General features: G+C 37.0%; 14 protein-coding genes and 1 long non-coding RNA gene across 16 annotated transcripts; 12 read left to right on the forward strand and 3 right to left on the reverse strand.

Moving 5' to 3' along the window:
* Positions 1–22,865: 22,865 nt before the first annotated feature.
* LOC147559610 (putative WRKY transcription factor 48) lies at positions 22,866–24,483 on the forward strand. Its single transcript, XM_086661509.1, has 3 exons — positions 22,866–23,475; positions 23,593–23,739; positions 23,853–24,483. Exons 1-3 carry the CDS (start codon positions 23,075–23,077, stop codon positions 24,295–24,297), a joined length of 993 nt encoding a protein of 330 aa, XP_086517635.1. The 5' UTR covers positions 22,866–23,074; the 3' UTR covers positions 24,298–24,483.
* Positions 24,484–27,297: 2,814 nt separating this feature from the next.
* Positions 27,298–28,236, reverse strand: LOC147559611 (3'-5' exonuclease-like). The gene has a single exon (XM_086661508.1). It carries the CDS (start codon positions 28,102–28,104, stop codon positions 27,475–27,477), a length of 630 nt encoding a protein of 209 aa, XP_086517634.1. The 5' UTR covers positions 28,105–28,236; the 3' UTR covers positions 27,298–27,474.
* A 3,683-nt stretch (positions 28,237–31,919) lies between these two features.
* LOC147559612 (3'-5' exonuclease-like) lies at positions 31,920–32,984 on the reverse strand. Its single transcript, XM_086661510.1, has 2 exons — positions 32,931–32,984; positions 31,920–32,873 (listed from the first exon to the last, which is right to left on the reverse strand). Exon 2 carries the CDS (start codon positions 32,790–32,792, stop codon positions 32,160–32,162), a length of 633 nt encoding a protein of 210 aa, XP_086517636.1. The 5' UTR covers positions 32,793–32,873; positions 32,931–32,984; the 3' UTR covers positions 31,920–32,159.
* A 3,739-nt stretch (positions 32,985–36,723) lies between these two features.
* LOC147559613 (2,3-bisphosphoglycerate-dependent phosphoglycerate mutase) lies at positions 36,724–39,031 on the forward strand. The gene is made up of 4 exons (XM_086661511.1): positions 36,724–36,859; positions 37,284–37,436; positions 37,543–37,595; positions 38,756–39,031. The coding sequence occupies exons 2-4, from the start codon at positions 37,346–37,348 to the stop codon at positions 38,897–38,899; spliced, it is 288 nt and encodes a 95-aa protein (XP_086517637.1). The 5' UTR covers positions 36,724–36,859; positions 37,284–37,345; the 3' UTR covers positions 38,900–39,031.
* A 5,186-nt stretch (positions 39,032–44,217) lies between these two features.
* LOC147559614 (uncharacterized) lies at positions 44,218–45,219 on the forward strand. Its single transcript, XM_086659192.1, has 2 exons — positions 44,218–44,662; positions 45,182–45,219. The coding sequence occupies exons 1-2, from the start codon at positions 44,218–44,220 to the stop codon at positions 45,217–45,219; spliced, it is 483 nt and encodes a 160-aa protein (XP_086515318.1).
* Positions 45,220–52,198: 6,979 nt separating this feature from the next.
* LOC147559615 (3'-5' exonuclease-like) lies at positions 52,199–52,774 on the forward strand. Its single transcript, XM_086659193.1, has one exon. The coding sequence runs from the start codon at positions 52,199–52,201 to the stop codon at positions 52,772–52,774; it is 576 nt and encodes a 191-aa protein (XP_086515319.1).
* Positions 52,775–54,246: 1,472 nt separating this feature from the next.
* LOC147559616 (3'-5' exonuclease-like) lies at positions 54,247–54,825 on the forward strand. The gene has a single exon (XM_086659195.1). The coding sequence runs from the start codon at positions 54,247–54,249 to the stop codon at positions 54,823–54,825; it is 579 nt and encodes a 192-aa protein (XP_086515321.1).
* A 906-nt stretch (positions 54,826–55,731) lies between these two features.
* LOC147559617 (inosine-5'-monophosphate dehydrogenase 2-like) lies at positions 55,732–60,205 on the forward strand. Of its 2 annotated transcripts, none has more exons than XM_086661512.1 (4): positions 55,732–57,060; positions 57,456–57,635; positions 58,791–59,048; positions 59,835–60,205. In XM_086661512.1, the coding sequence occupies exons 1-4, from the start codon at positions 56,065–56,067 to the stop codon at positions 59,904–59,906; spliced, it is 1,506 nt and encodes a 501-aa protein (XP_086517638.1). In that variant the 5' UTR covers positions 55,732–56,064; the 3' UTR covers positions 59,907–60,205. The 2 variants fall into 2 exon arrangements, 1 of the variants encoding a protein (XP_086517638.1); XR_015234632.1 differs by having other exon boundaries at positions 55,938–57,060; positions 57,456–58,501; positions 58,580–59,048.
* An 868-nt stretch (positions 60,206–61,073) lies between these two features.
* LOC147559618 (3'-5' exonuclease-like) lies at positions 61,074–61,709 on the forward strand. The gene has a single exon (XM_086659196.1). It carries the CDS (start codon positions 61,074–61,076, stop codon positions 61,707–61,709), a length of 636 nt encoding a protein of 211 aa, XP_086515322.1.
* A 3,977-nt stretch (positions 61,710–65,686) lies between these two features.
* LOC147559619 (3'-5' exonuclease-like) lies at positions 65,687–66,307 on the forward strand. The gene is made up of 2 exons (XM_086659197.1): positions 65,687–65,781; positions 65,836–66,307. Exons 1-2 carry the CDS (start codon positions 65,687–65,689, stop codon positions 66,305–66,307), a joined length of 567 nt encoding a protein of 188 aa, XP_086515323.1.
* Positions 66,308–69,384: 3,077 nt separating this feature from the next.
* LOC147559620 (3'-5' exonuclease-like) lies at positions 69,385–70,020 on the forward strand. The gene has a single exon (XM_086659198.1). It carries the CDS (start codon positions 69,385–69,387, stop codon positions 70,018–70,020), a length of 636 nt encoding a protein of 211 aa, XP_086515324.1.
* A 2,420-nt stretch (positions 70,021–72,440) lies between these two features.
* LOC147559621 (uncharacterized) lies at positions 72,441–73,439 on the forward strand. The gene has a single exon (XM_086659199.1). The coding sequence runs from the start codon at positions 72,441–72,443 to the stop codon at positions 73,437–73,439; it is 999 nt and encodes a 332-aa protein (XP_086515325.1).
* Positions 73,440–84,014: 10,575 nt separating this feature from the next.
* On the reverse strand, positions 84,015–106,433 carry LOC147559622 (uncharacterized). The gene is made up of 2 exons (XR_015234633.1): positions 106,062–106,433; positions 84,015–85,230 (listed from the first exon to the last, which is right to left on the reverse strand). It is a non-coding gene; the product is annotated as an uncharacterized LOC147559622 (long non-coding RNA).
* On the forward strand, positions 91,791–92,467 carry LOC147559623 (3'-5' exonuclease-like). The gene has a single exon (XM_086664361.1). The coding sequence runs from the start codon at positions 91,795–91,797 to the stop codon at positions 92,449–92,451; it is 657 nt and encodes a 218-aa protein (XP_086520487.1). The 5' UTR covers positions 91,791–91,794; the 3' UTR covers positions 92,452–92,467.
* Positions 106,434–106,696: 263 nt separating the features above from the next.
* LOC147559624 (protein RISC-INTERACTING CLEARING 3'-5' EXORIBONUCLEASE 1-like) lies at positions 106,697–107,296 on the forward strand. The gene has a single exon (XM_086659200.1). It carries the CDS (start codon positions 106,697–106,699, stop codon positions 107,294–107,296), a length of 600 nt encoding a protein of 199 aa, XP_086515326.1.
* The last annotated feature ends 6,043 nt before the right edge of the window (positions 107,297–113,339 follow it).

The raw sequence follows: 113,339 nt of genomic DNA on the forward strand, positions 1-113,339 counted from the left end.
AGACCAAAGAGGTCTCGGTCAGAAACCCTAGACTAATTTTCTCCTCTTCTGTTCGAGAGCTCTCTGAGAGAAACCCTAGAGTTATCAGCCCCCCTCAAACTAATGGTGAAGAAGATTGATGAACCATGAGTTTGTTCCTCATTTTTTGAAAGAGATCGAGTGGAAGTCCCTTCGTGAAGATGTCAGCAATCTGTTCAAGAGTAGAAACATGATGAACCACCACAGTACCATCCATTACTAAGTCTCGAACATAATGGAAATCCACCTCGATGTGCTTTGTCCGAGCATGGAAAATAGGGTTTGAAGCAAGGTATTTTGCACTTATATTATCACAGTACAACACAAAGGGTTTGTTCATGGGAATCCTAAGCTCGCTCATAAGGTATGAAATCCAAATCACCTCTGTTGCTACCGAAGATAATGCCTTATACTCGGCTTCAGTAGAAGAGCGAGCCACAGTGGCTTGCTTTTTCGAACTCCATGAGAGAAGACTTGACCCTAGAAAGACACAAAACCCACCAGTAGACTTTCGTGAATCTGGGCAACCAGCCCAATCAGAGTCAGAGTAAGCTATTAGGGTTGATAGATCACTAGCAGTAATACAAATGCCTGACCCCATAGTTCCCTTGAGGTATCTTAATATCTTTTTGACTATAATCATATGAACTGATGTTGGCTTGTGCATAAATTGTGCTGCATAATTAACTGCATATGATATGTCTGGACGAGTTAGAGTAAGGTACTGGAGTGCTCCTACCAAACTTCTATACTCAGTTGGGCTTGAAAGCTCATCACCATCAGTTATAGAAACCCTCTGTCCACTTGAAACTGGTAGCTTTGAAGGCTTTGACTCTAGTAAATTTGCCTTTTGAAGTAGTTGTAGAGTATATTTCTTCTGGGTTAAGACCATATTATGTTGTAGAGGAGAAGCAGAAACCTCTATACCCAGGAAGTATGAAAGAGTACCCAAATCTTTCATTTTGAATGCTGCACTTAGATCAATTATAAGCTTATCTATCAGAGTAACAGAGCTGCCTGTGAGTATTATATCATCCACATAGAGCAATAGAACTATCATATCAGAGGTGAGATGATAAACAAACATGAAGTGGTCTGTTTTGCTCTTTTGAAAGCCATAAGTACGTAGAAAAGATGCAAACTTGTTAAACCAGGCCCTATGAGCCTGTTTAAGGCCATAAAGGGCTTTGTGAAGATGGCAAACATAAGATTCCTTACATGATTCAGTAAACCCAGGTGGTTGAATCATATAAACTGCTTCATCTAGAGTTCCATGCAAGAAAGCATTTGAGACATCAAGTTGTTTAATAATCCAAGAATTGGTGACTGCTATTGTTAAGATTAGTCTAATAGTGGTTGCCTTGACCACAGGACTAAATGTCTCTTCATAGTCCACACCCTCTTGTTGATGGAAACCCTTTGCAACAAGCCTAGCCTTGTATCTTTCAATAGTGCCATCACTTTTCTGTTTGAGCTTAAAGACCCACTTGCAGCCTAAGATATTCATCTGATTTGTGGCTGGAACAAGTGACCATGTTTCATTTTGTTGAAGAGCTTGAAACTCTTCATTCATAGCCTTACACCATTCAACATGCTTAGATGCCTCTTTATAGGTAGTAGGCTCAGTTGGAAGTTGAAGAATGGACAGATAGGCAACATTAAAAGTGTGAGGTGATGAAAAATGTGCCACAAAATCAGTAGGCAATAGCTTATTTTTGATAATACCATTCTTCCTTCTTGTAACAATCTGATCAGTTGTTGGCAACTCTGGATTAGATGGTGTACTAGCTGCTAAGTTAGGTGTCCCTGATCCATGAGAGGGTAGACAACTAGGCACTGAACTAGTAGGTGTGCTGGTAGTAATACTAGATGAACCTAGTTCAGAGTGATCAGATGTAGTGAAATCCAGAGAAGGAAAAGGTAATGATATATGTGGTGTTGAATTCTGATCACACCCAGACTGTTTCTCAAGGATGGAAGCATAAGGAAAGTTGCTTTCATCAAAGGAGACATGTCTGGAAATATATATCCTCTTGGTAAGAGGATCATAGCACCTATACCCTTTATGATCGGTGCTGTACCCCAAAAATACACATTGGATACTCTTAGGACTGAGCTTATCCTTCCTAAGTACTCCCAAATGAGGGTAACAAGCACAACCAAAGATCTTAAAGATAGAATAATCAGGTGATATGTGAAACAGTACCTCAAAAGGAGAAACCCCATTTAGAGTCTTAGTTGGAACTCTATTTATGACATAGACTGCAGTGCTAAAGGCATCAAACCATAAATGTTTAGGTAAAGAACTGTGAAAAGATAATGTATTGCCTAACTCAGTGATATGCCTATGTTTTCTCTCAGCTTTTCCATTCTGCTGAGGTGTATATGGGCAAGAACTTCTGAAAATTATACCATTTGTGTCTAGAAAAGTTCTGAATTCACCCTTTTGAAGTTCAGGAGCACCATCAGACTGAAAATAAACTATCTTTTCTTTGAGTAAGTTTTCATTAGTAGCTTTGAAATGAGTGAAACATTTCACACTGTCTGATCTTAATTTCATAGCATACACCCAACTATATTTGCTGAAATCATCCAAGAATAGAATGTAATATCTTGCCCCATTAGGTGTAGAAACAGGGGCTGATCCCCAAATGTCACAATGTATTAGGTGCAAAGGTGTATTTATAGTAGTAGTAGAAGCTTCAAAAGGTAAACATTTACTTTTACCCATCTCACAAGATTTACAAAAGGATTTATCATTTGGATTGGATAATAGAATTTTGTTTTCATGATGTAGTTGTTTTATGACACCACTATGAGAGTGACCTAGTCTGGCATGCCAAGTTGTATATGGTGATGCTACTTGAGCTGTATGAGCTGAGACTGTTCTTGACTTAAGAATGTCACTTTGAACTTCAATAGGGTATAAATTGTTTTTGACAGGACCCTCTGCCAAGATTTTTTTGACCAAATATCCCTTATATTGTATCCCCATGGCATGAATTCCATTGACACAGAGTTATCCTTGGTAAACTTTGAAATGGATAACAAGTTTCTTTTAAGACTAGGAACACACAAGACCTTATGAAGATCAAAAACACAAGTAGAAGTAGATAGCTTAGATGTACCTGTACTGGCAATTGGTAAGAAATTCCCACTGCCAACCATTACTGCCTCAGTTCCATTATAAGCTTGAGATGATGATAAGTTTTCAGCTGTATGGGTCATATTGCTAGCACTTGTATCAGCTAGCCAAGCCTTGTCTTTGTGATTTACAGAATCAGAAGTATGAGAAATAACATGACATTCCTCATGAGTAAAGAAAGAATTACAGTCATCAAGTGAGTGTTCAATAGCAGTGTAACACTCCTCAAACACATCAGCATCTGTGTCTGTAGGGATTTGTTCATAAGTAGAAACAATAGCATTGTTGCATTCAAGAAGAGATTCCTCTTCATAAGGATATGATTTTGGCATTTCATCATTACCAATATTATCATTTTGATCCTGTTCTTCAGTATAGTAACCTGACTGTGGTTTGTTTGGTTTGTATCTGAAATAGCAGTCAGTAGCAACATGGCCCCATCTTTTACAGATTCCACATTGAACTGTGGTGAAATCAAAGTCATCAGCTCTTTGATTTTTTGATTTATTACCTTGGGTTTGTGAAGTAGAACCCTCTTTTTTTACATAGGATTGATTTCTATAGAAATTTGGAGATGGTTTGTTCCTTTGAACAGAAGAAGGAACAGTTCTTTTGACATAATAAACCTCATGATCACTTTCTTTTGCAAGTAACCATTGTTCATGTTGGATAAGTCTGGATTTTAGCTGTGCTAATGATAGGTGTTCGTTATGAGCCCTAAGAGCAATGGTGAATTGATCATAGTCAGAAGATAGACCTTGAATAGCCAATCTGACTAACTCTGAATCATTTACCCTATCATGAACAGAAAGTAAAGCATCTGAAACTTGTTTTAATTCCCTTAAGTACTCAGAAATTGAAGAATTACCCTTCTTTATACTCTGTAATTTCCTTCTTAGTTGATCTTTTTTTTTATTCTAAGCCTTCATTGTTAGTGATTTCTAAATAGTTCCAGATTTCTTGTGCAGATTTCAATCCATAAATGTCATAATAGATAGATTTAGAAAGTGTACTTTTAAGATAAGACTTGACAAAACTTTCCTTACTTCTCCATAATAGAAAGTTAGGATTCACCTGTTCTACTCCATGAATTATCTTGATTTGAGGAGGTTCTTCAAAAGAACCATTTACAAACCCTATGAGTTCATAAGTATTCAGCATTGTTTCAACTTGGTCTCTCCACATCAAATAGTTGGAGTCATCAAGTTTCTCAGTAATGAAACTAGTTACAGAGGAAATAGGTGGGAGATTACCTAAATTTGCAGAAGCCATGATGAGAAAGAAAACCTTGTTGAAGAAGAGCACGAAAAAACAGTAAGTGAATGATCTAAATTGACTTTGATCTTGATATTACTTTGATGTTGATCTGATTTTACTTGATATTGATGATTTTACTTTGATGTTGATCTAATTTTACTTGATATTGATGATGATTTTAACTCAATTTTCATCTTCTTGATGTGATTTTACGAGATATTGATGATGGATAAGAGATTGCTGTTGGAGTACTGCTGAGAAACCCTAATTTGATCTAATTAAGACTGCTGATACCATGTAAGTTTCTCTAATACTCAGATTTTATTCAATCTTAGTCTCAAATGAGATTACAATTAGCTATTTAAAGAGAAACTAATAGTTTGTTATTATTATAACAGAATGTAACTGAATTAACTAAAAGTAGTTACTAACTAATACTTCTTTAATCCTGCAGGTGCCTTTAGAAGACTTCTTATAAGCTGATATAAGGGCTGGACCTTGACCAAGTCAATCAATGACTACTTTGACTTTAGAAGACCAAAGAGGTCTCGGTCAGAAACCCTAGACTCATTTTCTCCTCTTCTGTTCGAGAGCTCTCTGAGAAAACCCCTAGAGTTATCAAAACATAATTGGCCCTCGCCTGTAAATCTACTGCTCAAGACCAGGAGCTTTTTTTTCTTTGGTAAATACTACATTACTAAACACCTATTGCAAAACTAGCAACAATAATTGTTGCATTTATACGAGCATGTTAAATTTAGTGACCAAAATGACCAACCCAAAATCTCCTCATATCTTCTAAGATTCTAAAGTGCTCTATAAGTTGAATTTATTCCCAAGTCAAAAAGAAGATGCATGCATCTTATTCCTTGGTAACAAAAGATGGAAGAGTCTCCTTAACAAAAAAAAAAAAAAAGATGGAAGAGTCAATCTCTATCTCCCAAATTCATGTCTTCAAATGAATTTTTAGAACTAACTTATTTGATTTCATAAAATAAAAACTTTACTTATTTTTTCTAATACAAGAAAAAGTTATTTTGTCTAGGTGTGATTTACTCTCAAGTAACCCCCAATTAGATATTTCTCTGCCCAATGAATATTTCATTTAGTTAGTTAATTTTAAGGGGAAATAAGAGTCTAAAAATGTAAATCAGTAAAATTCGTACGTTCAAAATAACATAAAAATATGTAATGCCATAGGAAAAAGTTCATACTAGTGAACGAATAAACATTTTTGTTAATAAAAAATCGTGTAAATATTTCCTTTTACTCAACTTTAAATATTTAATGGTGTATTATACAAAATAATGTCTAGACTAAAACAATGGCATGTGAATAATCATCAATCATATATACTTTATTTCATATTGAAATTGAGATTCATGAATCTCCACGAAATTCCTTTCATTATCCAAACATAAAGATCGAAAATCAATGGCATTTGTTTCCTAAAATATTGACAAATTTGTACTTCTAAAACACCTTTTATTTCCTACTACCTATAATTAGGTTCATTACAAGGAAACACAAGACTAAATCATGAACAATTTTTGGTTGAAAGAAGAAATTAAGGACAATCTAATAACTTAAGATGGAGAATACATTGAATTTGGTTAGGATGAAAGAATAATACAGAGTGTTTTGATGAGAGAGAAACTAAAATTAGGGGCTAAGATTACTACTAGATTAGTAGTACTAGAGAAGTTGGTAATAGAGATCATGTGGGTGCATGTGAATAGAGTAGAAAGAAACTCATTTTCAAGAACTTATAAAACCCTAACTCTTCACTCTATCTTATTCATCTCATAATTGTTTACTAAACACCATTCTTCTTTGAGTTATGGAAGCTTCACTAAAACCTCTCTTTCTCTCTCTTGATATGAATAGTAATGTATTAGGAGATAAGGGCATTCTTTGTTCTTCATCTATTGGTGGATCTCTATGCAGTGAAGGTTCTAACAAAAGAGGGCAAATGAGGAAAGAGAAGAGTTCAATCAAGGGTGGAGGATATAGATGGAATAAGTGTAGTTCAAGGAGGGGTCTTCTAGTAGGTTCTAGAAGGTCCATGAAGGGAATTGAGACAAGAGTTAAAACCTTAAAGAAACTTTTGCCAAATGGGAAGTTATCTATGGGCTTGGATGGGCTTTATAGTGAAACAGCTGATTATATTTGTGCATTACAAATGCAAGTGAAAGTTATGCAAATAATGGTCAAGCTATTGGAAGGTTCAAATATAAATGAGTGAGCTAGGATTTGAAAAGTTAAATATTTAGGAGTTTAATGCGTTCCTGACTCAAAAATATTTCTAAATTTTCGAGCAAAATACGTGTTAGATTTGAAGATTTAAGTAAAGTCGACAAGCGTATAAGATTCAACAGCAGAATACGTGTTGGAGTTGAAGATTTAATCAGAATCGGCAGACGCATATATATAGGATTCAACTAGTAGAAGGCTGAAGACTGAAGTAGATGACTGAATAAAATAGACGTACTTTTATTATGATTCCAATTGTAAAACTATTTTGTTTGAATTGTACAACTCTGACAATCAACAAAGTTAATTGCTTCTTCATAGAGAGATTGATCTTTGGAGATAGTTTTTCTCCTGGTCATTGTTAATTAATCGTTATATGCGAGCGGTGCAAAGCATTTGCCCTAGTGCCTATGAACATATTAATATCATTTTCTGGAGCCCATCACAGAACACAGTACTAGTCAAGGGAGAGAAGCTCTAAATGTATTCACCATTAGGCGCCTCAGAGGACAAAATTTTGTCGGATATTTTATATACACTCACCATTTTTACCATCATACACTTACATTTTTTGCTAGGTCAATTTCTCCTGACCAAGACAAAGTTCACTCACACTCTCGATATCATCTTCGTCGTATGAAGATCATCGGCCATTGGTAGATTGGTGATCTTCGCCAGGACCTCTCTCTCTCTCTAACACAGATTTTAGGTTGTCTGCGAGGAGGTGTAGGGAGGAGGAGTCTTTGTAATCTTCTCATGAAGAACGCCGGTCGAACTCCGGTCACGATGATGATGGGGAGCACTGAGTTGTGAGTGAACTTTGACTTGGTCAGAGTAAATTGTCCAAGTAATAGTCCATGAGTGTGATGGTAAAAATGGTGAGTCATTTTCCCAAAAATTACTTTTTTACCGGCCACTTCAGCTTAATGAGTGGACTGGTCATCCTCTAAATAACCCTAACATTTCCCTTTAAAGATTGAATAATGGTGGCGTGTATATAGTGTAATAGTATGTACACCCAAAGTCCAATGGCTTTTGTTCATCAAAAAAAAAAAAAAGTCCAATGGCTTTTAACGAGGTCAAGCACACCTATGGGGCATGGGCACATCCATGGCTCATACAAAAATTTTCTTGATTGGGTTCTGGAGTTCCATTCTTATATATTGACCTTCTTCTTTACCGATATACTATTACATGGTAGTTCGATAATGGATAAACTACATGTTGCGAGAAATAACCTTAAATAGACCAAGAGAATGCACCTATAAATTACATAAGATAACTCGGGAGAGTAACCTAAATAAATGGACCTCTTTGATTGCAAAGGAGATGCTCTGGTGCTCTCTGTTGGCACTGCCACATTCTTATACACTATTTTACTGACAGAATCAATATGGACATTGCTCCAAGAGTCCATCCTTCGCTGTATGAAGTCTCATGGGAAAAGTTTTGGAAGAAACTCGATGTTGCTCCAAGAGTCCAAATGTTTATTTGGAGATTAATGATGAATGCCCTCCCAGCGAAAGTGAAATCGCTAAAATATAACCAGCTGGAATCTAAACTATGTCAACTATGTTACGAGAAGGATGAAGACACTGATCACCTATTCATAGAGTGCAAATTTGCGAAAGAAGTTTGGTTTCGTTCACCACTCGGTTTTCGAGTTGAGGCAGGGAAAACAATTGTTGAAATACTCCAACATTGGATCAATCATAAAATAGAAGATGAAGGTGTTCAATTGAGTTTCTACCTATTGTGGTACATTTGGAAAACAAGGAACAAGAAAGTGTTTGAAAACAAAGTTCCACAGAGCATCAAGGTGATTAAAGACGCCATTAACATGTGGTCAGATTTTCAAAAGAGAGGAAAAACATAAATTGGTCCCAGTATAGAGAACGAAATCATTGATGAGTCGAGCAAGACTTGGAAACCACCACAATCTGATAAACTAAAGATCAACGTCGATGGGGCACACAAAGAGGTTAAAGGGGCTGCAGCTGCTGTTATTAGAGATGAAAATGGTGAGTTTGTAGCAGCAAAAACAATGTGGTTTGATACTAATTATCCTATAGAAACAGAAGCTCAAGCAGTTCTAGTGGGGATAAAGCTAGCAATTCAGCTGAACATAAAGGAAATAGAGTTAGAAAGTGATGCGATCAATGTGATCCAAGCTTGTACGACGGAGAGGGGCTTGATCCCTTGGAAAATAAAGAACCTGATTACTGAGATAAAAAGAGAAGCTACAAAAATTGAAGCACTCACATTCCGACATATTCCGAGAACCGCAAATAAAGTCGCTCATGCTCTAGTTAAGAATGCTTTAGAGTTCAACATTTGTAAGCAATGGAGGGAGACAGAAGTCCCATCTTGCATTGTTAGTCCATTAAGATTCGATAGAACTAATATTGTAATCGACAATCCTATTAATTAATAAAAGGCGACAGCCGTTCTTCATAAAAAAATGGACATTGATGGTATGATTTCGGCCCCATATGTTTTTCTCCATGTTAGATTTGAAATCTACTTGACGGCTCAACGGACTGGACTCAGATTTAAATTGTTTAGTTTATCTAATTCATCTGAAGGGACCGATTAAAAATAAATTTGAGTCCATTTAGTTCAGGCATTTCAGATCTTTAGGAGTCAGATCCAAATAATAAGATAAAAAAAAACCTACAAATATAGAATTTGGCACAGGGGAAATCAATCTGGACCAAATTATAATGGATAAGCTATACAACTTACTTTGACTAGCCTTGAATTACCATTAATTTTGATACCATCATCAACATCCCGATAAACATAAAATAAAAATTCATTTAAATGATTTTGGTCTATTTTAACATTTACATATTCCAATTTAAATGAAGTATTTAAGAGTTAATTCCTATTTGGCCCTCTACTTTGTGACCAGCTTCAAATATGGCCCCTAAATTTTTGTAAATTTAAATATGGCTCCAAAATTTCTGTAAATTCAAATATGACCCTTAAATTTCTGTAAATTTAAATATGACCCCCTATTTTTAAGTTAATGCCCTAACTACCCTTCCTTTAAATCCTTTTTCAAAATTAAAAATAAAAATAAAATCTTAATTCCACCTCATTTCCCTCTCCACCACACATCTCTCTCCATGTCAACTATCTCTCTCCACATCACCTCTCTTTCAAACTCACCTCTCTCTCTCCAACTCACTCCTCTCTCTCTCCAACTCACCTTCATCTTCTCCGATTAAAGTCGCCGGCCGGAAAATGAGGTGGAATTAAGATTTTATTTTTATTTTTAATTTTGAGAAAAGGATTTAAAGGAAGGGTAGTTAGGACATTAACTTGAAAATAGGGGGTCATATTTGAATTTACAGAAATTTGGGGGCCATATTTGAAACTGGTCACAAAGTAGGGAGCCAAATAGGAATTAACTCAATTTTTAATAAATAATGATGGTGTCAACTGCTAAGACGTCATTGAATAAATAAATCGAAAATAACAAATTTATTTTTATACTGACGTCTGTTTCATGGGAATAATTGGTCGATAATAGACGCTTCTTAAACAATGATAGAAAGGGGAGAAAGGATAAGAACATCTTATCGTCATTATCAACAAGTATCTCTCCTTGCAACAAAAAAAAAACAAGTATCTTTCGGAAGAAAATATTTAGTTTAGTTTAAGACCTTAATTAGCGGTAATCTAAATCATTACTTTATTAAGGGAATAAGGAAGAACCTAGTACGATCCTATAACCGACCTAACTATACAACAATTAGAAAACTATATAATATAACTAATCTAAGTATCTAATTTATAAACTAATCAAATGATAAACATTAGCCATGTTGTTTCCATGAATTACCTTTTCTTATAAATGAAGAAGAATCAATAAGTAATAGTTGTGGAAATTTCATCAAAATAAAAAATTTGTCGAAAGAAATTATGGATTAAGAATTAGGAATGACAAACCGCCGACCTGGAAAAAATCTCACTATAACTAATTCTCTATATCATGCTTGTCGACAAGTTGCCTAATATTTCCTTCCTTCTATATTGTTAATCTGGATAAAGTGCCTATTTTAATACTATATCATTTCTTCCTAAGAGCATCTTTTAATGGGAGAATTAAGTGTTAATTGTCGAAAGTACTATCTTTCCTAGAGGCTGCGGCTTTGGGGAATAAAGAAAAATCTCAGGGGCATAAAGACCTTGGTCAATAAGATTTGACCTATGATACGTATTCATTTTGGGTCCAAAAATTTAAGTTTTTGTCTTTTACCTCCTAATCTTCATCTCCTCATCTTTCTCTCTCTTCGACTCTCACGTTGCTCTCTCCCACTCACTCACTCTCTCTCTCTCTCTCTCTCACATTCTCACGGTCTCTCTTTGTCACTTTCCCTCTCCCATTATTCTCTCTCTATCTCCTATCAAGCACCTAAAAAATCTAGCATAACAACAGATTTAATAGAAGAAGAAGAAACTAGTCTTGACCTTTCAACAAACCCCTATTCCTTTACTTATTCATTACCTTCAACATGTTTATTTGATATACAGATTGAAACTCCAACTAATCGAATCCCAACCCTCTTTATCAATGAAAACACAACCAGAAGACATATTCACCAAAAACTAGGGTTTCATCAATACCAGAAAACGTATTCACCAAAAGCTAGGGTTTCGTCAATACCAGAATAATCAATCTTCTGCTTCTCTTCAGATCTTCAACGAATCATTACAAGAAAAGCAAACTAACCCCCTTCAAACCCAAATAGAAAAAGTAACTTTATACTCTCATTCTTGTTTTCTCTCTCTATAAAAACCAACAAGCCGTTGATATTAGTTGCATTCTTTTAACCGACTATTAATTCTTTTCTTCTTGTACAACAACTACTAATAACTTCTGATGAGATGCTTCCTCATGGACCTAGGTTTTGTTTCAATGAAACATAGAGTGATGAAGATTTAGGGGTAAAATGCAATGAGGTTTATTTTTGGACTAAAAATAGATATGCCTCTTAAGTCAATCAAAATTGACTGGGTCTTTATTCCCTGGAGATTTTTCTTTAAGTCCCAAAGAATCCACCTTCCTAGAGCATGATCCATTGTAAAATTCAAAAGCTAAAATTATTAGTTTGATATATCAAGTCTCTAATATAACTTTTTCATGTCATGGTGGAAATTCTAATATAGTGAGTGTCCCATTGGATTTGTTTTTTTTGGACAAAAACTCTACCAATTCTTTCAACAACAAAAAAAACTATACCAATTCAAGGTAGCACTCTAAGTTTTAGCCATTGGAGAGGCTCTAGTAGGGTTTGTGCTCATAAGTCCTTTCCCCTTTCTAAACTAAATAATTAATAAATAATTTATTGTTATTATACATAGGCAATTAAATATTAAATTGGTCATGTACAATGGATTAACAATAAAACTGTTTTAGCCTTTAGAGGCTACAATAAATTGTTGGACACTCGTTGAGACTAAAACGACCCGTTAGTCTCAAATTAGGAGTCAAGCAGAATTAACAATAAAATCAAGGTAAGCTATCTTTCAACAAAATAAAAGTAGCTACAACTAACGATTTAGAATGTAATAGAGATGCAAATTTTACAAAATTGTAAATTTCCCTCCCCACTCCAAGTAGAAATGAGTTCATCTTGATTTGTAACCAATTATTTGTATTCTAAATTTGGCTACTCTTTAATGGTCCAATGTTATGCACAATAAGAGGACACATTTCTTATCTATATATAGAGAAAGAAAATTAAAATTGATGGTCGTAATGCAGTCGACCTAAACGACAACCATTCAAGTCTACCGAATATCTTTTGTTAGGTTCAAAATGTCATATCAACATTGAGCTTGGCATGTCTTTCACATAAACCCTAAAGTGAGAAAACTTGAGATGGTGATAGGTAACATTGAAACCTAAAGTGCATGAATCTAAAATGAGATAGTCATATGCTTCACTATGCCCTCCTGACTCTAGTGGCCAGTGGAAGTGTAAATGTCTGAGTTTTTTTTTTTTAACTTTCGACTTGATTCACAAACAACACTATTATCGTAGTTATTTTTTTTTTACCAATTTAAATGGATTAGGCAGTGATTTGTACATGATGCATCGTGTGCAACATTATCGGTGTCACAATAATATTTCCTATTTCTCAAAGAAATGATATTTTGGATCCACAAAGATAATCCAGTAGTCGAAAATCAAGAAATTTTCATGGATGCACCAAAAAATAAAAATAGATTTGGTCCTCCAATTTGAGTGGCTCCTACCAAATTATATGTCACAGTTAGGTATCAGTGTCCTTGACTAGTTCAGAAATTAGGTACTTTGCCTAACTTAACATAATAACATTCTTTTTTTTGGTCATTTTGTGATGGGTTAATTCCGTTTTGGCCCCCGATTTGTGACCAACTGGCCGTTTTAGCCCCCATAAGTGTCCGGCAGTTCGTTTTGGCCCCAAAAAATTCCTAAATGGCCCCAAATGTTTTCCAACCTCCCAATTATACCCCCATGGCATTTCTGTAATTTATTTTTTTTCTTTTTCTTTGTCCACCTCATCTAACAATTGACACATCACTCTGTCCACCTCACCCTTCTTCTCCGGCGAAAGGTTGCCGGCCGGAATAAAAAATTCCGGCCGGCCACCTTTACCAAAATAATTTTTTTTTTTTTAATTTTATTTCTCTCTCTTCTTCATCTCCTTCTTTCTCTCTCTTCTTCATCTCCTTCTTTCTCTCTCTTCTTCATCTCCTTCTTTCTTTCTTCTTCTTTCTTTACCTCTCTCTCTCTCTAACCCTTCTATTTCTCTCTCTCTAACCCCTCTCTCTTTCTCCCTATAACTCCGGCGAAGGGGCGGAGCCCCTTCGCCGGAGAACCAGACCTTGAAGGTCTGGTTGGAAACCAGACCTTCAAGGTCTGGTTTCTACAACCAGATCCCGGTCTGGTTTGAAACCAGATCGGAATCTGGTTATGAAACCAGATCTCGGTCTGGTTTGAAACCAGACCGAATCTGGTTTCAAACCAGACCTTCAAGGTCTGGTTCTCCGGCGAAGGGCTCCGCCCCTTCGCCGGAGTTATAGGGAGAAAGAGAGAGGGGTTAGAGAGAGAGAAATAGAAGGGTTAGAGAGAGAGAGAGGTAAAGAAAGAAGAAGAAAGAAGGAGATGAAGAAGAGAGAGAAAGAAGGAGATGAAGAAGAGAGAGAAATAAAAAAAAAAAAAAAAATTATTTTGGTAAAGGTGGCCGGCCGGAATTTTTTATTCCGGCCGGCAACCTTTCGCCGGAGAAGAAGGGTGAGGTGGACAGAGTGATGTGTCAATTGTTAGATGAGGTGGACAAAGAAAAAGAAAAAAAATAAATTACAGAAATGCCATGGGGGTATAATTGGGAGGTTGGAAAACATTTGGGGCCATTTAGGAATTTTTTGGGGCCAAAACGAACTGCCGGACACTTATGGGGGCTAAAACGGCCAGTTGGTCACAAATCGGGGGCCAAAACGGAATTAACCCTTTTGTGATATGAGTTTCTGTTTTTAGACAAACCAAGCTTAATTTGATCGTCTATCCCTTTTCAATTTGTTATTGAATCATTGGTGTTGTACAACCCGGCATTTCTAGATCTTATGTTTTCCGGAAATGACAGTTAAACACATAAAGATATTAGGAAATTATAAAGTTACAAAAGATTTTGACAAAAAAAGATTCCCAGCTAATGTGGCGGGTGTGGTTTCAAACTTTGACCAAATCTAGGCCGTTGAGAGATGAAAACCACAACTGCCACATCAGCTGGGAAATTTTTTTTGTCAAAATCTTCTAGCATCTCTCAAGATATTAAATATTTATGCCGACTTGTTAGCTTATCAACTATTTGTCAACCTTTTTATCGGGAAAGAATAGTCAGTAGTTGTGTACGATTAACAAATTAAAGTGTATATTTTTCTAATTTAAAACGTGATATGTATAGATATATACCCTTTTAACTATTTTTTCTTAACTAAACTACCCTCTTCACTATCCCTCTATTGCAACCAAACGGTCGATAGTGTTGGTATAAACTCCAAAATTTTAGAGGGTACTAGGTTCGATACCCAAAGAAAGTGTAGTCTTTTATTCTATAATTAAGTTCGTGTATAAAGAAGCTAATTATAACTCTGCAGTTGCGACAATTAGCTCGGGAGCCTTTGTCTAAATCTGTCCAACTAAAATAAAACTGCACATGAAAACATGCGAGCGAGCCTTGGCAAAAACAAGGGCTTTTTAGCATTTTCCATTACTCTATGGATATAACAAGAGCTGAGGTAATGCTTTCAAGTTTCAACACAAAAAAAAAAAAAAAGAGCTGAGGTAATTGGCCACATGCAATTAAAAATTTAAACCATTGGATCAAAGTTTGGCAGCCCGTCAATAAAATCGAAAATTACCTTAAATTAACGGTCGGAGATCTAGCTCGTGGGTAATTGCATTCTTTCACGTACGGAATCTAATAGTTTTAGGATGTTTATTAATGTAACCTTGATTCAACATCAATACTTCAAATAAGAGGTGATGCTTTCAACAAAAATAAAAATAAAAAAATAAGAGGTGATGAGTGGGGGCCTGGGGGGTCCTAAATCAGATAAAATTATTGTAAATAGAGGGTAGTTTTATTAAAAGCCATTTATGTTTGGTAAAAATATGTAAATATTCAACTGAGGCCTATTGTCTGCCTTGTCTGAATCCGGTCAGAGTACATAGTCGTGCCACATGAAGAGAGCTAGCTAAACTTTTTCTTTCTTTAAATTTGTTCTGGTCATGTACCTCGGATCGAAATTCGGTGGAATTCAAGTTCGACAGAGACTAATTATTGTATGTTCAATTCCTCTCCTTGTGCCAAATTTCGTGACGAAATATATGTAAATGCTCAACTTTTTTTGGCTTCTTATATGTTTTGGTTAAAAAAAATTACTCGATAAGAAAAAATTAAACCTTTACCTAAATTATAGTTTGAAATAAAAGCAAAAGTTTGCCCTTGATTTTGATTTAGGGTTTTTAATTTTGTTTTTCTTCATCCGCCCTTGGTTTTGATTAAGGGTTTTCAAGTGAGATGGTCTTAATCACTGGAGTAAAGATCCAGTCTGTTCTTCAACAGAACAGACCGATCTGGTTTGTTCTTCAACAGTCCAGATCTCCGGCGAAGGATGACCCCTTCGCCGAGGTTTCTAGAGAGAGAAAGATGAGTGTTTTTTTTATGAAGGTCGCCGGCCGGAAAATTTTCGACCGGCGACCTTCGTCGGAGAAGTGAGGTGAGTTGGAGAGAGATAGATAGAGGTGAGTTGGAGAGATAGAGGTGAGTTGGAGAGAGAGAGAGAGAGAGAGAGAGGGGTGACGTGGAGAGATATGTGTGGGGAAGAGGGAAATGAGGTGGAACTGAAGTTTCTTTTTGATTTTATTTTGAAAAAATAAATATAGAAAGGGCAGTTAGGACATTTACTTTAAAAAATGGGGTCATATTTGAATTCACTGAAAATAAGGGGCTATAAAGAAAGCTAGTCACAAAGTGGGGGGCCAAATAGGAATTAACTCTTAAATTTTCAGTTGTTCTGCATGAAAACTTTCACTATTTTCATTCATGAATTTTTATTTATGCTAAGCGAAATTTCTTTTATGAATCTTCAAAAGTTATTTTAATTAGTGTTAAAACCTAAAAAATCAAACAATAACAAGAATTCCAAACCCATCTATGGAGATGAGTTTTGTGTTTGTTATCTAGGGTTTAGGTTTCCATCTTTATCTTTCTCTCTCTTTGATCGAAACGAACGGATTTAAGATTTTTTTTCTGTCTTTTGGTTGAACATGATTTTTCTCTCTTCTCTATCTTTTGATCGAAAATAGTTTGAGGGGAAGGACCAAAGTTTAAAGTTGAGATATTTTAGAAAATAGTGTTTATCTCTCCCTATTCTAAAAAGAATGCTCATTGCTCTCCCTATCTAATGCATTGTATTTGTTAAAAATTGCTCTTCCTATACCAAACGTCTGTTTAATATATAGCGAATAATCGTATTATCTATACACATTTTTTTTAATGTTTTAACACAAAACAAAAGAAATTGAAGACCTTTTTGTACGCCCCATTTATCTTATAACTTTATAAGTTAATCCGCATGTATATGTTAAGTCATAATCTCCCATCATATCTACTTCTTAATATGTTCCCTTTATTTATTCCTCAAAAAATAATATATATGTTCCTTTATTACAGTGGAAGGTAAAGTAATTTGCATTCCGAGCGTGCACCAAAGATAAAAGAGAAGATATATAATAATTAGTAGAAGAAAACAATAAGTAACAAATTAATCACTTATTGGTTCTCTACAAGGAGTATTTTTCTTGATTGAATGTTGGATTGTCCAGAGAAAGTAGATAGATATAGATAGAGACTAGAAGAGAGAGAGAGAGAGAGAGAGAGAAGCATGAGATTATTGTTCTAAAACGCGTTAATCATGTCGGTAATTGGAGTTTGTGCACACACGACCATAAACACACACAACTAAAGAAACTTCCTTCCCACGGCCACTTCCCTACTTTTTCCCTTTCTTATTTCCATGAGTAAAGGTTTTTTTTTTTGAAATCTATGCCTTTTTACCCAATTAGTTTTGGTTAATTTCGTTTTGGCCCAAAATATAATCAACTTATGAGTTTTAGATCTCATATTGTCCTACTTGCTATCTTGGCTCTCTTGATTACCAATTCTATCCGATAATGTCAATTTTATCTTTTTGTTTCACCTTTCCGCCCTTCATCTCTCTACTCTTTTTTCTTCTTTCTCACTTTATCATTTTTGAGCTTTTGTCTCCTTTTTTTTTTTTATCTTCTAAGTCCGAGAAAGTTCTCTACATTGGTTGTCTAAACAGAAGAGAGAAGAGGGATAACCCTAATGTCTATTTTGTATTGTTTATAGGGAGGTATTCTTTTACTTCTTTTTCATCTTCTTGTTTTCATGGCCAACATTTCACCTTCACCATTATTATTTCATCTCTTCTGAAATCCAACTCAAACTCTTTTCGTCTCCTCCCTCCTTAACTAATATTATGAACTTAATTCTCATCAAGCTCTTGTCCCATTTTCAAATGAGAAGAGTTCATTGTCTGTTTTTTCAAACGATTGACTGACAAACAAGATCCCCCTTAGCAAGCGAGATCTTTTGTTAGAAAATGGAGCTGTAAAGAAATAAAAAAGAAAAACAGAAATTAAAGGAGAGAGAAACGGAAGTAAAATAAATTAAAAAAAAATGAAGGGTGAAGTTGGTAAATAAAGTGAAAGCCAACACTATTTTACAGATTAATTGTTACATAGACTAAAACGGTGTGTTGGACAATGTGGAGGTCCAAAATGAGAAATTGATCACATTTGAAGGTCTAATAGAATTAACCCATTAAAGTAGCTGCACCGCCGTAATTAACGGACTTTCTGTTTTTCTATTGTTTTTTTTTTTATGAAATTGTTTTTCTATTGTTGAATAAAGAATCTTTTGTGAGATCCCATAAATGTGATTTTCACAAGGGTTATTTCTCTAATGGCCCCCAACTTTGTGACCAGCTTCCCGCCTGGCCCCCTACTTTACGAGAAATATCCATATGGCCCCCTTCCGTTATAACACCGTTACTCTCTCTCCTCCATCTCTATTTCTCTCTCTGCCATGTCATGCCACATCATCTGTTAGCCACCTCATCACCTTCTCCGGCAGAGGTCGCCGGCCGGTCAAATTTCCGGCCGGCGACCTTCAAACTAAAAAAAAAAAATTCTTCTTCTTCTTCCTCTCTCTCTCTCTCTTCTTCTTCTTCTTCTTCTTCCTCTCTCTCTCTCTTCCCCTTTCTCACACTCTCTCTCTGAAATGGCCGGCGAAGGGGGGAACCCTTCGCCGGCCATTTCAGAGAGAGAGTGTGAGAAAGGGGAAGAGAGAGAGAGAGGAAGAAGAAGAAGAAGAGAGAGAAAATAGGAGAGAGAGAGGAAGAAGAAGAAGAAGAATTTTTTTTTTTTTTTTTTTTTAGTTTGAAGGTCGCCGGCCGGAAATTTGACCGGCCGGCGACCTCTGCCGGAGAAGGTGATGAGGTGGCTAACAGATGATGTGGCATGACATGGCAGAGAGAGAAATAGAGATGGAAGAGAGAGAGTAACAGTGTTATAACGGAATGGGGCCATATGGGTATTTCTCGTAAAGTAGGGGGCCAGGCGGGAAGCTGGTCACAAAGTTGGGGGCCATTAGGGAAATAACCCATTTCACAATAATGACCACATTTATCATTTTGTTTTGGTTTCACTTGTGTGCATCCCAACAATAAAAGTGAATCTTCAAAAAAAAAAAACAATAAAAGTGAAAGTATTTTTCTTTAGTTTATTCTAGCACTTATAGACAAAATTAGGCTACACTTTATTACTAAAAGAAATTTGAATCAACCTACTCAACATTTGCGTGTGAAGCAAGCATATAAAAGATAAACGGAATGTTAACGGAAAATTTAGTTTGCAAGGCTCTTTGGTACCAACGATGTGTTTGAGAGGTGCAATCCCTAGAGTCTTACGTGCCCCTCAAACAACTAACCTTCCACTAGTTGAACGAGATATAAAATTTGGAAAATTTTTTGAATTATCTTAAGAAATAAGTTATAATAGAGTGATAAGAGTCTTGCACAACAAATATGTAACTGTCGTTCATGCTCTAGTTAAGAATGCTTTAGAGTTCAACATTTGTAAACAATGGAGGGAGACAGAAGTCCCATCTTGCATTGTTAGTCTATTAAGATTCGATAGAACTAATATTGTAATCAACAATCCTATTGATTAATAAAAGGCGACAACCGCTCTTCATAAAAAAAAACAAATATGTAACTGCAAGCTCAACACTTCTTTAGTTTACGTTTTGAAAATACAAAGTTCTAGTTACAGACTTACAGTCTGAATTAGGTTAACCATATTTCGTGCTAGTATTTAAGAGATAATATAAAGCAGACCACTCATACTTTGTCTTCAGTTAACTGTTCCAATAAAGACTTATTATAAGTGCATGCACGAACTACATTATAATTATTTTTAGCGAAAAATTTATATTTGAGGTACTACAATTGTTGCTACTAGGTACCTAATGTCTTATAACTAACATTGCAATTCTCATATAATATTAGTGAAAGGGATAAATATTTTTTATTTTACATATAAGAAACTATAAATATAATTTGACACTGGACTCTAAAATTATAAGTAATACTACCAGTAATTAAGTAATCCAACTTGCATTCTGCCATTTTGGAATGGTGGCAGGTACACACGTGTGTACAACATAGCTCATTATTAGTTCATACAAAAAGAGAACATAGGATGATCAATATGTGGTAAATTATGATTTTGAAACATAGAATGTAATAAAATTCTAATATTGGGTGGCACTTTCTTTAATTAAAGTAGAAATGGTCTTTTAAAGTAGCAACAAATCAAAATTTCTTAACGCATGCTAATTCAAAACCTAAATCACTTGTTTGTCCAAACAGATCCCCTTGATCTCATTACGTTATATCAGACAAAATTAAACATTTTTATGTATTATGGTGTCCCCCCTTCCCCCACAATGTCACACTTTACCAATGTGGCGATCCCAATGACCAAAACCCTAGTAGTTATGGTCTTATGGATATTATACCCTAGTAGTTAGGGATATTATCTTTTCTTTTGTCATACCCATTTAAATTTAGCAGTTGCACAAATGCACAATGCATAACCAAGATTTTTGGAACCAACTCAAAAACATCTGTGTAATTGAACTCGTCCAAATGTTCTCTAGACCAACTCAAAAAGATTTTTATACCTCAATTCGTGGATAAAGCTTCACCCAAGACTTTCTTCCCAGCAAAGGAGAAGCCATGAATTTGAGTATGGGCAGGTTGAACTTATAGTAAGGGTTCACGGAAATTTTCAATTTCTATACACACCCTATTAAATTTGATAGCTATAAATATTCATGCATCTGAAAAAAGTTTTGTGAAAAACGAATTATATAAATGATCATAATTATATTGCTAGTTCACATTTATGTTTAAAAAAATTTAGAAGTTTGTCTAAACTACAAAATCATTGTATCATTGAATCCATATCTATCTTTTATACAAAATAGACATCATTGGATTTAATACTAATAGGAATCTTTGTACGAAAAGAAATTTTTCTTAAAATATTTTAGTATCAAAGGAGAAATATACACAAGAATTAAACCTTAAAACAGTGAAGAACTTTATTTATGTTATAGTTGTTGATGTCAATAGTTGTAGATGTTAATACAAGAACTAGTTAAAAAAAAATGAAAAAATGAAATATTGCGGGTAAGGGGAATCAAACACACAACCTCATGGTTATAAACATCTTATCTTACCACCGGGCTATTGAAGTCTTTGGTACAATAGTTCAACGCAAAGTATAAGTCAGGTGAGAAGACCCGGGCGACATGGTAAAAAAACTCGACGCAAAGTAGAAGTTACAAGCGGGAAGAACCGGACTGCAGCCCGGCTGAGCCCACCTGTAGCTCCGCCCCTGCTTCCCAGCGAGATGTGACAACCCCATTTCCTACCGTTGGCTTTAAAGATGGGCACTCATCATGAATTATTCTAATTGTGACTACTTGAATTCAAATAGTTATCAATATTTAAATTTTCATGTATCTTTGTATTATCTTTTCATAATGTGTCAATGTCTGATTCTTCTAATCCATGTCAAAAATTAATAAACAGTTAGCAATATTGTCCCTACTTCGTTATTTACTTTATCTTAGTATGGACACAAGTGTCATTATATTCGATAGTAGGAATACATCATGAATAAATACATGAGTTACATAAGACCGATAACTACCATCATAAAAGAATTTAGAGTTCTAAAGGCCATATAAAGACCCTTAAGGCTATGTTAAGAAAAGAAAATCCCATTCCTACTGTGTCTGGGCTATAGTTATACTCTCAAGCGAGGCCTTTTGGACTGTGGAGCCTTCACCAAAAACAAAACCTCGTACCTTTCTGAGGTGGTAATAACAAGGACATTATCCACAATTGCTAAGGCGTGGGGCGTCACACCTATCTTTACTTTATTTATACCCTTTGACACAAGTTACAAAATGGGCAGGACCTACAACCGTTATGGGCACTCTCCTTCTGTAACAGAGAAGCAAACTTAGAAGCCCACAATCTAGCCCATTTCGTGATTAGTTCTCCTCTGATTATGTTTTCTACCCCCTGTAATCTTTGTCTTTCTTGTTTAGTCCACTTCTAACTTCGCAATGTGCAAAATTTGGCTTTGCCGTTATCAATGGAGTTATTAAGTTTCCCAAAAAAAGGTTACTAAATGATGGATTCCATGTTCATGAATCGATGTGTGACTTCCAGATTTATAGTGTAGACGCACAACCAAACTGACCAAACTGTTCTTAGCTATTTAGGTTGAAATCTGATAAATACAAATATTGTTCAACATGGCGTATACGATTTTTAGAGCCCACCTCAGAAAACCTCAATAGATAAGTAGTTTGCTTTTATTTCTATTTGGTTTTTTAACTTTACCCTCTCAACACTAATTTGTAATTGAGTTTACCCATTTTATTTACTATATTTGACAACATAAATAAATAATCCACATAAAAAATAAATCTTTATGAATAATATTCTTGATTTAACCCAACCCTAATGTAAAGTATTACAATTACTAAAATCACATTGTTCGGTCACTATTCTTGATAGTCATAGTATGTTAGCACACTTCAAACATTGTGTTAATGTTCTTAACAAAAGTAGTAAGTAAAAGAGGGTAAACTCAATTCTCTATCAGAATTAAGGGGTAAACTCAAAAATCCCATTTTTTTTTCTTCCAACCTTCCTATATAAGGGTAACTACTTCTATTTCTTCTCTCATTTCCTTTCCCCTTTCCTTCATTGTTTTACTCCCTAGAAAAGGAAGATTGAGTTTAGGATATAACCGTCATTTATATTAAAAGTATGAATTTCAAAATTGAAGCTTTCTAGTTATGAGGTCCACCTTTAACCAGGTTAACCAGTCAAACACTACTTACATAAGAAAGTCATCAAAATTTTCAACACCAATCCTTACCTTGTTTGTGTTTGGCTGACCAACAAGTGTCGGTTACCAACATTTGGCATAAGGTTAATGTTTCAAACGCTTCTTTATATCTCTAGTTCCCAATACAACAACACTTTCTTCTTCCTTTCTTCTTTCACACCTAAACCCTTTCTCATTTCTCTTCAACTTTCTCCCTCTAGATCTCTTAAACACCAAACCCACTGAAGAAGAACACAGAATAATTAAGAGACTTATCATGGTTATAATGAAAAAATGATTAACTGTTAGTAATTCTTCTTGATATATATACACAATTGATGGAGAAGAAAGAAGCAAAGAAGAAATCAATGATGAAGATGATGGGGGGAGGATCAACATTTTCTAATGAGTTCCTACCCACTTCTTCTTCTTCATCAAATTATTCTCTACAAACAGGATTTTTCGATATGTCGATGAATGATGTCGAAAAAAGTTCTTTTGGATTCATGGAGTTAATGGGTATTCAAGATTTTAACCCTTCATTACAAGATTTCAGTACCCAACAACAACAACAACCATACTTGACATCTGAGACATCTGATGTGACAAACCTTCCGGCAACACCGAGTTCTGATTTGATTTCTTCATCATCAAATGAAGCAGCTAATGATCATGATGAACAAGTTAAGTTATTAGATGATGTCATGAAAGATGAACAAGTTGCAAAGTCAAAGCAAGAGTAAGAAGTAGTTAGGTTTCTTTCTTTTTTGATTATGTATATAATTAAGTGATAAAAATATAACCTTTTTTGAATACTCAAAATTTGTACTTGATTTGTGCTTGTTGGTTAATTTAGATCTAAACCCAAAAGGAGAACTAATCAAAAGAAGCAAAGAGAACAAAGATTTGCTTTCATGACAAGAAGTGAGGTAGATCATCTTGAAGATGGTTATCGATGGCGAAAATATGGACAAAAAGCTGTTAAAAATAGCCCTTACCCAAGGTACTAAAATTTTCTAGTTATGAACAACAATCTAAATTTTATGTCTTTCATGTAAAACCCTAAACTTGAAGTTCGATTCATGGTGTTATGTTTTTGTCTGTCTGTTTGTTTAGGAGCTATTATCGTTGCACTACTGGCACATGTGGTGTAAAGAAACGTATAGAGCGATCTTCAGATGATCCTAGCGTCGTTGTGACAACATATGAAGGCCAACACACACATTTTAGCCCGGTAATGATGCCCCGTCGTAGTGGCGGTGGATCAACCATTGGATTCTCTCCAAGTTCTGCAAGTGTAGACGCGGGAAGATTCGCCCTTTCTTCCTCGATGCAAATGTATCAATATCAACAACTAATGCAACTTCAACAACAACAACAACCCTATTTTCATACTTCTTTGAGTTACACTAGTTCCTCTGCTACTTCACTTTCACCTTCTCATACTTCATTTCATGAGGGAAGTTTCTCTAATACTACTTCACAAGCTTCTTTGCTTAGAGATCACGGGCTTCTTCAAGATATCGTTCCGCCGGATATGCGAAATGATGAGCAAAACTAATCCCTAAACTCTAGTGTTTTGTGTTAATCTTGTGTTGATCATTGTCCTTTAGAATTATTAATACAAGGATCTGATCACCAAAAATGTCTATGTTAGTAATTAGTAGTTTATTCCTGATTATATCCTTGTTTATGTAAAAATGACTGTATTATTGAATCTAGCTAATGAAGGGGGTGATTATGATCACTTGAGTACTTCATTTTTTAATTTTAACTGCAGTCTAGTATTTTATATTCTTGTCTTCATAGGAATAATTAATGGGTTCATTCTCTGATTAGGGTTTTTATATAGGGCTAGAGTTTCTTCATGGAGCTAGCTAACAGACTAGATATCTTGAATACTTTTTATGTCAATGAAAGTTAGAAACATGCTAGATGGGATACTAGAGGGGGATAATTGGTCTGAAGAATAAAGGAGATATATTGATTTAGTAGGTGCCCTGGTGAATAATTAGGATCATAATCTTGATATATTATACCTATATTATACCACTTAGCAACTAGAGAGAGAGAGATTGGTGGGAAAGGTTGATTGATATAAGGGCCTTGAAACTGTGGATTTAAGTTGACTAGGAAAGGTCAGTTTTCATAGATATATTTTCTTTCCACTTTTGTGTTATTCTATCTGATCATATTTGAGTTCAAGTTCATTGTATATGAATGGGTGGTGTGGAGACCATATATTATAATTGTTGAGAGTGACTGCATTCACAAAACTATGTACCTATGCATCTAAAGTTACCCTTATGGAAAAATCTTAGTTTATATTCTTCAACTCGTACCTATGCGAAACTAAATTTTCAGTTAAGATCTGGGGCATGAAATACATTGTGTGTCACCAAATCTCCCTGTAGTTTATATGTTCTATTATGGATTATTTCCCAAATAGCCCCCAACTTTGTGACTGTATTCCTGCCTAGCCCCTTACTCTATCAAAAAATACACAGATGATCATCTTTTTAAGATTCCGTTATAACACCGTTAACTAGTCATCATTTCTCTCTCCTCCATCTCATCACCTCTTTCTGCCACCTCATCGTCTTCACCGGCAAAGGTCGCCGGTCAATGTTTCCGGCCGGCGACCTTTACCGGTGAAGACGATGAGGTGGCGAGCAGATGAGGTGACAGAGAGAGGTGATGAGATGGAGGAGAGAGAAATGATGACTAGTTAACGGTGTTATAACGGAATCTTAAAAAGGGGACCATCTGGGTACTTTTGATAAAGTAGGGGGTTAGGCAGGAAACCAGTCACAAAGTTGGGGGCTATTTGAGAAATAACCCTTCTGTTATATGTAAATACCGAAATTTCTTATTATTTTTTTTAATTTTCTATTTATAATTTAGAAGAAGGATAGTCTACAGAACATTTTGAAGAAGAAATATTATGAATTCTTAAATATGCTTCCACAGCTCAGGTCTCACTACCCTATGAATATAAAATTACTATATGTACTTTCTTTTTGTTGAAATTTTTACCATATGTACTTACTCTTCTACTTAGCTAATACCTATACAAAAGTCTACAGCAACTCAGAAGGCAAAGATTTCAACCAAGAAAAACTCCCAAGGTAAAGACTATATATGATGTGTTGATGTAATATGAGAAAAAAAGCAAATATTTATAGTTGTGGTACCAATAGTTATTGGTGTAGGGAGGTTATTCCTTAGAATATGAAGATCTCCCAAGAGGGAGAATTGTACCACTCGTATAGGGGGACATCTTAACTTTTCTTCATAATGTAACCCGGACTTGTTTTTTGCATATTATCAAGGAACATTTGACCGATCACTCACATTGTTTTCCCTTGCCCTACCCGATTAGAAGATGTTTCCCAAACGATCACTCACATTGTGCTCCCTTGCCCTACCCGATTAGTGCTCCCTTGCCCTACCCGATTAGAAGATGTTTCCCAGAAGTACGTATGCAAGGATTCGTATAAGATTCATATTAAGATGGTAAATAACCACTTCGTTGGTTTCAGTTCTATTCTTCCTTGCAACCTTGTACATGTGAATTGCTTATTTATCTTATAGTTGGTGATTGATTTTGGCCTCGCGCCTAAACCTCTATGGCCTATTATAAGACCAGGAACACGGTAAACAAAAGGGTGCGGAGACAAAGGTCAAAGAAGAAGTAGATACAAGAACTGCCTTTAAAATTCTTGAGATATCCAATTACAGAAACTAAGTTTTGAAGTTGCACTCCTTGTCTGGGGATTGATCTCCCTATACCAAAGTGGTTGTCCAATATTGGATTGGATGAATGGTTAAAATTCTTGGGAACTCCTTGCTATCATTCAAACTAACTTGTATTCAGCCCATGGGTCTCGAAGGTTGTTTACTGGCAGGAAATTCTACAAAGGCACCCCAATTTTCGCTATAGACACCTTTTCTCTGAGCGCATTTCACCAGATAGGCGCGAGAATGAATAGTGGATGATAGAAATACCCCCTTCTGGAGCTTCTTTGTCTTGAATTTTAATTGTCATCATACTTCAGGGGAGTATGAACCCGTAACGCTTTGAATCCAAGACCTTGAGAAGACGGAAACCAAATTCGTGATCACTCCAACTCACTTTTAAGGGAGTATGAACGCGGAACGCTTTGAATCCAAGACCTTGAGAAGGCAGAAACCAAGTTCTTGACCACTCCAGCCCATGGTTGTGGGCATTTCATGCTTAATTCATGCCATTATGGACATCACTTGGTTCTTCCTCCCTTCTCAACTAGTACAAAATTGGGAAGAATAACTCTGTTTTCCTTATTCTTTAATCTAATGATTTTTATGTTTTCTACCCTCATTCAATCCCAATGACTTTCTTCCAATCTTACAAACCCAAAGAACATAGTGATAATAAAGTAATTGATGATAACATGAGAAAACCTAGATCTCATCAGGTTTTTGTAACAATTCTTTTGCCAAAAGCTTGAATCCCATTATCAGAATCAACACTCAAATTTATATCAAGTAGAAGAAAAAGCACATATACTGGTAGAAGATAGCAAATTCAAGATTCATATATCAAAAGTAAGAAACCCATATCCGAATAACCAAGTCTTAACAAAAAGTAACTTCACCCCTTTTCACAAAAACCCTAACCACAAACAAACTAAGAACCCTAACTATATATAGAGACTGATATTCATATAAACCCTAACTAAAACCTCTGCTTCCCCAATTACATATTCATCAGAACCCTAGCCATCTTAAAAGAAACATAAGCATCAATACAAGCATAAGTAATCTGATCGTAATTCAAGTAGCGAGAATCCCATCTACTCATAGTAATTCTTTTAGGCTTCTCTAATTGAACTCCAAGAAGATTAAAAACTAAATCCCTCAAACTAGCATTCTTGAAATCAGGTATATTCATAATATCAGCAGCCCAAGAACCAAGATCATCAGTTTTACCAACCTCTAACCCATAATGATTCAAAAGTTTTGAAGCATCTTCATTGATTCCAACCCCAACAAAAGTGAAATTAGGGTTTCCAAGGAAATCAACAAGAGAATTAGGGATGTAATCAGCATGTAAGATTTGAAATATGAGACATCTACGACCAACACAGAGTTGAAGAATGGCTACCTTATTAGTGTAGTATTGATTGTTGGGACGCCATTCGACATCAAGACCGACGAAGAGATTGTGTAATACGTTCTGATAATCACGATAGATATCGGAAACCCATTCATCGACGATGGAAGCAGAGTAAGTAACGACTGTGTTTATTTGATCGTTGTAGAAAGTGACGCTATATGACTGGTGATTGTTTGATGAACAATGGAGTGATTCAATGGATGTACTCATTCTGGTTTCTCTGATGAAGTTGAGAGAGAAGATGAGAGTGGTAGAGACTAGAGAGTGGTAGAGAGAAGGGAAACTCAAACCCTAGATTTATAGGAGGAAATTTTGCTCCCGAGAAATCAGTTATGGCACCGCCACGTTGAATTCCGCTCGGGTCGTATTCTTTTCTTGTAGGCCCGTGATTTTTGGTAAGGCCGTTATCCACGATGGCCTATTATTCTTTGCGCACTTTAAGGGCCTAATATATTTTGGCCTTTAGAGTTACCACGCCTGCAATTGCACTTCTAACGTTGTCCCGATGGTCTCTGATCAAAGCTCCAAAGCCTGCCTTATCCATTCGTAAGGAACCACCAGTATTAATCATAATGAATCCTGGTATCACCGACTCCCATTTGCATATAGTGCTACTAGACTGAATATATGAAACCAACGTACCAACACATCAACACTCTCAAGGAACCCCAGATTTTCTACATTGTCTTCCAAGTCCAAATTTATGAAGGATGCCTTAGTTCTCACTTAATTCTTTATGCTCCATGTAAGTGCTTCAATAATTTTAGCTTTACCTCTGAATATTCTAGCATTTTGTTCACTTATATGTGATAAAAATATGTTCCGAGTATAATCCTCTTGATTGAATTCATCTTTGATGGTCCTCTTTATTTTCTTGTATACTTGTCGATCTCTTCCTCCCAATTTGTTAAGAGCTGGTTTTTGAATTTCTAACCATTCTGAAAGTTGTCGTCATACTGACAAAGAGTAAGGGCACTTGAAGAGGAGATGAAATTTTCCTCAACCACACTTTTAGAAAGGACACAACTAGGATCGATATTCACCCCCATCGTGCAAGTTTAGCCTTTCTTTTCACCCTTCTCAAAAGAGTAAGTCATCCCAACACAGCATGTCGAGGATTAACATATTTAAACCATATCTAATTACCTCAATTAAGTGAGTCCACCCTTGCATTATATGTAACCTTCCTAGTGTACACCTCATCCCAGTTACATTCCTTACTCAATTAGTCTTGTGCATTTTTTTTTTGGAATTTGACTTCGATGTACGATAGTCATTACAATGGCGTTGATACATCAAAGATGTGATAAGCACGATAACTGCTAGATTAAACAAGAACAGGCCTAGAGTCCAACTAAACTATGACCTAAAATCCATCTACATTATTTATGCCTTTCAGGACCTCCAAGGCTCTTTGGAGTATATGTCAACACTTTAACCACTTGGGCAACCAAATGTTGACCAATTTGTCTCTTGCATTGACATCAAGATGGACGTCTTTCAGGAGAGTTTCTATTTCACCTAAGTTATGATCTTTTTTGTTGAACGACCTAAGTTATGGTCTTAAGTTATTGTCTTGTTAGGGTAGAGTGTTGATCTTTTTTTCATTCTTATGATGTATCAGTGTTGTGTATACAGTGTAATCTTGTTTTTTTTTTTTTATGAAGAACAGTGTAATCTTGTTAGTAATTTATTTATTTCCTTTTTCTTATGTAATTATGTCATTTGATGTTACGTATGTTGGCGTCTTTGTCAAGCACAAGATATAAAAAGATATATGATTTTTGATTTGGATCCAACGAAAATTGTATTCAAATTCAATTTTTATAGTGAAACAAAAATAGGCCAACGCTAATTTTTTTTTTTTGTTGATACAAGAAGCAACTAGTAGTGTTTTTTTTTTTTTCCAACATTGCTTTTAACAAACTCACCTCAGAGCTAGATGCCTAGAGCGAAGAACTACACCTAACTAATTGGAAGAAATACATCCAGCTAAAATGTTGATCTTTAGTATGAATCCCATAGTTAAACATTCAACTGATGGTGTGTTTGGATGGCGGAATCATGAATCTACGGATTCATGAGTCCTTGGGATTCATGATTCCACGGATTCATAAATCCTAGTAATATTTTTTGGCTTGTTTGGCAACTAAGAATCCTATGATTTATTATTATTTGAGTATTTTTAAACGTCTTTAGAAAAAATATGATTTTTGAAAAAAATAACGATTTTGAAAAAAAATAATGATTTTGTATAAGGAAATACCTTTTTGTTGATTTTAAGTTTGAAATTTAGGTCCATTAATCCAAAATCCTAACAAATCCTAAGGGGTAGGGTGAGATTTTGGTTCAATACAAATTTTGGAATTAAGAATCCTTAGGATTCAAGAGTCCTAGAATTCTTGGTAGCCAAACAGACCAAGGATTCATGATTCCTACCAAATTCCACTTTTGATAGCAATCCTACTTAGGAATCCTGCAACCAAACACACCATGAATGTTAAAGAAATTTGATTTTTTTTTATTAGGGCCATTGATTAACCATGACCAAATTGATAGATCTCAAGCCTCATCAAAAAAAAAAAAAATTGATAGATCTCAACTCATTTTTTGCTATTAAGACTCGTACTCTTCAAAAATAAACTGATGGTGTGTTTGGATGGCGGAATCATGAATCCGCGGATTCATGAGTCCTTGGGATTCATGATTCCACGGATTCATGAATCCAAGTAATACTTTTTGGCTTGTTTGGCAACTAAGAATCCTATGATTTATTATTATTTGAGTATTTTTAAACGTCTTTAGAAAAAATATGATTTTTGAAAAAAATAATGATTTTGAAAAAAAATAATGATTTTGTAGAAGAAAATATTTTTTTGTTGATTTTAAGTTTGAAATGTAGGTTCATTAATCCAAAATCCTAACAAATCCTAGGGGATAGGGTGGGATTTTGGTCCAATACAAATTTTGGAATTAGGAATCCTTAGGATTCAAGAGTCTTAGGATTCTTGGTAGCCAAACAGACCAAGGATTCATGATTCCTACTAAATTCCACTTTTGATAGGAATCCTACTTAGGAATCCTACTTAGGAATCCTGCAACCAAACACACCATGAGGCTCTTCTTCATCTTCTCCCCACTCCTTACCCCCTTCTTTATCTCTCGTGTTCCTCTTCCTCGTCTTCTCCTACACCTTCATTGCCACCACCACCACCACCACCACCAAAGGGATTTAAGCTTGTACAACAACCTCACATATCTATAAACCAAATAATCTCCTCTAAGATCCTAGAAGAGTTGATGAAACGGAGAGAGGAATAAAAGATCCTTATCAGAGTTGGATCAAAACCCATAATTAAAAGTTGAAGCATACCTCCATCGAACATCGATATTCAATATATTTCAGATTCAGTAGCTGCAAAAATCTTCAATTAACTCCAACATCTAAAACTACCTGTTTCTTTCTTGTGCTATTGAGTTTCTAAGATTCTATTCTAATATCAGATGTATGATTTAAAGAAAAACACTACTTAAGTTCAGTAGCTCACACTTCACAACTCCTTTACTGAATCACTGTTACTCTTTTAGTTGAAGAAAAGATAGAGACGGATAACGGAATAGAGGAGAGAGATACTTAGGCTGCTGCATGCTATATTGTTATGGAAAATGACCTTATGCACGACCACTTCCCCAGCTGAATTCCTACCGGAGTACGTGGCTAGACAATATTTAGAGAAACTGAGAAAGAAAGTCAAACAATTTTTCCTTGAGGTAAATTTGAACTGAAGGGTTAATCAACACCCATAATTCAAAAATACTTCAAATTTCAAGAAATGTTATTCGACAATCCTGACTGAATCCCAACCAAGGTATATAGTCGAACCAAATTGGGAGAGAGGAAGGCTTTTTCTTTACAAAAATATCCCTTCCAATTTATGTAACATTCATATCCATCCATAAAAGCTAGAATCTCAAGATAACCATGGACAATCAAAGGCTCAATAAAAAAAACAAGCATATAGACATTGAAATTGAAGATCAGGTCATTTTTATATCCATCTCTAGTTTTCAAACATTCAAGAAACAAATATCACAAATTAGAAACCAAATATGTATATAATCAAGTCTTAGAAAACAAAATCAGAAAGACAAATAGTCACCCTTTTCACAAGAAAACACAATCCAAGCTCATTACCAAATGTTCCCCCAATCAAACAACTAAACTAATATAAACCCTTTCACAATCCATTAAACCCCATTACTGTCTAAGTAGACATCAAATTCTTACCCATCTTGTAAGCAACATAAGCATCAAGACAAGCATAAAGAATTTGATCATAGCTTAGATATTCAACATCCCACCTACTCATTGTTACCTTTTTAGGTTTTTGCCATTCTTGCCCAAGAACAATTTCAGTTAAACTCTTCAAACTTGCATTCTTAAGCTCATTATTATTCAATTTCTGAACAGCTAAAGTTCGTAGATCAAGAGTATTAGCAACCCCAAATTCATAATCATATAAAAGTTTTTCAACATCTTCACTTATGCCAACTCCAACAAAAGTGAAATTAGGGTTGTTAAGAAACTCAATTAGGGATTTAGGGATTTTATCAGTATAAAGGAATTGAAATATGAGACATGTACGATCAACAGAGAGTTGAAGTAGTGATACCTTTTGTTCTTGGTTTCGATTGAAAGTTGGTCGCCATTCAACATCAAGACCAACGATAAGATTGTTAAGTTGAGATTGAAAATCACGATAGATGTTTGAAATCCAGTCATCTACGATTGAGGAAGTTTGGGTAACTATGGTGTTGATTTGATCGTCGTGGAAGGTGACACTGTAAGTTTGGTGAGTGTTTGAAGAACAGTTCAGATCTTCAATGTGTATAGTCATGGTGGTTCTTGCCTGGGGTTCTTCGTGAACAGAGAGAAAGTAGAGAGAGAAAAAAGTAGAGAGAGAAAGTAGAGGGAAAAAGCAGAGAAAGGAGTGAGTATATACCAACAGAGTAGAAAGAGAGTCCTTATTAAACAGAAAAGTAAATCCCACTCCGGAATCGAAGTGAAAGAAGAGAGAAAATATAGTCTTATCCCTAATTTTAGGCCAGCGCTTTGGGGAAAGCTAAATAGTTTCCGGGGAGTGAATTGGTCAAAAATTGGTAAATTTTGTTTGACAATTTTATTTAGGAGGAAAACAACATAACTTCTCCGCCTCGACTCTCTCTCTCTCTACCTCAACTCTCTCCACCTCAGCTCTCTCTCTCCACCATACCTCACTCTCTCTCCACCTTACCTCTTTGTCTTCTCCGATTAGGTCGTCTGCCGGAAAATTTCTAAAATTCTACTTATTCCCTTTAAAATTTCACACCCCGGAAACTATTTAGCTTTCCCCAAAGCGCTGGCCTAATTTTATGGCCTAATTTGAGTTGTCTTCTCGCTAATTACTGTTTAACCTACACAATTGACAAACTAGCCTACTTGACCCTATATTTGACCAACTTCAAGCACCTTAAGTTAAAAATTTTCACCCCGAATAATATTCTTATTTTCTTTTTTGATTTTTTTCCTTCGTCTTTTGTAAAACTTTCTACTGCAGAAATCTTACAAATAATTATGGGGCGCGTCTAAAGGGGCCTCCTCAAATTGCTGTAGGCACCTCCTCAGAGGAGTTGACCGTGGTCAAACCCCAGACAACTGTAGGCGCCTCTCCACGGACTGATCAGTCCGAGACCCAAAGCCTCGTCACGGATTGGCCCAGTCCGAAATGGGACGGATTGTCCAGTCCGAAATGGGACGGATTGTCCAGTCTGATTGGTTTCGGACTGGCCCCAGTCCGAAACCATGCATTGGGTCTCGGACTGACATGACCGAGAATTTCTGATCCCGATTTCACAAAACTTGATTTGTTCATGCTTCATCTAGGGCTTCTTCATCCCCAAATTTAGGGTTAGTTTTTCGTCCCTCTCTCTCTAATATTCGGGTCTAATTAATGGTTTCATCTCAACAAAACCTAGAACCTTAAGGTTTAATTCTCAGCTTCATTCAACTTCAATCCAGATTTACTCGATACATCTCCAATAGTAACTCTTCCTCCACATGAATCAACAGCATCCATTGCTTGTTTCCGAACATCAGTTGGTAATTTATCAGTTTCAATACAGTTTCCAACTTTAACTCTAGCTGGAACTTCAATATTTGCTCTAATTACAGGGACTAATAAATTAGGTCTTTGGACTTTTGTTGAAGCATTTCTAAGGAGAATTGAAGTTTGAAAACTTGAAGGATGAAACTGATGATGAATTTCTTTGAGATTAATCAATTCTTTGAGAGAGATAGTAGAGAGAGAAAGAAATTGACGTAAAAGTGGGAGAAAGTGCGAGATAAGAGGGGAGGCGCTCGTGGAGGCACCTAAGCAATTCAGGGAGGCCCCTACAGAGTGGAGGCCCCTACAACACTTTTGGGAGACGCCTATAGCCGCGCCCATAATTATGGACAATTTTTCAAACGGGTTTAGTGAGCAATCAGCCTATTAGGTAATGGAAAAATAGAAAAAAAAAAATTCGAAACAAAAAAACAGATTTGTTTATCAGTTTGACATTTATATGTAACTTATAAGATCATTTGTAAGTGATTGACCTAAAGTTAATTTCTTCAGACAAGTAAGTCTTAAGTTATTGTATTTTTCAACAAAAAAAGAGAGTCTTAAGTTATGGTAAGTGACCAACATAATACTAACTAAAATCTAGACCTTGTACGTAACATGTAATATCTTGGATCTTATCTAGTGTCTCTGTTAAATCATGCCTATTAACAGGCTATAGATTGAGTAAGCTTTTCTTCATGGGAAATGCTAAATGTACAAAGAATCTTTGACAAGATTCTCGACAAAATGCCATTTGAACGGTCCAGATCAAAGTCAAACTTTGAAAAGCTTTCATCAATTTTTGTCTTTTAGTGAAAAAGAGTCATTAAGTCACAAATTTTGTCAAGGATCATTGATGCCCATGAGTTGCCTGCGTAATATGACAGGTTTGGTAGGTTAATTACATATTAGGTAGCTCGTTTCAAGGGCGGAGTCAGGATTTAAAACTATACAAGATTAGTCTAAAATTTCTATAAATCAAATTTCTTCTTACAGGAAAAATATAATCGCAGATTGTAACATGTAAATGCAAATTTTGACGTCAAAGTAAAGTTTTGCATCATTATTATTTTTCTCTCAAACTCTTTATATCTCTAGCCAAGTTATGCAACTCTTTTTCTCCGTCTCTCTCTCCCGTTTTACAACTTCTCCGTCTAGACATTTACATACCTATCCGAATTAAGGCTGGGAAGCATGTCGGGCTTGGGTACTAATGCGGATTGGCCAGATCCCCCCTAGTGAATATAAAGTTAGATCTACATTGTATCATCTCACTTGAATCGTGCACCTAGGGGTGAGCTAAAACCGAACCAATTGGCCAAATCAAACCAAGTCGAACCGCACCGATCAGTTTTTGGGTCGAATCGATCATCGTTCGACTCGGTTCGGCCAAAAAATCGATCAAACCTAATTCGGTCTGGTTTGGCTTCGACTTGAGTTTCTAGAAACCGGCCAAACCGGACCGACCGAACCCTAAAGAAAAATGAAATAATATTTTTGTAAAGTTAGAAAGTATTAAATAACAAAAGAAAAAAATAGAATACCCCTAATCAACTCTTCCATACTACTGTCTGTCCACCTTCCTAGTTGTTGTCGACTTTATCAACCATAACCTATACAACTTGATTGAAAAATTTTAGAGGTAAGTCTTCACTGATTTTCTATGTACCACTACATATTCTTAGTTAGTAACTTAAAATTATAGATTTTGCATTCGCCATTCTACTTCTTTTTTTTTAGTAATGGTGCAAAAGTTCGATGAAATTTTAATTTGATTTTCGGTATATGCAATGATATGAATAACATTAGTTTACCATTTTCTCTAAATTGTGCTCGGTTTAATCGATCAACCGAACCGAACCAAACTGAGTCGAACCATGTCGGTCGGCCGAATAATTGGCTCGACTTCAGCCGATGATTTAGTCAAACCGCCATTTATTGGTTCAGCTTCGGCTCGAGCCAAAACCGAAAAAACCCGACCGTTGCTCACCCCTAGTGCCACCTATTCTCTGAGGAAAAGTTTGGCTTCAAACTCTAGTTTGATCAGGATAAACATGCCATGCTAATGTGCCTTAGATCCACATCTTCGAGTCAGGCGTTGATGAGCACATTATACTATCCATGTGGCTGAGAGCCCTCACAACCCATATAACGCCTAAATCTTTAGCAGTTATTGATATTGTCCCCGCTTTGACCACCTCATACAGGTACGGGATTTTGTGCTTGGTGAAGGCACCACGAGCCCCACCCCAAAAGGCGCTTGTACTTATTAAGCTTGAGCGTGCACCTATAACCAAGTTTTCGGACACTGTCGCGAGCGATGTGAGACTATCACAATCCTCTACCCTCAACGAAGAGTCGTCTAAGATACCACTTTGTAAATTGTTCCTGCTTTGACCACCTCACACAGGTACGGAGTTTTGTTTTTGGCGAAGGTACCACGAGCCCACCCAAAAGACCTCAGTACTTACTAAGTTTGAACGTACACCTATAGTTCAGTCTCCGACACTCTCGCGAGCAATGTTGAACTATCACAACCAGAGTACCAGACACAACGGTACCTTTGGTCCAGACTCGGTGTTTAAAGTAGCTTTCTACAAACAATGGACTTTTATGACGGGTTCAGGCTGAGTAATCGGGCCGGGCTCCCAGGGCTAAATTTGGCACGTATCTTAAACATGTGCCTACCCAAGCTCGAACTTGGGAGAGAAGGGAAGGGTTTTAGGGCTTTTTGCCTTTGTCTCTCTAGGAAGGCATAAAAGTACGAGAGCGGCTAGCCAAGACTCACGACGTCTTCCTGTTTCCAGCAAGTAATTCAAAAGGTTAGCTGAATGAAATTGATTTAGTATATGAATTCAATTCTGTCAAAATCGATTATTTCGTTTGTTTGACAAGGGTTTCAATCTGTTCTTGATGCACTTGATGTTAGGTTTTCATATTAATGACCGATTTTCAGTACCATCTGTGATAATTTCTTATTGATTTTTGTGTTGGAAGTTCAGTTGAGTTTTAAATCCCAAATGGTTTGTTTGGGTCTTATTGCGTTTAGTTATTTGATGGTTAATTTGATCCTTCTTTATCAGTAATTTGGTTGATGTTTGTTTTAAGAAAAGCTAGGGTTTGTCACTTCATTGTAGTTGTTAATATTTTCTTCAAATACTCTGATGTTTACAAGCACCCAACAAGTGAGGCATATGAGACCCAAATACTTACTTTATATTTGATCATTGGTATTTGAATTTGTAGGGTGAATATCTGCTGATTTAAGTACCCAAAACCCTAAATTTCAAACAAAGAAGAAGAAGAAAATGACTCAAAAGTCTAATCAATTTAAGGGGCAGCAGAAAAAGAAGTCCGCTCCTCCCAGTCGACATGGCAAACTCGCTGTTACTCGCAAAGGTACTCTCTTTCTCATATTTATCTATATTTTGTTTACACATTCTTTTTATCTGGTTCTTCTCAATGTATCTGTTTATTTTCTCACACGTACATCTATAAAATGCAGGCAAGAAGGCCATAAAACCTTTGAAGGTTACTAAAGAAATGGATGCTCATCGAGTAAGTTCCTTATTTTTTGTTTACACTTCTTTTAAAGCTAGTTCAAAATGGAGTTTTCTTGGTAAATAATTAAAAAATTGAAAACTTAATTGATGTTTGTTGAATTTCGTTTGAATGAATTAGAAACGTTCTTTCTGGATCCCAGATAGGAATGTTGCTGAAGGCATATATTGGTAGTTGATATCATTACATTATATCATTCTTGAGGGTGCATTTTGTTTCATAAAAAAGATATGATTATGTAGTCTTTCATCAATCTCATGAATCATGAGATACTTCACATCCTGGGGGCTTTCAGTGAAAAGCCCACCTGGTTTTCTCCGATTGGTTTCTTGGTTAATTGATTCTTTTGTTTCTTTTAGGATAATGTTCTGTTTGGTTACTTATTGTAAGTGGTAGGACTTAGGAAATTAGTTCAGTTGTCAAGAGTGATGATTGATTATCAAGAGTTCACAAAGAGACTATTTTGTTGGTTTTCTTACTTATTGGTTCGTCTTCTCTTACACATGTCTCTACCAATTATCGAAGATGAAACATATTCTCTTTTTAGTTTTTCTCCTGTTGCATTTCTCTTCAAATGGAAGAGTTAATTCTTCTCTTTGGAGTTTTAAAATCATCTCGAACTGTTATTTTTGACATTAAATGGTTGAGCAAGATCATCTCCAAGCACTTCAAAGTTCACACACTTAGGTTCAACTTTCAAGGTCTTTCCACTTGGACGAGAGCTGCTACATAGTAACGAAGATATGGCCAAGTTGCTTAATAATATGAATATATTGATCCAGGGCATGCACCAAATACAATTTAGTCTTCACCTTGAGTGGTCTTGAGTTGGATGCGTCTTTCACCATCTTCGTCTAAAGGCATTCCATTAGTAGATCATGAAGTTGTTACTGCTATTTGGTTTTATTATAAATTACATTGTTCACTCGACCCTTCTCTAATGAAAAAAAGAAATATGAAAATGTTACATAAGCTACCAGAACCGATTTGATTGTACATCGATATTCTCGGCACCCATACAGAGCTGTAAAAGTACTCTTACAGATATCCACATTTACTTTACTTGATTCTTATCCTTTCATTCTTTTCGGCTTAAGAGTTTTGGTTATAATATGATGAATTACTTAAAGATTGATGTGTTTGAAAAATGAAATCAGGAAGTGACGAAATTCATTAATCACGCCAATGAATTGAAAGCTGCAACAGCTGCAAACAAAGAGGGTGGGCAGCTCAGTATAGTGAAGGCACCACCTCAAGAGTCTAAAAGTAAGGGTGCAAACACTTCAAAGAAATCACAGTGAAACGTTCAAGATACAGTTTTGAATTAAAACTTAGCTTTTGTATTATTCTGTGCTTTTACTTATTATTTTTTTGGAACAGTTATGTTAACATCTAATTTACTCGTGCAAGTTAAAGAAAATAGTGTTACCTCATTAGGGTTTTGATCAGGTCTGAATTCTGTTATGCCTGAAAGCTTTGAACGGCAAATTTCTATAATAGTAATAGGTGAGTAGTCTTTTAGACTTGCTGAAAATACAATGTGAGCTTCCCGGTTTGTTGTTTTGCCCAGACTTTGTTTTGAGTCCGGGCAGGGCGTAAGACAAGTTCAGTGGGTTCATTTATATCCATGAGAATTCATTCTCACCTTGACCTAAATATAGTCAAACAACTTTCCTCTATGAATTCTCACAACTTGGTTTCATTTCCATACAACTTTCTAAACTCCTCTCTGATATTAATCTAAAGAAGACATGGCTAGTGGTGGAAACTATGATGTTTGATTCAATGGCATTAATATACTGAAGACTGTCGCTAATACTTCAACAGCCGTCTCGAAATTCACTACAACGTTTATGGTGGTAGAGCTAATGATAAAAGTCGTGTCAGTGGTTGTGAAGCTCCAAGTGGTATTTTGGTTGGGGGCGTAGTCCTAATATAGCTAAATAAATGGGGGCCATATACTAAAAATTAGGACGGGGGTATTTTGGTCAGAGATCGAGCATGTGATTCGCACGACTGCTACTTCACGACTATTTGAATGGAAAATGAACCTTGGGGGTTAACGCTTAAACAAAAATGTTTTTAGGAGTGTCCCCCTAATATATCTAAATAAATGGGGGTCATTTTCTAAAAAACCCCATTTTGATTAAATCGACTTCACGAAGCATCATTCACTAGGAAATTTGATTCTTTAGTTTCTCCAACTATGGTTCATCAAGTCACAGGAAACCAAATAGAAAAACCTTAAGGGTTATTTCTCTAATGGCCCCCAACTTTGTGACCAGCTTCCCGCCTGGCCCCCTACTTTACGAGAAATATCCATATGGCCCCCTTCCGTTATAACACCGTTACTCTCTCTCTTCCATTTCTTTTCTCTCTCCTCCAACATGTTTTCTCTCTCTGCCACCTCGTTAAAACAAGCCAACTCATCATCTTCTCCAGGAAGGTCGCCGGCCGACCAATTTTCCGGCCGGCAACCTTCAAACCTAAAAAAGAATAATTTTTTTTATTTCATCTCTCCTCTCTCTCTCTCTAAAAAAAAAAACATTTTTTTTTTTCACCTCCTCTCTCTCTCTCTCTAAACTCCGGCGAAGGGGGTTACCCTTCGCCGGAGTTCGGGAGACCTTAAAGGTCTGCCGGAACAGACCTTTGAGATCTGCTCGAGCAGACCATCATCCTTCGCCGGAGTTTAGAGAGAGAGAGAAAGAGGAGGTGAAAAAAAATTTTTTTTTTTTTTTTGAGAGAGAGAGGAGAGATGAAATAAAAAAAAAAGCTTTTTTTTTTTTTTTAGGTTTGAAGGTCGCCGGCCGGAAAATTGGTCGGCCGGCGACCTTCCCGGAGAAGATGATGAGTTGGCTGGTTTTAACGAGGTGGTAGAGAGAGAAAACATGTTGGAAGAGAGAGAAAAGAAATGGAAGAGAGAGAGTAACGATGTTATAACGGAAGGGGGCCATATGAGTATTTCTCGTAAAGTAGGGGGTCAGGCGGGAAGCTGGTCACAAAGTTGGGGGCCATTAGGGAAATAACCCAAACTTTAAAGCCGACAAGGGATTTGATCGTTTGTCAGGTACCAACGGATCCGGAGGAGATCAAGTGCTGGATATTGACACACTGGATTGTGGTGGAGCGGGCACATCACCCTCGATAGGTTCTTACTTGTGTAAGCAAGTTTTATAATCATTAATTTGGTTAAGTACATTAATTTAGGAGGGAAGAGATGCAACATGAGGAGGGAACTTATCCTAGTATAACTCATGCGAGATCAAAATTATCCTCAGAATTCTAGTGGGATTCAGTGCATCATAATTTTGGATGACAGAATCATGAATTCACGGATTTATGAGTCCTTGGGATTCATGATTCCACGGATTCATGAATCCAAGTAATATTTTTTGGTTTGTTTGGCAACTAATAAAAATCCTATGATTTATTATTATTTGAGTATTTTTTTCCCGCAAATTGTTTTTTTCGAGCGCCGTTTTTTCTTGGAAAAACACAGTCTCTATCAAGCGAAATTTTTTTCATAAATTTCGGTTTTCGGAAAATATTTTTCAAGAAAAAAAAATTCGGTAAAAAAACTGGTTTGGAGGGAAAACAGTTTTAAGGAAAAATCTGTTTTTTAGAAAAAAGTTGGATTTTCGGGAAAAATATATTTTTGAGGAAAAAATGATTTTCGGGGGAAAGGAATAATTTTCAGAAAAAAAGGAATTTCGGGAAAAAAATAATTTTCAGGAAAAAAGGAATTTCGGGAAAAAAAATGATTTTCGCAAAAAAAATATGATATTTGAAAAAGAAAAGATTAAAATAATTATTTTGTAGAAGGAAATATTTTTTCTTTGATTTTAAATTTGAAATTTAGATTTATTAATTTAAAATCCTAGCAAATCTTTGGGGGTAGGGTGGGATTTTGATGCAATACAAATTTTGGAATTAGGAATTCTTATGATTCAAGAGTCGTAGGATTCTTGGTAGTCAAATGGACCAAGGATTCATGATTCCTACCGAATCCTACTTTTGATAGGAATCCTGCAACCAAACATACCATAAGTGTTTCATTCCTTGACGTTGCCTTGTTAGGACAAAAAGGATCGTCATCTTCGAACTAACAAAACGGTGAAAGAAGGAGTTATATTATTTTGCAAGTTAAAGAAAATAGTGTTACCTCTTTAGGGTTTTGATCTGGTCTGAATTCTTTGGTGGCTGACAGAAGTTTGGCTGGATGATTTCTATAATTGTATTAGGTGAATGCCTGGAAAGTGGCGCCCAATGCGAAAAGCTCTATATAGAAAAACAATAGTGCAACCCAAGTATGCAATCAGAAAGTGGAACTGGTTTGCTAAGGCGTGTTTTAGATCCTTGCTCGACAAGGACGGAACTAGGAGTAGTAGTCAAGGGGGGCCGAACAAAAAAAAAGTGAAAAATCTAAGTCTACCTGTGCTCGAACCCAGGTGTCTCACGTCTGAAACTCAGACCTCTACCATCTCACCCACACTACACGTATGTTAGTGAGTATGACTCGAACTTTATTTATACGAAAAACCAGAGAGCAATCAGCATTTCTAAAACAATTTACGGCAAGTCAAGGGGGGCCATGGCCCCCTTTGGCCTGCATGTAGATCCGTCCCTGTAATGCTCGATTTTGTTATGTGTTTTCCTGTAATTGTTAGTCACGTTGGCCTTCTAAAATTACTCGAACGGTCCAAGACAATAAAACACTGTTGATATTCCTTTTTTACGTTTGCTAAGGTTCGAAAAAGAACAAAGATTATTGTAGGTTTTGAAAATGATAAAATGCTGTTATCTAATCTCTAATGGCTTCTTGAATTTTATACTTGAATTTAAACAGTAGAACAAAGAAAAGAAAAGTTAGGGTTTTTGAGTTAGAAAGCAATTTGGGGAAAAATAATTTGAAGAATCTAATATCAATTTAGGTTAAAAACTTACCAATGATTTTGAAATAAAGAAGGCCTCCCGTGTAAAACAATTTGGGGAAAAAGAGTTGGAAAGAATAAAATAATTATTGTTAACAATTATTAAGGGAAATATACTGAAACGACATTGTTAGGTTAGAGTTTTTTTCTCTCCTTCTAAAACCGTTTTCTCTCTCCATGTTTAAAACCGTTTTCACAGAGAGTTTCATTCGGAATAGTCGTTTTCCAGCGGAAGGGTCTTTTCGCTGGGATCTCCTTCACAATTGAAGGAGGGTTTCCCTATTTTAGTATTATTATAGTTTTTATTTTGTTTTCTCTACATCTTTTTTTGTCTTTTAGAGGAAGGAGAAAAGAGGCAGTTGGTATGATGATGGTTCTTCGTTCTTCATGGACTTCTTCTTCAATTTCACTTATTCAAAGATGTCTTACAGAAAGAAAAGAAAGAGGAATATCATACTACAAGTTCGATTTGATCTTTGAATGAAGATGAAAAGAAAAGAAAAACTGATTTATCTTCGCTCAAGAAGATAAAGTTATTAGTAGTTTCAATTTTAGTAGTATTATTATAATAATTTGTCGACCTTTAGGGTCATTTCATTCTCGATCTTATAGATATTTTCATTTTTCGACCATTAGGGTCTTTTCTTTGAGTCTGCGTTTTGTCAATTCCTTTCGAAAGTTCCGTGAACTTTCCATTCGAAAGTTCCGTGAACTTTCCATTCGAAAGTTCCGTGAACTTTCCATTCGAAAGTTCCGTGAACTTTATTTATGTAACTCTCATGTAGTTCTCAGACGAATAAGAATTATCAACCATGTAATCTTATGATTATTACCACTTATGAATTGGATTATGGTTTAATAAAAAAAACAATTAGAGAGATGCTAGAATCACAAAAGATTTTGACAAAAAAAAGTTCCCAGCTGATGTGGCGGTTGTGATTTTCATCTCTTAACGGCCTAGATTTGGTCAAAGTTTGAAACCACACCCGCCACATCAGCTGGGAACTTTTTTTTGTCAAAATCTTTTGTAACTTTATCATTTCCCAAACAATTATTAAGGAAAAGTTTGAAGTCAACTTGCCTTAAAAAGTGGTGACCCTTTGAGTTTTGAAAAATAGTACTGGTGAGGTGAAAAAATTCACGTGATTAGATATGGGCCGGTTAGTTCTCTAGAGGATAGGAAGAAGTGGCTCACTAATTGGAATTAAATGATACCTCTAAAATAATTTGCTTTTAATATAAATTTCAGCCGGGAAGGCCCCAAAATTAGTGCCCAAAGCGAGGCTTTGCCTTTGCTCGCTTTAGGCCAGGGCCGGCCCTGTGCGGGTTCTGGGCCTCGGGCCAAAATCCCACCCCTATGCTAGCAAGTTATATGTGAGCTAAGGATGGGGGTGATGGGCTGGAGAAACCTAGTTAGGCATGAAGTCAAATACTCAGAGAACCAAAAACCGAATAGTCTACATTGGCAAAGTAAAGAGCATCACAAGACACAAGTTCAGTGTCTTCAATTTATTTCCTTGGAAATTCAATCGTTTGGTAACTATCATCTTTCATTTTTGAGAAAGAGATATGGGCTTTGAATATAGTCAGTCAATAGACTTCAATCTATAAATACTAAGTCACTTCGTTTCCTTTTCATGCATCCTCCTATCTCAACTCATAATATCATCTCTACATTCATCTCCAAAATGGCTGGTGCTGGAAATTATAACATCCTGGTCGACAACAATACCGTAGTTACAACAGTTGCTAATACCTCTTCGGCAGTAACCGATTTCCTAAACCAGCTTCAATCTTCTCTAAGTTCTCTTCATTCCAAAGTTGTTGGGGTAGACGTCGAATGGAATGCTAACTCTAAAGTTTCAGTACTTCAACTGTTCCATGGAAATCGTTGCCTTATCATTCAAATGCTTTACTTGGACTGCATCCCTCGGTCACTCAAGAACTTCCTCGCTGACAAGTATATCACTTTTGTTGGGGTTAGTATTGACCATGAATTGGCTAATCTTCACAATGACTATGGAATTATGTTCAACAACTCTGGGAAAGAGTTGGGCCATCTGGCTGATAGGGTTTGTCTGGAGAAAGTCGCAAAACTAGACTTCAGTGGTTGGAGGTCGGTCGAATTGGCCGGTATTTTCGTCCGTTTCTCTGCTGAAAATCGTAAACATACTCATGATTCTATGTGGGATGCTAGATACCTGTCCCCGTGTCATGTCCCTTTTTGTCAAGCCATGTTGGTATTGCCAAGGGACATGTCTTTTACTTTTATGCATTGTAATAAGTGTAGCATATGCCTTGCGCTAGGCCGGCATATGTCTTGAGCGTGCATAGTAAGGTGCCTTGTATATAGGTAGCTTCCTTAGGTAGCTTCCCTTATCACGGGGACGTAGATGTCTTTATTTCCAACAAAGGAGTATGCTTGGTTGAAAGCATTGATGTTTCCTTGTGAGGATAGGTAAAACATATATTTTGCACTATGTAGGGGAGTGGATGGTAAACTTTGAGTGGAAGACCCCTACCTTCCAAATAGTGGGCAACCGAAGAGCCATAAGCTTCCCTAGCCTTTAGGAAGCTTCTTTAGTCATATGCTTGTCTTTCCTTGTAAGCTCTCATTATCTATCAATAATATCTTGTTGCCTTCTTTTGTAGCTATCGTTGGTTGTTTGGAATATTACTTTGTTGGCTGACTTGTCCCGAGAGCGCGCACAAGTGCCGCACGACGCCTATCGAGAGAAAAGGCCGTGACAATTGGTATCAGAGCATAGGATGGCAGCTCCAAGAACTACGAAAGAACGGTTGGATGCTTTGGAGGAACGGGCCGCGCGCTTGGAAGAAGTGATCGTGGGAGTCCCGTTGCTCGCGGAGAAGCTAGACGGATTGGAAGGTCGCCACAATGGTGTGGATATGACGGTCGAAGCTATGGGAGCATCCCTTGAGGATGTGCAAGTGCAAATAAGCGACCTTCGAGAAGAGCAGGGTAGCATAATCGACGAGTTGCGAGCACAGGTGAATGTATTGATGCGGATTGTAGGTACCCAAGACCGAGCCGGAGCAGCAGAGGCTCATCCTCCTCGTGTGCGAGTACCCGATCCAAGATCCTATGGAGGAGCCAGAGATGGCAAGGAGCTCGAGAACTTCTTGTTTGACATGGAGCAATACTTCCGTGCCGTGCGACCCGACGATGAAGACACCAAAGTCTCGATGGCCACAATGTACTTGACGGGGGATGCTAAACTATGGTGGCGCACACGGTACGAAGAGATACAAGCCGGACGTGCCGTCATAGACTCTTGGGAGGATTTGAAAAGAGAGCTCAAGGCTCAATTCCTTCCCGAGAATGTGGAGTATATGGCAAGAAAGAAGCTACAGAAACTTCAGCACACAGGTACCGTTCGGGAATATGTGAAGCAGTTTTCAGCGCTCATGCTCGATATAAAAGATATGTCAGAGAAGGATAAGCTCTTCTGTTTTCTTGAAGGCCTAAAGCCATGGGCACAGACAGAGCTCCAGAGGCAAAGGGTGCAAGACTTGGCCACAGCGCAGGCCGCCGCTGAGAGACTCACAGATTTCGCAACGAATGACCAAGAAAGGAAAAAGCCTACGGGCACTGGAGGAAAGCCCAATCCTGGAAGGGGAAAAGGCCATGAGCGGAAACCTTACCCCAACCGGGATGGCACAGGGTCGAAGACGGGCGCTACATCGGGAGCCAAAGCCCCTTTGAAGTGCTTCCTTTGTAGTGGCCCCCATCGCATACGTGATTGTCCCTCCCGAGCCGCGCTCAATGCATTGAAGGTGTCTTTTGGCGGCAAAGAGGACAAGGAGAGTATGCATGATCCACAGGAAGATGTGGATAGTGATGATGATGATTCAAAGATGGGTGCGCTCCAGGTACTCAATGCTCTTGCGGGCCAATCAAGTGAGAAGCCTAAAGCCTCAAGGGTGCTGATGTACGTTGAATGTAAGATCAATGGCAAGACTACCAAGGTGATGGTAGATACTGGAGCTAGCAACAACTTCGTAGATGCTGCGGAGGCTAAGCGGTTGGGTCTAAAGCTTCATAAGGATCCAAGCTGCATGAAGGCCGTTAATTCGGCACCAAAACCCGTAGATGGGGTAGCTCGAGATGTACCCCTCGAGATTGGCAAGTGGTCTGGTAAGACTAACTTTACTTGTGTACCTTTGGATGATTTTCAGGTCATCATTGGACTAGACTTCATGATGGAGCACAAAATGGTGCCGATGCCGTACTTGGGGAGCATATGTTTCCTTGGAGACAAGCCGTGCATGGTGCCAGTAGTTGCTGAGAAGAGTCGAGGCGACAAGATGATCTCAGCGATGCAGCTAGAGAAGGGTCTGAAGAAGGGAGAGTTGACATACTTGGCAGCCTTGAAGATGGAGACTACAAGAGTAGACGCAGAACCTGTACCTGCCAAGATCCAAACCATCCTGAAGGAGTTCAGGGATGTTATGCCAGCAAAGCTTCCAAAGTCTCTACCCCCACGACGTGCTGTTGATCATCAAATAGAGATTATTCCAGGAGTTAAGCCACCTGCGAAAGCTCCCTACAGGATGGCTCCACCCGAGTTGGCCGAATTGAGAAAACAACTCGATGAGCTATTGGAGGCGGGATTCATCCGACCTTCCAAAGCTCCATATGGTGCTCCAGTGTTGTTCCAGAAAAAGCACGATGGTAGCTTGCGGTTGTGCGTGGATTTTCGGGCTTTGAACAAGGTGACTGTGAAGAACAAATACCCGATTCCACTTATAGCGGACTTGTTTGATCAGCTCGGTTCGGCAAAGTACTTTTCGAAGTTAGACTTGCGCTCTGGGTATTATCAAGTCCGTGTTGCAGAAGGTGACGAGCCGAAGACCACGTGCGTGACGCGGTATGGGGCGTTTGAGTACTTGGTGATGCCTTTTGGCTTAACCAACGCACCTGCCACGTTTTGTACGTTGATGAACCAGATCTTCCATGAGTTTCTCGACAAGTTCGTGGTGGTGTATCTTGATGATATTGTTGTGTATAGCCACAGTTTGGAAGATCATGCAAAGCACTTGAGTGAAGTGTTTAGGGTCCTGAAGGAGAACCAGCTATATGTGAAAGAGGAAAAGTGCTCGTTTGAGCAAAAACACATTGGTTTTCTGGGCCACATTATTGGTGATGGGCATATCCGGATGGAGATGAAGAAGGTGAAAGCCATCCAAGAGTGGAAGGTGCCAACTTCAGTGTCGGAGCTCAGATCATTTCTCGGAATTGCGAATTACTATCGTAAGTTCATCAGGAGATATTCAGCCAGAGCGGCACCTTTGACAGACTTGTTGAAGAAGGATAGGCCCTGGGTTTGGTCGAAGGAATGTCAAGAAGCATTCGAGGACATGAAGCAGCAGGTTGCTAACGGTCCCGTATTGGCATTGCCCGACACTTCCAAGCCTTTTGAAGTTCATACCGATGCATCTGATTTTGCACTTGGTGGGGTACTAGTGCAAGATGATCACCCAGTTGCATACGAGAGCCTCAAGCTTTCCGATACAGAGCGGCGTTATATAGCTCAGGAGAAAGAGTTATTAGCTATTGTTCATTGCTTAAGGGTCTGGAGGCATTATTTGTTGGGGTCGAAGTTTCTGGTGAAGACCGACAATGTTGCTGCCTCACATTTCATGACTCAGAAAAAGCTCACTTCCAAGCAGGCTCGCTGGCAGGAGTCATTGGCCGAGTTTGATTTTGATATGGAGTACCAACCAGGAAGGATGAACAATGTTGCTGATGCACTGAGCAGGAAGGCGGAGTTGGCCGCCTTGGTTACTACGGGACAGAGGAGCAGGTCCCAGCTGAAGACCATCATTATCGACAAGATTCGTGAACGGCTGCAGAGTGATAAAGAAGCCAAGATCTTGTTCGATATGGTGAAGGGAGGACGTTCCACAAGGTTCAGAATCAAAGAGGATTTGTTATATACCACAGGTGGACGTCTCTATGTGCCTCGCTCTGCGGAGCTAAGGCGGGAGCTTATCAAGGAATGTCATGATACCGTATGGGCAGGCCATCCTGGCTACCATCGTACATTGGCGTTACTTGAGACAGCATATTACTGGCCGAACATGAGGAAGCAAGTTGAAGAGTATGTGCAGACTTGCCTCATTTGTCAGCAGGACAAGGTGATGCGGAAGAAACCTTTGGGACTTTTGGAGCCATTGCCGGTGGTGCAGCGTCCATGGGAGAGTGTATCTATGGATTTCATTAGTGGCTTGCCAAAAGTGGGGGAGTATACTTCTATTATGGTGGTGATTGATCGTTTCTCGAAGTATGCAACCTTTATTCCAGCACCTGCTCAGTGTACTGCGGAAGAAGTGGCGTTCTTGTTCTTGAAGCACGTAGTGAAATATTGGGGTGTGCCCCAGACCATTATCAGCGATCGTGATGCCAGATTTACAGGGCGGTTTTGGACCGAGCTCATGAAACTCTTAGGGTCACAGCTGAACTTCTCGACAAGTAATCATCCGCAGACAGACGGCCAGACGGAGCGTTTCAACGCTCTTCTTGAAGAATACCTTAGGCACTTTGTCAGTGCCAACCAGCAGAATTGGGTGAATCTATTGGACGTAGCTCAGTTCTGTTTCAATTTGCATGAGAGTTCTTCTACCTGCAAGACCCCATTCGAGCTGGTAACAGGGCAGCGACCGTTAACTCCCCATACGGTTGCAACAGGTTATACAGGTACTAGCCCACGGGCATTCACTTTTGCTAAGGAATGGCAGCGGACAGCAGAAATAGCCAAAGCACACCTGGAGAAAGCAGCAGCACGCATGAAGAAGTTCGCAGATGAGAACCGGAGACCACACAACTTCAAAGTAGGTGACTTGGTGCTCGTCAAGATCAACATGGATACTTCTCGGTTCGTGAAGAAGCTACACCGAAACTTGGTGAGGCGGTACGAGGGCCCCTTTCCCATCATTGCTCGTGTTGGAAAGGTTTCGTTCAAAGTACAACTCCCGAGGTATATGCAGAACCACCATCCAGTCTTCCATGCCAGCAACCTGAAGCCGTTCTACCAGGATCAGGCGGATCCCCAACGTGCCAACCAGCAGAGATCTAATCCAAGACCGGAGCTCCAGCCAACCAAGGAGGTGCAGAAGATAGTAGCTGATCGCCGTGCTCAAGCTCATCACAATTCGCCACCGGAGATCGAGTACTTAGTCAAGTGGAAGAACCTGCCAGAAGCCGAAGCCAATTGGGAACGCGCCAGCTCCTTGCTCGACAATGCAGAAAAGATCGTGGAGTACTTGGCAGCGAAGTCGTCGAGGACGACGACATAACAAGTGGGGGAGTCTGTCATGTCCCTTTTTGTCAAGCCATGTTGGTATTGCCAAGGGACATGTCTTTTACTTTTATGCATTGTAATAAGTGTAGCATATGCCTTGCGCTAGGCCGGCATATGTCTTGAGCGTGCATAGTAAGGTGCCTTGTATATAGGTAGCTTCCTTAGGTAGCTTCCCTTGGCACGGGGACGTAGATGTCTTTATTTCCAACAAAGGAGTATGCTTGGTTGAAAGCATTGATGTTTCCTTGTGAGGATAGGTAAAACATATATTTTGCACTATGTAGGGGAGTGGATGGTAAACTTTGAGTGGAAGACCCCTACCTTCCAAATAGTGGGCAACCGAAGAGCCATAAGCTTCCCTAGACTTTAGGAAGCTTCTTTAGTCATATGCTTGTCTTTCCTTGTAAGCTCTCATTATCTATCAATAATATCTTGTTGCCTTCTTTTGTAGCTATCGTTGGTTGTTTGGAATATTACTTTGTTGGCTGACTTGTCCTGAGAGCGCGCACAAGTGCCGCACGACGCCTATCGAGAGAAAAGGCCGTGACACCCGGACCAGATCAATTATGCAACTAGTGGTGCTTATATTTCTTATGCTATTGGGCATAGGTTGCTTACATGAAGAATCAATTTTGCTTGAACATTGGCAATGGGTGATCTTTATTTTGGGTTTTTTATGGTTTGATTGGGTAACTTGTTTTATGTTATATTTGATGCTTATTGGTATCTAGTTCAATGTTTTAGTTTGTCTAATTTTCTCATGGTACTTTAATGGACATGTGGTGAAAGCTTATGAAGAGTTAAATGTTTTAGTTTGTCAAATTTGATCTTTTACTAGTAATCCTATTTACTAATCAAAACAATAAGATTAGTCATGATAATTTTCATCTATCTCCAATCAATCTAAATTTAGATTGTCCTCTTGAAGATCTCTTTAATTTGTTCAAGTTCGTTAATTTTAGTGGAATAGAAGCAATATGAGGGAGAAACTCATTCTCATATTACTCCTGCCTAATCACAATTATCCTCGAAATTCCAATGGGTTTCGGTGCGTTATAAAAAATTTAATTGGGAGTTTCATTTGTTGACGTAGCTTGGTTAAGACAAAAACGATCGTCATTTCCAAGCTTATGGAACATAGTTCCTCATCTACAACTAATAAACTAGCTGATGTAAAAGTGTAGTCGTTCGAGTCCTCCGAAAACACTGCTTTCTCGTAAATGTCCCAACGACCACGACTAACACCAAGTGAAACCTAGTCCAATTATAAATTAGAGTGGTATTAGACTGAGTATACAGGGGTGTAACTATAAACTAACTACTTCATCATTTTGTCCCTACTGATCAATATATGGACAACCAAATATCTTATGTGGCCAACAATTTTCTACTCCGATGCAAATCAATCGGTAAGGCTCACAAGAAGCATGTCTATTAGTCATGTCCAACTTTGTAAAACTTAGTTGGATTGAGTGATCACATGTGTATGTCTCCACTAAAGAGATCAGAGCTCGAATTTCAACGTTGTAAACGAAAAGTCATGTATAGGTCCAGCCCGTTAAGAAGGTTGGGGCTGGTGAGTTCCACCTGTTCTATATTCAGTCTTAGAATATAGAACATAAGTAAAGAGATATTACAAGTTCAGTGTCTTCCATTTATTTCCTTGGGAAAGTCATTGTTTTCGTAACTAAATTCTTTCATTCTTCCTTCCTTTGATTTTTGGCCAAATACATAGACAAAGAGATACGGGCTTTCGCCATAGTCAAGAAACTTACGGGCTTTTGCCATAGTCAAGAAACTTCCGTCTATAAATACTATGTCACTTAATTTCCGGGCAGCCAGAAGTCCGGAAGGCCTAAGAAGCATGTTTGTTAGTCATGTCCAAGTTTGTGAAACTTATTTTGGTTGAGTTGTCATATGTATATATATCTCCACTGGATAAACCATATTTCAAATCATAATGTTGTAAAAGAAGAGTCATGTGTAGGTCCATCCGGTTAACAGGGTTGGGGCTAGTAAGTTCCATGTGAGTTAAGGATGGGGCCAATGGGCCGGACAAACCTAGTTAATGGCTTTTGTGTATAGCCTTAGGCCCGAAGTCAAACACTCGAGAACCGAAAACTGAATAGTGTACAGTTGCAAGTAGAGAGCATCACAAGTTCAGTGTCTCCCATTTACTTCCTTGGAAATTCATTCTTTTGGTAACTAACATCTTTGATTTTTGACCAAATACGTAGAGAAAGAGATATGGGCTTTGAATATAGTCAAGAGACTTCAATCTATAAATACCAAGTCACTTGGTTTCCATTCCTTGCATCCTATCTCAACTCATAATCTCATCTCCAAAATGGCATATAACGTCCACGTCAACGACATTACCGTTGTTACAACAGTTGCTAATTCCTCTTCGACGGTAACCGATTTCCTAAACCAGCTTAGCTCTTCTCTAAATTCTTCCCATTCCAAAATTGTTGGCTTAGACGTGGAATGGAATTCTAATGTGACAAACTCTAAAGTTTCAATACTTCAATTGTGCCATGGAAATCGTTGCCTTATTGTTCAAATGCTTTACTTGGACTCAATCCCTCAGTCACTCAAGAACTTACTCGCTGACGAGTCTATCAGTTTTGTTGGGGTTGGTATTAACAATGATTTGGCTAAGCTTTTCAGTGACTATGGGATTAACTGCAACTCCGGGAAAGAGTTGGGGCCTATGGCTGATCGGGTTTATGGGAAAAATTCCGTGTACCGTGATTGTGGGTTAGTTGAATTGGGCCGTGTTATTCTTGGTTTCTCTGTTATGAATCCTGAACACATTCGTCGGTCCAACTGGGACGCTAGCAACCTGTCCCAGGAGCAGATCAATTATGCCACTACTGATGCTTATGTTTCTTTTGCTATTGGGCGCAAGTTGCTTGGATGAAGAATCAATTTGCTTGAAAGAAGTCATTTGGTGATCGTAATCTTAGGGTTTTTATGGTATAATAAAGTAACTGGTTTTACGTTGTATGTGGTGTTTGGTATTTTGTTGAATTTATGGCGGAACCTTATGAAATGATGAATGATTTTGTTTGGTGATATTCTGTTTTCATGATGTTTCTTATCCAACAAATGGGATGGATAACTTGATTATGTTAAGCATGAATGATTTTACGATTAAATGAAGATCATGAAGCATCTTTCACTAAAAAATTGATTCTCTTACAAATGGAAAAAATCAACAAACAAATTGTAATATGAGTCCTTACGAGACTCCTTCCCATAAATGTCTAAACGACCACGGCTAAAACCAAGTGAAACCTGGTCCAATTGACCAATTATAAATTAGAGTGGTATGAGATGGAGTATATATACAGTACTGGTGTAACTATACCTGCTTCTTTCATCATTTTGTCCTCCGAACGGGGAAGGATGAACTTATTGTAACTGCTAGGAGACATGCCAAAGTGTTGTTCGGCAACACGAAGGGACACAAATGCCCCAGTACTATAAAAACATTCATTACAAATTCATTTAGGAAAAAGGACTAGGGAGAAAATAACTATAAACAACCAAAAATAGGAAGAGTAATAAGAGCAAAGCTAGAAAACGCTACAAGTCAAAGCCTGCCCCATACTTAAACGAAATTAGCTATCTTCATATTTTGATCAACTCCTTTTTCTTTCCTAATGGTTTCTTTCACTCTCTTGATAGACGGTTGATTCCTACTAAGATTTGGAGTAGGTTTACTTTTGTAGTCTCTCATCATTCTTCATAAACTAATAATAGGAGGGAAAACTCCAAATCGTCCCCCCTGCAACTCTGCAAGCAAGTAGAAAAAGGAGCGGTACAACAACATTACAATGTGAGGCAGAAGGACGAAGGTGATGACATCATTAGTGAAGGCAAATCCAACAACAGCTCCAAACTAAGCAAATCCAAAGCATTTTTAGAAAGTCAACGGGCATGGCTCACAAGAAGCATGTTTGCTAGTCATGTCCAAGTTTGTAAAACTAAGTTGGATTGAGTGATCACATGTGTATCTCTCCACTAAAGAGATCAGAGTTCGAATTTTAACGTGAAAAGTCACGTATAGGTCCACCCCGTTAAATGGGTTGGCGCTTGTAAGTTCCATGGACTCCATATTCAGTCTTCGGTCCGAAGACAAGACTCTAGAATGGAGAACCGAAAGGTCTATAGTGGCAAAGTCAAGATCCATCACAAGTCCAGTGCCTTCCATTTATTTCCTTGGGAAAGTCATTCTTTTGGTAACTAACATCTTTCATTTTTGACCAAATACATAGAGAAAAAGAGATATGGGCTTTGAATATAGTCAAGAGACTTCCACCTATAAATACCAAGTCACTTGGTTTCCTTTCCTTGCATCCTATCTCAACTCATAATCTCATCTCCAAAATGGCAAATTATAACGTTCGGGTTAACGACATTACCGTACTTACAACAGTTGCTAATACCTATTCTGCAGTAGCTGACTCACTAAACCAGCTTCGTTCTTCTCTAAGGTCTCATAATTCCAAAGTTGTTGGCTTAGACGTCGAATGGAATTCTAACCTGACCAACTCTAGAGTTTCAGTACTTCAATTGTGCCATGAACATCGTTGCCTTATCATTCAAATACTTCACTTGGACTCAATCCCCCAGTCACTCAAGGAGTTCCTCGCCGACGAGTCTATCAGTTTTGTTGGGGTTGGTATTAGCAATGATTTGGCTAGGCTTCGAAATGACTATGGGATTAACTGCAACTCTGGGAAAGAGTTGGGGCCTATGGCTGATAGGGTTTATGGGAAAAACTCCGTGTACCGTGATTGTGGGTTGGTTGAATTGAGCCGTGTTATTCTTGGTTTCTATGTTACGAATCCTGAACACATTCGTCGGTCCAACTGGGATGCTGGCAACCTGTCCTCGGAGCAGATTAGTTATGCGACAACTGATGCTTATGTTTCTTATGCTATTGGGCGGAAGTTGCTTGGATGAAGAATCAGTTTGCTTGAATGATGTCAAGGGGTGGTTGTTATTTTAGGGTTTTTATGGTATAATAAGATAGCTTGTTTTACGTTATATGTGATGTTTGATATCTAGTTCATTGTGTTCCTTTTCAAATTGTCTCGTGTTATTTTGATGAACCTAATGTTAAAACCTTATGAAGGAATGAAATGAATGGTTTGGTTTGCCGATATTCTGTTTTCATGTTTTGTTTCCTTGCCCAACAAATGGGATGGATTCAGTGAATTGTAAAAGTTTTACTTGAGTTTCACTTGTTGACGTTGCTTTGTTATGACAAAAGGATCGTCTTCTTCAAACTTACAAAATACAGTTTCTGTGCAAAAATAATTGATGTGAAAGAGTTTTCATTGGCGTCCTTACAATACATTTTATCGTAAATATCTCAACGACCACGACTACCACCAAGTGAGACTGAGTCCAACCTGCTCAGTAGCTAGTGTGGATGTTTTAGACCCCCCAAGGCAAAGAGAACGTCAAATGTTGTTATACAAACACTCCATATAAACATAGATAAAACCTTTACAATTTTGGTATGTCCATACATTCTAATTAACCTATCTACTAACCTATTTACGGAAATACTCTTTTTTTTTGTTAAGAGTATTTACGGAAATACTCAATCTATGTAAGATTGTACTCCCTCAACAAAAAAAAAAAAAAAAAAAAAAAAAAAAAAAAAAAAAAAAAAAAAATGTAAGATTGTACTCAAGAATTTCCACCTACTAACCTAATTACAATTGTAAATCTACTCATCTTCTTTACCTTAAATCTTGGAATTTCTTTTTTAAGCTTCATTATCCCTTTTTAGGTTCTGTTTGTCAGGTGGGAAAGTAACGTGAGAAAATTGATTTCTCAATTTGACGGTTTTGTCACAGCGACAATAGTTTGGTTGTTACGTGGAAAAGTCACTTAATAGGTTTGTGACAGCGATTCATCGTGTCCCAAACACAGTCCCCGCTGAAATAACATCGGTGGCGGTAAAATTTGAAAGTCTTTCTGGAATTCACAATCTGGAAACTTGATCTAATTCAACGGCCAAGATCAAAAGGAGGTTGACTAAAACCCTACTAATTAGAATTTCCTCTCACTATCTCAATCCCAGCTGCCCGAATCTTCCTCCTTCTTCAGTGCGACGGCCGAACACTAGGGTTCCTTCCTCTCGATTTCTTAGGGTTTCTCCATTTTTTCTGAGAGTAAAGTTGTGAAACCATGGCTGGACTTATAATCGAGGATGGTTTTCCGGCCGACCGTCTCTTTAACCAAGGATACTCATATACCTATGACGATGTAATTTTCCTACCTCATTTTATCGATTTTCCTACTGATTCAGTTAACCTAAGTACAAAACTCACTAAAAATATAGATCTTTCAATTCCTTGTGTTGCTTCTCCAATGGATACTGTTACTGAATCTTCCATGGCTGTAGTCATGGCAGCTCTTGGTGGTATTGGAATTGTTCATTATAACAATTTGCCATTAGAGCAAGCTTCTTTAATCCGTTCTGCTAAGTCTCGTCATATTCCGTTTATATCTGATCCTATATTCAAATCTCCTTCTGATGCAATTGATTCTGTTGATGAATTCGCTTCGTCGCCATGTGTTTTTGTTACTGAGTCTGGGAATTCGAAGTCGAAGCTTTTAGGTGTAGTTGGGAAGTCTGATTGGGAGAATTTAACAGATAAAGAGACTCCTGTTTCTGATTATATGCTTAAATCCCCAGTTTCAGCTCCATCTAGCTATTCGTTTGAGCAAGCTGCTTCATTTTTATCAGCAAAGAAGCTTGATTACTTCCCTTTGGTGAGTGAACATGACGGTGAAATCGTGGATTTGTTTACAAAGACTGACTTGGAGAGGATTCGAGGGTTTCCGAAACTTGGGCTTCCATCTTTGGGAAAGGATGGAAATTTCATGGTTGGAGCAGCAGTAGGGACAAGGCAAGAGGATAAGGAAAGGTTGGAACATCTCGTCAAAGCAGGAGCAAATGTTGTGGTTTTAGATAGCTCGCAAGGAAATTCTATTTATCAAATTGAGATGATTAAGCATGTGAAGAGTACTTACCCTGAATTGGATGTTATTGCTGGGAATATCGTTACTGCATACCAGGCGCAAAATCTGATTCAGGCTGGAGCAGATGCACTTAGAGTTGGGATGGGTTCTGGGTCCATTTGCACTACACAGGAAGTCTGTGCTGTCGGAAGAGGGCAGGTAATTGATCTACCTTTACTGCACATTTATTTCTTGCCAAGGACGTATACCCTTTCAAAATATGTCTATAAACTACTGCTTTGAATGGTGATGTGGTAATTACTGACATGTGCTTACATACCAAGTTTAGCTAATCTCACAATAGAATGATAGATCATATGATTCGGACTGAATTTTTTCAAGACTCTTGTCTCCTATTCAAGGACCAAGGTTACCAAGAAATGGAGTCATGGTGCATAATAGATTATCCTTCTCGTTGACTCGCGTGAATATCAAATGCATGACACCTCTCATGAGTCATGAAAATGTTCCAAATAACGAAACATGTTAGTTTTACATGACGGTTTACGGAACCTGCGATTCCTCTGAATTCTGTTCTTATTTTTTTGGTGTAGGCCACAGCAGTATACAAGGTTTCATCTGTTGCAGCTCAAAGTGGTGTTCCAGTTATTGCTGATGGTGGTATTGCAAACTCTGGACACATTGTCAAAGCTTTGACACTTGGTGCATCTACTGTTATGATGGGAAGTTTCTTGGCTGGAAGCAATGAGGCACCTGGTGTTTACCAAGAGAAGGTAATGCACACATTCTCATACTTAGGGCAACTCCTTTATATGCATGGTTTTGACCACAAAATTTCATGTTGTTTTGGGTCTTAAACTCCATAAATGAAGGTTCCATCATGATGGGACGTTGTGAATTTTTGGGTCCGCGCGTCTCTTGACTGATTGCCATGAGACCACAGCTTGGCAGTTAACAAATAGAGGCTGGTAGATTTTTAAACCCCATAATTTGGGGGTGACATGTAATTTGACTTACCTGGTTGGTTTTGGTTGTCAACTCTTGGGCCAGTCAACGTTTATTCCATTTGATAGACCTTGCCTTCCATGGATTGATGAAAGGCTAACATTGTTGTTGCTCTTAGTATCATAGAACTGATAGAATGCAAAGGTGGCTATTTTTACTCCTATAGTGTTTCTTGTTTTGTTATCATCATTTGAAGTGTATTATCTGGACTTCTAGACAACTCCACTATTCTGATCATCTCTGGTACCCTGAAGTCAAAGGGGATAGAACTTAAAAAAAGTTCTGAGGTGGCTAAATGACATTGACCTTGCACCAACCTGACCAAACCTAAGATATTAGGTTCTTAGTCTACTATGAAGAGAGCAACATATATAAGCCGAGTCACTATAAAACCGTCTATAGCTGAAAAAGTATATCTCCACCAAATTATATGGCTTCGGAAATGAGTTTTCCTTCCCGTGGTTACAACTCTATGTGGATGCAGTTAACTACTAGAAAATAGAACGTTGGATATCTTCTTAATCAGTTGCTGTTTGTAAGTTGTGTGGTAGTTACTTGAGCCCCAGCTCTTTGCTTAAATGTACTTTCTTTGATGAACCTCTTCTCACTACATGATAATATGAAAGATTGACTTGTTTCTCGTACTAGCTGTATAGACTGAATAAGTTCAGCCTCATTACATTCTAGAGATACTTGACTGGGTGAATAGGAGTTGGGTTTCCTGTAGCCCCTAAACCCATAAAAGAGAGCCCTATTATTGATTTTGCAGTTCAGAAAAAAAAAATCTTGTTTTAGGCAACATTATCATTTGTCAGGCTTTGACCTGGTCTTGAACTACTTCATAAACACTCCTTGCTTTTTATTTAATACTTGATAAGCATTTACTTTTATATATGCTTAGAGATCTATGAATGTTCATCTAGGGTGGGCGTCGGATAAAGATGTATAGGGGCATGGGCTCTCTTGAAGCCATGACAAAAGGGAGTGATGCACGCTACTTGGGAGATACATCAAAACTGAAGGTAGCTCAAGGAGTTGTAGGGGCAGTTGCAGACAAAGGTTCTCTTTTGAAGTTAGTTCCTTACACAATGCAAGCAGTCAAACAAGGATTCCAGGATTTGGGTGCATCATCTATTGATTCGGCTCACAATCTTTTAAGATCAAGTGTGCTAAGACTAGAGGTATGAATATATACTTTGTTAAATTATACAAAAGAACCAAACAGGCAAACACTATGCAAAATTTTGGATAACCGACCCACTAGCGAGACTCTCTTCTTTTCTGCTAAGTGCCTCATCTTTCACTGGAGTAGAAAATATGCTTGCGCTAGGGCGAAATCCTTTACGGACGTAGTGGATAACTGGGAGTATTTCATTTTCTTTTGTTAATTTCTTGTAATCCCAACCCTTAGGTGTTTTGTACATCCTTTTTCTCTTTTTCAATTCAATCCAATTATTAAAAAAAAAGCACTACGCAAAATTTTTGCCCTAGGCTCCAATTAGCTCTTATTTTTTATACTTTGGAAAATCTTATGCTCGACTCGTAAATGAACCAGAATATGATTCCTGCTACAAACAATGCTATGAAACTTGTAGCTAGTGCTGCTCAACTAACCAAGGACTAGAACTTGGCCTAACTAGTCTGAACTGGTCAACTACTACTATATATATATACACATGTATAATATATTCTTTTATAATATATAATTTAAAGCAATGATGTGCATATATATGCCGGTAGCTGACTGTTGATCAAAGATAGGCTATGTATATAATAAACCAAGAATTTTGGGTAGTAATGTTGAACTAATGATTTTGAACATAATTTTTCGACTTACGATTCATATAAAAGATATTTGGAAACAACCGATATTGGTTCATTTTAGGGAAAATCCACAAAACTCCCTACCCCAAATTTCTTTTGTCAAATTATGTCGACATGTTTTTCATTGGATATGTGATTTGCAGGTTCGAACTGGGGCAGCACAAGCTGAAGGCGGAGTTCATGATTTGGTTTTCTACGAGAAGAAAGCGTTCTAAGTTAATTCTACTGCATCCAAGTCTCTGTTTCTTAGTTGCAGATAGTCAACAAAGCTGAGTTCTTCGATTATCATCGACTTGATTCACAAAAAGAGAGGAACATTAGAGCAAGTTCAAGTATCCAAAGCTTATGCCAAAGGACAGAGTCTCGCCCGTTTGTAGCTGGCAGTAGTTCTTAGGATTTGATTTCGTGATTTAGTTATGTGTGATACTCTTTTTAAGTTTGAACCAACCCTTTATTCTAATGAAACACTATAACTTAATCAATCTCAGAATGGAATCTCAAGGCTTTGTAGCAAGATCTTTATGATGTTGATAAGCTTCTTGATATACAGATCTTGCATTCTTGGTCTCAATAATTTCAGGCAGTCAAAGCAGAAATTACTCCCTATTCACCCATATTTAGCGCTAGTATAGAAGACCTTACAGCCTGATTCGACAATGATCTTGTGGGATTTGGCTGACCCATCTTTGTTTGAGAAAAACGTTTCAAACTCTGTAGGCACAATTTTCATTATTAGACAATTTTAGCTCTTTTTTTCGTAGAGATCTCTCTGACCAACTATCTTATGCTCTGTTGCTGCTACTGAGCATATTCAGATGAAGAATTATACAGTTTGGAGTTTGTACCGGGAGTGCCAATAGACATTGCCTGCATATATCTCAAAACAGAGCATACTGCCTGTCAATGCTAAGCATCTTCCGACTCGACAAAAATGAATTTAGTCGAAAGATCTGACGTAGGAGAACCTGCAGGTGATCCGATTTGGTTCTCATCCCTGCATCGAGTCGAACTCCGTACCATGAAAGCGTATAAGGTTGCTCATTTGTTTCTTGAAAATTCTTAATCTGGTAAGGGACATCCTCTTTATTTCTTTGGGAAAGTCATTTTCTATCTAGGTATACAAACTTTTGACTAGCACCTTCTTATGTATAGAGAAACAAAGAGAGTTCATTTTATTTCTTTGGGAAAGTCATTTTCTATCTAGGTATACAAACTTTTGACTAGCACCTTCTTTTTGAAGGAGTCATACAACCGTGAATTAATGGTATTTCAATTCACATAGAAAAGCTACCCTCTGAGTTCTCTATATATACAAACCTTATGATTTCGTCTGTTTGCACCTTGTTTAAACTCACCTAGTCACCTCTGATATGAATCTAAAAATGGCTGGTGGCTGTAAACATGACGTTCATATCGATGACAATATTAAAGTAGTTACGACTGTTGCTTTTAGTGCTCCGTCCTATTCTACCCATTTTCCGGGATTAGACGATTTCCTGAACGATCTATGCAGTTCTCTGTTTTCTAGTCGAAGCACAAAGAGTAATCGCATTGTTAGCCTAAACTTTGAGTGGAGACTAGCTCCACACAACAACCAATTGGCGACAATTCAATTGTGCCATGGAAATCGTTGCCTTATTTTTCAATTGGCTTGGAGTTACGGTCAATATGTACCAGATTGTCTCAAGTACTTCCTCACTGATGAGGCCATTTGGTTTGTTGGTGTTGGTATTAACGATAACTTGGCTAAACTTGAGCAACATTATGGGATAATCTGCAAGTCCGGGAAAGAGTTGGGTCCTATGGCAGATGAATATTTTGGAGAAAACTCAAAATATGTTAACTCAGGGTTGGTGGAATTAACCGAATTGTTTCTTGGTCTATCTGCTGTGAATCCAGAACTTATACGTCGCTCTAACTGGAGCGCTACCCTTACGAAGGAACAGATTTATTATGCAACTAGGGATGCTTATTTTTCATATGCTATTGGGAATGAGTTAAGGGACTATATGGATTAGTTTCTTGTGCTGGTTGTATGTTGGTCCTATTTTCTGTTTAGTTTAGTATTGTTCTTCCGAGGGGCGTCCCATAGACATCCTGGTGTGTTATAATTCTTGAGCTCTTCACTTTCCAATGCTTCTTCCATTAGATAATTGAATCTTTAAAGAGAGAACATTATTTTATATCTCAGAATTTTAACTTCGTGTTTGGAAAGCTCCACTTATAAAGTTCGCATCAATGTATTATAATTGTGATTCCGACTCCAATGACTGTTTTGTAGCTCCCGCATAAGCTTGCCCTCATATTTGTTTTGTGAGTGCAACACGCATACGCAATTGCACACTATCCTGGCTGTGTGGACACCGTGGTCCTCATAAACAACACTTGTCTTGCCTCTGACATATTCCTCGCTCAATATGTGACATATCCGAACATAGTTCGTTGTTAAAAGGTAGTAACAGGAACCTGAACTGTTCAGTAACAGATTAGAGGGAGGCATGTGGTAATTCAAGAATTTCAAAACTCTAAGATTGATACATTAATAGCATTTAAAACTTGAGAGTTCCACTTAAATTTTTTTTGAATTTTTGTTGGGATATTTAGACTAAGGACCCCCAGTTATTTAGTAATATTAGGACTACACCCGTAAAGTGAAAATGTGTATGACGTTGAGTCCCATTTTCGATTTTCCCGTTAAATATCAGTTAAGTGGTTCACGTGCCAACCATACGTGTGTGTTGTGATAAAAATACCTTTCATAAAATATTTTAGATATTGACTCCCAACTATTTACTGATATTCTTTCAACAAAAAAAAAAAACTATTTATTGATATTAGGGCTACACACCCTAAAAATATGTTTAAAGTTGACTCTCATTCTCGTTTTTTCGTTAAAACTATTTACTTCGCCTTCGGTTTCGTATTCTTCTTATTTTTATAGGTTTTCAAGAATAGTTTATATGATGGAAAATTCATCCTAATGTAACATTATAAGAATCTAAGTGATGTAGATTGTTGCGGAAGCGTAAAAGTAATGGAATCCACCATTGTTATTAAACTAAACTAACGAAATAAAACTGATAAAATAACGATAAAAGCAATAAAACGATAAACTTGATTAATAATAAACGATAAACTTGATTAACAATAAACTTGATTCATAATATTCTCTGATCTGAATAACAAGGACGGACCTGACTTCCTTTTATAGGAACTTAGAAACTTCTAGATAGACTCAAATTAGGATTCCTAAATATCAAAGATACTCAAACATAGAAACTTCTAAACCTAGACTTAGTAGGAAATACTAAAACATGGAAACTCCTAAACTCTAACCCTAATGGGCTCGGCCATGAGGCCCTCTAACTAGTTCGGCCGTGAGGCCCATCTTGATGGTCTCCATCATACTCCCCGACCGAGAACGAACTTGCCCTCAAGTGAGACTCAACAATGCAATCCTTAATTCCCACTTCGAGCGAATAGTGCATTGGGGTTGAAGGACACCCACTTGGACGAAATCACTAGCTTCAATCTCATACTGCAAAGAATCTTGCAAAAATAAATGTAGGAAAGAAACTTCCAACAAATTGCAACATCTCTCGTCATCTTTTAATTTGATGAAGAAGACCACAAACACCACATAATACTTTATTGAAAAATCAACCTTGAATTTCTTCACTTGAACGATCTTCCCACGTTCATCTTCGTGTTGCTTATAAACCAAACTCGAATATGGCTTAATCAAATCTAAACTAGAATGAACTGACCTTTTCAAGCTAAAAGAGGATAATTCACTTTGTTTTTCTTTTTCCTCCGTCGTTGAGAAAATTTTATTCTTTTTGTCAAGAACTTCTTCTTCAATATCATCGAACACGGTGACCGAAATAACATTCGAGAACTGTCTACTGGATTCAATCTTTGTCTCCACATATGAAAAAATTTCATCTAAAGGAAGAAAAACATATCTAAAGATGTTTTTCAATGTAGTCCAATCGTCGACGAATTTTCTTCCTTGATCAATGAGTCTCCATTGCATCTCGTTGAATTTTTCATAGACTCTTTTAGACAAGTGTTGTTCGATGACAAAAACCTTATCTTCATCATGGATTTCTTGGTTTATAAACCAATCTTCCATCTGTTGAATCCAAAAATCTATATGATATTGATAATCAAACATAGGAATTTTGGAATCGACATTAATTTTGTTTTGATCTTTTCAATCAACATAGAGTTGTTGTGCATCTCTTAAAGGATCCCAACCTAAACGCGGAAGATTATTCCAACATTCAAGATGAGAAGTATTTAAAAAAAAATTATCTATTCCCAGATTCTTAAAGCTCTGAATACCAGCTGATGTAGATTGTTGCGGAAGCGTAAAAGTAATGGAATCCACCATTGTTATTAAACTAAACTAACGAAATAAAACTGATGAAATAACGATAAAAGCAATAAAATGATAAACTTGATTAATAATAAACGATAAACTTGATTAACAATAAACTTGATTCATAATATTCTCTGATCTGAATAACAAGGACGGACCTGACTTCCTTTTATAGGAACTTAGAAACTTCTAGATAGACTCAAATTAGGATTCCTAAATATCAAAGATACTCAAACATAGAAACTTCTAAACCTAGACTTAGTAGGAAATACTAAAACATGGAAACTCCTAAACTCTAACCCTAATGGGCTCGGCCATGAGGCCCTCTAACTAGTTCGGCCGTGAGGCCCATCTTGATGGTCTCCATCACTAAGACCTCAAATTACATAATCTAAAAAAAAGTGATTGGTCCATGAACTCGAAGTTAGTTTGAAAACCCGATCCAAATAAGCCAGAAATATTAAAGAAAATAGGTTAGCCACAGTCCGAGGCTGGTTCGACCCATCTGGCTAAATATATTACATAGGATACCAATTGGAAACATATAAAAAGGGATTACTCTCGTATTTGGTCGTCCAATAAGATTGGTTGGTTAAAGAGATTAAAGGTCTCTAGTATGTAATCGTTAGATACAAAATCTAGCTCTTCGCTAATTTTAGACTTGATTTCCCAAATAGCCCCAAACTTTTTGACCAGCTTCCCGCCTAATCCCCTACTTTATAAAAAAATATCCAAATGACCCCCTTTTTGAGTTACAATTATAACAACGTTAGCCAGTCATCACCTCTCTCTCTCCTCCATGTCATCACATCTCTCTGCCACCTCATCGTCTTCACCGGCGAAGGTCGCCGGCCGACCAATTTTCCGGTCGGCGACCTTGAAACCTAAAAAAAAAATAAAAAAAATTTCTCTCTCTCTTCTTCTTCCTCTCTCTTTCTCTCATGTTTTCTCTCTCTTCTTCTTTCTCTCTCTTCTTCTTTCTCTCTCCTGTTTTCTCTCTCTCTTCCCCTCTCTTCTAGTCGTCGGTCCGAGAAACCTGACAGACTATAGTTAGGGGTCAATGTCTAAATAAACGAGGGTCAAACCATACGTACTATCATTTTGGAGGTTCAATCCTAATATTGCTAAATAGTTAGGGGTCAATGTCTAAATAACCCATTTTTGTTTAGCCTAAAGATCCGATCATGGAGACCCAGGAGGTCACTGACCGTCCCGACTCGGTTCTCTCCCCTGCATCAAGTCGAACTCAGTAAGGGACATATCTCTTCTTTGAGACCGTTTGTGTGTATACAGAGAAAGATAGAGAGTAATAGCCTCATAGGTTTGGAGCGATTCAATTAACCAAGTTCAGTTTGTTAATTTAATTCCTTGGGAAGTAATTCATTGATTATCTATTTTTTTTTTTTTTTTAAGGAATTCATTGATTATCTAGGTACACCAAATTTTGACTAGCCCTTTTCTTTTTCCAGGAATCATAAAACTGTGAATTAATGGTAGTATTTCAATTCACCATAGGAAAGCTACCCACTGAGTTCCCTATATATACAAACCTTATGGTTTCATCTAGTATTTGCACCCTGTTTAAACTTACATCTGATAGTAGTATTAAAAATGGCTGGTGTCAAAAAACATGATGTTCGTATTGATGACAATATTAAAGTAGTTACAACCTTTGCTTCTTGTGCGTCTGCTAACAACTCTCCGGAGTTAGACGAATTTCTCATTAACCTATGAACTTGTCTATTTTCTATACGAAGCAGCAAATACAATCGCATTGTTAGCCTAAACGTAAATTGGAAGCCAGGCTTGAACGACGAAATTGCAACACTTCAATTATGCAATGGAAATCGTTGCCTTATCTTTCAATTGCTTTCGGGTAAATCTGTCCCGGATTCTCTCAAGTACTTTCTTGCTGATGAGGCCATTTGGTTTGTTGGTGTTGGTATTGAAGCGAACTTGGCTAAGCTTAAGCAAAATTATGGGATTATATGCAAGTCCTTCAGAGAGTTGGGCACTCTGGCACATAAGAAGCACAGTAGAGAGCTAAAATTGTTACGTTCAGGGTTGGTGGAGTTAGCCTCTTCGGTTCTTGGTCTATGCGCTGCGACCCCTGAACTTATTCGTCGCTCTAACTGGAGCTCTAGCTGCCTTAAGGAACAAATTTATTATGCAACTAGGGAAGCATATTTATCTTATGCTATTGGGAATGCAGGTTTTTATAGATTAGTTTGAATTTGTCAGGCAGACATGTGGTGGTAGTAGGTTTAATAACTAAGTCTATGTGTTGGTCGTATATTCTGTTTAGTCTATGGTATTTTTCCTTTGTTTCGTTGTTCTGATGAATATCAAGTGGTTTATGAATGGTCAAGCTTCGATATTACTATCCATTTTCACATTTATAAGGCGGCCCCTCGACAATTACCGTGTCTATAACTTCTTTGTTACTCAACCAAATTCTCTGTTCTTGTTGGAGACCTCCACACATAAATATCGCCCCGATGTATTATAATAGTGATTATAACCCCAATGACTATTTTGTACCTGATACTTTAGCTTCACCTCATATATCTGTTCTATGAGGGCAAAGCGCGCACGTCATTGCGCACATCCTGGCTCTATGGGCAACGTGGTCCTCATGACAACACATGTCTTGGGCTCTGGACCTATTGCCCGCTCAGGTGTCGTATCGGTACAGAGATCTTTACGCTTGCAAAAACTCATTAACAAGAAAGAATGAAGGTGAAAATATGAAGATGAAAAATGAATTTGAAATGTTTGATTCGTATGAGACTAAACTTGGAAGAGAAAAATCCACCTTCCCTAGTGACAAGTTCTCGTTTGGTGTATTTCCACAAAAACACATCAATTTCTCCAAGGAGCATATGGTCTATAACTTCTTTGTTGCTGAACCAAATCCTCTGCTCTTGTTGGAAACCTCCACTCATAAATATCGCCTCATGTATTATAATAGTGATTATAACTCCAATGACTATTTTGCACCTACTACTTTAACTTGTCCTCATATATCTGTGCTATGAGGGCAAAGCTTGCACGTCATTGTGCACCATCCTGGCTCTATGGACATCGTGGTCCTAATGACACCACATGTCTTCGACCTATTGCTCGCTCAGGTGCCATATCGGCACAGCCGCTCAGAGTTCCTTACGCTTGCAAAAACACATTAACAAGAACCCTAAACCGTTCAATAACACCTTAGTCTTCCAACAAAAAAATAGAGTACTATTACATTAGTTTATATATTAAATACAAATACATGCATGGGTATTTTTTTTTTCTTTTTTTCATAGTTTTGCCTAGGGTTCATTCTCATTTACGGCTAGATGTGACCAACTCACGGATATAGTTGTTAGGAAAAATGTCTTTGGAAATAAAATTAAGATGAATGGCAAAGGGAGAGGAGATTAGAGGCTTGAACAAGGCCGGCCCTGACTTTTCGGTGGCCCGAAGCGAGGTCTGAAAATGTGGCCCCTTCTATCAAATTGCAAAACGTATAAATGTACTACATGAAAATCGTAAGTACCGCAAAATATTTTCATCATATTTATATATAACAAAATAGTTTTTTTGATAATTACAATCAATGAAATTTTGGTCTTCTTAAATTTTTCGATGCAAAGTTACTAATAATCAAGACTGTCAGTCATATCCTTCTCAATAGATAATATAGCAAACCCGTTCAACATTTCTTGCGACATAGTAGATCGAATATAAGACTTAATCAACTTCAACTTAGAAAAACTTCGTTTTGCAGAGGCAAACTGATATCGTTAACATAATTCTATAAGAAACTAATGTGTTCGGGTAACAACCTTTCAGATCTTTCAAAAAATCTAGCACTTCAATTGGTCTTTTGACCTCATTTGGTAAAAGACGCTTCAACACTTTCAGTTCAGAAAATAAGACTAGTCTGTCTATGCCATATGATTCATTATGCTTGAAAAAGGTTTCAAGGCGACCACGTGAATCTCTCAAATCACTATCATCTTCTGAGTTTAACTTTTTAAACATAAAACAAAATATTTTTTTGCGCTTTTGAAATTGAACAACTTACAACAACAAAACAATAGACTTTGTTTCTAGAAATTGAATAAACAGTCTGGTTTGGCACTTTGGCTTGAAGAAAGGAAAGGATATTGAGATTTCATGATTTGGAAATTTAAAAAACATTTTTGTTTCATTAGTCAAACAAACTGTTGGGTCCTCCATTCATTTAAAGATCATCAAATTTGGTGGCCCTTTTTTACTTAACATTTGTTAAATGAGGCCCTTATAATTTTCTTAGAGAGTTGGACTTCTTATATATTTTGTAAAGAAATTAGCGTCTTGGTGGCCCCTAAAAGTCGGTGGCCCGAAGCGACGCTTTGTTCGCTTTGGCCCAGGGCCACCCCTGGGCTTGAAAGGTGTACCAGGTACACTGTCCTTAAAACATTATTTGCCCCCTCTCGATCGAGATTACGTGAATGTTACTAGGCAAATTGCTTTCCAAGACATGACAAATCTTTATGAAATTACACAAAGTAATTTGTGGAGATTTCACTTAAGGAGCATTAGAACATATTAAAGATAACATCGGATTTTCGACATAATTTCTACATACAATTTTTTACTAAAATTATTTGCCCCCTCATTGAGGGTTTGTTCCGGTCTGATTTGAACAGATCTTTGAAGGTCTGTTCGAATCAGACCTAGATCTGGCTCATGGTGAACCAGATCTAGAGAGAGAAAGGGAAAAAGAATTTTTTTTTTAGAGAGAGAGGGTTTGAAGGTCGCCGGCCGGAAATTTGGTCGGCCGGCGACTCCTGCCGGAGAAGATGATGATGTGGCGTTTGAAGTGACTTGGTAGAGAGAAGAAATGAGGTGGAGGAGTGAGAGTAACAAACAGTTAAAGATAACGGGAAAAGGGGGCATATGAGAATATTTGCTAAAGTAGGAGGCTAGGCAGGAAGTTGGGGGCCATTTGAGAAATAACCCTAAGAAAAAAAAGGAATGGTAGAAGTTGGTCGGTTTGATTTTTGAAACTTTAAAATAATCCTCTTTACAAACTTTTCATTCTCCTATTCTCTGACTGGATTTAGAGACAGAGAGAGGGAGAGACATCCATCAGTCATATGGAGACACTAAGTTCAGTGTCTCCATTTATTTCGTTGAAAAAATGTTAATGACATTTCAATTCACGATGGTGAAATTTCAATTAAAGTTTACCCCACTAGTTCTCTATAAATACAAAACAATTTTTGGCCTTGAACCCTGTCTCAACTCTCACCTCATCTTTGATATTCATCTAAAACATGACTGCTTCTTCAGGAAATCATGATGTTCAGCTCGAGGACATTATTAAGGTAGTTACTACCATTGCTACTAGTTCGTCCCAAGTAAACAGTTTCCTGAATGACTTAAATACTTCTCTGTTTAATTTTGGAAGCCGCAGAAACAAACGTATTGTAAGCCTTAATATAAAGTGGAACCCAACCCCCGGTAACAATCGAATTGCAGTACTCCAATTGTGCCACGGGAACCGTTGCCTTATCTTTCAATATTCTTATTACTGTTCATCAATCCCAGATTCTCTCAAGTACTTCCTCTCTGATGAGGCCATTTGTTTTGTTGGTGTTGGTATTGATGCTAATTTGGCTAAACTTGAGCAACATTATGGAATAATATGCAAGTCCGGGAAAGAGTTGGGCTCCCTGGCTGATGAACATTGTAGGACTATTAAACGTGGTAGGACTATTAACTCAACAAGGTGGAGTAGTTCAGGGTTAGTGGAATTAGCCCTTCAGTTTCTTGGTCTCTCTGTAGTAAAACCTGAATTCATTCGTCACTCTGACTGGAGTTCAGGGCGCCTTTCCAGAGAACAATTATATTATGCAACTAGGGATGCCTATGTTGCTTTTGCTATTGGGAATAAGTTCAGTGGTTTTTAACTTTGTCCGGGGCATGTGATGGTATAACCGGTTGATTTCTTTCGTTTATAATGTTGGTGGTATTTGGTTTTATGTTATTGCTTTATTGATGGTATAGTGGTAAACATGATTTCCATTAGTATTATTTATGTTTTGACATCCAATAGCATTATATTTATTACATGGTATTGATACATAACAAATATACAATATGAATTGAATACAATCGTAGTCCTATAATTACGACAGTTGACCTTTGAGAAGTCGTATAAAGACATTTAGCAGTCATACTAAGGGGCTAGCCTTAAACCCCTCGTAACATGACCAAATTGCCGAGCTAGCCACCTACTTCCCCATCTTTCCAGTTGGCCCTTTTCTTTGTTAGCATTTGTGTTTCTATAGTTTTTTTTCAAATTAGCTTGGGCTCTTACCAAATACCAACGGTTCGGAACTTTAGCATTAAAATACAATATCTAGTTACAATTATAAATGTAAATTACAGTTTACACACAAATGACCTAATTTGACTTCACATTGTACAACAATGACCAATGGTTCGGAACCAAGAGTTTTTTTGATGTTCTTATAAGTCATCCAAAATACTCAGTTGTTTCCCATCAAAATCAATAAAGTTCAGTTCAATTTAAAATGCACCACAATGACCAATATTTCTGAACAAAGATTTGAAATTGAACAATTACCTCTTGAACACATTCAGAACTATAGGATAAAGAAAATCTTGCAAATCAGAAATATATTCAGCTAATATTCATTAAAATACCATGACACAAACAAACACATTAAACTAGAACCCGAAAACAACATAGACGCTAAATAGCTACCAATTACATGATAAACATCCCAAACAAACGCACAACCGTTAAAATTAATTGATCCTTTCAGCAAACAACTTATTCCCAATAGCAAAAGAAAAATAACCATTAGTAGTAGCACAATTGATCTGGTTCCCGGAGAGGTACCTAGTATTCCAGCCCAAAAAGTAAATACTCCGTTTTTATTATCCACAACATGGAAACCAAAAACACGATGGATTAGTTCTTTCAAGCTAGAATCTCTGTACTTGGGGTATGTTTTATAGACCGTATCAACCAGACAACCCAAATCTCTCCCGGAGTTGCATATGATTCCATAGTTGCGAATAGTAACCAAGACATTGTTGATATCAACACTAACAACCAGATGCATTCAGCATCAAAGAAGTTCTTAAGAGAATCAGGGATCGATTGGTCCAAGTGTGTACTCTGAATGATAATGCATCGGCGCCTAAATTCCACTTCACATCTATGCCAACAACAGGTTGGTAGTGATGTTGCTTCTGCTAAGTTTGTGGTCGTCCAACTCAAAACCAATTGACAATGAGTCGAGAAGACCTAGACATTATATTCTTGGTTGCTAGATACCTCTTCTCCAATGTGAGACTATTCTCACACGCCCCCTCATGTGTGACGTGGTTGGCTTAAGATGTGTTCTTTTTTTGGGTGACGTAGAGCATGTGTGGTTTATAAGCCTATCACGTGTGGGCCTAGCTCTGACACCATGTTATGTCTGTGGTCATCAAACTCAAAACCAATTGATACACAAACCCTTTTAACATGGTAGAAGTATATCTCTACTTAGCAATATTTTTGTTTAAAATATTACTTATTTTGACCATTACTGTGCCTAGGGGGCCTAGTGTTAAGGGGATTAGTGCCACAACGCCCGGTCGCACCCTGTCAAACTGACACGGCCACGGTTTGAGTAGAATAGAAAGTTGAATTCCATCGACCAATGTGTTCAAGTTTTTTAGTTTGTAACTACAATTGATATTACTTAATCTTTGCTTTTTTTTTTGTTGAAAGAACAAAAAAAAAAATTTGATATTGTTAGAGAGTCAATTCCACTCGGTCCCAACCGAGTGGGTCGGTCTCCTTTAGTCCTAATTCTATTAGGATTACTAGTCCTAGTTCTATTAGGATTACACTAGATAAAGATAGAGTTTTAGTTTTTCGATTTTACAAGTCTCCTAAGTTGTAAACCTATAAATATGTATCTCTATAGACAATGTAATCATCAAGTTGTAAGTGTTAATAAACAAGGTATTTACCTATCTCTCTCTCTCACACGATCAACTCTTTATCACCATCATCACTCGGTTCACTCAAGCCTCACCATCATCATCTCTCTCGGTCATAACCGAGAGACGCCATCATCAACTCTCGGTCATACCCGAGAGTCTCAAGCAGTCGAGCTCGGTCATAGCCGAGAGCTTATCGTCATCATCTTCCTCGGGTTCAACCGAGAGCTTCCCAAGTCACTTCATCTCTCTCGGTTTTCACCCGAGTACTACCTCCATAACTTGGCTTCATCCAAGTTGTCACACATAGGTATTTATCGTTTCACATGGTATAAGAGCCTTTAATTTTTTTTTCTCTTGAATCATGACTACTCCCGAAGTCTCCGAAACTTCTCAAATTCATGCAACCACTAATAGTGGACCGTTTGAGGTTCATCACTCGGATTCTCCCACTACTATTATCATCACACCGCTTTTAACCGGTGATAACTATTCCTCATGGTCACGAGGAATGTCAAAAGCCTTACGAGCTAAAGGCAAACTCGGTTTTGTTGATGGAAGTATCGATAAACCTACCGATCCTAACGAACTAGAACAATGGGGACGATGTAACGACCTTGTTTCTAGTTGGCTTATTAATTCGGTTGATCCACCTCTTCGATCATCAATATTATATGATGAGACGGCTTATGATATATGGCATAATCTCTATGACCGTTTTCATCAACGGAATGCTCCAAAGATTTTCCAACTCAAGAGAGCAATTTCTTGTCTTAAACAAGACAATTTCGATGTTTCCACATACTTTACCAAACTCAAGGCTCTTCAAGATGAACTCAACTCTTTGCTAATTACCGAGCCTTGTACATGTGGTCATGGTCGATCCTTGGTTGAACGAACAAATCAAGATAGAGCTATGGAGTTTCTCCAAGGTCTTAATGACCGATTCTCCTCAATTCGGAGTCAAATTTTGTTGATTGAACCATTCCCTTCTATCCTTCGAATTCATTCTCTTATTAAACAAGAAGAGGTTCAACAAAACATTGTTTCTCCTATGAATATAGATAACAATGCTGTTGCCCTAGCCGTTGGTTCCAATGAATACAACCAAATCGGTCTTATGGTTCCGATAAACAAAGACCCAAACGACAACGACCGTTTTGTGATCATTGTAAACTCCATGGCCATGATATTTCCACATGCTACAAACTCCATGGTTATCCACCAAACTACGGTCAACGTGGAAGACCACGTTCTCGGCAAGATTCGGCCACCAACTCGGTCACACATCAAAACGATGTGGGGGTGCCTACAGCAACATCTCTCACCCCGGAACAATATCAATCGGTTTTGGCATTGTTAGATCAACACAAACAGCCCTCAACCTCTATCCGTCTCAACAAAGATCCACTCGTTAATCTCACCGGTAAGTATACTTCTTCTTCTTACCCTCCTTGGGTTATTGATTCCGGTGCCGCTAAACATATATGTTCGGTTTTATCCCGATTTTCTTCCTATTCTCTTGCTCCTCCGGATTTATTTGTTAGATTACCCGATGGATCAAGAGTTAAAGTACACCATATTGGTTCGGTCTATTTTTCCAATAGATTTTATTTACAAGATGTGCTTCATATTCCATCTTTTCAATTTAATCTCATATCTATATCTCAAATTTCTAAATCTCTTCGTTGTACCGTCTTATTTGACAATGACTTATGTCTTTTTCAGGACCGAACAACGAAGATGGAGATTGGGCATGGTAGTCTTCATGACGACCTTTACTTCCTTCGCACGGAGCGTCAAATTTTTTCCGTTTCCAATTTAGTCCAAGATAAATCTAGTCATGAGTCTTTTTCTTTATGGCATTGCCGTTTAGGCCATCCATCTTTTTCTCGTTTTCAATTTTTTAATTCAAGACTTCCATGTATGAATTTTAAATTTTTATCAAATAAAGTGCCGTGCGATATTTGTCCACTTTCTAAGCAATGTCGATTGCCTTTTCCTACTAGCACTACTTCTTCCACTCATATATTTGAGTTAGTTCATGCCGATATATGGGGTCCTTTTCCGGTTCCCTCCACCTCCGGGTGTCGTTATTTTTTGACCCTTGTTGACGATTTTTCTCGTTGTACTTGGATATTTCTTCTAAATTCTAAATCGGATTCTACTATTCAAATTAGGAATTTTTCTAATTATGTTCACACACAATTTAATTGTGTGATAAAAACGATTAGATCGGACAATGGTTCCGAGTTCATAAACCATTCTCTCCAAAGTTGGTTTCTTGAAAAAGGGATTATCCACCAACGAAGCTGTACTTATACCCCTCAACAAAACGGTGTTGTAGAGCGAAAACATCGCCATATTCTTGAAGTCGCTAGATCTTTACGACTTCAAGCTCACCTCCCTCTTTCGTTTTGGGGAGAATGCGTTCTAACTGCCGTCTATCTCATAAATAAATTACCCACACCTATCCTTGATGGGAAATCCCCTCATGAAATTCTCATGGGTGCTCCTCCGAATCTTTCACACTTACGTGTATTCGGATGCCTTTGCTATGCCCGTATCCCTTTGGTCAAAACCAAGATGGACGCCCGGTCTTCCGCCGGCATCTTTCTTGGCTACCCAAGTGGTCAAAAGGGTTACCGTATCTACGACATCTCTAATCAACGTATTTTCATCTCACGAGACGTTACATTCTTCGAAAATCGTTTTCCAATGGCTTCTCCACCTCCGGCACAAGCTCCTCTCGCCGACCCGTCTCCATCCCTCTCTATTGATGATGACGGAACCTTTAATTTTCCGGTGAATACCGAGCCTCATCCCGATTCACCATCCGACAACAGCAGGTTCACTGAAGAACCCACTGTCCCTGTCGTCCCGGTTTTGGATTCTGTTTCAGGGGTGCCTCCAGACACCCCTGCTGACACACCTTCGGGGGTGCCGACAGAAAACCCTACTTCCCCTTCGGGGGTGCCGACAGATATTTCTAAAGGGCTCCCTGGTTCAGGGGTGCCGACAGATTATTCTGATACACACCCCGCTTCAGGGGTGCCGACAGAACCCCCTGTCACCACTCCCGGTTCGGTCTCTTCTCTTGAACCGCCCGCGACCGGTGCTCCCACTTCCGGCCCCCGTCGTTGACTCCGGCAGACCGGTTCGGTCTCGCCAACCTCCTAGTCATCTCAAAGACTATGTTTGCTCCAACACCACTACCGTCAAGTACCCACTTGAAAACTATTTTTCAATAAATTCTTTTTCAACTTCTCATCAACAATTTCTTTCCTCGGTCTTGTCCTCGACCGAACCCACTTCCTTCACCCAAGCAATGAAATCTTCTCATTGGAAGGAGGCCATGGCTAAGGAAATTTCGGCCTTGGAAGAAAACAAAACATGGACTCTCACTAACTTACCACCCGGCAAGAAGCCTATTGGTTGTAAGTGGGTGTATAAAATAAAGTTCAAACCCGATGGCTCCATAGAACGCTATAAAGCTCGCTTAGTGGCTAAAGGCTATACTCAAATAGAGGGGTTGGACTACAATGATACTTTTGCTCCGGTTGCTAAACTTGTAACCGTTCGAGTTCTTCTCTCTTCGCTGCCATTAAAGGCTGGTCTCTCCATCAGTTGGACGTTAACAATGCCTTCCTCCAAGGTGACCTCCATGAGGAGGTTTACATGAAACTTCCCCCCGGATTTTCATCTAATGGGGAGTCTAAAGTATGCCGCCTTCATAAATCTCTTTATGGTCTCAAACAGGCATCCCGTCAGTGGTTTTCCAAATTTTCCTCCGTTCTAATTGAACGTGGTTTCTCTCAATCTAAGAGTGATTATTCGCTTTTTACCTTTCGTTCCTCCTCCACTCAGATTTATGTTCTAGTCTATGTGGATGATATCATTATCACAGGAAGTAATGATCATGTTATTTCCAAGTTAAAATCTTTCCTAAATAATGCTTTCTCACTAAAGGATTTAGGACGTCTCCAGTACTTTCTTGGTATTGAAGTTTCTCGTTCGTCACAAGGCATTTTTTTATGTCAAAGAAAATATGCACTTGATATTTTAAAAGATTCTGGACTGACCGCTGCACGTCCCTCTGAGTTCCCTATGGAACAGAAACTTCGAAATGTTAAATTTGTATGAGACTAAACTCGAAAGAGAAAAATCCACCTTCCCTAGTGACAAGTTCTCGTTTGGGGTATTTCCACCAAAACCCATCAATTTTTCGAAGGAGCATAGGTTAGTGGTAGGCCTAAAAATAAGTCTATTCCCGCAAGTATACGGGGTCAAGTTATAGTATTTATAATAAGATCGAGTATCGTCCCAAGAGATAGGTAGGTAACTTCGGATATTGAATGCGAGTTTAACCCAATAATCAAGATGTCAATATCTAACTTAGACTAAAACACACACACACCCAACTCATAAATTTGATTTGATTTGCAAGAAATAAGAAAACAAAAAGAACTAACTAAACTATCTAAGTAAAACGGGCGAGAGAGATTCGAGAGAAGAGTCGGAGGAACAAGAGTCGGGAGACGACAAGAGTTGATTCGGGCAAAAGTTAAGTGAGACGGATACTTCGATCCACAAGATTGACAATGACAAATACTATGTATTTATTCGCATGAAAATGTAATTAACTTCACCCACATTGACAATCCTAGGTGTCATATATAACTCGAAATCTAACATAATGAACTATTTAGATTTCGGAAGATATTCTTTAAAAACACATTTCAAAATCAAGAATGTTTGATTGACTATCATATGAATCTAAATTCCTAAACTATCATTCATTATCTAAAAAGCATATCTCATCTAATAACTTAATAAAAGCATGAAATATCTAATTATAATGCATGAATGAGAAAGAGATCATAGATTCAACATGACATGACAAGCAATAGGCATCGACTATCAAACTTACACACACTATCTAATGGATTGAGAATGAACAAGTATGACACTAATAAGCATAATATGTCCAATTAAGTGTAATCGACCAAACGTCACTAAGTATCGATTATCCACTAAGTACACATTATCGAACTTCATGTCAATTAGACGATTAAGATCGAGGCTTCTAGTTTATAAAACTAGACGAAAACAATTAAACTCACATGTAAACAAATAATAAGCCAATCATCACGTTCAAATCATACTTCAAGAGTATCCGAATACGAGAGTTCATGTATCGAAATCCGGGAATCCATAATGATAAATCTACAACTATGCATTGTCCGATTTAATGTGTCAAATACAAGCGATGTTCGACTCCTAAGGTGATGTCTATAAGTACTACGTATATCCGGAAATTATACTTAGTCAAATAAACTTCCTAAATCGGTTAATCCCTAGTCGTCGAAATCGTCGTCTAGTCGCCTAACTATGTGAAATGCATGACAAGACACATGAAAATACGATCGAAACGATAATCGAATCAAATGAACATCAATTCATAATCAAAACATGAAATCATATCAAACATAATCACGAATTTATCACATTTCATCTCATATAATCGACACACTTGATTCAACTAAACATGGTGAATAAGTAATAAATGAAAAGAAGATGATGAGAAATCCCCCTTTTTCAATGTGGTTCGAGGCTAGGTTCGTCGAGAAAAATGAGTCTCTAAGTGTAGTCGATCTCCCCGTAGCAATTTTCTGGATTTCTCTTTAATAGTGAACTTTGGGTGTCCCCGAGTAAAAATCAGATTTCCCCATAGCACCCATCATCATCTTCTCCATCTCAAGAACATCCACCATTAAAGCTTCACTAAGCTTTCTCTCTCTAGAGATTTTTCACCCAAAATCAAATCAAACTACATGGGGAGATAGATCAAGACATGGGGAGTAAAGCCCTATGGTTTTAGACCAAGAAAGTTGCCGGAACACCATGAAAATCCGGCCAAAGAAAGACATGAAATTCGGCCAAAAACCATGAAATCCGGCCAAAACACTTAGATCCGGGCCAACAGCTACTGTCCCTAGGCCGTCCCGTGCTATACCCGAGCCGGTAGCTGCTGTTCCGAGCATGTCCGAGCTGCAGCCGCGTCCGTGAGAGATGTCCGAGTTGTAGCCCGAGCTCGCGATTTGCAACTGCTGCTGCTTCCTCGCTGTCCTGCGCGTGCTGCTGCTGCTGGAAGCTTCCTCCCGAGCTCGGGAAGCTTCCCGAGCAGCAGCTCTGTCCCGTGTAGCAGCTCCCGTGCTAGCAGCTCCCGTGCAGCCCTCCCGAGCTGCTCTTGTTCCGGCCAAGCTTAGGCCGGCCTAGGTGATGGCCGGCCTAGCTTGGCCGGCTCCCTCTTCTTCTCTCTTGCTCTCTTTCAAACCAAACTCTTGTCTTGAAGAACACCCAAAACCCTAGTTTGACTAAGTCTTGGGCTATTTTGACTTAGACTTCTTTAAGAGGTGCTCATAGAAATCTTCCTTGCTTTCTCTTCTTTGGGCTCTTGGTTATGGGTTGGGCTTTGGCTCTCATCAAGAAATCAAGGGGAGTGCCTTCAAGGAAAGACTTTGGCTTCTTTCTTTTGTAACTTCCCCGTCCGAACTCCGAATTGAATTCCGTTTTCACCGTCGGACTCGTCATTAACTCCCCTTGTCATTTGATTTGCTTGAAGTCATTTTCTCTCATTTTGGGCACATGAAATGATAGCGATAATTCACTCCTTTTATTCCGAATCACACGCTTAACTCCAAAATAAGTACCTAACATGAAAAACACATAAAATATTATTGATAACACTCGAAAAACACTAAGTAGTCTAAGTTAGGCTCTCCAAATGTGACATTTTCGTGTCACATCAGTTAGACATGTATAGTTTCAAATCCTGACTCCGCCCTTGTCTGTGCTATGAGGGCAAAGCGCACACGTCATTGCGCACCATCCTGGCTCTATAGACGCCGTGGTCCTCATGACAACAACACATGTCTTGAGCTCTGACCTATTGCTCGCAGGGCCGGCCCAAGTATATCGGGGGCCCAAAACGAAATTAAAAATGGGGGCCCCATAGGCCCATACGATAGATATTAGAAAAAAATTAGATAAAATTTAAACAATGCAAAGGGTAAGAATCGAACACTTAACCTTTTACGCAAGATATAAACTATTTACCACTAAGCTACACCTTTGGGGGGGGGGGGGGGGGTAGTGGAGCGGGACTTTCACAGACTTTCATAGACAAAATGTCCCGTAGACATTTCAAGACATTTCGGATGAGTTATTATAGACAACATGTGTTCATAGACATTTTCAAGACATTGAGAGTTTGTAGACAAAATGTCTTTATAGACATTTCAAGACATTTGATCCATAGACAAAATGTCCTGGGGACATTTTAAGATCTTGAGTCCATTGACAAAATGTGTAATGCATATTATATTTGTGCTAATCAAAAATATATTTTTCGACTTTTGTAGACATCTGTGAATATTTGTGGACATTGATGGACATTTGGTAGACATTTATTATTTTAATATTATTATTATTTTTTAATTACATGAAATAATATATTTATACTAACATTTCAAAAATATATTTGACTTTCGTAGACATCTGTGAATATTTGTGGACATTGATGGACATTTGGTAGACATTTATTATTTTAATATTATTATTATTTTTTAATTACATGAAATAATATATTTATACTAACATTTCAAAAATATATTTGACTTTCGTAGACATCTGTGAATATTTGTGGACATTGATGGACATTTGGTAGACATTTATTATTTTAATATTATTATTATTTTTTAATTACATGAAATAATATATTTATACTAACATTTCAAAAATATATTTTTCGACTTTCGTAGACATCTGTGAATATTTGTGGACATTGATGGACATTTGGTAGACATTTATTATTTTAATATTATTATTATTTTTTAATTACATGAAATAATATATTTATACTAACATTTCAAAAATATATTTTTCGACTTTCGTAGACATCTGTGAATATTTGTGGACATTGATGGACATTTGGTAGACATTTATTATTTTAATATTATTATTATTTTTTAATTACATGAAATAATATATTTATACTAACATTTCAAAAATATATTTTTCGACTTTCGTAGACATTTGTAAATATTGTGGACATTGATGGACATTTGGTAGACATTTACTATTTTAATATTATTATTATTGTTTAATCACATGAAATAATATGTTTATACTAACATTTCAAAAATATATTTTTCGACTTTCGTAGACATCTGTGAATATTTGTGGACATTGATGGACATTTGGTAGACATTTATTATTTTAATATTATTATTATTTTTTAATTACATGAAATAATATATTTATACTAACATTTCAAAAATATATTTTTCGACTTTCGTAGACATTTGTAAATATTGTGGACATTGATGGACATTTGGTAGACATTTACTATTTTAATATTATTATTATTGTTTAATCACATGAAATAATATGTTTATACTAACATTTCAAAAATATATTTTTCGAGATCTGTGAATATTTGTGGACATTGATGGACATTTGGTAGACATTTATTATTTTAATATTATTATTATTGTTTAATCACATGAAATAATATATTTATACTAACATTTCAAAAATATATTTTTCGACTTTCGTAAACATCTGTGAATATTTGTGGACATTGATGGACATTTGGTAGACATTTATTATTTTAATATTATTATTGTTGTTTGATCACATGATGGACTTCAAATGTCTCTTGTTTTTTGAAAGACATTTTGGCTTCCAAATTTGTCCCAAATCCTTCACAAATTCATCAAACTATGAAGTCCACCAAAGTCTAGGACATATTTTGTCTACAATCGAATGCCTCGGACTTTCATAGACTCTCAAATGTCTGGATTTGAATGCCTCAGACTTTCGTGGACTCTCAAATGTCTGGATTTGAATGCCTCAGACTTTCGCGGACTCTTGAGAGTCCGCGAAAGTCTTGCTCCACTACCCCCCCCCCCCCTTAAATTATGTTTGAAATTGATTTAAAGTATAATCAGTTTTTCGAAAGTTACATACGAAATATGAAACATGAGGCCCTTGATTATTTGGGGGCCCAAAGCGATCGCTTTGGTGGCTTTGGTCACGGGCCACCCCTGATTGCTCGCTCAATAGGTGCCATATCGGCACAAGGTTCCGATATGGAAAAAAACGCTGTTTTTTCTGAGTTTTTTTTTTAAAAAAAAGTATTGAAAGTGGATCTTGTTAGAAAGCTAATGAAAAATCATTTCTAAATATAAAATTTTTATAGAAATCCGATATCTCAAAAAAAAGTTATATCAATTTAAAATTTAGAGAAGAATTAAAGAATTTAGTTACACAAAATGACAAAAAGGGGTATTTTAGTATTTGCACACTTTTTGACTTGAATAATAATTTTCAAATGTTTTGTGCTTTTCTACTTATTTTGAATATTATTTTCACCTTTCTAGAAATTACCCCAAGTAGTAATATATTGGGGGATTGGGTTAACCATCCAAAATGAGGGAGGAAATAGGCTTCCCATCCTAGGTAGCCAAAAAATGAAAGGCAAGTCCAAAGAGTCAGGTTAGAAAAAAAATGACGAAATGGTCCTTGAAAAACAGAGTATTTACAGTTCATGCCATTCAAAAAAGTACGGGAATTGGCAAAAAAATTTGAATTTTTTCAGACGCGAGTAAAAGAGGGGAAGTGACCGTTTCAGTTTCGTACATCATTTAATGCTCTTTTTTTCTCTCCACTTCCCTTTTTCTCTCTAGATTTCCTTCTTTTATTCTCTCTCCAATTCTTTTCCACTCTTTTCTCAACAAATTTTCGTATCTTTAAACATATTTTTCTGTTTTTATTTTTCTCTCTCTAATTCCCCCTTTCCCAACAGATTTTCTTAACCAAATCCGATTTTCTCCTTCTCTTAAGTTGTTAACCAATTTTGAATTTTCTCTCTCCAATTCCAATTTTCTCTCAAGATTTTAACCTATTCTTTCTCTAACTTTTAACCAATTCCTATTTTCTCTCCAATTTCTAACCAATTTTGAATTTTTGTTATGTACTAGAAACTGTTGTACTTGGGGAATTTTTTAGTGTACCCAAAACTGTTTTATTTACTAGGAATTTGGTTGTGTACTAGACACTTTTGTACCGAGAATTTTATTGTTTACAGGACATTATTTTATTTACTGGGAATTTTTTTGTGTACTAGACACTTTTGTACCAGAAATTTTCTTGTGTTATTGAAATTGTTTTATTTACTAGGGATTTTCTTGTGTACTAGACACTTTTGTACTGGAAATGTTCTTGTTTACCGGGATTTTTTTTATTTACTGGAAATTGTATTGTGTACTAGACACTTTTCGAACTGGTAATTAAATTATGTACCGGGAATTGTTTTGTGTACTACCAATTGGGTTATGTACTAAATATTTTTGTACTAGGAAATTTTCTTGTGTCTTGGAAATTTTATTGTTTACATGTAATTATCTTGTGTACAATGAATTTGGTTATGTACTAGACATTTTTGTAATAGGAAATTTTCTTGTGTTCTGGAAATTTTATTGTTTACAGGGAGGTATCTTTTCTCTTGGGAATTTGGTTATGTACTAGACATTTTTGTACTGGAAAATTTCTTGTTTCCTGAAAATTGTTCTGTTTCCTGAAAATTGTTCTGTTTACTAGCCATTTTTGTACTGGAAATTGCCTTGTTTCCTGGAAATTATTTTGTGTACTGACCATTAGGTTAATGTACCGTAAATTTAACATTTGAAAACGAAATCGATTCAAAAAACTTTAAGATTTAAAAAAAAACCTTCCGAAAAGAGAGATAAATTTACCTCAATATATGAGAAAAATTAGGGGAGAGATAAATCTGGAGAGATAAAGATCTTGGCGTAAATTTATGAGAGAAAAATGATAAAGAGGGAAGGAAAATCTCGAGATAAATCTAAAATTTGAAAATGAATCCATCAAAAATACTTTTAGATTTAAAAAAAAACCTTCCGAAAAGAGAGATCAATTTGCCGAAAATTTATGAGAGAAATTAGGGGAGAGATAAATCTGGAGAGATAAAGATCGGCATAAATTTATGAGAGAAATATTTGTATCAAATAGAGAGAGAAATTTTACATATCTTCTTCCTCTGTGTCTCTAAAACATTTGCAGAACTTTTTTTTAGAGAGAGAGAGATATTAGAAGTTGATAAAATTTTAGAAAGAGAGAGTGGAAGAGGATAATAAACTTCTGAAGATTAGTTTAGAGAGAAAGGAGAAAAACTTTCAGAAAATTCTTAGAGAGAGAGAGAGAGGGAAAAGAGATGAAGAAGAATATCTGTGAAAAAATTTAAAGAGAGAAAGAAACTTAAAGAGGAGAGAGAGAGGGAGTGATCTCACTCTTGTCCAGGCATTTAATGATCTTTCAAAATCGAGAGAGAGGGAAGGAGTTGTGTCAAGTCGAAGGGCAAGAAAGGAAGAAAAAAAATTAAAAAGGAAAAAAAAAAATTAAAACCCTGACATTTGGACCTGCACTCAATATTTTGGCATGTATGGATTTTTTTTCGTTACCCCAAAATTTGGATTGTTTACTCAAAAATCCTAATATATTGTCTCGGGGAGGAACCCATAGACCTCGTGATTTATTTATAAAAGTAGTAATATATTGTCATGAAGCAAACAATCCTCAAGAAGGTTGTCTGCGGGTGGTTTGCCCACCTGTTACAGTTGACCACTTCTCATACATCGGAACAGAAACAAAATTCTCATGAAGGTCGTCGGTGGTTGGTTTACCGACAACCACTTCTCAAACGTGGGAGAAGAGACAAGTGAAAATTAGGTTTTTGAGGAAGGGTATCACGAACTGAAAAGAAATATCAACTATTAAAGTCGACTGTCGTTTAATAAAAAGAGACAGGGTTGAATTAATAAAAATTAGGGAGCAAAAAAGAGAGCTAAAATTGGGGGTCAAAAACAAAATAACACAATTCATTGTATGGGTAGCAAACTTTTCGTTCTTAGAGGGAAGATTATATCTTTATTGTTTTCCTTGGGAATTACTACTAGTAATTTGGGGAACAAACATCCTCCTTCATTCTCCCCTTGACCGGATATAGTGGAGACAGAGACTGAGAGGATTCATTCCCTCTCTATAAATACAACTAACTTTTGTTCCTGTTCGTTTCACCTTACTGTTCAAACTCTTCTCCTGATAAAAAAAAAAATGGCTACTAGTGTTATAAAATATAACGTTGAGATCAATGACACTAGTGTCGTAACAACAATTGGTGACACCTCTTCAGAAGTAACCAATTTCTTGAACGAGATTATATCTTCTCTTCCTTCAAACTATAGCAGCACCACCACCAAAAAGAGTCGTGTCGTTGGCCTTTGTCTAGAGGGAAGTGTAATTCTTGAATTATGCCATAAAAATAGGTGTGTTATCATTCAACTTCAAAAATTGGATTCAGTCCTTGGCTGTCTTAAGAATTTTCTTGGTGATGAGTCCATATATTTTGTGGGTGTTAATATTAATGATGCTTTAGCTAAGCTTAACCACCTGTATGGGATTGTATGCAACTCTGGGAGAGAATTAGGTCCTTTAGCTAATAAGGTTTATGGTACATACCCAGAGTACAGTTGTTTGAGTTTGGCTAAATTGGCCAATGAAGTTCTTGATTTCACTATTCCTGAGCCTAAAGGTATTCACAGCTATGAGTGGACCGATAGTTTCCTGTCCGGAAAACAGATCAATTATGCAACTATGAAAGCTTATGTTTCTTTTGCAATAGGGAGTCAGTTGCTTAAATAAAAATTACACAAACTAGTTTGAACTTTGTGAATGGGTATTAGTTTGGTTTATAATCTGTTTCTTTAGGGAAGTACTAGGTATCTTGTTGGGTTGTGTTTTGGGTCTACTTTAATTTGTGTTTGCTTGTTTCGTTCTATTTTGATGAATATCATGAAGTTGGTGTTTATGTTAGTTTAACTATACTTGTCTTCATTGTGTTTATCTCAAACGTGCATTTCACGGAGTATCTATCTCCAAAAACTCGTTTTTTTAGCAAACAATAGCGTGGCCAAATGCGTAATCCTGAAACCAAAAGAACACAACAAAGAAATTCACATTTCTCTCCCTTAGTCACTAATATGTGGGGGTTGGTATTGACAATGCTTTGGCTAGGCTGATAAGGGTTATCGGACATGCCCAAAGTACACTAATTGTGGTGGGTTGGCTGAATTGGTCCCTGCAGTCTAGGTTTCCCTATTGTGAGTAATCATGAACATATCGGTCACTCTAATTGGGATCTTTCACTACTTGTCTGGTGGACGAATTAATTATGCTACTGCTAATGCCTGTTTGTGTTTTGCTATGGGGAGTAAGTTGCTTGCAGGCAAATGATGAACTTCATTAATTGGTGTTTTGTATCCGATATTTTGGTGAAATGGTATTAGTGTTTATGTGTTAATGTATGTATGTTTCATTTTTATTGTTTGACTGTCGAATATTTAAAACAAAAAAGCTGAAAGTACACAAATTTTTTACTTATTGACTTGCTGACTGCAAATATGTGAATCTTATTCAGACTACGGTTTCTGCATCTCAGTAATGACATTGTGTATGTTACTATGGTGCATTTTAAGTTTTTAACATATATATATGATGCTTAAAGAGTGAGCTTTAATAATAGTATAATATATGAGTTACCAAGACATCTAGAATTAAGGTTTCTTCGCAATTCTGTACAGAACAATGCTTTCAACACTCAAATAGTGAGACTATTAGACGACAAGGCTTTTAACGACGCTGAACCAAATCCGTCACTAAAGCTTGTCACTAAAAACAATGAAGTGACAATTTTTTTCTTATTCTTTTCTTTTCAAAGATTCAACTCTGTAATTTGTAGGTTATGATAGACTAAATAGGACCTACATTTCCCACAAAGAAGAAAAATGTTGTTTTGCCCTTAAAATGAAACGGTCACAAGGCGAAGCTGGGCAAACTGTGTAGAAATAAAAATGTTCTACCCAATGTGCGTTCACTACATCACCTAGCGATTGATTAGACAAAATAACACAATCATTAGAAAAAATCTATTTTTTTTTTTCCATTGGTGATACTACTTTTTATAATTCTTATTTTTTTTTGAATTGTTTAGCGTGTGCTTCGAACCCTTGACCTCTAGGTGGAAGCTTATACTTCTTACTACTTCAACCAAGAGTTGTTGGCTACTTTTTATAATTCTTCTTTTCTTCTTCAAAAATAGTGGTAGTTGCCGTTCAAATGTGAGAGGAAGAAGTTATATGAGATTTTTCGTCTAAACTATTTGATATACTTGGTAAACAAGCTGAAAGTCAAAATTAGTTCCCAGCTGAAACCAATTTGGATGGCCAGAATTGCGGGTCAACATCTTTTTTTAAAATGGTCTGATATCCCAACATTTGATACTAAATTAGGCCAAAATTTTCAGGTATCATTTTGATACATAAAGAAAAGGGAAATTTTGTTAAAACTCCCTAAAAAATTTGGACTTTGGTTAAATTATTAGTCAATTTTTTAATCTTCAGCTCCCGAAATATTTTTTAAATTTGCAACACTTTGCGATAGTTTTGCAACGGCCTGCGACAACTTTGTAGCGCCTTGCGACAGCTTTGCAACGCTTTGCGACAACTTTACAACTGCTTTGCAATAGCTTTGGAGCATCTTGCAACATTTTGCAACGCCTTGCATACAAAGACGGAGTTAGGATTTGAAACTAAAGACTAGCTTAAAATTTCTATAGCCAAATTTCTTCTTACGATAAATATATAATCGCCTAAAATAACATGTAAAAGAAATTTTTGGTGTCAAAGTAAAGTTTTGCATTATGATTGTCGCAAACCACATATGGAGTGTTAGATATAATAGGTGGAAGTTCTAAATTTTCAATGTTAATATAGAAAGTGAACGTTCCAAATCTTTTTTGTTGTATTCTCTTGTCAAAGTAAACACGATTATAGAGTTTTTTCATTCGCTTGGGTACTTGAGGATCTTCAGACATTTTAGCTTAAAGTTAAATCAACATCAGAACAAATCAAATTTAGATGAATTCCTACTCTCTAAAGTTACAAAAAAATCATTTTATTAGGTAAAAGTCGAGTGTAAAAATCACATATCCCCTAAACTCATTAAAGTACAATCAAACTTCAAAATTAGGTATCAATAATCAAAGCCAATCACCCAAATAATCTAAATTAGTAGTTCCGTTTATCAAAATAAATAACCGTAACAATAAAGTAATAGACAAAGAATTAATCAAAATTAATAATCCACCTAAAAAATCAAAATAAGTAAACTAAATAGTAAAATAATCAAAATTGCAGCATTAGAAGCTTTAATAAGAATAAAAAAGAAGAGGAAAGAAACAGCACTTCCCTAGTTAGATAGTAGATAAAAAGCCTTCAAAGTTGAATCCCCCTTCAATGGTCTGTTCGACAGACCTCCGGCGAAGGGAAACCTCCTTCGCCGGAGTTTAGAGAGAGGAGAGATTATTTTTTTTTAAATGTTTGAAGGTCGCCGGCCGAAAAAATTGGCCGGTCGATGACCTTCGCCGGTGAAGATGATGAGGTGGCGAGAAGATGAGGTGGCAGAGAGTGACGATGAGTTGGATGACAGAGAGTGATGACTAATTAACAGTGTTATAGAAGAATCTAAAAAATAGGGTTATCTTGGTATTTTTGATAAAGTAGGGGGCTAGGCAGGAAACCGGTCATAAAGTTGGGGCTATTTGGAAAATAACCTTTTTTTTAATTGATTTTTTTTAATCTTGTTTAATTGTTTTAAACTACATTTTGTTTTTATTTTTTATTTTTCTCTTCTGTTTTTGTGTTTATCTTTTTGAAATTCTCTCTTTCAAATAATATCAAATTTAAATTTTATATTTGGAACTAATAATTTATAGTTAAAAATATAAATCAAAATTCCAAACACGTGCATCACACACGTACAATATTTAGATTTTGGAGCCTTCTTCGAGAGCCCGACATTCGAGTTGAAAAAAATCACAGGCTTCCAAAATTGGGAGCCCGAGCTCCCGCATTGGACTTGCTCTAACTAAGGAAACGACTCTTTCTCTCTCTCGTTGTTCTCGTAACTGCGTAACAGAGAGGTAAAAAAAAAGAACCATGGCTGCTTTTACCAAAAAGACCCCATCTCTTTGGAGAATTAACGAAACTACCCCAGGCTGCAGCTAGGGGTAGGCTACTCCACCCTTGCTTGAATCGCTTGACAACACAACTTGTAACACCTTTGTAAACAAATATTGGGTTTTGAACCAAATAAAATATAAATATTTGAGTTTTTAATAAAAAAAATGTACAAAATTAATTTTTTTGACAAAAGAATAAAATAAAATGAACTTATCCTTTTACCTAAAAAAAGAAAGTTCCAAATTTTTTCTTGACTAGAAAAAATAAACAATACAAGTGAGGTGCTTTCACTTATTTCCTTGGAAATTCATTATCTTTGGTAACAAACTTTTCATTCTATTATTCTCTTTGACCGTATTCAGAGAGAGAGAGAGAGAGGGGGGGAGAGACATCGATCAGTCAAGGGTTTGAAGGGATATAACCAAGTTCAGTGTTTCCATTTATTTCCTTGAAAAAATGTTAGTAGTAATTGTATTTCAATTCAGGATGGTGAATTTCAATTAAAAGCTACCCACCACCAGTTGTCTATAAATACTTCTGTTTCCTTTTACTTAGAAACCTATCTTAACTTTAATATTCATGTAGTAAAAGAAATGACTAGTTCTACCGAAGATGTTCATAATATTCCACTTCGTCTTCCTGAGAACCAGTTCGAAATTATTGTTACGACCGTTACTATCTACCATTCAGTAGTAAAAGATTTCTTGAAGGACTTGTGTACTTCTCTAGTTTCTTTTCCAAGCACCAGAATTAAACGTGTTGTCAGCCTAAATGTAGAGTGGAAAACAACCCCAAATAACAATGAAGTTGCAACAATTCAATTATGCCATGGGAAACGTTGCCTTATTTTTCAATTTTATTACTCCTACGTCGTATCAGTCCCAGATTGTCTCAAGTACTTCCTTGCTGATGAGACCATTTGGTTTGTTGGTGTTGGTATTGACGATAATTTGGCTAAGCTTCAACAACATTATGGGATTATATGCAAGTCCGGGAAAGAGTTGGGCGCTCTGGCTGTTACATATAGTGGGGACTCAAAGTTTAGTAATTATTCGTTGGATGAATTGTTAGGTTTTCCTCCTAGTGGGGAAACCTAGTTGGGTTTGGATTAGGAAACCAAACCCGGACCCGAGTCGAGTTTCTTTGGGTCGGTTACTTATGACGGTGGAATTAGGATTAAGGGGGAGTCTATAAATACTACCTTAACCTAATTTAGATGTGTGTGAGGAGCACCAAAGGGGGCAACACAATTAGAAACGCACAAGAGAAGAAGGGAGAGAAGGAGGTTGCCGAGAAGAGCGGGGCAGAACTTTTTCAGCACGCGCAGTCTTCGTTGTTCGGAAAATCCGACGGTGAGTTCTTCTCCGATTGAGCTGAAATTTGGCAGAACTGTTCTTGACATATTCATCTAGTATTTGTACGGAGGGATCGTTGATTGGTCGCCGGAATCCTAGTGAATTTAGGGTCGTTTTGGGCTGCAGATTTCTGGGCTGTTTTGTTCTTTCTTGTGAGGGTTTCTCCGTGTTTCTTCGTGTTTGAGATTGATTCTTTTGGGAAGGGTCTGAGTCTCGGTTGGACGTAGTCTGTAACTACTTTGCTATCATAGTTGATTTGGTTGGACTACGAGTCCCGTGGTTTTTACTTCTCACGTTGAGGAGGTTTTCCACGTTAAAAATCGTTGTCTTATTTACTTTCAGTTCTTTGTTTATTGCTCCCACATATTCTTCTATATTATCCTCGTAACTAACACAAAGGGAAAAACTCTTGTTTCCGCTGCGCCTAAGTGCCCGTTTTTCCCAACATGAATTAGCTAGGGAGTTTTTTAGAACCCGTCCTTTTGAACCTCAACTCTTTGTTCCCTCTAACTGGAGTACTACCTGCCTTTCCGAAAAGCAAGCATTGTATGCAACAAAGGAAGCCTATGTGTCTTTTGTTATTGGGGATAAGTTTAGTGGTTCCCTCAAATAGTCTCTAGTCTGTCCCCGTCTTTTATTGGTATAATAGGTTTTTGTTTGTGTTTTATTTATTGCGGTTGTTTTTTGTTAGATGTTTGTGTTTTATTTAAGGTATTGTGATAAACATGTTTTTTTGTTTGTTTGAGAAAGAAAAGAATCCAAGAGTTATTGTGTTTCTTATATGACATCGATATTGATACATAATAAAAGGACTATGAATTGAGTACCAGATTAAATCCCATAATCCCAAAACTTGTTCTTTTATAAGTCTTCAATCACCTATTTATGGGCAATGGCCTTTAAAAAATTTGGGAATACGATAAGCAAACATAACTTAATAAAAAAATGCGCAGTTGTTGCAACTACAATTTTATACACCAATCCAAGCTTCCCTTCAAAGCTAGCAAACCTCCATATGGCCCCCCGAGCCTGAGTGCTGAAGGATGATTGACATAGAGAAGAGCAAAGATCTTTTTCAAATTTCTAGATGAAATATACCAAATTAACATTTGGACTACGTTCATATTGCATTTGTTAATGGACTCTCGAGTTGTAATAGCCAACTATCAATAGTACTATATACACCTTGAGACTTTTTTTTTTGTTGTTTTTTTTTTAGGGAAAGCAAATACATAAAACCGAAATAATACAAGAGTAGTACAAGAAAGACAAAAAGTAAACCTAATGTCCTTCAGGGACTAACTAGTAATGATGTTAACAACAGGGATTAAAGGCAAACTCTATCACACTCGTAATGCTGACGCGGCCAAATTATGTGCGTCCGTGTTAAACTCTCTGCGACAGTAGGACCACGTGATGTGGAAGCAACTCGCCATAACACGTGTTTCTTCAAGATCCACCGATAGTTGCCAAGGGATCGTCGGATCCTCGTCCTTTAGATACTCGATTAGGGTTTTTTTTTTTTGTTGTTGAGAGATATACACCTTGGGACTTGGGAGCCCTAGTGTTGAGAGGGTTAATGCCACCGAACCCCCTCAAATACGGTTTAAGTAAATTAGAGAATTATTGCATTCTATCAATATCTTCAAGTTATTTATTAGTTTAACATCTTGGACAAAAATGAAAAGTTCTTTTTTTAAGTTTAACGCCGCTATACCTAATATTTTTTGATTTAAATTGATATCAAACAAATTTAAATATGTATGGACTTTTTCTCAACCCCATAACACTTTGTGGGATATCTAATCATCCGGCAATCGGCTATGACTTATACGTACCCATCGAGCCCGTGGGTCACGAGTGATGACCAACCCGACCCAATTCCCACCATTGCATCAAGCCTAACTCCTAAGCACCAAAAGGCACAAAGTAATCTGTGTCCTTATTTGTTTCCTTGGAAAAATCATTCTCTCGGCAACAAACCTCCCCCATTATTCTTCCCTCCTTCAATTTTTTACCGGAGAGAGAGTCATCAGTCATGGCTTTGAAGGGATACTATAATATACTACTAGTAAACAAGTTCAATGTGTTCATTTATTTCCTCGGAAACAGAAAAGGTATTTTGCTTCATCTATAAATACAAACAACTTGCTTCCTTGGACCTTATCTCAACTTGTCACTTCTGATATTCATCTGAAAAATGAATTGTTTTGCTGGAAAGCATGATGTTCACGTCGAAGACGATGTTTCTTCTACTGGAAATCATGATATTCAGATCAAAGACGATGTCAAAGTAGTTACTACCGTTGCTACTACCCTTTCCCAGATAACCGATTTCCTGAACGACCTATGCACTTCCTTCTTCTCTATTTCGAGCACTAAAACCCAACGTATCGTTAGCCTAAATATAGAGTGGAGGCCGAAACCAAAACACAAAAAAATTGCGACACTTCAGTTGTGCCATGGAAATCGTTGCCTTATTGTTCAAATGCGTTACTTTTCTTCAATCCCAAATCATCTAAAGTACTTCCTCGCTGATAAGGCCATTTGGTTTGTTGGTGCTGGTATCGAGTATAATTTCTTCAAGCTTCATAATTACTATGGCACCATATTAAGGTCTTGGAAAGAATTGGGCCCTTTGGCTGATAAGTATCATAGGACAAATTGGAAGTACACCGAATGGGGGTTGGTGGAATTAGCCTATTTGTTTCTTGGTTTTTCTGTTGAGAAACCTGAAATTGTTCGTCAATCCGATTGGAACGCTGTGTCTCTTTCCGATGAACAGATCTATTATGCAACTAGAGATGCCTATGTTTCTTTTGCTATTGGGGATAAGGTAGGGAGTTTTATCAATTAGTAGTTTCAACCTTGCCTACAAGTGCTGAGGCCTAGGTGTAATGGGGTTTCAAATATTGTCCTCCTCTATATTTGTACCTGCTGTTTGGTTCATGTGTTTTTCTTTGTTTTGTGGTTCTCATGACTATGAAGTGAAGCTGTGGTTTACTTTTTGGCAAGTTTCCGAGTTTTGTTTATCTGAAATAAGTAGTAGTTTCATTATAGTACTTACGGCTACTTTCCAAGTAGATTAGCGTAAGAAATCGCCAATCTCGATTCTCCGTTAGTTATTGATAAATGAAAAATAATACTAACAAACAATAGTACATCCATTCAACCAAAAATAAGGAAAAATAAAAACAAACAAACAATAGTACACAATGTTGGGAGGCTGCCTTTAATTCGAAGGCCCAAGGGTTTTAGTGGATTTGGAAAAATAAATAAATCATCTATCAGCAATAATAATAATAACTTTTGAAGTTGATCCAAGTATTTTCACAACCAAAAATACTAGTATTGCAATATAAAGAACTAATACAAATGTAAGAGAGTAATTTTATTGTTTCGCTACGGAGGCAAATTTTAAAACTTGAGAGGAGCACTCACAAAATTATTGCATAGACAACTCCAGCTACCAACATATTAAAGAGAACATGTAAATAGCCATTCAATGGCTTTTATTCCGTCTCAAAACTCAAACGACTAACAAAAATGTATGACAATTCAAGTGAATAGCCTTTCTATGACATTTTGTGAAATCTTGTGTGTTAAACAAGTAGATCTATTGGTTGTATTGCCTTTTTGTCAAAAGAAAATAGCCACAACCAACTAAGCTAGCAGATAGTTGCAGCCATTATTAGAGCATCTCCAACGTAAAACTCTTCAAACTCTGTAGATGGAATTTTCATTATTGGACAATTTTAGCTCTCTTTCTGACCAACTTTCTTATGCTTTGTTGCTGCTAATAGTCAAGAGTGTATGAGTGGTGTAAAGAAGGTGTATAGGAGTTGTAAATGTAATTTGGTCGGGTTGTGTTTACAGTAGAATAGAGTCGGTTACACTATATCATGACTCCACAACTGATTAACCGACTCTAACAACTTCTCTAACAAACTCTAACAAACTCTATCTCTCTATATAAGTTGTAATCTCTCACTTGATTAAGACAAGTCTTTCATTAGTTCTAACATGGTATCAGAGCTAGGCCCACACGTGATGAGCTTAAAAGCCACACGTGCTCCACGTCACCCGTAAAGAAAAAAAAACACACGTGTTAGGCTCAAAGAGGCTCAAAGAACCCCACACGTGAGGGGGCGTGTGAGAATAGTCCCACATGGGAGAATGGGTAACTAGCAACCAAGAATATAAAGTATAGGTCCTCTCCACTCATTGCCAATTGGTTTTGAGTTGGATGGCCACAAACTTAACATGGTATCAGAGCAATCAAGCTCATACGAGTAAAATCGATCCTTCTCTCTTCTCTTTCTTTCTCGTCTATTTTCTCTCTCTAGGTTTTTGATTACTATCTTCATCTTTCTCATTTTCCTCTTTCGTCTGCAACTTTCTCTCACTACAAATTAAGCTTCAAATCATGGAAAATCCTAAAATTAGTTCTGTTCCAGTGAATTCAATGGCAAATGCGATACCTATCAAGCTTCAAGGAGATAACTACATCGCCTGGAAATCTCTATTCCTTCCTATACTTAAGAAGTATAAAGTCCTTGATATAATCGAAGGTAAAAGAACTTGTCCTTCTCAATTTAATGATGATAATGATCAATTAGTAAATCAGTCATATCTTGATTGGATCGAAGAGGATCAATCTCTTCTAATTTGGTTAAATTCTACACTTTCGGATTCTATTATTCCATATGTTGTTGGTATAAATTCCTCTCGAGATTTATGGCTAACTCTTGAAGAAAATTTTGCTGCATCTTCTACTTCTCATATTCTTCAATTACAAAATAAACTAAGAGAGATAACGAAAGGAAATCAGTCTGTTCAAGAATATTTAGGTCAAATAAAGAAGATTACTGATAGCTTAGCCGCAGCTGGTTCACCTTGTTCTAAAAATGAGGTTATTATCACCATGTTAAGAGGTCTTCCATCTGAATATGATGCATTTTCAGCAGCAATCAGAGTTCGTCACCCTCCAGTAACCATTAATGAACTTCATAACCTCCTGGTTAGTGAAGAAATCACAGTTTCTGATAAGATTAAACAAACATCTTCAATTGTTACTCAAGCATTTCTTGCTCCTCGAAATACCTCAAATAGGGGTAATTATGATAACAAAAGGCCTTATGGAAGAGGAGGTGGTCGTTCCTCATATCAATCATCCTCTAATCATCAATCTCGACAAATTCAATCAAATTCTAATCAGTACAAGAATCAGCCTAACTCAGGTAATTCAGTACATCCTTTCTCAGATAGACCACCAACAAGATGTCAAATTTGTAACAAATTAGGTCACAGTGCCTATGAATGTTACCATCGAATGAATTTCTCTATTCAAGGAAAGAATCCTCCTAGGAATCTATCAGCTATGCTTGCCTCTGCTAATATAAATGGGTTTAACCCTTGGTTTGCTGATACTGGGGCTTCTGAGCACATTACTCCTGATTTGTCTAATGTTGCTTCTACTTCATCATATAATGGCAATGCCACAGTGAACACTGCTAGTGGTCAAGGTATGTACATCTCTCACATTGGTAATTCTTCATTTCAAGTAAATATGCACAACTTCAATTTAAAAGGTATACTTCATGTTCCACAAGCATCACACAATTTACTCTCCATTTATAGATTCACAAAGGATAATAATGTTTCTGTGACATTTGACCCTACTAAATTTCTTGTAAAGGATCTTCATTCACAGAAGATGCTCTTCCAAGGACCAGTTGAGGATGGTCTCTACCCAATTCCCATCAAAATATCCCAATCTTCTGCTGTCTCAGCACTTAACACTACTGCTGCTTCTTCTACTTTGTGGCACAAAAGACTTGGCCACCCATCCTTCCAGTCTATGCAAAGAATAAAACATATTTTACCTTTCTCTGATGCTTGTAATAAACCTATGTTTTGTGGTGATTGTCAATTAGGAAGAAGTACTAAACTTCCTTTTTCTATTTCAAATACTTCTTCTTCTAGAGCTTTTCAATTACTACACATGGATGTATGGGGTCCTACTAATGAACCTTCAATTTCTGGTTTCAAATACTATGTCAATGTGATTGATGATTGGAGTAAGTTTTGTTGGGTGTTTCCTCTTACCACTAAGTCTGAGTTTAGACATGTTTTTCTTCAATTCAAGGCAAGAATTGAAAACCATTTTAAGTGTACTATTGATACTATTAGAACAGACAATGGTGGTGAGTTTCTTCATGGTGAACTACAGTTTTTGTTAGCTTCCCATGGTATTCTTCATCAAACCTCCTGTCCCCATACACCTGAACAAAATGGTGTGGCTGAGGTTAAACACAAACATCTTATTAATATTACAAGAACTCTCCTTATTCAAGCTTCTCTACCAACTTCTTTTTGGTGTGAAGCTCTTCTTACAGCTAACTACCTAATAAACAGACTTCCTACCAAGTCTATTTCCTTTCTAAGTCCTTTAGAGAAACTATATGGTGTTCCTCCTGATTACTCTACACTTAGAAATTTTGGCTGTGCCTGCTATCCATGGCTGAAACCTTATGCTCCTCATAAGTTAGCTCCAAGAAGTGCTCAATGTGTCTTCTTAGGGTACTGTCCAACTCAAAAGGGTTATAAGTGTTGGGATCCTAAAACTAATAGGATGTATACTTCTAGACATGTTGTATTTGATGAAACTCATTATCCTATGGCCAACTCTGCTCAATCTATCTCTAAGTCTAATGACTTGACTATCAATACTATTCCATTACCCACAATTCCTATCCTTAGACATTCTTCTCCTGTTAATTCACCTCAGTCATCAACACCTATTATTCAAACACCCATTACAGAACCTATTATCCAAACAGAACCTACTTCTCCTATTACCCAAACAGAACCTACTTCTCCTATTACTCAAACAGAACCTACTTCTCAAATTCAACCATTACCCACATCTAATATCATATCTCCTAATCCCACAGACCCTTCTTCTTCTGTTTCATCCACACCTATTATTCCCTCTCCACCTCCTGAGACAACTCTCAATGCTCATCCCATGGTTACCAGATCAAAAGCTGGTATTTTCAAACCCAAAATACTTCAAGCTAGCAAACATCCTATTCCTCTAGCATTATTATCTACTTCCTTACCACCTACACCTACTTGTTTTACACAAGCTAATAAGGTTCCTCATTGGAAAGAGGCTATGCAAGCTGAGTTTAATGCTCTTCAATAAGCTGGTACATGGACTCTTGTACCTCCAAATGATTCTCAAAATTTGGTAGGTTGTAAGTGGGTTTTCAAGATTAAACAACACTCAGATGGGTCTATTGAGAGATATAAGGCTAGACTTGTAGCCAAGGGGTTTAATCAAAAGGAAGGTGTAGACTTCACTGAAACATTTAGTCCAGTAGCTAAACCAACAACAATTAGAGTGATTCTTTCTCTTGCAGTTCAAAATGATTGGCCAATTAGGCAATTAGATGTTAGTAATGCCTTCCTACATGGTAATCTCAAAGAAGAGGTATATATGGTTCAACCATCTGGTTTTCAAGATCCTATTCATCCTTCTTATGTATGTAAACTTCACAAGTCATTGTATGGTCTTAAACAGGCTCCTAGAGCCTGGTATGAAGCTCTAATGGATGCTTTATTGGGTCTTGGTTTCACTACATCTCAGTCAGACTCTTCTTTGTTTGTCAGCTACTCTCAAGGTATAATCACCATTGTTCTCATTTATGTTGATGATATACTTGTCACTGGTTCATCTCCTGCTGCTTGTAGAACTCTTATTGATCAACTTGGTACTTCATTCTCCATGAAAGATCTTGGAGATTTACATTACTTTCTAGGGTTAGAAGTTAAGAGAAATGCTTCAACTTTAAGTCTTACTCAGACCAAATACACTTTGGACTTGTTGAAGAAAAGTGATATGCTAGGAGCTAAACCATGTAATTCTCCTGCTGCTGTTGGTTCTAGACTTACCCCTAATGATAGTCCTCTACTCACAGACCCTACATCATATAGGTCTTTAGTAGGAGCTCTACAATATTTAACTTGGACAAGGCCTGATATTTGTTATGCTGTGAGTCAAGTTTGTCAGCATATGCACTCTCCAACTGAACTCCATCTAGCTGCTGTCAAGAGAATCCTAAGATATCTCAAAGGCACTTTACATCATGGATTAAGCTTTAGCAAAGGTTCAACATCTCTATCTGGTTATTCAGATGCTGAGTGGGCTGGGGATCTTTCCACAAGTAAATCAACTGGTGGCTATATCTTGTATCTTGGTTCCAACCCTGTGGCTTGGTCAGCTAAGAAGCAATCGAGTGTATCTAGGTCCTCCACTGAGGCTGAGTATCGAAGCCTAGCTCAGTGTGCTGCTGAGTCTGTCTGGTTATGCACTCTTCTTCATGAACTTCATGTGTTTCTTAAGGAACCACCTATTCTTTGGTGTGACAATATTTCAGCTATCTCTCTTGCCTCTATTCCTATTTTTCACTCCAAGATGAAGCATCTTGCTATTGACTATCATTTTATTCGAGAATTAGTTTCAAATGGTCGTCTCAAAGTTCACTACATCACCTCTCTTGGTCAACCTGCTGATGTGTTCACCAAGTCTTTAGCTTCTCCAAGATTTCAAAGTTTAAAAGGCAAGCTGAAAGTTTGTCAATCTCCCTTTCATCTTGAGGGGGGGTAATAGTCAAGAGTGTATGAGTGGTGTAAAGAAGGTGTATAGGAGTTGTAAATGTAATTTGGTCGGGTTGTGTTTAGAGTAGAATAGAGTCGGTTACACTATATCATGACTCCACAACTGATTAACCGACTCTAACAACTTCTCTAACAAACTCTAACAAACTCTATCTCTCTATATAAGTTGTAATCTCTCACTTGATTAAGACAAGTCTTTCATTAGTTCTAATAGCTGCAACTGCGCGTATAGAGAGAAACATAGAGAGTCATAGGTTTGAACCGATTCAATTAACCAAGTTCAGTTTGTTCATTTAATTCCTTGGGAAGTCATTCATTCATTGTCTAGGTACACTAAATTTTGACTACCTCTTCGTTTTTGAAGGAATCATAAAACTGTGAATTAATGGTAGTATTTCAATTCACGATAGGAAAGCTACCCACTGAGTTCCCTATATATACAAACCTTATGGTTTCATCTAGTATTTGCACCCTGTTTAAACGCACATCTGATAGTATTAAAAATGGCTGGTGTCAAAAAACATGATGTTAGTATTGATAACAATATTAAAGTAGTTACGACCGTTGCTAGTTACTGGTCCGACGTAAACGATTTCCTGTGTGACCTATGCAGTTCCCTCTTTTCAAGTCGAAGAACAAAAAGCAATCGCATTGTTAGCCTAAACGTAGAGTGGAGACTAGCACCACAGAACAACCAATTGGCGACAATTCAATTATGCCATGGAAGTCGTTGCCTTATATTTCAATTGCCTTGCGGTTATGGTCATTCTGTACCAGATTCTCTCAAGTACTTCCTTTCAGATGAGGCCATTTGGTTTGTTGGTGTTGGTATTGATGCTAATTTGGCTAAACTTGAGCAACATTATGGGATTATATGCAAGTCTGGGAAAGAGTTGGGTCCTCTAGCAGATAAGTATTGTAAACGACCGAATCGTAGAGAGAGCTCAAAATACACAAATTCAGGGTTGGTGGAGTTAGCATCTTCGTTTCTTAGTCTATCTGCCGTAAATCCTGAATTTATCCGACGCTCTAACTGGAGTGCTAGCCTCACCAAGGAACAAATTTATTATGCAACTAGGGATGCATATTTTTCTTATGCTATTGGGAAAAAGTTAAGGGGTCATATAAATTAGGTTGGACTTTGTCTGGCAGATCCGTGATGGTAGTAGGTTTAATACCTTTAGTCTATAAGTTGGTCGTATTTGCTATTTAGTTTAGTATTTTTCTTTGTTTCATGGTTCCGATGAATATGAATTATGAAGTTGTTTATGAATGAATTGGCAAGCTTTGTTATAATCTGTTTTCACATTGGGAAGTTTTAAAAGTGCCCCTAGGTGTTAAATGCGACTCCCTGAATGGCGAATGCAAATTTGACAGAGAGTTTACGAGGGGAAGAAGATGTCTTAAAAACTTATCAGGGGCGTCTTTAAAACTTCCAATTCACATTCTGTGTTTATTTCGAAGTAGTACTATTTTTGTTCTTGAGATCTTCGGCTCTACCATTAGAGAAGTGAAACCTGAAAGAAAGAACACTGTTTTCTATCTTAGATCTTTAATTTCGTGTTCGGAAAGCTCCACCCATAAAGATCGCATCAATGTATTATAATTGTGACCCCGATTCCAATGACTATTTTGTACCTATTACATCAGCTTGACCTCATACATCCGTGCTATGAGTGCAACTTGCATATGCCATTGCACACCATCCTGGCTCTTTGAGCGCCGTGGTCCCCATGAAAACAAATATTTTGGCCTCCGACCTATTGCTCTCTCAAATTTGTTATATCGCCACAGAGTTCCTTACGCTTGCTAAAAGGTAGTAACATGAACGCTAAACTATTCAGTAACACATTAGACAAAGATAGGGAGGCATATGATAATTGAAAAAGTGTTCAAAAAGTTTTAAGAAAAAAATTCAAGATTGATACACCAATATCAGCTTACCATTACAGTAGTTTTATTATTACAAACGAAGTACAAATATGGGTATTTTTCTATTTTACTGCTTAGGTTAGGATTAATTCTCATTACCTCTAAATGTGACCTACTCGGTGAACTCACCCATATGGTTCTACAGATTGTTCAATTCGTCTTTTTTTTTTTGCTCTCTAAATAACAACTCATATATTTAAAGAAATTTAATCTTTTTTGGACCCACGACCATACAAGAGTCACTGTCTCCAAACTCTAGCAGCAACAAACCACTTTTGTAGAATGGAGAAAAGAGGTTGGACCGTTGGAGAGACAGAGAAGAAGACGACAAAGAAGAAGAGCACCAACTACTAGAACTATAAGTCTATAACTACTACAACTGCATGTCATGAAGCAAACAATTCTCATGAAGGTTGTCAGCCTACCTGCCGCCGTCGACCACTTCTCATACATCGGAAAAAAAAGTTTCTCAAGAAGGTCGTCAGTGGTTGGTTCACCGACCGCTGACGACGAATTCTCAAACGTAGGAGAAGAGACAAATGAAAATTAAGTTTGAGGAAGGGTATTACGAAAGGAAAAAAAATCAACAATTGAAGTCAACTGAGGTTTAATAAAAAGAGACCTGTTTTGAATTACTAATAAAAATTAGGGAGCTAAAAAGAGAGCTGATAACAGAGTAAAGGGTCAAAAACAAAATAACACCCCTTCATCAAAAAAAAAAAAACAAAATAACACAATTCATTGTATGGGTAGCAAACTTTTCGTTCTTAGAGGCAAGATTATATCTTTATTAGTATTGTTTTCTTTGGGAATTACTAGTAATTTGGGGAACAAACATCCTTCATTCTCTCCTTGACTAGATATAGTAGAGAGAGACTGAGAGGATTCCCTCTCTATAAATACAACCAACTTTTGTTCCTTCTCATTTCATCTTACTATTTCAAATCTTCTCTGTTGAGAAAAATAACCACTCCTTATAAGTGATCAGTCTACTTAGAGTTTTTCTCTATGCGGAAAACCAGGATCTTGGATGAAATGGTGAATAAATAGAAAATAATCACGAAGCAAATGAAGAATAATGACACACAAGATTTATAGAGGTTCGGAGCAAGTCCTACGTCCTCTTTAGCCGCACCAAGCAAATCCACTATGAATATGAAGTTACAACTTACCCGAGTTACCGTACACAAAGTCTAGTGTACTCCCCGATCACAAAATTTCACTACAACTCTCACCCTCACACTTACAAAACTCTCTTGATCTCACACTCTCTCATTCTCTTTCAATTACACAGAAGAGAAACTCTCTGGAGATGGGATAAATTGTATTGTGAATGAAGAACCAATTTATAGGCCTTCATTCACCCGTAAGAGTCAGGAGAGCAATAAATGCTTGGGAAAAATTTCTTCATACACCTTCCCTCATTAATGTTTTCCCACCACCTTTCTTCCTTAAAACAAGGAATAGATAACTGTGTGTGTATACTTTTTCAAAGTAGGGTGAAGTAGCTTGTTGGACTTCCATTCTCCCATTAATGAGAACTTGTTCATTGGCCCCACAATATGACAATCTCCCACTTGGGGTCAAATGAACCAGTGAACTCTGAGTTGTAGAACATACACTTCTCTTTCAACTTGGATTGGTGCTAACATAACCTTCTTGATGCGGCTATCCGTCTCTCTTAGACCGAGAGACCTACTGAAGCCTTGCAGAGCTTCAGCTTCTCAGTTGTGACCCCTTTGGTAAACATGTCTGCTGGATTCTTCGAACCAAGAATCTTTTCCAGTAGTAGCTCACCATCTTCCAGAAGCGACCGAATGAAATGGTAACGAATATCTATATGCTTTGTCCTTGCATGATATGCTGAGTTCTTGGCAAGATGAATAGCACTCTGACTATCACTGTACAAAATAATATTCTTCTTCTCGTGCCCCAACTCTGCTAATAAACCTTTCAACCATATCATCTCCTTGCTTGCTTCTGTCACCGCTACATACTCTGCTTCTGTTGTTGACAATGTCACCAGCTTCTGTAACCGTGAGTTCCAACTCACTGCAGTTGATCCCAAGGTATAAACATACCCTGTCGTACTTCGCCTTTTATCAAGGTCACCTGCGAAGTCTGCATCTACATATCCATTTAAAACAGAATTTTCCCGTCCATAGCATAAAGGTACATTGGTGGAACCTCTCAAGTACCTGAGAATCCACTTCACCGCTTCCCAGTGCTGCTTACCAGGATTGCTAGAATACCTGCTCACTACTCCCACTGCATGGGCAATATCTGGTCTTGTGCACACCATAGCGTACATAAGACTCCCAATAGCTGATGCATATGGCACACCTGCCATAAATTCTTTTTCCACATCTGTCACAGGACTCTGCAACTTGGAAAGCTTGAAATGACTTCCAAGTGGCATGCCGACTGGTTTGGCACCTTCCATATTGAACCTTTTCAGAACTCGTTCAATATATTCAGCTTGACTAAGCATAAGTGTACCCTTAGACTTGTCCCTGCTGATTCTCATACCAAGAATTTGTCGAGCTTCACCAAGATCTTTCATGGCAAATTCACCTGCCAACTGACCCTTCAAGTTCTTGATTTCCTGTAGAGATGTTCCAGCCACTAACATATCATCAACATACAGTAACAAAATAATGTAACCAGAATCAAACCTTCGAACATAGCAACAATGATCTGCGTTACATCTTGAGTAGTTGTTCCTGAGCATGAAGTTATCGAACTTCTTGTACCATTGCCTCGGGGCCTGTTTTAAACCATACAAGCTCTTTTGAATCTTGCATACCATCTCCTCCTTCCCTTCTATAACGAATCCAGCTGGCTGCTTCATGTAAATTTCTTCATCAAGGTCTCCATGAAGAAATGCTGTCTTTACATCTAGCTGTTCAAGGAAGAGATTTTCTGAAGCCACTAGACCGAGTACCACTCTGATTGTTGTCATCTTCACAACTGGGGAGAATATTTCATTGTAGTCGATACCTGGTTTCTGCTGAAACCCCTTCACTACTAATCTCGCTTTGTAGCGAATGTCACCATTTGCTTCAGACTTTCTCCGATAAACCCACTTGTTCTCCAATGCCTTCTTACCTCTTGGTAATTTTGCCAACACCCATGTGTTGTTCTGCACAAGTGAATCCATCTCGTCTTTCATGGCAAACTCCCACTTGCTCGAGTCCTCGTCCTGTAGTGCTTCATCAAAATGTTCTGGCTCACCATCATCTGTCAGTAACAAATGATCCATCACATTAGCATATTTTGGATTCGGCTTTGGTACACGTGATGATCTCCTTGGGACGAACACCGTAGATGTCTCGGTCTGAACACCTGACTGGTCCTGTGGAGCTGGGGAAGAAACTCCCACTGCTTGTGGAGTGTCTCCCTGTTGCATCTGAGATTCCTCTTCACCTGGAGTCTCTGCTTCTTCCACCACTCTACTTGTCATCCCTGTAGTATCACCCATGTCAACATATTTTTCTTTGTCGACTTGAGTAATTGATCCTTCACCTATGACCTGTGTTGCATCCTTGTCCTTGTATAATACATCTTCATTGAAGGTTACATCCCTGCTCCGGATTGCCTTGTGACTTTCATAGTCCCACAATTTATATCCAAAAGCATCACCTCCATAACCAATGAAAATGCATTTCTTTGCCTGTGGCCCTATCTTTTTCCTTTCTGTAGGATTAAGATGAACATAAGCAACACATCCGAAAACTTTCAGATACGAGAGGTTTACCTTCTTGCCGGTCCAAACCTCTTCTGGAATCCTCATATCTAATGGACTGCTGGGTGTCCGATTGATTAAATAAGCAGCCGTTTCTAAAGCTTGTGCCCAAAAAGCTTCAGGCAACCCGCATTGCAGTCTCATGCACCTTGCTCGTGCATTTAGCGTCCAATTCATACGCTCCGCTACTCCATTCTCCTGTGGTGTCCCTGGGAGCGTCCTCTCCATACGTATCCCATTAGTAGCACAGAGTTGTAAGAATTCCTTCTTGTCATACTCACCACCATTATCTGACCTTATACATTTTAGCTTCAGACCAGTTTCTGTTTCAACCAATGCCTTCCATTTCTGAAATGCATCAAACACATCAGATTTATGTTTCAGAAAATAAATCCATACATTTCTCGAGTGGTCATCGATGAAGGTAACAAAGTATTGAGCACCACCATGGGAAGAGACATCAGCTGGTCCCCATACATCTGTATGAACCAAGTCCAACTTTTCTTTTCTTAAGCTTCTGCCGCCTCTGTTGAAACTCACCCGCTTTTGCTTTCCAAGAACACATTCTTCACAAAAGCCCATTTCTACAGATTTTACCTCCGGCAAATGACCCGTCGAATGCAGAATCTTCATGTTCTTCTCACTCATATGTCCCAACCTTTTGTGCCATAGTCTGACATCTTCAACACTGCTAGCCACTGCTAGAGTAGGTCTTTCTGAAGCTCGGTAGAGAGTACCATTTCGAAGTCCTCGAGCTAATACCATAGCTCCTTTGGTCACTTTCCAATTTGTCTTAGAAAAGTGAACCTCACAGTCGTCGTCACAAACTTGGCCCACAGAAACCAAGTTCCTTGTCAGATTTGGAACATGTCGCACATCTTTCAGCTTCCACGTCGAACCATTGACTTTCACGTTCACATCACCTACACCGATGATATCACATGCTTCACCATCACCAAGGAAGACTTGGCCAAAGTTCCCTTCCTTGTAAGAGGTCATGATCCCCTTATTTCCTGTAGCATGGAAAGAAGCTCCCGAGTCTACTATCCAAGACTCGTTCATACCGTCCTCGGAGAGTAGTAGGAAATTCTCGGTGATCACATTGTTGTCATTAACAATGAAGACTGCATCGTCCTCTGCAGCTGCAACTACATGAACCTCTTGATCACCCCTGTTTCCCGTATTGTTAGCACCCTTTCTTTCTGGACAGTCTTTCTTCATGTGCCCTTCTTTATTACATGTCCAACACACACCTCTAGGTCTAGATTTTGATCTCCCCCTAGATTTACCTCTAAATTTACCTTTAGATTTATCTGAATTTTTATTAAAATTCCTGCCTCTATCATATTGCATGCTTAAGACGGATCCTGAAGAAGAGCTAGAAGCGGTGTAGCCTCGTTCTAGTCTCCTCTCTTCTTCACCAAGTATCATAGCCGTTACATTTTCTAGCATTAATTTTTCACTACCAGCCGAGTTGCTTATTGACGTCACAGCCGTATCCCAACTCGACGGTAATGATGATAACAACCTTAATGCTTTAACCTCATCCGAAAATGTAATGTCAACCTTAGAAAGTTGGGAGATAATTGATTTAAACTTTCCAAGGTGAGCAGATACTGTCTCGCCTTCATTCATTTTTAAATTAAATAATTGTTCACACAACATAATTTTACCTGAGGCTGACGACTTCTGATAGAGTCTCTCCAAAGTGTCCATTAGGTCCTTTGTTGTAGATATTTCTTCGACATTGTTGTAAACTTCCTCCGTAAGACACCTACGGATCACGCCAACACACTTGCGGTCAAGAATAACCCATTCTTCATCATCGAGTTTACCCTTCTTATCCACTCCATGTAATGGAGCATGAAGATCTCTCTCATATAAATAATCCTCCATCTGTGATTTCCAATATGAGAAATTTTTACCGTTGAAAACCCGAACCCTTGCAACGTTATCTGATTTATCATCCATAGTTCCAACACCGATATAAACACTATTCACGGCGAAAACACTATTCACGCCGGAAAACACTATTCACGTGAATAGTAACTCCGTCCACCGACAACAGAAAAATTCAGCAATTCCTAACCCGGAAGCTCTGATACCAGTTGTTGAGAAAAATAACCACTCCTTATAGGTGATCAGTCTACTTAGAGTTTTTCTCTATGCGGAAAACCAGGATCTTGGATGAAATGGTGAATAAATAGAAAATAATCACGAAGCAAATGAAGAATAATGACACACAAGATTTATAGAGGTTCGGAGCAAGTCCTACGTCCTCTTTAGCCGCACCAAGCAAATCCACTATGAATATGAAGTTACAACTTACCCGAGTTACCGTACACAAAGTCTAGTGTACTCCCCGATCACAAAATTTCACTACAACTCTCACCCTCACACTTACAAAACTCTCTTGATCTCACACTCTCTCATTCTCTTTCAATTACACAGAAGAGAAACTCTCTGGAGATGGGATAAATTGTATTGTGAATGAAGAACCAATTTATAGGCCTTCATTCACCCGTAAGAGTCAGGAGAGCAATAAATGCTTGGGAAAAATTTCTTCATACACCTTCCCTCATTAATGTTTTCCCACCACCTTTCTTCCTTAAAACAAGGAATAGATAACTGTGTGTGTATACTTTTTCAAAGTAGGGTGAAGTAGCTTGTTGGACTTCCATTCTCCCATTAATGAGAACTTGTTCATTGGCCCCACAATATGACATTCTCCTCATAAAAAATGGCTAGCGGTGTTATAAAATATAATGTTGAGATCAATGACACTAACGTTGTATCGACAATTGCCAATACATCTTCAGAATTAACCGATTTCTTGAACGAGATTATCTCTTCTCTTCCTTCAAATGATCATACAAGCAGCACCACCAAAAAGAGTCGTGTCGTTGGCCTTGGTCTAGAGGGAAGTGTACCCGATTTAGTTCTTCAATTATGCCATAAAAATAGGTGTATTATCATTGAACTTCGAAAATTGGATTCAATCCCTCATTCTCTTAAGAATTTTCTTGGTGATGAGTCCATTTACTTTGTGGGTGTTGGTATTAATGATACTTTGGCTAAGCTTAACAACCGCTATGGGATTATATGCAACTCTGGGAGAGAACTAGGTCCTTTAGCTGATAAGGTTTATGGTACATACCCAGAGTACAGTTGTTTGAGTTTGGCTAAATTGGCTAATGAAGTTCTTGATTTCAATATTCCTGAGACTAAACGTATTCGCAGTGATGAGTGGTTCGACAGTTTCCTGTCAGGAAAACAGATCAATTATGTAACTATGAAAGCTTACGTGTCTTTTGCTATAGGGAGTCAGTTGCTTAAATAAAAACGACACCAACTAGTTTGAACCTTGTTAATGGGGACTAGTTTGGTTTAGTTTCTGGTTATGTTTTGGGTCTACTTTTATTTGTGTCTGTCTGTTTGTTTCGATCTATTGGTGATGAATATCATGAAGTGGGTGTGTATGTTAGTTTGACTATATTTTCCATTTCATTGTTTTTATCTCAAACGGAAAGAGAAAAATGATTTTACAAAACGACAAATCAATAAATAAATCAGCATTTCACGGAGTATCTACCTTTAGAAACTCATTTCTTTACAGAACAATAGAACGACCAAAGGCGTAATCTTCAAACCAAAAGAACACGACAAAGATATTCATATTTTTTCTTTATTAACTACTTTGTTTTACTTTTTTTTTTTTTTTTTTTGCGTTATTTGCTTCTTCATTTTCATCTTTAGCATAGCTTAGCGGCCTTGGAGGGGTAGAAAGACTTGTCATACTATTGTGAGGGGTGGGCTTTTAGTAAGAAAACTGGGCGTTCCTAAAGGTCCGATGCGTTACGGCTGTTGGTGTCTGGCTGGAGTCATTGACCCCAGTCAATCTGCTTTGACCCAATCACTTTGTTGGTGCCCTAAATTGAGTGGTGGTATTTTGCCTTCGAACTGTCTAGCCCGAAGCCATGTTTACTCTCTTGGGCTAGACAATCTGAAATCATTCAGAAATAAAGCGAAATTCATTCTAGTCTATTACTACTTAGAAATCACTCCAAAATAAACACAAAGTTGATGATTATATTTTGAAAGGGTTTAAACACTTCGAAGACCTTTCAAACACCAGACTCTAAGGATAAACTGATCAGAAAAATATTGGAACTTTACAAATCTTTAATAAGAAACGGAAATCTATTGAAGCCATTCTTCAGTACTGTATGTTTCTTCAAAGAAAAAACTGCATATGCTATCCTTAAAAATAAGAAAAAGGGTCCGTGGGTATATAGACCAAAATAATATTCAAAAAAGGTTTATGATCCAATCTTCCCAAAACATGGATATTTAGTCCTTTTACATTATGGACATAATAACCCATTCTTTATGAAAGAACTACCGTCCATGTCCCTCCTACAAAAATCACGGGATTTTTAATTTTTCAGGGTGAATTTGAAATGTTTCTAATGTGGGCGTGATTTAGGGGATTTAAAGCAACTAACGTATAAATCCGAAATTGATTTTTCTCTATCTTCTAACCGTTTTGGAAAGCAAATCTATTTCCAAATCAATTCAAAACAAAAATCGTAACCAAATCAATTTTCTCTCTCTTTACAGATTTGGAAATCAAATCAATTTTCTCTCTCTTACTATGTAAATTTTTTTCGATTCAAATCAGTTTTCTCTCACTTAACTTTCAGATTTGGAAATAGTATATTTTCTAGGATCAATTTAGCGTGATTTGGGGGTTAATATACAAAACATATATATCACTTTCTCTTACTTAACTTTCGATTGTGGAAATAGTATATTTTTCTGGGAACAATAAAGCAACATATGTTTTCGTTTTTACTCATACATAAATACACATAGAATACAAATTATGAAACAAAGACGTAAATTATGTATTATTTATGACGAGGAAACCATCATTTGTCAAGTATACAACATAATTTATCAAATGTATGTGGGTCTTGTTCAATAAATTACAAATAATTTCTTTTACATTACGTATAATTTCTTTTACATTACACATTCTTTACATTTTGTTACAAAAAAAAGTACAAAATCTTCTTTAGTTTAAAAATGGTGCCCATCCATGTACTTTCCATTAGTTTCGTTGACTCACTTTGATTTGATGAATCTCTTTGAAATTTCCTCTGGTATATCAAATCTACACACATAAATACACATACATTAAAGAAAAAAAAAATCATATATTGTATTATAAACTACATGTACAGTTTCGTAAATTATATATAATATTTGTCAAATTTTGACAACATTTGAAGGTTTTGAGTAGTTTGGTAAACTTATCAAGGCTACTGTTTTGGGTGAAAAGTACACGTAATGGTAAATAAATAATACTCCCTCCTTCTCAAATTAAGAGACCCAGACCTAAATTCCTACAAATTTTTCACATATTTTTTCTTTCACTTATAGCCTCATTTGATGCTCAGATTAGCGAGATTCCTCTTTTTGGTTAAATTCAAATTAAATTTCTTTACCAATAATAATTGGAAGAAATTTGAATTTTATTTAATACTCAAATTATTCTTGGTAACAATCCAAATTGTTCATGCCTTTGGATGGTATTTTTACTTCCAAATTGGATGTAATTTTTCTTCCAAATTAGATTGTTACCAAAAATAAATGCTTGAGGAGAAATGTATAATATAGAGATAAAGGACAATGTTGGAAATTTGATGGATTTTATATGATAAAAGAAGAAATGGGTCTTTTATTTTGAGACAAATCAAAAGGGAAAGTAGGTCTCTTAATTTGAGACGGAGGGAGTACATAATTTATGTGCACTTATACGTAAATTATATACATAATGGTAAGAACATGAAGATATACGTAAATTATATATACTTTATTGCAAAGTACACGAGATTTGATAGTAAAGCGAAGTACTTCTACTAATGAAATGAGTAGTGTTTTGGTGTTAAAGCACGGGTAATGGTCTATAAATTACCCATAATTTACTAAAAATTGTGTAATTTACGATACAGTACATGTACTGTAAATTCTGTTATGAGTAACCGTACGAAAGAACAAATGTTTCATAAATCCGTACGGATTGAAAACCAGATCTGAAGAAAAAAATGAGAATATCATTAAGCTTAAACTACAAATCTAAAGACATCGGCTATGATGATTGATTGCAATAATGTCAAACTCGAGTTGAAGGATTAAACATCAAGATCAAAAACATAAATGAATTTTAAGAGAGATAAAGAAAATAAACATCAAACATTCGATTGATGATTGATAATCTGATCTCACGAAATATCAGAAACAACAGAAGATTAAACATAAATCTAAAGAAATATGATATTATCACTTGATGCAAACATAACATACTAACTTTGAAGGAATCATTGAATAAGGAATAAACATAAAGATCTTAAACAGTTATGAAAATTTTATGTTTTTAGTTATGAATCATTGAGTAAGGAATAAACATAAAGATCTTAAACAGTTATGAAAATTTTAGAGAGAGAAAATAAACATCATACATTCGAAGTTAATGAATTAGTAAACAGATCTTATAGATATGTATCATAAATCTGATACGTTTTATAATAGAGCGAAATAATTAGGGTTTTAGTTATAAGAATAAATATTAGATATTAACAATGGTGTTTATAAAGATTTCGAAAGTATTAAACTTGATAAATGATGAATTTGGACAGCAATATAATGTAGAAGAAGAAGATTTTCTGAGTTTAATGGAGGTTTGTCAACTAAATCGATTTTAGAGAGATCAAATAAAGAGTTTCCGTTACTGAAAATAATGAAGATATCCTTACTTTGAATAGAAGCATGATTGGAGAGAAATACGGGAGATAATAATGAAGATATCCTTACTTTGAATAGAAACATGATTGGATAGAAATATGAGAGATAAATATGGAAAAAGATATGGATAGATTTCGAAGATAAATCAGTTATAAAATATGGAAAGGTTAGATTAGGGATTATGAAATAATATTTATTCTAGAGATTTGTGTTTTCTCTCTAGATGAGACCAAATGGACTAGATATCCATTTATATTATTTTTTTGGTTTTAAAACCCTTTATAGGATTAGAGAGGATTATATCTACTATTAGGACCCGTTTTTTGGACTATAAGCCCAATAATTCTAAGAAAAAGTCTAAAAATTCTAGTGAAGATTTGGAAGAAAAATTGAAAAGAAAATAGAGTAAGAATAAGTCAAGGGACTGTTGGGAAAATGAAGGCCAATAGCTAACGGGAAATGCCACAAAAATATTTGACAAATTTTATCCCGAATGATGTGGCATCTTCCTTTCAAAGCTTTGACTGAATCTGGATCGTTCTTTCTATTAGTTGTTCATCTTTTAAAGGCTTATATTTGATCAAACTTTCAAAGAAAACTTGTTACATCATTTTTGATAGAATTTGAGAGAAGAGATAATTCTGATTCCATACTAAATTACTAATTGTTGATTACAACCAAAATATATAGAGTCCTAGAGTCACTCTATTAGGTAACAAGACTTAACCAAGTAATAGTATAATATATCTTTCATACAATAGAGAATAATATATTTGAAAGATACATAAATAATATAATGTAAAGTCTTCATCATCTAACGGTAGATGTGGTTGATGTCTTCACGATCCAATGGTAGATATTAATCTCATTTACATCCCCCCTCAAGCTAAGTTGGTCGTTAGACTTGTTTAGCTTGTCATATAAATTACACTTCTTGCAATTTGTCAAGTCTTCCTCAAAGTTTGATTCTTGTCTTTACACCTTTTTTTTTGAAATAGTGGATGCATATTTCTTTATATATCCATGACAGAAGAAGTGGAAAACCAAAGCTAGATCAACTTCATTTTTTTTAGCACAATTTCTCCTTTCGTTGTTAGAAAGAAAATCGAATTAGAAGAAAAGAAATAGAAAATATGAGCTAGGCCTTGAGTTCAGAAAATCTTGGTCAAACTCTTATTTCTTTCGAGAAAATGAGAGAGAAAGGGGATTTCAGCGAGAAAGCAATGAGGTCGTTGAAAACCCCACGAGAGAGATAGAGTTACATGGATTAGTCAAACCCTATTCATTTATTTTTGAGAAAATGAAAGAGAAAGAGGATTTCAACGAAAAAGCAGTGAGATCGTTGAAAACTCCACGAAAGAGATAGAGTTATATGGATTAATAAAAGAGAGAATATAAAGATCCAAGAAAATTGTAACTATAGAAAAGAAACCAGTTACTGAAATGAGATTGAAGAGAAAAGAAAAATTTGGAAGAATTCGATTCAATTTACCTCTATTAAGATTAATCATTGAAAATTAAATTCACGCATCCTATACAGAGCAGGAAGATAATTTAAAAATGGAAAGATTTGAGTAATGAACGATTAAGGTAGTTAGGAGTAATCAAGGTTTTGATGTTCATAAATCTTGATGAATTTAGTTGACAGACGAGATCAAATTGTTGACACTTGCAAGGAAGGAGTAACTTTGTAATGTAAGACATCCTCTCTTTATCTCCTTTAGATCTTAAACATTCTTCTCCTATGGAAAAGTATGAATAATTCTAGATCAAAAAGTTTATTATTATTATTTTTTAAACTAAATGGTTGAAAGAAAAACACAAATTTAGAAAAAAGTAAAAATAAATAAATTAATAGACAATACTCTGGCGGACGGTAGTCATTGATATTGTCTATCGCCGCCGGTTTTGTGAAAACTCACTAGTATCTAATTCAATACTCGTTAGAGTTTTTAGGCTCTAGATACCATAATAGAATTAGAGAGAAGAGATAATTCTTATTCCATACTAATTGTTGATTACAACCAAAATATATATAGAGTCTTAGAGTCACTCTATTAGGTAACAAGACTTAACTAAGATATATTCTTAGTATTATAGTATATCTTTCATACAATAGAGAATAATATATTTGAAAGGTACATAAATAATATAATGTAAAGTCTTCATCATCTAACGGTAGATTTGGTTGATGTCTTCACGATCCAATGATAGATATTAATCTCATTTACTTTTTGGCGCAAAATTCCTTGAATTTCTCTGCGAACCTAGCATTACAGATAGCTAGAACGCGGGCCACCTTTAAGAGCGTTGTTAGTACTAATTTTAATACCATTAATTTTATATGCCCCGAACATGTTGCCAAAGCCAACATAGCCCGAGAGGTGACGCGACATACCCATTCTCACCCCCATGTATACCTTGTCATCACTTGCGCCATGCTCGGGCAATATTATACATATTATAAATACACGTGTTTATAATATACTAAAACTCGAGCAATATGTTCAGTGGCTTTGTTACGTCACTAATACTGGTCGCTGAATATACTACTACGTTTGAATGTGACAATTCTT

This window comes from Eschscholzia californica, unplaced genomic scaffold, assembly GCF_041429995.1.
Source record: "Eschscholzia californica isolate CP2 unplaced genomic scaffold, dmEscCali1.0.p SCAF_2, whole genome shotgun sequence".
NCBI classification, from domain to species: domain Eukaryota; kingdom Viridiplantae; phylum Streptophyta; class Magnoliopsida; order Ranunculales; family Papaveraceae; genus Eschscholzia; species Eschscholzia californica.

Bases quoted from the DNA above. Each gene is read 5' to 3' on its own strand.
- LOC147559615 (XM_086659193.1), top strand. From the start codon at position 52,199: ATGGCATATAACGTCCACGTCAACGACATTACCGTTGTTACAACAGTT.
- LOC147559623 (XM_086664361.1), top strand. From the start codon at position 91,795: ATGAATTGTTTTGCTGGAAAGCATGATGTTCACGTCGAAGACGATGTT.
- LOC147559612 (XM_086661510.1), bottom strand. From the start codon at position 32,792: ATGACTATACACATTGAAGATCTGAACTGTTCTTCAAACACTCACCAA.
- LOC147559610 (XM_086661509.1), top strand. From the start codon at position 23,075: ATGGAGAAGAAAGAAGCAAAGAAGAAATCAATGATGAAGATGATGGGG. The intron at 23,476-23,592 runs GTAAGAAGTAGT...TGGTTAATTTAG, and splicing joins GTTGCAAAGTCAAAGCAAGA to ATCTAAACCCAAAAGGAGAA. The intron at 23,740-23,852 runs GTACTAAAATTT...CTGTTTGTTTAG, and splicing joins AAAAATAGCCCTTACCCAAG to GAGCTATTATCGTTGCACTA.
- LOC147559620 (XM_086659198.1), top strand. From the start codon at position 69,385: ATGACTGCTTCTTCAGGAAATCATGATGTTCAGCTCGAGGACATTATT.
- LOC147559619 (XM_086659197.1), top strand. From the start codon at position 65,687: ATGGCTGGTGTCAAAAAACATGATGTTCGTATTGATGACAATATTAAA. The intron at 65,782-65,835 runs GTTAGACGAATT...TATACGAAGCAG, and splicing joins TCTGCTAACAACTCTCCGGA to CAAATACAATCGCATTGTTA.
- LOC147559616 (XM_086659195.1), top strand. From the start codon at position 54,247: ATGGCAAATTATAACGTTCGGGTTAACGACATTACCGTACTTACAACA.
- LOC147559617 (XM_086661512.1), top strand. From the start codon at position 56,065: ATGGCTGGACTTATAATCGAGGATGGTTTTCCGGCCGACCGTCTCTTT. The intron at 57,636-58,790 runs GTAATGCACACA...ATGTTCATCTAG, and splicing joins CTGGTGTTTACCAAGAGAAG to GGTGGGCGTCGGATAAAGAT. The intron at 59,049-59,834 runs GTATGAATATAT...TGTGATTTGCAG, and splicing joins CAAGTGTGCTAAGACTAGAG to GTTCGAACTGGGGCAGCACA.
- LOC147559611 (XM_086661508.1), bottom strand. From the start codon at position 28,104: ATGAGTACATCCATTGAATCACTCCATTGTTCATCAAACAATCACCAG.
- LOC147559613 (XM_086661511.1), top strand. From the start codon at position 37,346: ATGACTCAAAAGTCTAATCAATTTAAGGGGCAGCAGAAAAAGAAGTCC. The intron at 37,437-37,542 runs GTACTCTCTTTC...TATAAAATGCAG, and splicing joins ACTCGCTGTTACTCGCAAAG to GCAAGAAGGCCATAAAACCT. The intron at 37,596-38,755 runs GTAAGTTCCTTA...AAATGAAATCAG, and splicing joins AAGAAATGGATGCTCATCGA to GAAGTGACGAAATTCATTAA.
- LOC147559621 (XM_086659199.1), top strand. From the start codon at position 72,441: ATGACTACTCCCGAAGTCTCCGAAACTTCTCAAATTCATGCAACCACT.
- LOC147559624 (XM_086659200.1), top strand. From the start codon at position 106,697: ATGGCTAGCGGTGTTATAAAATATAATGTTGAGATCAATGACACTAAC.
- LOC147559614 (XM_086659192.1), top strand. From the start codon at position 44,218: ATGGCTGGTGCTGGAAATTATAACATCCTGGTCGACAACAATACCGTA. The intron at 44,663-45,181 runs GTATTTTCGTCC...CTTCTTTTGTAG, and splicing joins GAGGTCGGTCGAATTGGCCG to CTATCGTTGGTTGTTTGGAA.
- LOC147559618 (XM_086659196.1), top strand. From the start codon at position 61,074: ATGGCTGGTGGCTGTAAACATGACGTTCATATCGATGACAATATTAAA.